Source organism: Vicugna pacos, chromosome 34 (assembly GCF_048564905.1).
Source record: "Vicugna pacos chromosome 34, VicPac4, whole genome shotgun sequence".
Lineage (NCBI taxonomy): Eukaryota > Metazoa > Chordata > Mammalia > Artiodactyla > Camelidae > Vicugna > Vicugna pacos.
In genome coordinates, this window is record NC_133020.1 from 15,522,764 (window position 1) to 15,629,252 (window position 106,489).

General features: G+C 37.4%; 4 protein-coding genes, 1 long non-coding RNA gene and 3 pseudogenes across 5 annotated transcripts; 6 read left to right on the forward strand and 2 right to left on the reverse strand.

Annotated features, from left to right (window-relative positions):
• The first annotated feature begins 29,725 nt into the window (after positions 1–29,725).
• On the forward strand, positions 29,726–30,667 carry TAS2R42 (taste 2 receptor member 42). Its single transcript, XM_006199865.3, has one exon. The coding sequence runs from the start codon at positions 29,726–29,728 to the stop codon at positions 30,665–30,667; it is 942 nt and encodes a 313-aa protein (XP_006199927.1).
• Positions 30,668–38,166: 7,499 nt separating this feature from the next.
• On the reverse strand, positions 38,167–40,319 carry SMIM10L1 (small integral membrane protein 10 like 1). The gene has a single exon (XM_072954390.1). It carries the CDS (start codon positions 40,159–40,161, stop codon positions 39,955–39,957), a length of 207 nt encoding a protein of 68 aa, XP_072810491.1. The 5' UTR covers positions 40,162–40,319; the 3' UTR covers positions 38,167–39,954.
• Positions 40,320–44,217: 3,898 nt separating this feature from the next.
• Positions 44,218–44,850, forward strand: LOC102545868 (taste receptor type 2 member 42-like; annotated as a pseudogene).
• Positions 44,851–49,751: 4,901 nt separating this feature from the next.
• On the forward strand, positions 49,752–50,662 carry LOC140691246 (taste receptor type 2 member 20-like; annotated as a pseudogene).
• A 3,488-nt stretch (positions 50,663–54,150) lies between these two features.
• LOC140691247 (taste receptor type 2 member 9-like) lies at positions 54,151–56,049 on the forward strand (annotated as a pseudogene).
• Positions 56,050–59,798: 3,749 nt separating this feature from the next.
• TAS2R10 (taste 2 receptor member 10) lies at positions 59,799–62,575 on the forward strand. The gene has a single exon (XM_072954388.1). The coding sequence runs from the start codon at positions 59,808–59,810 to the stop codon at positions 60,735–60,737; it is 930 nt and encodes a 309-aa protein (XP_072810489.1). The 5' UTR covers positions 59,799–59,807; the 3' UTR covers positions 60,738–62,575.
• A 5,213-nt stretch (positions 62,576–67,788) lies between these two features.
• On the reverse strand, positions 67,789–71,172 carry LOC140691273 (uncharacterized). The gene is made up of 3 exons (XR_012066850.1): positions 71,129–71,172; positions 70,162–70,254; positions 67,789–67,874 (listed from the first exon to the last, which is right to left on the reverse strand). It is a non-coding gene; the product is annotated as an uncharacterized lncRNA (long non-coding RNA).
• Positions 68,778–69,713, forward strand: LOC102545103 (taste receptor type 2 member 7-like). Its single transcript, XM_006200001.3, has one exon. It carries the CDS (start codon positions 68,778–68,780, stop codon positions 69,711–69,713), a length of 936 nt encoding a protein of 311 aa, XP_006200063.1.
• Positions 71,173–106,489: the final 35,317 nt, after the last annotated feature.

Below are 106,489 nucleotides of genomic sequence, written 5' to 3' on the forward strand. Positions count from 1 at the left end.
ATTGAGAGACAGAGAGATTGATTGATTAACCTCTTCTCTGTCTCTGAAATATCTCTGAATGGGCTTCTCCTCCTCCACTTAGAGAACATCCCTGAGCAAGGCCACCTGCATCCACTGCCGCTTTGATTACCACAATATCTTCAGGAGGGAACTTCTCTGTACTAGTCTTGCCTTTTTGCAACGCTTCCTTCATAGCACAGTCAGAGAGATTTTCATAAAAATGTTACTCTTACCTTGTCACTTCTCTGGTTAAAATTCTGTATTGGATTTGAGTTGCATTTCAAATAAGGCTTTCCTATCAGTGAGGATATGATGAGCCTTATCCTTGTCTTAAGAACTCTCCAGCCTCATCTTTCCTCTCCCTTCCCTCCCCTCTCTACCAGCTTCCTCACTGCAGTCAGTGTGGTCTCCCAAGCCCTGAGCAGAGTCACAGCTCCCTTTGTTCTTACCTTCAGACAGGGGCTGAGCTGAGCTCAGGGTCAGCAAGGCCACTGAGAGGAGGATCAGCAGCATCTTGGAGGGAGCTCTGCAGTTGTTCTGCACTCTGTGCTGGGAGAATCCAGGCAGCTTCCTTTATAAAGACCAGCAGAACAGTGGTACCTTTGAGTTCTGTGCTGGACAGACCTCATCACCAGTTGGAGTTGGGACTCATCCCAGCAGGATGCAGCGGGTAGGATGTTGTTTGTGTGTCATTTCTAAAAGGTACAGCATGTGACTTGGGCAGGGTTTTTGAAGGAAGAGTGTCCAGGCCATCAGCACAGATATTAGAACTGTTCTGTTATCATTTGATTTTCAGTCTGTTTCCTGAGACTATTTCTCTGTCCTTCCATTGTGTTGTTAGTGTGTGAGTTGTGTGTGTGTGTGTGTGTGTGTCTGTCTGTCTGTCTGTCTGTCTCTCTGTGTGTACAGTGATGTTATAGCCAAAGTGAAGTTGGTCTGGCCATCATAACGGTCCAAACTCCACCATCCATGGTATTTGTGTACCTGTTTTTATATGATCTATAGCAAAGCACTTTGATGATAGAGATCATTTCTGTTTAACTTTGAAATGTATGTGCAAAATGCATATTTGGGCACATGTGGATGGCAAAAGGTTGACTGTGAAGGCCTCCAGAGGTCATCGAAGATCCTGTGGATCTAACAGGGAAGTCTTGGAGTTGTTGGGCAAGGTGACCGAAGATTTTCTTTTCTTATTAATTGCCTTTGGAGTTATAATATTTAGTAAAAGTAAAGGTGGATACAGAATCCACCATAAGATCTAGGACAGAACAAAATGACTACACAGTTCCTTGAATGGATCATGGTATTTTATGTCTCTAAGAGTACTTCTATGCTGTTTTCCTTATTCTAAAATCTTCTGTAAGATTCGTTTGCCTTTATTTCTGGTAGGAAATATTTTTAACACCCATATTCCACTTTGATAATTCAGTGGCCACAGTTATGCACTTCATAAAGACAGTCTGATCCTTCCTCCAAAGCCTTAACTGCATTGTATTGATCTTGTATTTTTCAGTCAGTTTCCATGTTAGAAAATATTTTCCCAAAATTTTCTTCAACACAGGGAATTTTCTTTGCAGTGTTCTGACACTGATGTGTCTCCATTCTGAAACTTCTTGGTTGATATTTTCTCTCCTTAATCAATCCTCCCTGTGTTTAACTCTTATATCTAGCTTTGTTTTGCTATGCATTATGGAATACTTTTTTAATTGATTGTCTAAATTAGGTCTACTCTTCGCCAGTTTTGTTGAGTGTTATTTTAAAACGTTGGCAATAAGGTATTGTGTTTCCCCCAATGTTTTTAGTTACCTGTATTCCTCTTTCAGTTGCTGATTATGCTGTTGTATTTAGTAGTTGCCTGCTCATCCTTTTATTTGAGAATTGAGCTTAGTGAGTATCATCAACTGCCACTTATTTCAGAACTAGTATACAGTTTATGTTATTGTTCAGTTTTTGTTCAGGGCTGGTGGTCAATTCATGATGGTTTGCTTAAGGTATCAGAGGGTGGGCTGGAAATCCTAAAGACAAGCCTCTTGACCAGTGGGGATGAGTGGGTCCTGTGCTATGCATGTCAATATCTGGGTCTGGGCTTTGTGAAGGGTTGCAGATATGACTGGAAGGCTTCCTGATACAGGGAACTCTTCTACAGATAACTTTGGCCTTTCAAGACAGCTGGGCAGATTGGTTTCTTCCCCTGGCGTAACAACGTATATATTCCAGTAAGGGAACTCTATGAGCAGTTGGCAGTGTGAGAGAGCACGATGGGTCCAGCTGGGCTTTGTGGGAGAAAAGGAGTCATTTCACGGGCCTAACAGGTCCCCCTGCAGTATTGAGATGACTGTCTCTGGTTTCGTCAGACAGTCCTGTGGAAGAAAACGTTGGGAAGAGCAGTCTTGACCGGGTGGACCTTCAGGCGAGAAAGGAGACCCAGAGAGAAGGAAGAGAGGGGAGTGGCAGGCAGACCTGTGTGGGGCCCGGGGAGGGGGCCTTCCTGCTGGAAGGCAGACTTCCCTTTGGCGTGGTGAGGACTGAATGAGAGCAGGTGATTCTTCAAAATATCACTCAGTTCAGGACCTTTCACTAACCTTCTCCACTGTCAGCCATGCTGGAAAGAGATTATGTGCTATGACAGGATAAATATCAGCCCTGAACTCACCAGAAGCAGCAGAAACAGAGGAAATGCCAGAGCTGAAAAGGAAGGCTGTCAAATCAGGAAAAGTGAGGTGGAAGCAAAGAGCAACTCTGTAGCAGGAGCTTAGGCACCTGAAGATGAGCAGAAGTTCTCAAGCAGTGCACTTGCCTCCCAATATTTATGTTTATCTTAACCCTTCCCGAAGAGAGTACCTGATTTCCAACCCTAAACCCTGGTCTCCCTAAATCTTTTCTTGGGTAACATCAGTTGTTTCATCCAGGTGTTCCAAAATAAGGAGTTGTTCTTGACCTCTCACCCCCCATCCTCTGGGTATTAGTAAGTCCATTTGGCTTGACCTTCAGTATGAGTCCTTCCACCAGCTCCACTACAAGAACCTGGTCCAGGCGATGATTCTTTCTCTCCTGGAATATTTTAGCAGTCTCCCAGCTGGGCTTGGTAACATCCTTGCTCCCTAGCACAGCCAGTATCACTTCTCCCAACAACCAGAATGATCTTTGAAAAATATAAATTATTTCATATCACTTTCTTGCCTAAAATCCCCCATAGTTTTCCCCTTACACTTGCAGTTCGATGTACATTTCATACCTCAGCTCTTTCAATGACGACGTCTCCCTTTCTTTCTAGAGGAATATTAAGCTCCTGAATGTGACAGAAAGCAGAATCTTCTTAAACTTTATCATGCACTTGTTTGCCTGGAACCCAAAAGAGTGGAAATATAGAAAAGATGAATATTGACAGATTGGATAAACTTGTGCTGAGAGAATGAGTGAATTGCACTGAGTCTCTGTGGTCTAGGAAGTGTTCGTGTGAATTAGAAGAATTGATGTATCCATTGAATTAATCCAGGACTCTGATGATGTATGAGCGAATGAACCTAGCAGTTAACTGTGTCATAAATTGTGTTAAGACACAATTAATTAAACTTTGATTAGAATTTCCTAAAACTTCTGGTGGCACTATTATGCTGGTCAGGATATTTTAATTTCATATCGACTGGCTTCTAGTGAATAGATTAGGGCAGAAGTACAAGGAAGTCATTTGTGACATTAAGTAACAAAAAGATGGTGACTTCCATCCCATGTGTGCTCTCTCACTCTGTCAAATCATAGCTTGTTTTGGGAGAAGCCAGTTGCCCAGTTGCCCTGTAATAAGGCTGCCTGGGGAGATAGAACCTAATTGCCTTGTTGTGAAGACATTCAGATGGTGACAAGATCTGTATGGTCAGGAACTGAGGACCGCTAGCAACTACGCGTGAGCATAGAAGCAATTTTTTCTCTGTTGAGCCTTGAGAGGACTACACCTTAACTGCCACCTCCCAAAGAAACCCTGAGCCGTAAACACCCAGCCAGGCCACTCCTGGACACGTAACCTACAGAAACCATAAAACAATAGGTGTCCATTGGTTTCAGTTGATAAATTTGGTGTAATAAATTGCACAGCAAAAAATAAACAAGGCAACATCTGTTAATATCTTGTCCCTTTCAAAGCCTGAACTCTTGCAAGAGACTCAAAGAAAAACTACTCCTTAAGGAAAACACACCCATTGCCTCAGCCTGGCTTGTGTTACTTGAGTCACCTACAGGATGTAATTGTTGTTGCTCTTTTCTATGATAGATGTGGCCATCTCAGGAATGGATTATTTTTTATTTATTCTAATAAATGAAGGGATATGGGTCATCCCAGTTCATTCTACCACCAATGTTACCCATCGAGAGGAGACCATGTTGTGCAGAAAAACATTTTTCAGAAGAACTTAAAATCCAAGGTAGGTAATCAGGAAGCAGGAGAACCCATATACCCTCAAATGCATTTCAAGTTCCCAGAGTCCGGTGATTGTGTCTTTGGTTATAGGAAATGCATAGGTGTGATCTGAAAGGCAGACATTTTTGAGATAAGAAAGTTTCAGGAAAGACAGGAGTATAAGGACAAGTGTTTAGAACCCCTGCCCCATCCAGACTGGAAGAAAATTACATAAGAGAAAGAAAAAGAATTAAAAAAAAAAGAGTGAGGAGGTGATCAGTGCTGAAACTGTAAGAGAGGCGTTGATTTGTTGGCCAGGCTGCCAACATCCTTGTCTTGGGGGAAACTTCTTCAAAACATGTGGTCCTGTTAAAGCTTCTAATCATGGTTGCCGAAACCCAAGGCCACTGTGGTTGGTGTATCTCTGGGCCAATCATAGTACTTAGCTTTCACCATAGTGATTTGCTAGGAATTGACATGTGATTAAAGCACATCTAGTCAGTGTCTTCCATAGGAAACTATATGAATGAGCTGCTAAGATGAGGGGGTGGCATATGGCGCTGCAGGCTGTGATTTCAGTATCCACATGGAAGAGCTGGAGATGGATTAAAACCTTTTGATAATGTTTTTGAGCCACTGAATCCAGTCATATTTGAAGTCTCCATTATTTGCATATTCCATATTTTTTCTACTTAAGCTAATTTCAGTTGGGTTTTTTACATTTGGAACCAAAATGATCTTACTGGAAAAAGAGTGCTAATGCAAAACACAAATTTTGAGTTACTTCTTGCAGAAACAAAGAGTATTGGATTTCCCTCAATAAGAAAGCAGCGTACATTTTGTGAAACAAATGAAGGTCTTCTGTCAAATGTCATAAATTCGACTCCCTGAATTGGGGAATTGGATGCAACGAGTCATATTCTGCTCCTTTTGGAGCCTCTTTTTCTAAAGACCAATATTATTGAGGTGATTTTTGGGGACTGGAAGGGACAGTAGATATTTCATGTCATTTTCTTCCCAGCCTGGCTTTATAATGTACTCTTTGCTTTAGGCCATTTCTAGAAGGAATAATGTGAGCCTTCTATTTAGAGCTTGGTAGAACAAATACAGTGTCCAAAAAAGTCCTATTAAGAGCTGCCAAAATTAAACAAAGTGCATATCTATTTTGAGAATAAAGAGAGAATATATTTATTAATTTGAGGACATAAAATGGAAATTTCTATTACATTTGGTAGATACCAAAATCAGGATCTGAAATATTCTCAGTTGAAACCTACAATCAACCATGTATAAAGTTCTGTATTGGATTTAAATGTGAATTACTCAAGAGACAGTTTAAGCAAAATAAAAATCTATTTGTTTCAGTTAACTGCTAGCTCACTCAGGATGTGTTAGTGTGAGCTAACATGTGAAAAAGAAAATCATACTCTGCATTCATCAACAGAAGTATAGTGACTAGGCTTGTTGCTGGGATGAATTTGTCTCTGAAGGAATGGTCCTCAGATCCCCTACTCCCAGTACATGAAGTTTGTCAATCATTTCCGGAGAGGTTCAGGAGTGGGCTCTTGGCCATCTTAAAGACCTCCCAGAATAGATTCTCATTACTGTATGTGATTTTAAAATAGAAGAAGTGCTGGATGGGATTCAAATGTTCTTTTTTTTTCACTTGATGTCAACAGCCTCAGTGCCAGGTTTTTTTTCAATGACTGATTTTGTTATGCAAATTGTCAACGCGTCATTTAACCGAGGAACTTTCCCCAACTTTGTAGAAAAAATGGGAGTGAGCAGAAGTTATCAGTGTTCCATGACAGTATAAATATCAGCAACAATATCCCAGATGAAACAAAAAACACCAGAAGAAGAGTTGTGTCAACTTCCTGCCAGTGATGAAGTTTAAGTTTAAAGGAAAGTAGAGAACAGTTTGTAGCTTGGAGTAACACAAGCTCTTTAATCTTTCTCAAGATTTCCAAACAATCCTTCTTCAAGGCCTTACTGTAATCATTTGTGACAATATGTTCTTCTTGGTTTTTCATCTGAGATGTTAGAAATGTATTGACTAGTACTCTTTATTATGAACTACCCTTCCCCACTTCATTTTTAAGGGATTTCTATTAGGAATAAGTCCAGAATTTTAAACTAAAGCCTTTTCTGTGACCTCTGAGAGGCAATGCACTAGGGTTTAAGTACCTGGGCACAGGGAAGTCCTGTTGACCAAGACTTATTTGTCCATGAATTCAGAATGTTTTGTTTGCGCTAACATAACACATGAAATATATCCAAGTATATATAGCTATATGATTATGCCTTTGCACACACTCTAACCAAGTGTATTTCAATACTTATTAATTATGTAATTAAATACCTTTTACTTTTTCAGAGTAATAAATTTCCTGCCTGCTTTTCCTTAGACTTCGTCTGTTGTTAGTACATTTATTTTTTAAAATTTGAGTTCTTTCTCCTTCTCTCCTTATTTCCTTCCTTCCTTCCCTCCTGCCTTCCTTTCCTTCTCTCTTTGTTTCTCTCTTTCTTTTTTTCTTCACAGAGGTACTTGGGATTCAACCCAGGACTTTGTGCATGCTAGGGATGCACTCTACCACTAAACTATTACCTTCCCCCCCAGTCTATTTTTTTGGGGGGGTGCATAGTTAATAATTATTTTCAACCATCTGGAACTTATTTCCTTATGGCCCAAAATAGGAATTTAATTTTAATTAATTTTTTAATACAGAGTCAGCTTGTCTGGCTTAAGATTTTTATATTTTTTATTAATGTTGGTAACTAATCAATCAATACCTACCAAGTTTCTCTGTAGACACAACACAAATCCCCTCTGTATACTGTTTTTTCCCTCTTCCCCCACCGTACCATTTCCCACTCATGTTTGATTTAAAATTTTTATTTTTAGGTTAAAAAATTTATCTTAGACATTATAAATTGTTTTGCACATTATTTCTGATTTTTTAAGTTTTATATCTACTTTGTTAGTAATTTTTGAGACTATTATTTACACTGCTTCTTTCCTTACCTTTTCTTTTTCAGTCCTTTTTGTGTTTTAATGGACAAATTCCTTCAAAAATCATTGCACATCAGAAATGTCTTTATTTGCTATAAAAATTAAGTATTAGAAATCTTAGTTTAGGAAGTTATCCCTCAGGAATTTGGAAAAATTACTGTGTTACCTTGTAACGTCCAGAATTTCAAATGAGAAGTCTAAGGTCAGTATGATGTTCATGTGTTTGCTGACAATTTCTTCTTTTTGGTTTTCTGTTTTACATTTTGGGGGCTTCTAGAATTTTTTCATTATATTTTTATTCAGAAATTTCTCCAGAATCTTCCTGGGAGTGTTTTTAGCATTATTTTCTCTCAGCACTTAGTAAGTCTGTAGTCATTTTCACTTAGAGAAAAATTTTACTCTATTATTTCATTGATTATTTATTCTTTATATTTTTCTCATTTTGGAACCCCTATTAAACAGTTATTTAAAAGTTTGAATCTATTCTCTGTCTCTCCAGAATTTTCTTTTACATGTATTTTCCCTTCAATCTTTTCCAGTGTACTCTGGGAAAATTCTTTAACATTCTCTTTATTTCACTAATTCCATCTTTATCTTTGTGTTCATTCTGCTGTTTAGACCACTTACTTTAAAACAGAGTTTTGAGTATTTTATAATTATTTTCCAGCTATTATGGCAACTTGCTTTCCTAAATTTAATGTTCCTGAGAATACAGTTTCATTTACCTTTTTTGTTGGTCTCTTCTCCCGTCTACTTTCTGGGGTGGGAGGTGGTGTGGAGGTGGGTTTGGTTTTGTGTTTAGAAACTCCTTTAAATGATGCATTCTTCATATGTTTGGATTAAATTTAGGGAATCATCTGTGTTCATGAGGAGGGGTCTAGATTTATCTCTGTTGATAGCTGGAGTATATATCCTCAGCTCAAAAGAGAAATCCTGTTTTCCACAGTGAATGTACTTCATGATAGTAAGACCTCCATTAAAAGTGTTCATGATATAGCATTTTAAAGAAAAGGTTATATTTTTTAAGCAGCAGTTGTTATTGAAGCCATAAACTGGTGTTAGTGTTGTGCAGTTATGCTGTTTGATTGACTCCTGTCTCAGGGATATTGACAGATCTATTCAGTTTGCTGCTGTCTGCCTCTCCCACAACGATTTGATTCTCAGTGTCTAAAAGGATGCTTTATAATTGTCCTTGGGACTTTCAAGCCCTTGACATTCACCCTATAGAATTTGAACCTGGACCTTCTGATTTTGGAACGTGCACAAGCAATAATCTGTCTGGCCAAAAGGAATTGTGAGATGCAATAAATTTTATGATACAGACTGATTTCAGAGATGCAGCAAGGAAAAAAAAATGTTGAAATTGACGAAATATTATGTTTATGCAAAAATTGTTGAAAGAAATGGGCATAAACACTATAACATTACAATAGTTTTATAATACACTTGTCATATTTTTTGTAGATGTTGTAGATATAAAGGATGATAGATGATGTACATAACAAACAACACTGCTCCACTGTGTTAATGTATCCCTAAATAATGTTCCCTGAAGAAACCTAATCATTTTCTCCAGTGCCTATGGGACAATTACCAATATTGACCATTTATTACAATACCCCTTGGACGGCTGTTTGTAGATCATCTGCATCAGCACCACTTGGGATATTTCTTAAAAATGCAAATTTCCAGCCTCCATTAGAGACACACTAAGACAGTATCTGTAGGATCAGAGCTCTGGGAAATTTATTTGAATAAGCACCCAAATGATTTTGATACACGTTAAAATTAGAGAACAACTGTACAATTAGACTATTAAGAAAAACTCAACAAATTATAAAAGAAGAAAATTAATAAGCTTCTTTCTTGTCCACCATGAAACACAACTTAGAATTTAGTAATTAGTTATTGACAAATCCTTCTAACAACTTGAAAATTAAGGACAAAGCATTTCTAAGAAAGTTCTAGGTTAAAAAAATCAAATGTGAAATCACAGACTACTCAGGACATTACAGAAATGGGAATCCTATATGTTAAAAATGTATGGATTCAACCAACATTTTATTTGTAAAATATCATGGAATTAAATGCTTTTATTACTAAACAAGATATTACAAAAATAAGTGAAATAAATTCAAGAAAACAGCAAAAGAACTGCAAAATAAACCTGGCAAAACAGGCAAACATATGAAGCTAAAGTCAGAAATAAAAATAAAAACAGAATTTTAAATTAATCCAATTTTAAATGAATCCAATTTATTTTCAGTAAATAAGTAAATAAAATAATAAGCTAACTCAATAAACCATGATAGATGAAATTAAATCAATTAATAAAATATATAGTACAATTCTATGCCAACTAATTTAAAATTCTGAATAAAACAGACTATTAATAAAATACAGATTAACACAATCAAGTCTAGATTATATGAATAAACTAATATGCATTGAGAAAGTTATTAAAATATAACAGGTAATTTCTTCTGTTAAAAAGGACAGTTCAATACAGTTTTTAGTGTTAGTTCTTTTAAATCATCAGGAATAGACAATTATTGTACTATTCAAACTCTTCTAAAGCATAAAAAAAGGAAAATTTCACACTTATTTTCAGAAAGCTATCATTCTGACAAAATATTCTGTATAAGCAGAAATATTTAAGTTACAAACATAACAAAAATGAACAAATAAATATGCTTATAAATTGCTTTAAATTCTTTTAAATAATGAAAAATTGAAAACAATTTCACTGTTCTTCAGTCATTTAACATAACCATTGAAAGTCATTGCCATGAAATTTCATCAGGAAAATGAAATAGAACACATATGTTTACAGTGCCTTTTGACCCACATTCTCTGAAATGATAGTACTTTTAAAAGAATGAATTCACGCCATTTCTAAAAATTAACAGTATTAACTGAAAGTATTAACAGAGATCATTAACTGAGACTATTAACTGTGAATCAGAAATTTATAAAGACTTCCTAAAGGCAAAAAGCATGGAGTGTAGATTAATAGAGAGACAAGGTGGAAGGAAACTCATAGTTAAAAGCATGTACAAGAGAAGACAGTTAAGAGGGTGAGAAGGGCTCAATGTTCCAACCTTAGAGTTGAATGGATATTAGGAGTGAGAGGTGGCTTTGAAGAGAATGTCAGGACGATGAATTGAGATAACCTGCATTTCTGAGTTTCGGGGTCTTCAACATTCTGCCTCTCCTATACATGCTAAGGAAAGGACCCTAGTGCACTCGCCACCAGGTTAAAACACTAAGTGTGAGTTTTCCATTCTAACACCAAGCATGTTCTGTTCTAACAGCAAAGTGTCTAGATACCTAAGATTATAGGTCGAGAGAAAATGGCATTTGTTTTGCAGACAGTGATCGTAAGTTTTTGGGAAAATGATTTGGAACAAGCACATAATTGGTGTACAGAAATGAGTGTGAAAACTCAGAGGTCATTTCTACTTCAGTGATAGTCAGTGGATAGTAAAACACAACCTGAAAGGACTCCTGACCAAGTCTTTTCATACTCCTAAGGAGACAGTGAGTGTTGTCAGTAGATTTGGAAGCTGCATGAAGCCTTTACTGAGTTTACTAAAGAGATGTATTTCCTTGTGATTTATAGGGAAGCAGCGGTAAAGAGAAGGGCATTGACAAAAGTGGAAACTCTTATATACATAGTAGCCAATTTTGCTGTAGAATTGAGAACAAAAACATCCTTTATTCTTCAAGCTTGGACATGCCAGCTGAAATAAGGTTTAAATATTGAAGCAGATCAGAGGCAAAGTCATTCTACCAATGATGGTTACAGTCAACCATGAGAAATAAGGTTGTTCCCCAAACATGACATTTCCCTGTTTGGGGAAGATGGCATTAGATCGTGGGAGACTGCAGATTATCAAGCACCCAAGGCCAAGAGAAATAAATGTCTGATGGATACTGAGATGGTTAATGTCCTCAAACTAAATCATGAGACAACACTGGTGTCTTTGGGGACTACTGCAAACTAGAGACCAAAAATTGTCCTTTTATAATAAGCAGTGAGATGGAAATTTCAGGATATCAAAAAACTTAGGGGTCATTCAAAGTGTTCTTCTGTCATCTTTCTGTTCTCTACTCAAAGAAATATTACATAACATTAGATATTACCATATTAATTTCAATGCCTTTCATGTGAGTCTTTTAAAAATAATGTCTGAGAATATATGGATTCTTGACTTACTGAAAAATTAATTAAAGGGACCTAAGGGCTGACAGAATAGTCTCACATTACATAAACAGTCTCAGAATAACAATATTCATATTACTAGCAGCTTTATGATTTTTGATAGTTAAATTTTATTTTTTTTTGCATATGCTCTCCCCATTTCCCCCTCCTATTTTTAATTGGATTTTCCATATCTGCATGGTAGATCATGTAACCATCATTTTCTTTCTTTTAACCTTCACTTAGTTTTAGTTCTACAAGTAAATACATGGTCTGTGTTGAGTGTTCACATGGCACAGACACCTCCCACCCCTACAGACCTCACCTGGGACCCGTGCACCCAGCTGTTCCCAGAGTGTGCAGAATCCCTCCATGTCAGCTGCTTTTCTTACATTGGTCCCCTACTCGTTCTGCTGATCATTGGCTGTTTTGGGCAGTGGGTGACCAGTAAAGGATCATCTGCTTCCTATACACAGCAAGGAGCATGCCATTCTTGAAGCTCGAGCTGGTTTGTTCTCACTCACATGTATCGGGTTCTTGGAGAATCTTGCTACCTGGATTTATGGTAAGTGTTGCTTGTGGGTTTTTGGATTCGCTTTCTTGTTGCTCAGTCAATTTTTATGTGAGAATTTGAAAAGATTCCAAAATAAGCCTCTACTGCCACCATCCTTCTAAAATTCCATAACTTATTAACTTTTTTTTGCTATGAAATAAGTATTTTTCCAGCTTTATTGAGATATAACTGAGATACAACATTGTGTAAGGTGTACAATGTGATAATTTGGTACAAGTCTTTATTGTGAAATGATTACCACGATAAGGTTAGTTAACATATCCTTCCACCTCACATAATTACCAGTTTTTACTGTTGTGAGAACATTTGAGAGCTAATCTCTTAGCAACTTTCAAATATAGAATAGTATTATTAAGTGTAGTGACCATACTGTACATTAGATCCTCAGAACTTACTCTTATTCTAATTAGGTATTGTACCCTTTGACCAACATCTCCTTTCCCTTACCCCTCAGACCCTGACAACCACCAATCTGTTCTCTGTTTCTATGGGTTTGGCTTTTTTAGATACCACATGTAAGTGAGAACATACAGTATTTATCTTTTTATGACTGACATTTCACCCAGCATAATGCCCTCAAGTTTTATCCATGTTGTTGTAAATGGCAGGATTTCATTGTTTTTTAATCATTGAATATATTGCATCATATATATACATATATAACACCACAACTTCTTTATCCCTTCATCTGTCAGTGGACACTTAAGTCGTTTCCATATCTTTGCTATTGTGAATAATGCTGCAATGAACGTGGAATGCAGGTATCTCTTCATTATCCTGTTTTCATTTCCGTTCGATAAATGCTCAGAAGTCGGATTGGATCACATGGTAGTTCTATTGTTAATTTTTTGAGGAACCTCCATACTGTTTTCCGCAGTGGCTACATCAGTTTATATTCCCAACAATGGTGCACAAAGCTTCCCTGTTCTCCACATTCTCACCAGCATTTGCTCTCCTTCTCTTTTTGATAACAGCCATTCTAACTAACGTGAGGCGGTATCTCATTGTGGTTTTGATTTGCATTTCCCTGATAGTGAGTGAAGATGAGCACCTTATCATAATACAGTTGACCCTTGAGCAGCACAGGAGTTCGATGCACCAACCTTCCACGTAGTTGAAAATCTGCCTGTAACTTTACAGTCAGCCCTCTGTATCCGTAGTTCCACATCTGCAGGCCCAACCAACCCTAGATGGATTGTGTAGTACTGTAGTACGTACTTAGTGAAAAAAATCTGTGTATAAGTACACTCTTGCAGTTCAAACCTTTGTTGTTCAAGGGTCAACTGTACTCGTTGGCTATTTGTGTGTCTTTGGAAAAATGTCTATTCAGGTCCTTTGAACATTTATAAATTGGATTCTTTTCTTTTCTTTTTTTTTTTTGCTATTGAGTTGTATGAATTTCTTATATATTTTGGATATTAATCCCTTATCAGATATGTGGTTTGCAAATGTTTTCTCCTATGCCATAGGTTGTCTTTTCATCTTCTGATTGTTTCTTTGGCTGTGCAGAGACCTTTTAGTTGGATGTGGTGCCACTTCTTGAGTTTTGTTTTTGTGGCTCGTGCTTTTGGGGCCTTATCCAAAAAATCATTGCCAAGACCAACGTCAAGGAGCTTTTCCTCTGTTTCCTTCTAGCGGTTTTATGGTTTCAGGTCTTTCATACAAAGTTACTTTTGTGAGTGTCAGATAGTGGTTCAGTTTTACTCTTTTCCATGTGAATGTCCAGTATTCCTAACACCATTTTTTCAAGGAGACTATTCCTTCCTCATTGAGTATTCTTGGCTCCCTTGTCAACTATTAAGTGACTGTATATGCATGGGTTTATTTCTGGACTTTCTGTTGTGTTTCATTGGTCTATGTGTCTGTTTTTATGAGAGTCCGTATGTTTTGATTACCAGAGCTTTCTAATATAGTTTGAAATCAGGAATTAACTTTTCGTAATTAAAAAATTTACTTCATATATTTACGTAATATGTCATCCAGTATAAATTAATGGAGATATATTTTATTTAATCTTAAATGTGCAAAATACATATCAAGGAAAGAATTATACTAGTTTCTGGTGGAAAATATTGGGATAATTTTCTAATATTACTAAAAATCTTAGGAGCTAAGAAATGACAGGCTGACAGCTCATTTACTCATTTATATATTTTTTAATCCAAGTACTGTAAAGTTCTAAATATTAATTAAAAATGAAGAAAATTAACTAAACTGAGATAGAATTGAAAGCCTAATTAAAAACAGACATTCAACCTTGTTTTCATAATCAGAAATCAGAGCTGTTTAATTTTTATAGTTTCAAGTTTGAAAACTATTAAGTTTAGAACAAGTTAAATGGCAGAATTATGTCAAGCATAGCATGAAACTAGAAACTATAAAGCAAAAGACTGACACATAGGGCTTTATAAAAATATAAAATTTTTATATAGCAGTAAGGAAAACAAAAGCCCAAAAAAAAAAAAAAACCCAACCCAAAACCCTCCAGCAGTCAAAAACCAAACAAACTTAAGTAACAGATGAGAAACTGGTATAAATAGTTGCACTGTTTTAGAGCGAGAATTACTTGTTACAAATTGTGTAATAAAAGAGCCAAGACTGCCTTCTTTGTCAGAAGCCCAATGAATGCTGTACTGAATGAATAAGGCTCAGGGCTTCTGATGCAAGATGCAGGGTCACTGTTCCTGCTGGGATGTGGGATGTTCAGTTTTGGAAATGTTTCTGGTTGGGAGCTTGTTTCTTCTTTTCTTAACTAAAGGCACAGACAGTAAGAATGGTCTGAACTACTGTTGACCAACAAGTAAAAAAATAAAGCAAGAAATACTCTGCATTTTGTCAGATGTGTCCTTATAGTTAGTTACTCCTCATCCCATTTTGGGGTCATGCGATTTTGTTCTTGTTTTACAGGACATATTCCTACCGTCTCGTTGATCCAAAAGGAACGTAAGCAGGCATCTCTGCTTCGGTCTTGGCCGGGCTGCGTCTTTTTCATCTGCTTCTCAGCTGCGTAGGAACTTGGAAGAGTAGGTTAATGAAGATGTAGAGGGGGCAGTAAACAACATGTTTCTCTCTCAACTTTGGCGCCAACTGAGAAGTAGTCCAGGGAACCAGATGTATTTGAGATAGAAATACCAGCTTTAACATGGATAAGACTTTTTTAAAAAATTGAGTTACACCGACAGACGATGTATTAATTTCAGGTGTATAACATGGTGACTCAACATTTACATACATTATGAGATGACTGTCACCATTTAAAGTCATTACAGAATTATTGACTCTTTTCTGTATTCTGTATATTACATCCACATGACTTATTTATTTTATAACTGGAAGTTTGTGCCTCTTAATCCCCTTAACCTCTTTTGCTCATTCTGCCATCCCCTTCCTCTCTGGTAAGCATCAGTTTGTTTTTTTGTATCTATGAATCTGTTGATGTTTTCTATGCCCCGAACTGGGCTACCAAATAAAACACCTCTGAATACGAATTACTGTTCAAGATGTGATGACCCTTAGTCCTGTGAGCTTCTTGGCTCAGGAACCTGGCAAGTTTTGCATGACTCCCAGATTCTTCAAGTGTCAACAGGTGAAAAATCATAGGGTTTGCTGAGGGATTTGCTCTTGTCATTTAAATACAGTGACAACCACTGGATTATGTCAGTACTGCTCTTCATGCCTTACCTGTTAGGCCAAATAGAGGTCACAAGTCTGCCTGTAAGAGTTTTCTGGTTTATGATGATGGGAAGGTAAAGGGTCATGTAGGATTTTTTGCTTATCTGTTCAGTTCTAATCTTTGAACTCAGAGTGCAAGTTTCTAGCCAGTTCTGTTCTGATGATTTCACAGTAGACAGAAATAATGATCACATAATTCCTGGTCCTGGACCTGTGTGGTAACGATCGTTAGTAGTAACTAATACTTGCAGATAGTTTAAAGGTTTACAAGCACTTTTACATACCGTGTCCTTTTTTAATCTTTAATTTTATGACTTGGGAACTATTTGCCCCCTTTTAAAGGAGAATGTTCGCAAATCTCATTAGTAAGCTGTTAAGGACTAAGTGTACTTTTCCTCTCATAAGGGAAGATGCTGAGGCTCAGACAAACGGGCCAGTCTGTGAGGAAGCTGGTCTCAACTCTAGGTGCCACCCAGTGCTTTCCATGACACCATTCATCCTGCATTGCTCTTTTACTCTGAGGCCTTTGAGTGGGGAAATGCCATCAGAGTCCCCGAAGGAGGAGTGAATTAATAAAAATGCCAGCAGAGAGCAAGAGCTGGGGCACTGCAGGGAGATGCAGCTCACTGACTCTAACTCACTTGGAGGTGCCAGGATTGGTCTACAGACACAGAGCACAATGGGAAAGTGGCATTTACAACACAAGGCTGCCTGTTCCCCAGCTAGGAGGAAGGACTCTGATACATTCAGGTTCAGCTGTCCACCCTAAGTCAAGCTTTTGGGTCCCTGTGGAAGATAAGACAATATACAAAGGGTCTTGCTGAACCATGAAAAGTGGCATAAAATGTAGATATCGAGAGCCCAGATTCTGGAGTCAAAGTGTCTGCGTTTGAAGCTCAATGTGTAACTAGCTTTGTTACCAGTTGTTCTAATCACCAGTTCTAATGGGTGGATTTGTTCCCTACACCACCAAGCAATTCTCTGCCACCAGCTGGGTGTCCTACAATTTAACTCATTTCTGACACTATCTACCCAGAGAGCATCAGATTCCACAGGTTAAGGGCTGAAGCCCAAAGGACTGCCCCAGCCCACCCTCTTCAGATGCCAGTCTCAAGTCCAGGTTGATACCTGCACTTGACCCACTGGCTACAAACTAGAGAGTCCCACTTCCCTCTTCCTGGTTCATTTGATTTACTAGAGCAGCTTACAAAACTCAGGAAACCAGTTTACTCAGATTACTGGTTTATTACAAAAGGATACTCAAGGATAGAAATCAACAGATGAAGAGACACATAGAGCGAGGTCCCAAGGAAAGGAGCTTCTCTACTCTTGGAAGTTGGGGCCTGGTGGCACATGGGAGCCTTCTGGTTCCTCAACCTGAAATCTCCCTGAACCCCACCCCCGCCTTTGGGTTTTTTAAGGAGACCTCATTACATAGGCACAGCTGATTGATTCAGCCTCCAGTCCTGCTGCCCTCCACAGAGGTCAGGTGGGTGGGACTGAAGGGTCCAACCCTCTAATCACATGGTCGGTTCCCTTGGCAACCAATCCCATCCTTAGGTTACCTAGGAGCTTCCCCAAATTAACCTTATTAACATAACAAAAGATGAGTCTGTCAGGCTCCTCACTTAGGAAATCCCAAGGGTTTAGGAGCTCTGTTCCAGAAGACCAGATATATATTTATTATTATAAATCACAATATCACTGTGACTTCGGACAGATTATTTAACCTCTCTGTGCTTTGGTTTTTCTTTTCTAAAAAGTAAGGAGAGTAATATTGTAATAATAAGTTAATTATATAATTCATACATTAATTTAATAAATTGAATTAATTAACAGATATTATGCACTTAAAACAGTGCCTGGCACATACTGTTTGCTGTTATTTGTATTATTGTTGTTGTTGTTATTATTATTATTATTATTTTATTACTATTACTATTACTATTCTACCATGGGGCTTGAAGAGAAAGATTGTGCTAAGTGGAAACAATTGACTTGAGATCTAACACACAAAAAAAATCAAACAAAACTCTTTGGGCTCTGAGAGTCTTTTGTAGGTCAATTTACGTAAATAAAAACATCAGTTACTTCAATACAAAATTTCTGTCTTATTTCTACACATACATTGTGTATTTTATTGGTATTAAACTGGTCTGTAGCGTTGGGGTGGGGAGGGAATTCAGAGATAATATGTTTAATACCACCTTAGGAAATGACAGAGCAGGGAAAGTAAAATGTTAACACATAAGATTTAAAAACTACAGTTGTTGAAACTGAAGTCAGATTTCCAAAAATGGCCCTTTGTGCAGCTGGCAGGTGTTCTGAATACAGCTGGTGATGTCCTTGGGCCTGGTACAGTTCAGAGAAAGTTCAAGTTCTCAGTGAGGCAGAGGCATGTTTAAGACCAGATCCTCAACAGGAGAGAAGCAGAACTATGCCAGCACCCCAACAGCTCCCTTCGTGTCCCCGCCTAATTGCTGTCGCCACCCAGTTTCTCATGATAATCACTATCCTGATTTCTAACATTGTAGTTTTGCCTCTTTATAAAAATAGATATGTAAACTTCTGTGTTTGTGAGATTCATTCACATTTTACTTAACTGAAGTTTATTTATGTTGTTTTGTAATATGAACACTGCTATAAATACTCTTACATATGCTCGTAGGTGACTATGTGAATAAATGCAAAAAAAAATTTTTTTTACCCAGAGCTAGACATATAGCCAGACAGAAGTTTGTATAAATACAACCTGTTACTTTTATCATCGCTATGATTGTTTTTTATATTTGGTAAAACACATGACTGAAACTGTTTATAATTTCCACACCAGAAATTAAGTTCTTCCCACTTAATTAATTAAAAATCATTGAGATATTTTTTAAAAGACATACCTGAACAAGAAAGCATAGATAACATATCAGTACCACTCTAAACCTTGACAAGAACCACTCCAATTAGAACCAACATCCTTTATGCTAACGTAAGAGTGGCAAGTTCTGGCAAACTGAATTTCCTGTGGGGTACAGTTCTTAGACTTACAGATAACAGAAAAGAGTTGATGTCTTATACTTTGACTCCAGGAATGTTTCAGATATAGATTCTCCTGATACTTGTGGAGGAAACAGAGTAAGAACTTTAGGATAGTGCAATTAGAGATACTTGTAAATGGTCAGATTCCTCTTTTTAATGGTAAGGATGGAAAGCATACCACAGACCCTATTCTTCCTCTTCTGGACAATGTTCTGATCAGTGTTTTTCTCACCAACTACACTTAAGTTGACGTCTAAAGTTTATAATCTGTAAATTCTTACCTTAGGTTGTCTTCCACAGCTAAAGATACAGACACAAATTTGTTAGGCAAAGAAAATGCAAATGGAGTGGATACCAGTCTGTGTTTACATATTAGCAAACAGGAGATTATCTTGTCACCTATCGTTTCGCATGGAAAATTGCAGCTTATAGCTATGGTGAAAAGAAAAATTATCAAGTGACTGGACAAGATGAAAAGCTGGTATTCATGGAGGTAGGAATGGCCACTACTATATTAGGAGTGATTGCTTTTATTTTATTTTATTTTTCACTTTAGCCAGAAGTGGTTGCTTTTGGATTTGAGACAGATCTATGATCTAGGTACCAGGCAGGAAGTTGTAATATATCCAACCACACAGTCAGAGAGTTTAAGGTCCTTGAATAACATACCTAAAATGGGAAAATGTGTGTGATAATGGTTTATATTTTTTAAAACTTTAGTGTTTGAAGATATCGAGTATGTATTAATTACAAGCAATTATATGGCTAAGAAAGCTAAGGCCATTTCAGACTTTTTTAGTATTCCCCATTGAAGTTTTTGCTAACTTTTTTGTGTGTGTGATTTATTCTTAGATACTTGATATTTGTGGGGGTTAAAATAATTTTGTCTTTTAAAAGAATATTTCATTTTAATTGTTGATTTATGAAGAAATGAAACAGATTTTTGCACATTTAGTTTCTGTCCTGAAAACTTGATCATTTTCTAACAGTGCATTAAAGAATATATTTGGATTTCCATGTAATCTCAATCACAATCTGTGAATAAAGGCAGTTTTATTTCTTGCTTTATCATTTTATTTATTTTTTGTCATTTTCTTATATCACTGTGATTGGTGAAAACCTCCCCAAAATAGACATAGTAAGATGTTTATTGCTGATTTGGTCCCAAACTCAAGGAGAGTGATTTCAGTGTATCATTAGCAGGTATAATATTTACTCTAGGTTTTTGTAGACAACTTTTTATCAGAAAAAAAAATATTTCACTTTATTCCTGGTTTGCTAAGAACGTTTATTATGAATAAATATAGAATTGTACCAAACTTCCCCACCAACCCCAGCCTGTGTTTCTCCTTTAATCATTAATGTATTTGATTATATTAATCGGTTTCCTAATGCTTCACTATTGGGATCTCACTGACTATGTAACAGATGGCAGTTTGGCTTCTATTCAGTTAAACTGTTCTTGCTATGTTGACTAAGGATCTCCTTGGTACTTCCTTGTAAGTGACTTCTCATTAATATCAGGAAATATTGATTACTCTTTCCTTGTAACATCCCTTGCTCTCAGTTGCTTCGAAACCCTAGTCTCTTGGTTTCCCTCTTCCATCCTGACTACTTCTTAGTCTTTCTTTGGTTTTTTCGTCCTCTGGTGTTCTTCGGGGACCTGGGAGCTCATCACCTCTTATGAAATCGAGTATATGCTGATGATCCTTAAAGGTCTGCTTGGAGTCCAAATTCCTTTTCTGAGCTGCAGTCACAAATACCCAAGTGCCTACCCTCTGTTTCCACTTGGATGACTTACAGATAGTCCAAAATGTTAAAAAAAGAACTCACCATCTTCCAGCTTTTCTTCTTTCTCCTACCCCATTGGCTTCTAAACCTGTCCCCTCAGGTCACAGGACTCCATGCATCCAGGTGCAAAAGAAGCCTGAATGTCATTGCTGACTTTTCTTCCTTTTTATAGCCCCCAAATCCATCACCAAGCCTTACTGATCCTAAACGCTTCTCATGGCCATGAATTCCTCTCCATGTCTAGACATTAATCCAGTCAAAGATATCATTGTCTTCTTGAGAATTTCTACCAAATTTCTTTTTCATTTAGCCTTGCTCTGCCCAATAAATTCCTTCTTCCTTTCCCTTCTTCCTCCATCCTTCCTTCCTCCCTCTCTTCCTTCCTTCCATCCTTCCCTCCACTTTTTTCTACCTTTCTTCCTCTCTTTCCATAATTTTAAATATTTTTCCTAAATTTAAATATTTTGTTCACACCAAATAATTTACCAATAGTTCATTACACATCACTGTTCTTGAAAAATACACTTTAAAAATTAATAGAATTTAATTGAGGAGTGTGACAGTAACATTGAAAAGGGCCAAGTTTTTTTTTTTAAATGATTTTATTCACCTTTCGGATGTTATTTGGCAACATTTGAACACTTAACACTAACAATAGACTATCTGCCTAAATACCAAGACACAAAGTCTATAAATCGAAGCTCATTTCTGATGCATTAGTGGCTTTGGTCAAAATTATTGTTTCTAGGGTGTAGAATAGATAGTTTTGTTTACTATTTCCCTATTTAAACTGAAATGTTTTTCTACTTATTTTCTGTCTATTAAGGCTAAATTAACAGAATTATGTCTCAGGCCAAAACAAATATATCAAGTACAAAGATAAAGAGCAAAACTGGGGAATACGTTGAACTGCGAACATGTTACTCTGGGACACTTGAGGAACATTTAGGTTGAAATCACAGTAAACTATTAGTTAGGAGACCTGTATTTCAGAAGAGTGGTTTGGGTTTTGGTGTCTTTTTGTGAATTGTTCAATCAGCCCAACATATGACTTGCCAGGTTCCTTATGAAATTGTGAACATCTGAAAAATCCAAGGCAAATATCACCTCCCGTTCTTTCCCTGACAATAATGTTGGTAGTTACCTTTTCTGTGTTCACATTACATTTTATTCTTTCTTCTAACTCATTATTTCTTTATGTGTTTTCACTATTTCATGGATTTCTTAATAATTCTTTTTTTTGAAGTAACGTAAGTTGCCTTTGGAAAAAGCTATGACACACAGTAGGCACTCACAAGGTATAATCATTGAATAATAACTAAGTTATTTAGATTATTTCTAGGGTTTCTGTGAAAAACAGCTAAGGTACTTGGATCCAGATGGTACATGATTTCAGGTGAGGAGGAAAGTACAAATCAGTGAAAAAGAATCTGGACCATATTTGCATGCTAACGTATTTGACTTTAACCTTTTCATTATTACCCCAAGTGGAAAAGTTCAGTCTGTGCCAATGGACACACAAACCATTTGGCTTGAAAATTAGTAGCTCTTTGAAAGAAATAAAAGCATTTTCATGACAGTACTTGAGCCCGCGTACCTTATGCGATCTTTTTGGATTAAGAATGACATTACAGTACAAGCAGAAAGAGTTCCTTACAGATGTATGAGACTGTAAGCAGCAACAAGAGGTTCAGCTTAAGACTGGAATTGCAATGAAAGCAATGAAGATAAGTATCAGAAATGGGTGCCGTTCTGCCACAGCTTCATTGTAAATTTTTCATTGAGAGAATATTAGAAATTTGGATTTTTTTCTTGTGGAAATGTTCACTGGGTTGAGTGCAATCTTCCTGATGCTGTCAGTAGTGGAATTCATAATCGGAATGTTGGGGAATGTGTTCATCGGACTGGTAAACTGCTCTGAGTGGGTCAAGAACCAAAAGATCTCTTTATTTGACTTTATCATCACCTCCTTGGCTATCTTTAGAATTGGTCAACTGTTGGTGTTTTTGTTTCAGTCCTTTTTAATGGGACTAGATCCACATTTACTTTTTACTCTTAAACTAGTAAAAACTATTAGTTTGCTTTGGAGAATCACTAATCACTTGGCTACCTGGCTTGCCACCTGCCTAAGTATTTTCTACCTCCTTAAGGTAGCTCACTTCTCCCACTCCCTTTTCCTCTGGCTGAAGTGGAGAATGAACAGAGTCATTCTTGTAATATTTGTATTTTCTTTGGTCTTTCTGTTTTTTGACTTTCTCTTGCTAGAAACATTTAACGATCTCTTCTGGATGACAGCAGATGAAAGTAATCTGACTTTGTATTTAGATGAAAGGAAAATGTTCCACGTACAAAGTGAGATTCTTCTTAGCTTGACCTACCTCATTCCTGTTGTTCTGTCCCTGATCTCACTGCTGGTTTTATTTCTGTCCTTGGTGAAACACACCAGAAATTTGCAGCTCCACTTTGTGGGCTCGAGGGACCTCAGCACAGAGGCCCATAAAAGAGCCATGAGAATGGTGATGTCATTCCTACTCGTCGTCATGATTCATTTTTTTTCCATGCAGTTGGCAAACTGGATGTTTTTTATGTTTTTTGATAAGAAGTTCACAAAATTCATCATATTGACAGCATATGTCTTTCCCTCAGGCCATTCGTTTATGTTGATTCTGGGAGACAACAAACTGAGACAGCGAGCTTTGAAGGTACTGAGTCATCTTAAAGTCTCCTAGAAAAGAGAAAATCCATGACCTTTACAGATTCACTTCCCAGAGTCTTCTTGAAGATAAAAATGAGAATTTGAGGATCAATGTTCACTTCTGCTGTTTTTTTGTTTTTTGTTTTTTCTCTTGGAATCCTTTAAGCATTGTTGAGCATAATTGAAACTTTCCCTAGAGCAGGTTGCTTTTGATGATAATTCACACATGGTCAGTCAATATAATTTTTAAGGTAGTCATTTTTGTTTAAAGCATCAGTTACCAATATTTAAAAAATCTCAAATATTCTTTCAAAGAGAATCTAAATTATTTAATTTTATATGCAAAAGAGATATGTAATTGCAGTTCATATGGGAGAGAAGAGGCATGTAGTTCTTTAGAAATCAAGATAAATCATAAACTTCACTAGGTAGAAGATGTACAAAATGTTAATTGAGAAACTGATGTCATAGGTGGGAAAAAACATGACCTCATAGCTTAGAAGCCTAACTGTTTTTTGAATAAAAAAGCACTGCATTGTTATTAGAGGTCTTGTTGATAACAAGGGAATGAGATATTTCAGAAAAAGAATAATATTCACAGAGCAAAATAAAATAAATTATCTTTAAGTAGAAATTGGAAACACGTGCTTGTAATGCTAGTCTTAATTTAGAATCTCAAATTTAGAACATTTTTAATGTATTGGGGCCGTTCCTAATTTTGCTAAATTCCAGCATATACATCGCTATGCCTTTTCAGAGTGGTAGAAAATCTTTCTGTTATGTTCTGTAGTAGAATTAAAACTGTATGGAAAAATTATTCCTTAATTCAAAACCAAACTCATTGCTATTGCAAAAAGATGAGAATTTCATTTTGAGAAAGATTACATTTGTGTCTGTGCACATGCATTTCGTTGTAATCTGATCACCAGAGTTCTTACAGAAATGAATGGAAACAGGTCAATAGGGAAGACACAGAGAGCAAAGTTTTTAACAGAACTTCACATGTTTAGTGTACATTTTGGGCACGCAAATGTTTATACAGTGTTGTTTTGACTATAATCTAAATTTAGGTAAGGTGATTGCAAATCGTAAATAAGCTTAAGGATAGGAAAGTTTATCATAAAATTTTGAATATGATGGAATGGATTATAGTATTGTGCAGATGCTTTACATGTATATATATGATGGAACTCTTTAAAAACAAATAATTCTTTGTTAGGGTTTACCTTTGATGTGTTCTTTAGATTGTGATAAAGAAACAAAAAGTGCAATTAAATGATGATAAACGTGTGTGCTGTACGTTTATCTTGGTAAAGCCATAGGTAAGGACAAGGCTCTAGGGCTGTTCCCTGGAGCTGGGAATGATGTTAGAATTAGTAATATTCCTCCCCGCCCTCACACACCGAAACTAAACTGCAAGCACGTGTAGGCTACGTGGTGCTCTTGTCAATAACAATAATGATGTTAATGATGGTTTTAATGATAAGAAATTGAGTGTCTATTATACTAAGTAATTTGCATTTTATAAAATAAAAGGTGCATATATTATTTTGGACACTTAGTATTTTATCAAAGATTATCCTTGTGGTTATCTTGCTTTGGTAAAAAGTAATATGCAAATCAAACTGCATACATTTAGATTCAGATACAGTTTGTTTTGTTTTGGATATTTCATATAAATGGCTTAAAAATAATTGTATACTCTTTATAAGATGATAACCAAAAACATTAGTTTTTAGTGTTACTAAACTTTTCTTTGGTAAGCAAGATAAAGCAATTGAGCTCACTGATGAGCAACTCTTGCTTCTGATAAGTGGGCCTTCATTGTAAATGTCTAACCAGGAGTAAGTGTATATTTCTGCAGCAACCTTAGGGAGATGGAACTCTAAGGAACAGAGCCTTATTCTTGTCAAAGATGTACACCAAAGGACTGGGGAAAGAAGAACAGGCCGTGGGCTGGGGTTATTGCAGCCGATGTATTGTAAGTTGCATGTTTGAATGGCAGGTGGGATCAAGTTCTGCATTCCCACTTTCCCCATAACAAGAGCCTCTGTGGGGGACCCAGCAGCAGACAAGCCACAGTCCAAGAAGAGCCGCTCCCAACACGTGTGTTGCCAGCCCCCTATGGTCTGGAGGAGAAAGACTGACATTATTATATCCTACCCTGGGGAAAAAGCGTTGAGGAAACAGGGAGATTATCACTGGTTTGCTAACCATCCTTTTCTCACCCACCAAATAAATATTCATTTTAAGAATCTGGGTGTGATCGTGGTTTACTTTACTTCAGTTTGTTCACTCAGGAGATTCATGGGACAGGAACAAATAACCTGTTTTTTACTGCTGAAGTCGTCTCGTCATTGATCCCTAGGTCTAGTGCTGAAGTCATCTGACAAGACATGAATCAAGCCCATCAAGGCATGTTTTCTTGGCCCCTACTGAATGTATTTATCAGATGGAAACCCCAAACTTTACTGATCTCTGAGAAGGAGGCATGCAGAGTTCCTAATGTCTCATATGGTTTATCTGCCGTCTCTCAGTGGTTGGCATCTCCTAGCAAGATCCTGACTAGACCCCATGTCCTCTGAGCCAGGGACATCCTTTAAGGGGCATTTGCATCATCACACAGTCATTCCCAGTTCTGTCATTTAAGACACTGAATATGTTGTCTAGAGTAACCTACGTCCTATTCAGGACTTTAAGACCAAGCCTCACAAAAACAAATTGATCTGAAAATTTGATGGATTTGAGGAACATAAATAGGCAAGCCTTTTTGTCTCCTTGGACACCAATATAAATACAGCCTCAGAAGACTGAAAAATGCACAGACATGCTTATTTTGAGCATGAGATGCTAATGCTTGCCAGTGTGGGGACTGAGGTTGGTAAATTAGACTGTTTAAGGTTTGTCATGGGGAAGAACCAGGGGATATATTTGTCCTTTAAGGATTTGTGGGAAGAAAAACGCTGTAGCTCTGTTACAAAAATGAAAGGAATATGCTGAGTGAAACAGAAACCTACCATGAAACAAGAAATGTTCATGGATAGCAGTGATTAAACTGGGCAAACATCTTCCAGGTGTGAAAGATGAAATGGTTGTCCCTTCAACGTGACCCCGGCCGAATGCTTCTTGGCCTAGGGAACTGTCGAAGAAACATTAAAGTTCTCTTCCACCTAAAAAAAATCACAAAGGCCAGTACTTTAGTTAGTGACTAGCAAAAGAGTTGTTGAGTTCAATAAATTAAAGTTTGATGTTGTGATTCAAAGAGAACCGGAGGGCTGTTTCTTTGATTGCAAATAAACGGAAAATCTTGCCATTAATAGGATCAGTGAGAGCATCACTAGGGGAGTATTTGTTGCTGGCTTCTGAGATTATCGGGAGAGCTAAAAGTGCGGGCTCAGGGAGGGGAAAGAAAACAGAAAGAGAAGTATAGAAAGCTCACTGGTGATGTAGCAGACTCGGGGAAGAAACAGGAAGAATTCAGGCCAATAAAAGGTAGTATTAGTGATAGGAATTCATAAGATCTTCAGTTGTTTATAGTTACATAAGCAGTAGTTTGTTAACTACATTAGTGTTTACTCAGTATCATTCCAGAAATCAGGATAGGCAAAAGTGGACTTCGGAATGTATTTTCTCTCTATTTCTTGGAGGACATGCCATTCTTTCTACTGATAATTATAAAATCAATGTTCATAAGTTTTCTGATTTCAATTATAGTCATCGTTGTATGTTTAGACTAATTACTTTGGATTCTTACTAAAGCCTACAGATAAATTTAATCATTATCTGACCAGGCATTTTGTAACAACATTCCTTTTATTGATACATACAATAACGCTCTTTCCTTACCGTGAATAAATCAACCATTTTAAGAATAAAGCATATAAAGGCAGTTCTGATTTGAACAAGGAAGCTGTTGGTTATTTCAAGGTTAGCACAGAAATCTCTCAAGAATTCATACACAGGTTATAAAGTTGTCTCTGGTTTTAAGGGGTTACCATTTATTTTTTTGCTCTAATGTTAGCTTCACAGTTAAGTCTTATTTCTTTTCTCTTTTATGTGTTCCCTGTAGAATTACCAACCAGCTCAGCACCCACTGACTTGACAAATAGTTATTGAAGGCCTGCCATTTGCCAGGCCCTCCCTGTTCTAGGAACTGGAAGTAGAAATAGATCAGTGGACAACAGCAACAGAAAAGTAGTCCCTCCCCTCACGGAGTGAATGTGGTTGCCTAGGTGGCTACGGTTGTGTGGTGTAAGCGCCTGACAATAAGCTTTCGATTGCCCAGGCGTCCATTTCAAACACGTCCATCCTGAACAGATACATTGCCAGCTGTCTGACACAGCTACTAGTAAAATGCCTAGGTAAGGATCCAGATTGACCCCCAGCCGTGAAGTTCCCCTTTTAGAAAATCCCAGGTAACCTAGATAACTGACCGTTCCCTCAAGGGAACCCCCTTTTCCCTTCCCAAGCCCTAATTCCCACCTTACTTTTAAAATTCACCCATAAAGAGTGAAACCACAAGTCACTAGACACCCTACCCTAAACCCCAGTAAAGGCAGAGCCCCAGGTCTGTGCTTTCCTTCTCTCTCTCTCTCCCCATGACGTCACTGTGTGCCCCTGACTGTGCCGGGTACCCTCCAGGACCTGTGAGTAATAAGCCTTGTTTTTTTAAAAGCTCCCTAACGGTTGTTTGCTGAGGTGGGACTTGTAATCACAAAGGACCACAAGGGCCGGTCCAGCCACAATTCCGGCTCTGGTGGGAAAATGTCTGCAAGGCTCTCACAGTCGTTTGGGCCCCGGTGAGGTCTCAGGCAACCCTGGCCAATAGCATCACTATCAAAAGGCTGAGATTGACATGAAACAGTTTATTTGTCAACCAGAGTCAAAACTGGCTGAATAGGGAATGAATGCATTGTCAGAGGACAGTAGGCAAAATCCTGTCTTGTCCCTGGAGAACCTTCATAGATTTCCAGCTTGTGCGTACACAGATTTTTGCCTGGGCATGTGTTTTTTTTTTAATATCTATTTATTTTTATTTTTTATTATCTGGGGGGAGGTAATTAGGTTTACTTATTTATTTATTTTTAGAGGGGGTACTGGGGATTGAACCCAGGACCTTGTGTATGCTGAGCATGTGCTCTTCCACTTAAGCTATACCCTCCCCCTTAGGGGATAGATAGGTTTATATATATTTAAAGTTCCCTAGGTAACTCTAGTTTGCAGTCAAGGTTGAAACTGATGTACCTGCTTGTTGAAGCAAAATAACCAAGCTAAAATATATTTTTGCTATAAATTAGTTTTTATGAGACAAAGAATTTAACCAAATGGAGAATTAATGAAAAGGGGAACCTCCTTCCTACCCGTTCAGCCCCTGCCATTTTTTTGTTTTTGGTTTTTTTCTACCTTATTTTTTTCTTACTATTTTTTTTCCCTCCCCGCTGACAACAGCTTACTGAGAATCACTTAGGCAGTAACTTATTGGAAACAAAGCTCCAAAATTCAGAGTAATAGCTCAGATAATCAGATGTGAATTTGGTTCATTTCCTTATGCTTTTACATCATTCTGGAAAATCATTTTCCTTTTTATCTATTTCTTCAAGAAATCCTACAAACTTCAAGACCTAAGCCCATTGTCACTATCTCCAGGAAACTAGAAGTAACTATTGACTGCAGATTTTGTAACACCCTCCTCCTCAGTGTTATAATTGCATTTTGGTCAAACTTTTGTCATATTCAATAGTAATCATTTATTTAATGTTGCTTTTCCCACTACTCTGTGAGCTCCTTGATGTTGCTTCTCTTTGTCACTCTTGTTTCATGTATAACATTATGTGAAATGTTACAGATTTTATTAAAGGAAATCGATAAATCGTGCCTGTGTTGCAGAGGTTATTCTTAGAGAATTCTATTAAAATTAAGAAACTTGAATCCAAATGGTACTGAGTTTCAGTTGAAAAAGAAAATACAAATCAGTGTAAAGAAATCTGTCTCACATTTGCATGTTTGCACACCTGACGTTTCCAGATGTTCTCACAAGTGGAAAACTGCTGTCAGTGCCCAGGATGAGTGGGCACGTTTACTGTTTAATTTGGAAATCAGTAGCCATTTGAAAGTAATGTTAAAATTTTGTCATCAAGAGCTGTGAAGCTGCATCTCCTCGCACAAGTTTCAAACTTATGGCTGGAATAAAAGAGAAAGCTCTTCATGAAAACAAGTGAGATAGTATTGGAGTTTCACTGAGCACTTTTTAGTATAAAAGAGAAAAGTGTCAAATTGGATATCATTCTACAACGTTTTGACAGCAAAAAAAAAAAAGAAAAATAGTGTTTGCTTTCTGGATTCTTTCTATAGAGATGCCATCTGGAATTGATAATGCTCTTCTAGCAGCCATAATAGGAGAAGTCATAATTGGAACGTTGGGGAATGGGTTCATTGTACTAGTTAACTGCATTGGCTGGGTGAAGAGGAACAAGTTCTCATCAGTCGACTGCATCCTCACCGGCCTGGCTATCTCCAGAATCAGTCAACTTTGGATAACACTGTTTGAATCACTTTTAATGTTGTTTTGGTCACATCTCTATGCCACTGATAAATGTTTAATAAGTATTGTTAGCATTTTTTGGACATTGTCCAATCACCTAGCTACCTGGTGCGCTACCTGCCTAAGTGTTTTCTACTTCTTACAAATAGCCAGGTTCTCCCACCCCTGCTTCACCTGGCTGCGCTGGCGAATTCACAGGGTGATACTTGTCCTTCTGCTGGGGTCTTTGTTCTTACTGGTTTTCAACTCTAAATTAATACATTCGTTTGGTGAATCCTGGACTAGTATCTATAAAATAGATGAAAGAAACTCAACTGGGTCCTCGGGCGAAATGAAAACTCTGTATCTTAATGGGTTGATTGTTTACAGCTTGATTTGCTTAATGCCCTTTCTTGTGTCCCTGACCTCACTGCTCCTTTTATTCATCTCCTTGAGAAGACACACCAAGAATCTGAAGCTGAACCCTAGCTCTAGGGACCTCAGCACAGAGGCCCATAAAAGGGCCATGAGAATGATAATTTCTTTCCTCCTACTCTTCTTGGTCCACTTTTCTTCCATTCTATCAGTGGGCTGGGCATTCATTATACTGCAGAAGCATCAGGTCAACTTGGTTGTCATGTTAACTTCAATTGTTTTTCCTTCAGGCCACTCATTTATCCTAATTTTGGGAAACAGCAAGCTGAGACAAAATGCCTTAGGACTACTGTGGTATCTTAATTGTCACCTGAAAAGAATGAAACGTTTAGCTTCATAGACTCTTCCAAAATTTTCTATGTTCCAAGAGAACTGAATTAGTGAAGAAACATTGAAGATCCATTTTAACTTCTGTTCTTCTCACTGAATTCTTTTAGATACATTGAGCATCACAAACTTCCCTTAGAATGGCTTATAAACTAACAATCAACTCACCTAGGTGAGTAGATTTTTTAAAAAGCAAGCATCATTGTCATCACAGTGCTTTTTAGTAACAAGAAACTGTGCATATAAAATATATAATATAGTATGCATTAATTTTACGTGTGCTAGAAAATATTTGCTATAGTCTTAAGTAAGGAAAAAACCCCATGATTACTTAGAAGTGAAAATCCTTTCCAAGGTGGAGTAGGTGAAATATTTGTACAATGTTAAGTTAAAATAAATCAAGGAATAAGAATACTGGAAGCACAGAATCTTAGAACAGCAGACGACTTTTAGAACAGAGGACTAGACTATATCATCATGAATGCAAGCTAGAATAAACACTTATCTTTGTAGAATGAGAAAAAAATCAACTGAATTTATAAAAAGGAATTGAGTAATTATCCCTCAGTGTAGAATGATACTTATATGTCTACTTTACTAGGATCAAAGTCATACTTTGACACCAAATTTGTGTGTGTGTGTGTGTGTGTGTGTGTGTAAGGATTATGTGAACAGGATAAAAACAATGAACTCACCAGAGATAAAAACATAAAGGGAAGTTTACAAGGGAATATCAGCTATCTGTAAAAGTTTTAGACATGTTTGTGTATATATAGTGCTGAGTTGACTTTTATAATAATTAAAATGAAATGACAGCCGGCTGAAAATGTATATCCTTCTTAAGGCTAGCAGGTGGCAGAATTGCACTTGCTAATGATATTACAATGTTGAATATGACAGTTTGTAGTTTTACTAGTAATTTTAGAGATTGAAATTGTAAACATATTTCAAAAAACCATAAATAATGAGGAAATCTTTGTTACAATTTACGATTGCCATACCTTTTTCAACAGTAGAAGCAAACAAAAAAACCAAACACTAACTAGAAAATAAATTGTTGAAAATATGTGGCTTATAAGTTAATTTTGATGGAGCAGTAGATCAGTCTGGTACTAGGAAGAATATAAGAACCATAAGGACTTTGTAAAGTATATTCTTACTCTAGGGAACTGTGCTATGTATTCATGACAATCTAATATACTCGCCCTATATGTAAATTAAAAAAAGTGCCATATATTGTGTGTATGTTTTTACATGCAGTATACTGTATGTATGCAAACTGTAACAAATTACCTAATAAAACTGAAAAATGAGAAAAAAATCAAATGTACTCATGATGATGATGTTAATATATGTATATCCAGACCAATATAAAGATTTAGATTTCTAACTGCATTCATTATTTTGGACACTATACAAGGAATTTTCTGGATGAGGGTGGAGGAATTAGGTGAAGGTGGTCAAGAGGTACAGACTTCCAGTTATAAAATGAATAAGTACTGGAGAAGTAATGTAAAATGTGATGGCTATAATTAACACTGCTGTGTGGTATATTTGAAAGTTGCTAAGAGAGTGGATCGTAAAAGTTCTCATCACAAGGAAAAAGACCCTTTTGGGGTAGCTATACGAGATAATGGATGTTAACTAAATTTATTGTGGTAATTATTTTGCAGTATATATGTCATTATGCGATACATCTTAAACTTATTCAGTGATGTATGTCAACTATATCTCAATAAAACTGAAAGAAAAAAATTTCTTAAAAATTGTCACTGGGATTATCTTGTTTTAGGAAAGGTGAAATTCTAATCACATTAGCTATATTTAGGTTTAATACCAAGGATAATTTGCTTTAGAATGTATCCCTTTCAGTAAAAAAAAAAAAAAAAAAGGTTAAAAATTACTTTGTGCTTGTTAGAAGTAAGCATAGTTTTAGTTTTTAGCTTTATATTTCAATGTTACTAAACTTTTCTTTAATGACCAAGATGACAAAAGATTTAAACAGCTATGTCTAAGGAGTGGAATTTAGCAGTAAATGTCTCATTGGGATTAAGTCCTCACTTCTCATGTACTAATTTTGGAGAGATGAAGCTATAAGAAGCAGGGGGCCTATATCCTGATCATAGAAGCACTGAAAATGAGTGTTGAAGGATGAAGGCTGGGTTAAAGGCCGGGCAGTGACTACTGATGAATTTATTGTGTTCTCCCTATTAAAATGGCATTTAGAGATTAAGCTCTGTGCCTCCCTTTGCCATAACAAGAACTGTGTTACAGACCCTAGACATGATCCAAGAAAAGCTACTACTGTCACATCCATACCTAATCCCATGCAATCTGGAGAGAACTGGATCCTATTCTGGGACCAAATTATTGAGGATATAAACTAATTATCAATGCTGATCACTTCCCCCTAAAATAAACTTTTTCTAGTCTTGGATGTAACTAGTTTTATTTTTTTCAGTTTGCCCACACCTGAGACCAGGAGGGTTGCAAATAAAAACCTGTTTCTAATGTCAAAAGAGGCTTGTGCCTGAGCCCTGCCCTAGGTCTAGAACTTAAACTAGAAAGATATTTTAGTGTTCAAGTCATGTCTTGAAGTTTACGGAAAGAAAAGCTCCCAGTGGAAATCTGCATGGATCAATACAGATATCAGAGTGGGACAGTGTGAAATCTCTGATGGCTCAGGTATTTTGTCTGCTGCTTTGGCCAATCTCATGTCCTTTGAGCCAGGGGCTCCCATATCTGAAGTACAGAAAAAGGAGGGCATGGGCAAAATCCATTCGTTCACTAGTCCACTCACCTGTGACAATGGTTAATGCTGTCTATGGTGAACTGTGCCCTATGGATTGCCCAGGATAAACTTTTATTTAAAAAATGGATCAGATGCTTGGTTTGATCAATTCTAAAAAAGATGATTTTTTTGGAGGGCAATTATTTGCAGAAAAAAAAATCAAGAGGTGACAGATGGATTATTTTCAATTTTAGTAATTTGGAGGGACACCAATGTAGATACAAGTTCATAAAACAAAGGCAATCCCCCCCTTTTTTATTGAAGTACAGTCAGTTACAATGTGTCAATTTCTGGTGTACAGCACAATGTCCCATTCATGCATATACATACATAGAATATAGATTTGTTCTCATATTCTTTTTCATTAAAGGTTATAAGATACTGAATATAGTTCCATGTGCTATACAGAAGAAACTTTTTTGAAATCTATTTTTATATATAATGGCCAACATTTGCTAATCTCAAACTCCCAAATTTATCCCTTCCCACCCACCTTCTCTGGTAACCATAAGATTGTTTATTATGTTTGTGAGTCTGTTTTTGTTTTGTGGATGAGTTCATTAGTGTCCTCTTTTTTCTTTTTTTTCAGATTCCACATATGAGTGGTATCATATGGTATTTTTCTTTCTCTTTCTGGCTTACTTCACTTAGAATGACAGTCTCTAGGTCTATCCATGTTGCTGCAAATGGCATTATTTTATTATTTTTTATGGCTGAGTAGTATTCCATTGTATAAATATACCACAGCTTCTTTATCCAGCCATCTGTTGATGGATATTTAGGTTGTTTCCGTGTCTTGGCTTTTTATGTAGTGCTGCTATGAACATTGGGGCAAATGTATCTTTTTCAATTAGAGGTCCCTCTGGATATATGCCCAGGAGTGTGATTGCTGGATCATATGGTAAGTCTATTCCTAGTCTTTTGAGGAATCTCCATACTGTTTTCCACAGTGGCTGCACCAAACTGCATTCCCACCAGCAGTGTAGGAGGGTTCCCTTTTCTCCACAGCCTCTCCAGCATTCATCATTTGTGGACTTTCAAATGATGGCCGTTCTGACTGGTGTGAAGTGATACCTCATTGCAGTGTTGATTTGCATTTCTCTGATAATCAGCAATATGGAGCATTTTTTCATGAGCTTATTGGCCATTTGTATGTCTTCGTTGGAGAATTGCTTATTTAGGTCTTCTGCCCATTTTTGTATTGGTTTTTTAAAAATTATTATTAAGTTGTATGAGCTGTTTAGATATTCTGGAAATTAAACCTTAGACAGAGGCACTCTCTTAACTTGTATGTCAGTCAGTACCTCTACTTCTTGGCCCCATGTTTAAATGAGTTAGTTTTAAAAATAACCTTCCATATGTAGATCTAAACTGACCTCTGAATTTTAAGGCTTCTATTAATTGCATTCCTCTTTGACCTCAGTTTGAGATGCTTTTTTTCTTTTTATCAATTCGAAAGCTAAAATAGTCTTTTGAAAAATAGCTCTTTTTTTCAGATTAAACATCTTCTTGTTTCTTTACCTGTTGGACATGTCTATTACTGTGCCAGTGATTTCAGAGCCAAGACATTCTAGGTATAGCATTTTGTTAGTTATTTTTGCCTTTCGATTCTGTGATGATTGATTTTTTCCTCATTTTGGTTCATATGAAAAGTTATACCCACTCTCCCTCACTCAGTATATGAAAGTCCTCCATTTTTCTTTAGTGTTCATTGATGTACTCCACCACCAGACTAAGTCCACATATTTGGTGCTTGAAAACATAAGGATAATCAAGAATTTCTAATGTTCACTGCAGATCCCTAATTAGGACAGAAACTGGCAGGAATGCCCTCAGATATACTGCAACTGAGATGTACTTTACTAAGAATTTCAGTTTCTTCATTTGCTGTAGGCACTCAGGGATGTCCTTTGGCCTTTCTGTTCTCCCAAGAGCACTGCTGAGATTTGTATTGAAGGAGTGGGGGAAAGTGAGGACTTGGCTTCAGCTGCAAAAAAATTCAAAACCTGAGCTGGTGGTAATCCTGCTGGGCAACAGGTTATCAAGTGTTCTTGGTAAAATTGCAAGAAAGTTCCCACACTCATGGTAATCCAAGAAGTGGACTGATGTGACTCAATCCAATCCAGCTGTTGGAAATTCTGATAGTTACTGCAGGTTTTTTCCCCCTTGGTCCACTTGCCCGGAACCAAAGAAATCTACTCGTCAGACCACCTTTCAGGTTCAAGGTTTCTGACACTTCCTCTCCCTCTCCTTTGTGCTTGTTATCTCTAAACTTTCCATTCCTACCCTTTTACATCCATGCCTAAGGTCTTTCTTTCTTTCTTGACTCTATCAGATGCCACTGATACTCCACCAGGAAAAGTCCCCATTAAAATTGGGCTGCAAAATTTTGTAATAAAAAATTCAATTAGGCCTCCCCAGGACAGCGATGAATTAGCTTCAAAATTCATGATTATATCTGATAGCTATTCTGTCACAGAAAGGAAAGTGTTTTCTTTCCATCTTAGGGAAAATGTCCTTTCCCCTGTCTCCTCCATCCCCTTCACCCCTGTCCCCCGCAAATAAGCCAGATGACTTTTGGTATCAGAGAGTATACAATACTTCAATCTACATGTCAGATCATGTTAAACAGCTATATTCTAATACAAAAGGCCCTCAGTAATTATGTTTTAAAAAAAGAGATCAAGTATTACCCAGGTAATATTTCTGTTTGAGAAAAGCAATGGGATTATTCAGAGTTATCTATACATTAAAAAAAAAAAAAACCACTGAATCCCTCATCAAATGTATCATTAGGAATAAACTTGAGTTTCACTTGTGGTTTGGCCAGTTACTATGCCCTTGGGGAAAGTTACTTAACCTCACTAAATCCTACTTTCCTTATCTGAAAAATAATGACAAAAGTATCTTAGGGTACACGTGAGAATTATGGAGATAATGTAAGTAAAGGACTTTTCACAGTTCTGGTAAGTATTAAAAACTCAATAAAGTAAATAAAAATGCTGATAGTGATGATATGCTTTTAGTCAAGTAATCACATGTATTTTTACCTCGAATTAAAGAAAACTCTTAAAAAAAAATCCTGTCCCCTAAATGTGAGGTTATGTGCTACTATGATCACTGTTTCTCTTTAAAGTGTAACAGTCATCATCCCCCAGCATTTTTTGGTCAGTTAAGTGCATAAACAAGTTTTTCCTTTATTGATCATAATTATGCCACCTCTTTGCTTCTTCAAGTTTGAGATACCTCTGGACCAGTCAAAAGTCATCATGGCCTGAAAAAGCTCCGTTTATGGGTAATAAAGTAGATGACTTTAATATCAGGGGCAAATGTATCTTTATTTCCTTTATTGATTGCTATGTGCAGAAAAACCAACTAATCTGGCATTCATTCAACAGTTATTAACTTACCTACTTTGCATTAGAAAGTTCTCTAGGCTGGGGACAGAGCAAGGAACCAAATCTTTGGCTTCATGGATGTGACTTGAAAGGATGCCAAGAGGGATAAAATTACTTGTAAATGAGAGTAAAAGTCGTCAGTAATAAGTGGTCAAGGCAAAAATCTTGTATTCCGCTGTGGGACGCTCCATTGAATTGTAGGAGAAAAACATGCATCTCGTTTTAAGAGCAATTGTGAAGAATAGATGGTAAGTCATGGAGCTTTCTTTCAGTTCCTACTATAAACTTGCTGATACTACAGCCTGTAAAATTTGATAGGATACAGCATCTTCCCTCAGAGAGCTTCTAATCTAGCTGGAAGATGTAACAGTAAATCCGCTGAAGTGCCTTAGTTTCTTCAGTGTAGCAAAAGACTAATGTTAGGGAAAAAGGTTGAAGAAGGCACATGTTCACTAGCCACTCAAACGGACCATCCCAGCATGTCACCATTCCCAGGCTAATGGCAGCCACATTCTTTCGTGTTAGATTGGGACATTAGTGCTTCTAGGAAATAGGGATGCCCACCGTGTGTCACCCTGTTGGCAATACCACATTATCTCATCGGTCCAATTGCATTTCCAGTATTTTAGACTAAAATGCTTTAGTTCTTGCGCTTTCACAGCAATACATAATTACCAAGGAAAAGATGACAGTCCAGAAAACCTGTCTTCTCAGATACATTGTTTAAAGTCACATTCTGATAATTAACGCACAACTAGGCACAAATAAGGCAGCCTATGAAAATGGCATGGGGTGATATTAACACAGCTCTTAGAAAGATTAAAAAAAGAACTCTAATATGGTCAGGAGCATCTGTGAAAAACTTAATGGAAAAAGTGGTCTAAGTTTAGCCTTAAAACACAGGTAGAATGACCACAGTGGGGGGGGAAAAAAGTAAAAAAAAAAAAAAAAAAACCACTACAGAAGGAAGAAGACAGTGCAAGCAGAAAGAGGAAGATGTGCTCCAGTTTGGCTGGAGATAAGAAATGAAGGGCAGGAAGGACAATAACCCAAAGCCACACATGGTGCTGGAGGGGGCTGCCAGCAGGTGCTGGAGAGGGGCACTTATATTACAACTCTAGAGTACACTTGTTTGTTGGACACAGTGCGTGGAATACAGAATTCTACAAGTAGTTTAAATCTTTACCTTGGCAAATGATTGTCCCTTTCAGCTCAAATGTCTCACCTGAAATCTTCCTGCAGGGTCTTCCCCACATCTTGAGGGTCAGTACCCTGCAAATCTTCAGGACTAAAACCCTCCCCTGGAAAAGCAGGGGCTCCATATGAGAGTTTGTAAGTTTTATTTGCAAGTTAATGAGATATTTTATTGTAACAAGTATTCTTTATTGTGTATATGTCAAGCACTAAGTCAGGTTTATTTTTCATTCTCAGACTGACTTTTCAAGGTGGGTATTTTTACTCTCATTTAATAGAAGTGAGGACACTGGGGTTTAGGCAGATTAATGGACTCACCTGGACCACAAAATTGGTTTGCATTTTAACCCAGGTCTGCCTGATACATACATTACACACACGGCTAAAAAAAATCAAAAAGACTGGTAGTGAAAAACTGCAGTCCTCCACCGGTCTCTGCCCATCCCAGATTTTCCTTCTTCAGAGACAATCGCTTTTAACTCTAAGCTGTTTCTTATTGTACTTCTAAGCGAATGTTATACTGCTTATTAAAATCAACTTTTCTGTATCAAATTTTGATTTGTTTTCCATTACATACACATCTCTCTCCTCTCCAACTCCCCCACAGTGATACCTAGTAATGTTATAATGTGTGTTGTGTTTACATAATTATGACTGACTTTCTGACTAATGTTATTCATGGTTGAGTTAAGCGGGTGTAGTACTTGAAAAGCTTTTTATTTTTCCTGGGGTTCATAATTACCTCAGTTTTGCTCCCTTAATTAGAAAAAAACTTGCATACGACTAATTTGTCTCCAGACTCTCTAAAATAATCTCTTGACTCTATAATCAACACAGCTGGTAATCTAACATTTTTCTTTTTGAGACATTCCACCTGAACTCTCATCTTAGGCACTTCTTACTGACCTCATGCTGTTCTCCCTTCCTCTCCTTCCTTTCATACAGTTATATTACTATTTTAGCAACTTTATGGCTACTCTTTAAATAATAAAATGCCCTCTTCACCTGGCGACAAAAGACTGTATCTCTCATCTTCCCACTTTATAAGGACTACTGCCATTCCATGTACCTTTTCAACCCCTCCCCACATCATTTGTAAACCGTACTTTTACATCATGAAGGCTGATAACATTTGCATTCAACTTTGTAACCATAATCAAGCATTCTCTTAAAAAGATGAAAAACATAAACAGCATTAACATCATTATGATAATTTAAACGTTAGTCAGTACAACGCCAAGCTTTGTGCTATGACTGGATTTCCTTCTCTTTGGCTCCAAGGTCTTGAACTGCATGCTACTTACAGGGACCCTGAAACAGAGGCCCCTTTCTTACAATCCAACCCTCTGTTCAAAATCCTGCAGCATTTTACATTGTTTTGTATTTGAAGGTTGTGTTTCCTCTACAGTTTTTTTCCTACTGAAAGTTTCTGATTGTCATTGTTTTCTTGTGTGGGATGAAGAAATATAAGCCTTCCGCAGCAGATCCTCAAGATCTTCAGCTTCTTACTCATTCAACGTCCTGCTTATTGTATTCCAGTCTCACGCTCCCGAAATTGACTGATGGGTTACATTAAAATGGACCATGGGCTCGTTGCACACTTCTGTCTTGAAAATTTTAGTAGCCTTCCCTTTTTACAACGCATCCCGTTCGTCCTGTTTTTATTTCAAGGACGCACAGCTTCTTAAAAAGCTCCCCGTTCCCGGAATCGCGAGTTTCCTCTTCCTCTTTGGGCAGGGTCTCGGTGACAGTCCCGGAGTCGGGCTGGGCGCTGCGAGCGGCGAGCGCAGCCGCGGACGGCGCCCAGGCACTCTCGCGAGACAGCGGACCTCGCCGCCCTCAGCTCCGCCGCGCCGCGGGGCCTCCTGGGAGTCGGCCATCATGCAGGCCCGCCATGCCGGCCGCTTCGTCAGGGCGCTAAAAGTGTACCTGCAAGCGGATGTTGAGGACCACGGAGCCCGCGATGTAAAAGTACGGGAAGTTCATGCGCAGCTGCCAGGCCAGCTCGAAGAAGGCGAGCAGGGTGCGGGAGAGCCCCTTGCAGAAGACCCCGTACGAGCTGGGGGCCGCGGCCGGGCTCGAGGCCCTCAGGGCCAAGGATGACGGGGCCGCCGCGGTGGCCATGGACCTGGTGTCGCCGCTCGCGCGCCGAGGGTGTCCGTAGACCCGCGGACCCCGGACTGACGGCCGTGACCAGGAGGGGCCGGGGCGAAGTGACCGCCGGGCCCACACTTAACGCCTCCCGCAGCCGCAGCTTCTTCCCGAGCCGCGCTGGGAACCGGGCAGCCGCTGGCGCTCCGCCCCTTCCTGTCTGCTGCTTAAAAATGGTGTTCAGCGTTTAGAGTTTAACTCTTGGTAGGTCCGGAACAGGTTATTTATATATACATATGCCAGACGGTTATTTTGTACAGCAGATACCAACAGCCATATCTTTTCATTTTAAAATGAAGGAAGGAAGCCAGGTAAAATTATGTAATTTGCCCTAGAGCATCGTTTAAAGCCTGCATTAAAACTCTGGTTTGTCTGCTTTGTGATCTGGGCCAGGACTCTTACCCTTTTGATTTCATAACATTAACTCTAGTATTAGGTCAAGATGATATCCTTGCATAAGCCAGTTTGGGCACAAAGTCTCCGTATTAATAACATAACCTAAAGGATCACAATCTCAGGCAATGGATTTCCTATGTCTTAGGACTTCCAATTGCAAGTGTCAGAAAGTACACACTTAAGCAAACACACACACATGTACACATACATACTTTTTTTTTGCAGTACGTATTATACAGTATCAGATTTCCACCCACATAAACCCATGAAAAATCCAGATTAGGTATGGAGGCTTCTGTCATTTCTGCACGGAGTTGCACCTGTGAAATACGTGGCTAGGCCCGAAGGCTTGGAATAGTAATTACATTTACTTCCAAATTCCTCATACCCTTAGGGTAACATCATAGTGGATCGTCCATAACCACATACTTCTCTGGTTTTAAATGATGCCCATTTCCCTGACTTCTATAATCACCTATTTTCACTAGTAAGCACTCTATTTTTCCTCATACATAACCTGTACATTCATGAGTTATTCAGACATGTGACCTTGATCATAACCTTAAGATTACAGTCTAGTTCTCAAAAGCATTGTTCAAAAATCCCACATCTTACCCAGCACTGAGTAATTCTAGTTACAATTCAAAGCATAATTAATGTATCCAAGAAGACACTGTTTATGTATCCTACTGATGATAAGACTGGTACAGATAACATGCCAGTGTGCAATTAGTAAAACTCACTTGTGTATCCCCAGCTAGAATTTCTTTTGCTACTTTGCTGTACCAGTACCAACCCAGCCACTAGACAGCACTTGGAGGAGCTGATTACTGGTCACTTAAGACAACTGAAGTACTGGTATAGAGACTGAAGAATAGTATAAGATGATTTACCCTTTCTGAAAATTCAAAGAATAATAGAGGTATTCAGGGTCACAGAAGTCATTAAGTCCCTGGATCTTCCATTTCCAATTATATAAAACTATGTGGACTCGTTCTTTTCCACCCTTCTTCTGCTTCCACGTCTCCCCCTCGCCTCAGCTTTGGTTAACTCCATGAAAACAAGGTCTTCCTTTGAGTCCATGGGGAAAACAGCAGCCATTTACTTATAATGTGGCTACGTTGATGTCGTGTTCCAAGTGGAAAGGAATTAGGCAAAAAAAGAGTAGTCGTGAACTTCCTTATCCATCCTTCTCTGTGGCTCCTGGTTCCACCCTCTGGATGTCCCTAATTATTCTCCTCCTTGGCGACATCTGAAGTAGATGTTGGGGAGGATACCCCCTTGAAGGAGGTACAGATTTCAAGGCTATGTCCCAATACATATTTGGAAGCCAGAGAGTCATTTAAATATCACAGCTTTTATTAAGTCAAACTCGTGATTTATTTGACAAATACAATCACTGCAAAATTTTGCTTCCAGTCAGTTCCATGTTCTACATACAAAGACATCCATAAAGATTTGCCTTACACAAAAGTAAATGTCTCCTTTAATTAGTTACCTGAGTAATTAATCAATTAATTAGCTTACGTATTCCATGACACTTTCTCCCACTTCAATGGCAGCTATCTAGAAGCCATCTGAAGCTATGGATTTATGTTAGAAGCTTCCTCCCTTGATTTTGCTTTTGCTATAAAAAATAGTCTCCTGTTTACCTGAAGGGTCTAAATGGGCCTTTGATAGGGATTTTTCTTCAGTGTCATCACTGTTTCAGACCTAAGAGCTGTGAGATTTTACAATTCTACAAAACGCAGCTTCTGAACTCTTCCCTTCCTTTTCTATTTGCAAGTCAGTCAGTTTATTTCTTTCTCATCTTGTTATTATACTTTAATAAATGCTTTGGAGAATGACCCTGGCATACCATTTTAGTTCTTACCAACCACTTCCAGTAAGGCCATGAACTCATTAAATGTGGCCTGCCTCAAAGTTGTTGTATGTAACATTTTGAAAGAGTTTGTCACTGCGTCATGGGGGTCTGCATGTTTCCAGCCTTCAAAATCTGTTCATTTTTCCATCATTCAAATGCTTCTAAACAAATCTCACTTTTAGTTCCAATTTTTGCATTAGATTGGGTAGACAAAGTGCTGCCACAAATAGGCTCCAAAACATAAAGTGAGTCATACAGAGTATATGCTCTTACTATTGCTCTTTGACAAGTACTGATGTGTCTGAGGAGCCTTCTCTGTGATGTTATCCAGAATTCAGGTTGATCAAAAGTTTGCTGTCTTTAACATGTGGCTTCTCAGATTGCCATGGAGTCATCCCCTTTCCAGACAACCCAGGGCAGAAAGGCATATGGAGGCACGTGCACGGGGAGATTTTTGTGGGGGGACAGACCCATAAAATGATGCACATGATTTATACTCACATGACATTGTTCAGATTTCAGTCATACTGCTACAACCATCTGTAAGGGAGGCTGGGAAATGTGGCCACTCTATAGCCCAGAAAGAAGAGGAAAGCGTGGAATTTAGGACATGGAATTTGGATGGCGCTTAGTCACATTTCAACTGAAAAAGCCAATAAGCTACTGTAAAACGAAAGTCCTCCATTTAGAAATATGGTATAATTTGTCCATGTCACGTTGATAATTTGTATAGGTCCTTACATCAGTCTTGGATTCTAGTCTCTATTTCTTCATAAGTTTTAAAGAATTCCAGTTCACACTGAATGTTCATTTTTTCATAAAACCATAACTGATCCTGCTCTGTAGCATTTGTAGACTCCATATGTATATTGCCAGTCTATTTTGCTTGTAACTTCTGATTTAGCTCCCATAATATTACATACTAATATTTACAGTTACTTATTGTGGGATGTGGTTGTACAATTTGAACTATAAATAATTTCCTTAAATTATTCCTACAAATCGTATTGCATCAACAAAAATACTTGATAGGCAGAAGGATCTTACTGATGAGTGACAAGTAATGACTGAAATATATACATTTTTCCCCTAGCAATTCCTATTTAAAATCTAAAATATTTGAATTCAAGTGTATGGCTCAGGGGAGATGAAAATATGAAATAGTGGAAACCGGTCTGTCTAATATTTGCATGTTTACATACCTGACTTCATCCTTTCGGTCATTAGCGCAAATGGGGAACTGCAGCCGGTGTCAAGGATAAGAGGATGTCGTTGGCGTTTACTCTGGAAGTTATACAGCAACTGACTGTAAGTAATAAGAAAGAGATTCATGAAGCTTTGTATCTGTTAACAGAACTGTTTTGTTTAGCACTGGAATTTAGTATAAATAGAGTGAACTGTTCTCTTTGTGATGATCTCTGTAACTATATTACACAAGACAATTTTGGCTGTACTTTCTGGAATTATGATGAAAAGACTAAAGAAAGCATCGTGAATGTCAGTCTGCAACTGTTTAACTATACGGTTGTCAGTGAGGTGCAACATGAGAAACATTTTCATCGAAATGTCAGTGGGAATGAAGGTCTCCATTCTGGGAGTGGCAACAGGAGAACTGATCTTAGGAATGCTGGGAAATGGGCTCACTGAACTGGTAGTCTGCATGGAATGGGTCAAGAATGGGAAGGTCTCATCAGCTGATTTCATCCTTACCAGTTTATCTGTGGCCAGAATCAGTCAGCTGTGGGTAACACTACTGGATTCATTTATAATATGGCATCTCCACATGTGTATGCCACTGGCAAACTAGCAAGAGTGTTCTTTGGGCACTAACGAATCACTTAACTACCTGGTTTGCCGCCTACCTGAGCATTTTCGTCTTCCTTAATGTGATCAGTTTCTCCCAGTTTTTTTCATCTGGCTGAAGAGGAGAATGAACAGAGTGGCTCTTGTGCTTTTCCTGGGCTCTTTGTTCTTACTGTCTGTTAACCTCCTAATGCAGGACGGCTCTTGGTGAGTTGTGGGTGAATAGCTACAGAGGACGTGAGAGAAACACGACTTTGTATTTAGATGGAAGTAAACTTTTCTGTCTTAAAAGCCTTGTTCTTCTTGATCTGTGTTATCCTGTTCCTTCTCTCCCTGGCCTCTTTGCTGCTGTTATTTCTCTCCTTGGTGAAACATATCAAGAATCTACAGCTCCACCCGAATGAATGGAGAGACCCATAAAAGGGCCATGAAAATGGTGACAACCTTCCTCCTTCTCTTCATCATTTATTTTATTTCCACTCTAATGGCAAGTTGGATTTTTCTTAAGGTACAAAGTTATCAGGGCATGACATTTTGTCATGGTGATTTCAATTCTCTTTCCCTCAGTTCACTTCTGTGAATTTCAGTTTTTGGACTAGCAAGCTAGGGTAGATTGCCTTGAAACTACTGTGGTACCTTACACTCTCTCTAAAAAAAGCGAAACCTTTAGCTTAACAGACATTTTGAAAACATTTTCTGTATTCTATGGGAAAACCCCTGAATAGAAGACCTTGTAGGTTCACTTTTAACTTCAACATTGCTTTCATTGGATCCTTTTAGGTATTGTTAAATAGATGAAGTTCCCCTTACCACATGCTCTTGCCTAATCATATTTTCTCAAAGTCATCTGACATGATAATGTTCAATTAAAAGAAATAGCTCTGCTATAATAACACTTGCTGGTAACAAAAAATTATTTGGGGCATGCGGAAGAAGAGTTATAAAAATGTACTGGAATATTAATAAGTACATGTATAATATACACTGCAGCAGGAATAAATGTAAATGAAATCACAGTTGTAGAAACGGAAAGAGCAATGTAATGTAAAGGTAAATTTAAAATTAGAATAGTAAAAGGATTTATAAAATGTTAAATGTATTGTAAGTGAAATAAATCTTTATATAGATATAAAAGTATAAATGTTAGTCTGATGTTACTAATTTTGGAAAGGATCTGAAACACCTGAAATTTTTATACACTAATAATAGAATTATACATTGGTAAAACAACGTTGTGCAACAGTATGGCATTATGCAATTAAAGTAAAAATGCTTAACCTAAGGTATTCAATGCACTCTTATTTTTATACACTAAGAAATCTTTGGTACATGTGCATCAGGATATATATGCAAAAATGTACATATTACTCTTTTTCTTAATAACTGAAATTGAGAAGTTCTACAAATTTCCATAAGTGATAAAATGGATAGATAATTTGTGGCATCCTGATACAATAGACTATGACACAGCAATGAAAATGGACAAATTAGATCCATAATATGTTTTAGTTCTTTGCTAAAAAAAAGTCATAGAGATAGAAAGCTAAAATTTAAAGTCATAGTACACATTTACTGTAATGTTTGGATATACGTGTGTATATGTATTGCTTCTTTGACTGATGTAAAAGAATAACTCAGATTCATTTATAGTAAGTGAGAATGCAAATAGGCAGGTGGGAGAATTTTGCTTGCTAATGATGCCATTAAAATATGAAAGACGGATAATGTACTACTGTATTATCAAATAGAGTATATAGGCATACCCTTCTGAAAATTCAATACATGTCAACTCCTGTTTGTTTACCATAATTTTTAGAATGAAGTAAAGAAAAAAATAGCAAGTAAATCATTACAAATATGTTGGTTTTAATATTCTTGACGAAGTAGTAAGTAAGGGTATTCTTTAAAACTAGCCCCGATGCTGAGAATGATGTTAAGTATCCTAAGACCATGGAGAAGAATAGCAGTGTTCTCCTGTGGCAGGGAATTCCGAGACTTAGAAACCTGCATGACCACACATCTACCAGTTAAAGGTCTTCCATTTAGCTACTAACATCATCATCATAATTATCACATTTAATGATTTATGTGGATTACACCATATATAATGATTTGTATTTGAAATGTTTACATACATAAGTGGAAAAATATCTAAATGATTTTCTAAAGATCATTAAGGGTAGCTCACCTTAGTGATAGCAAAGTTTAAATCAAGCTGTATACATTTAGAAAATGAGTGTTCTTCAGTTTAAATGTATTACTTGAGCAAATTATTTATAGATGATCTTAAAATTACAGAGTTAAGACACAAAGCTCTGTTTCTAACATTAGAGGTAGGGTATAAGGACTCCTGGAAAATAAAGTCATGGAATAGGGGCACTATCCTATGCCCAGGTGTGACCTTTTCTCCACATCCTTGCTAGAACTTGTCTTTTGTCATTTTGATAATAGCCATTCTTACAGATGTGAGGTGATATTTCATTGTGGTTTTGATTTACATATCTCTGATGATTAGTGATGTTGAGCACTTTTTCATGTACCTAGTGGTCATTTGTATGTCTTCTTTGGAAGAATCTTTGTTCAGGACCTTTGCTCATTTTTAAATCAGATTTTGTGGGGTTTTTTTTTTTTTTTTTGCTATTGATTTGCACAAATGTCTTACATATTTTGGATATTGACCCCTTACCAGATCTGTGATTTTCTTCTGTTTCATAGGTTGCCTTTTCATTTTGTTGATGATTTCTTCTGCTATCCAGAAAGTTTTTACTTTGAAGTAGTCCCACTTGTTTACTTTTATTTTTGTTGACTTTGTTGGCAAATCCAAAAAGTCATTGCCAAGACCAATGTTAAGGAGATTATACTTACATTTTTCCTAGGAGTTAATGGCTTCAGTCTTTAATACATTTTGAGTTGATTTCTGTGTATGGTGTTATATAGGAGTCCAATTTCATTCTTTTGTATGTGGATGTCTTCCTTCCCCAAAGCTATTTATTGAAGAGATCATTCTTTTCCCCATTGTATATTCATTTCTTTTAAGGGCAGTCTAGTGGTCTTGAACTTCTTCAGCATTTGTTTGTCTGGGAAAATCTTTATCTCTCCTTCAGTTCTAAAGGGCAACTTTGCTGGGTAGAGTATTATAGGTTGGAGGTTGTTTTATTTTAGCACTTTGTTTTTATATCACCCCACTCCCTCTGACCTTCAAGTTTTCTGCTGAAAATGCTCTGATAATCTTATGGAGGTTCCCTTGTACATAACAAGTCTCATCTCTCTTTTACTTTTAAGATTCTCTCCTTGTCTTTAACTTTTCACAGTTTAATTATGTGTCTGAGTATGGGTCTTTGAATTTATCTTTTTGGAACTTTTTGGGCTTCCTGGATCTGGAGATCTGTAATGCACATAATTGGTCTGCTTGATGGTGGCCCACAAGTCTCTTAAGGAATCTTCACTCCTTTCATCTTTATTTTTGCTCCTCTGAGTGGATGACTTCTTCTGCCCTGTCTTTGAGTTCACTGATCCTTTCTTCATCTTGATTAGCTTTCTGTTGAAACTTTCTATTAAAATTTTTAGTTCAGTTATTTTATTCTTCAGCTCTATAATTTCTGTTCGGTACTTTTAAAATATTTTCTGCCTCTGTGGAAATTCTTATTTTGTTCATGCCTTGTTCTCCTGACCTCAGTGAACCTCTTTATAACCATTATTTTGAACTTTCCATCTAGTAAATCACTTATTTCTCTTTCATGAAGATTGGTTTCTATAGATGTATGTTGTTCTTTTATTTGAAACATATTCCCCTATTTCTTCATTTTCCTTGATGGTGTTGGTTTTTACGCATTAGGTAAAACTGCCATCTCTCCTAGTCTTGACAGATTTGCCTCATGTAGGAGATGAACCTTATCAACCAGCCCTGCTTGAGAACCTGGTTGCTTCTCAAACATGATAAAAGGTGTATACCAAAAAAAAATGCAGGAATATTATGCTTAATAGTAAAATGTAGAATCTTTTACATCAATGCCAGGATTAATAAAAAAAACTTTGTATTAGGAATGTTAGCCAATGCATGAGAAAAAATAAAGACATAACTCACATGAGAATTTGAATAAAATGACAAAACAGATTTTTTTTTCTTGTGGACCACAAATTTACCTATGGATATTCCACAAAGCAATCTACAAAGAAATGAGTAATAGGTTTATCAAATAAAATAAGCAGGCTTAGTAAAATTGCCAAATAAGATATTCATGTTTATCTATTTACCAGTAATAACTGGTTAGAATATGAATTTGAAATAAAAGTTTTTCACAGTAGCAACTAAATATATATAAGGTGCCTGGAAACAAGTCTCAGGAGTTATATATCATATTTGATTGAGATGTTTCTTAAATTGTATTGAAAAACATAAAAGGAGATTTGAGCAAATGTAGATATATTCTATGTTCTTGGGTAGATGAAATCAGTTTCCTAAGATAGCAGTTATGTCCAAATCCTTATGCTCCATACAATTCCAATCAAAATCACAATGCAGTTTCAGGAATGCTAATAAAATTGCTGAATATTTTAGTTAAATAATTAATATTTTAATATTAAATAGACTCAAGAGAGAAACCTTTATAAAAGAACTAAGTATGAGAGATATACTTGATAAATATTAAAAATTGGGTTACAAAACCTGATGTAAGAGAAGGGGCTTTAAATCTAGATGACCTCCATAAGATTAATTTTTTTTCATTTTGGAAATATGGAACAATATGTGTGATACAGTTCCTCAGAATTTTTCAGGAAACCAAATGAAATATTAGCTGGTGTGTGTGTGTGTGTTTATGAGCTTGTACACAATAAAGCTATTTGTCAGTACTAGTTAGCAGCACCCAATTTTAGGAAGTATTAGCCTTTCTGGGGGTCCTAGGGAATGTGAAAAGTTTTTGATAGGAAAAACTTAGAAAACCTATAGATACAGTCCTTTAAATCATCCTATGAGGATCTAATGTTTTTGTTAAAATAAATCTTCAGTGATAAAAGACTTATTACATCATCACTGAATTGCTAAATTCCATCTGTCAGTTTAGATATTTGCTGCATGCTCTATGTATTAGATTTAAATTTTTACTAGCTAACATCAAAATTTGATGAATTCAAATTATATAGAGCTTAGACAAGGAAAATTATTGCAAAACAATGAAAGGGAATATGTCTTTATTTGCATGTTAGCAAATGAGAATTTAGCTCTCATTTCAACATCGTCTATGAAATATTTCAACCTATGGCAGGGGCATAAGTGTATGAATGAGAATTCCTTTAAATTATTTTGGAAATGTTTTTTCATAAAGACACGTTTAAACAAATCCAGCAGCGCCCCATGGTGTTTTCCTCCTTGACACTGATCTCAGAATTTAAAAGAAAACATGGACTTTACTACACACTAAGAAACCAGGTACTAGTGGAACTTTAGGATACTAAGGAGTCAAAAGCGGTGATATTAAGCTTGGCTTTTTTCCCTTCAGACATGATGAATTTACTACCAAGCATTTTTTCTATCCTGTTAATAGCAGACCTTATTCTAGGGAATTTTGCCAGTGGCTTCGTAGCACTGGTGAACGGCACTGACTGGGTCAAATGACCAAAGATCTCCTCAGCTGATGGAATTCACACTGCTTTGGGAGTCTCCAGAACTGGCTTACTCTGGGTAATATTAACAAATTGATATGCAAATATGTTTAATCCAGATTTAGACAATTTAAGAGCAAGAATTACTACTATTGCCTGGACAATAGCAACCATTATAGCATCTAGTTTGCTGCTGCCTTCAGCATATTTTATTTGTTCAAGATAGCCAATTTCTCCAGCCTTATTTTCCTTCACCTAAGGTGGAGAATTAAAAGTGTACTTCTCGTGACAACGTTGGGGACTTTGTTCTTTGTGGTTTTTCAGTTTGCGACAGTAAGCATAGATGAAAATATCCAGACAAATGCATATGAAGGAAACATTGCTTGGAGGACCAAACTGAGGGCCATTTTACACATTTCAAATATGACTCTGTTCACGCTAATAAACTTCATACCCTTTACTATGTCCCTGATATCTTTTCTGCTGTGAGTCTTTTCCCTATGGAAACAGTTCAAGAAGATGCTGCTCAGTAGGAAAGGATCCCAAGATCCCAGCACCAAAGTCTATATAAAAGCCATGCAAACTCTCTCTTGTCTCTTGCTATTTGCCCTTTACGTCTGGGCTCTAATTTTCTCAATTTGGAGTTCCAGTAGGCAGCAGAACACACTAGTTATCATGGCTTGCCAGGCTGTTGGAATCATATACCCTATAAGCCACTTGTTTATCCTGATTTGGGGAAATAAGGAGCTAAGACAGGCCTTCCTGTCTTTTCTGTGGCAGCTGAGGTGTTGGCTAAAAGAAAGGAAATAAGTGGGCGTCATGTATCTTCTGCAGAAAACAAACTGAGTCTTTATAAGCTTTGTATATGTGTGACTATAAACATAATGACTTGGTACAAATAAGGAAGACTAAATTTAAGACGAGTAGGTGAAATACTTAGAAAATTCAAGTTGTATTAAAATGATGAAGAAGAAAAATAATATGAGGAAGATAAACCATGGCCATTCCCTGTGGTTAATTGTGTTACACATTTCTTTATGGTGGGATTCTTATTAAGTGAATATATACAAATTCAAAAGTGAAGGTTGTAAGGTATAGTCTTGTTTATTTATTCTGCATATGCCTGTCAGTATCTACAAATTTTGAACTCCCATTCTATCCCTTCCCACCCCTCTCCCCTTGGCAACCAATTTGTTTAAGGCTTCTTAGAGAAATTTTTACAAGTTGAAGGCTTTTTCTTTTCTGTGACTTAATTTGCTTTTCCAGCCCTTCTTCCATTCAGATTCATTTATTTACATTTTAATTATGTAATTAAACATAATTATTTAATTAATTTTAATTATGAAATATGAACATATATGCATTTATGTAAGATTTAAATACAAAGCAGAAAATTATTACTTATTTTTGTTGAAATATAATTGATTTACAATGTTGTGTGTTAGTTTTAGGTTGTACAGGAAAGTGATTTAGTTATACATATACACACATATAATCTTTTTCAGATTCTTTTCCATTATAGGTTATGATAAGATATTGAACAGTTTCCTGTGCTATACAGTAGGTCCTTATCATTTATCTATTTTATATGTAAGAGTGTGTATATGTTAATTCCAAACTCCTAATTTATCCATCCTCTCCATTCCCCTTTTGGTAATAATTGTTTATTTTCTGTGAGTCTATTTCTGGTTTGTAAATAAGTTTTTGTATCATTTAAAAAAAAAGATTCCACATATAAGTGGTATCATATGATATTTGTCTTCCTTTGTCTGCCTTACTGCACTTAATATGATAATCTCTGGGTCCATCCATGTTGCTTTAAATGGCATTATTTCATTCTTTTGTATGGCTGAATGGTATTCCATTGTGTGTGTGTGTGCCACAACTTCTTTATCCAGTCATCTCCAGTGGACCTTTAGGTTGCTTCCATGTCTTGATTATTATAAATAGTGCTGCTGTGAACATTGAGGTGCATGTATCTTTTTGAATTAGAATTTTCTCCAGGTATATGCCCAGGAGTGGGATTGCTGGATCATATGGTAAATCTATTTTTATTTTTTTAAGGAACCTCCAAACTGTCCTCCACAGTGGCTGCACCAATTTACATTCCCATCAACAATGTAGGAGGCTTCCTTTCACTCCACACCCTCTCCAGCATTTATTATTTGAAGACTTTTAAATTATGGCCATTCTGGCAGGTGTGAAGTGATACCTCCTTGTAGTTTTGATTTGCATTTCTCTGATAATTAGCAAAATTGAGCATCTTTTCATGTTCCTGTTGGCCATCTGGATGTGTTCTTTGGAGAAATGTCTATTTAGGCCTCCTGCCCATTTTAAAAAATTGGGTTGCTTGTTATTTTGATATTAAGATGTATGAGCTGTTTGTACATTTTCAGAATTAGTCCCTTGACTGTCACATAATTTGCAAATATTTTCTCTCATTCTGTAGGTTGACTTCTTGTTTTGTTGATGGTATCCTTAACTGTGCAAAACCTTTTTAGTTTAATTAGGTCCCATTTGTTTATTTTTGCTTTTATTTCCATTACTCTAGGAGCTGGTTTGAAAAAAAAATATTGCTGTGATTTATGTCAAAGAGTGTTCTGCCTATGTTTTTCTCTAGGAGTTTTGTATTATCTAGTCTTACATTTAGGTCTTTAATCCATTTTGAGTTTATTTTTCTATATGGTGTTAGAGAATGTTCTAATTTCATTCTTTTACATGTAGCTGTCCAGTTTTCCCAGCACCACTTACTGAAGAGACTGTCTTTTCTCCATTGTATATTCTTGCCTCCTTTGTTCTAGATTAATTGACCATAAGTGCGTGGGTTTATTTCTGGACTATTGATCCTGTTCCATTGATCTATGTGTTTGTTTTTGTGCCGGTACCATGCTTTTTTGATTACTGTAGCTTTGTAGTATAGTTTGAAGTCAGGGAGCATGATTCCCCCAGCTCCGTTCTTCTTTCTCAAGATTGTTTTGGCTATTCGTGATCTTTTGTGTTTCCATACAAATTTTAACTTTTTTGTTTCAGCTCTGTGAAAAATGTCATTGGTAATTTGATGGGAATTGCATTGAATCTGTGTATTGCCTTGGGTAGTATGGCCATTTTAATAGTATTTATTCTTCCAATCCAAGAACATGGTATATCTTTCTATCTGTTTGTGTTGTCTTCAGTTTATTTCATCAGTGTCTTATAGTTTTTGGAGTACAGGTGTTTTGCCAACTTAGGTAGGTTTATTCCTAGGTATTTTATTCTTTTTAATACAATGGTAAATGGTATTGTTTCCTTAATTTCTTTTTCTGCTATTTTGTTGTTAATGTATAGAGATGCAACTAATTTCTGTTTATTAATTTTGTATCCTACAGCTTTTCTGAATTCAATGATGAGCTTTAGTAGTTTTCTGGTAGCTTCTTTACGATTTTCTTTGTATAGTATAGTATCATGCCATCTGCAAACAGTGACAGTTTTACTTCTTTTTTTCCAATTTGGATTCCTTCTATTTCTTTTTCTTCTCTGATCGCTGTAGTTAGGACCTCCAAAACTAGGTTGAATAAAAGTGGTGAGAGTGGTTTGGCCTAAGGCATCCCAGCACTTAAGCCTACAGGCTGTCAGGTGGGGCCAGGTGGTGCTAATGACCCAAGCAAGACGTCAGCCTCCAGGAAAGTTCATGTGGATGAATACTCCTGGAATGTCTGCCACCAGCTTTTATGTCCCCCAGGTGAGCCATAGCTGCCTTCCACCTCCCTAGGAGACCTTCCAAAACAAGCAGGCAGGTCTGGCCCAGGTTCCTATGAAATCACTGCCTCTTCTTTTGATCCTAGCGCATGCGAGATTATGTGTGTGCTTCCCAAGAGAGTGAAATGTCTGCCTTCTCCAGTCCTGTGGAGCTCCTGCAGTTAAGCGCCTCTTGTTTTCACAGCCAAATGCTCTGGGGGCTCCTTCTCCAAATGCCGGAACCCTGGGCTGGGGAGCCTGACATGAGGCTCAGGTCTCCCACTCTTGTGGGAGAGCCTCTGCGGTATAATTTTTCTCCAGCTTGTGAGTCGCCTCCTCAGCAGGTATAGGACCCAATTACATTACGAGTGCACCACCCCTGCCATCCCACTGTGGTTTCTCTTTAGGTTTCTAGCTGAAGAAGATCTTTTTTTGGTAAGTCTGAGTCTTTTTTAGTTGTTGGTTGTTTACTAGTCAGTTGTGGTTTTGTTGTGATTGTGAAAGCAGGCAAGCTTGTGGTCCTACTACTCTGCCATCCTGACCAGATCCATATAGCATCTAATCTTATTGTTGGGGACAGGCACTCTTCCATATCCTTTGTGTGCTGGGCACTGTTTCCTCTAATTCTCTTAAATGACCTTTGTTGACTATCAGGGAGTGGTACTATCAAGTGATGGAGAGGCACAAAATGAGGCCAGTTTATTCTCTGCAAATGATCCTCTTCTCTTTTCAATATTGCCCATATCTGGCTTTAACTGAGAGACTTTTGTGGGGTGAAGATAGAGTTCTATCACTAGTCACAAGCCCTGTAAATGGTTTTCAGTGAAGTACTGAAGAGAAGACAATCATTCCTGGATAATAATCCCATAAGGTTGTTCCTCAAGATATATGTGTGTGTGTATGTGTGTGTGTGTGTGGGGGGCAATTGCAAGCAATTCATTGACAAATAGATATAAATTATCAGCAGCTAGCATTTGGGAGCTGTGGCTTTGCTGGATTCACTCAAGAAACTAGAATGCTTTGGATAGGAAAAGCTGTGGATAAAGTATGAAAATGTCCCTTAGTCTTCCTTCATCACAACTCAGTGGTGACGATTTTAGTGCTTACCAGGCTCCATCTACTAATGTAGATATTTGCTGCTTGTTAGAGCTCTGTGCATTATATTTTTAAGTGTTACTGGCCCACCTCAAATTGGTGAACAAGTTAAAGATTAAATAAAGCAAGCATTGCAAAATAATGAAAGAGAATATATCTTTATTTGCATGTTAGCAAATGAGAGTTCAATTTTTCTTTTACCATCAAGTATGAGAAATTTCACTTTATTTTGAAAACACACAGTGAACATAGAGTGCAGCTAGCTGTCTGGGAGAAAACGATTCTTATAAAGAGAGCTTTGTGCTCATGCATTAATACACCTTAGTGTTTCTGCTTTGATCTTAAGCCTACAATTTTTTTTAAAGGAGGAAACTAACTGCATATCTAATAAATAAGTATATATATATGTACCATTAAAACATAGTAAATCAAGAAATTGTCAATATTGCAATTAGAGATTGAAATTCTCTCTTTGAGGACATGGTAAATGTCTTGAATATCATCTTCATCATTTTAATACACTCAGAATTAGTAACTGGTATTTTGGGGAATGGATTCATAACACTGGTGAACTGCATTGACTGGCTCAAGACTTGAAAGATCTCCTCAGCTGATCGAATCCTCACCACGTTGGCAATCTTTAGAATTTGTCTGATTTTGGTAATAGTGGTGAGTTGGTTTACAAGGGAATTTTCTCCATCTTTATATATGAATAGAAAGAATGTTATACTTATTACTATTTCTTTTATTCTCTCAAGATAGCCAATTTTACAAATGCTGTTTTTCTTCACCTAAAGCATAGAGTTGAAATGGTAGTTCTAGTAATGTTTCTGGGGGCATTAGTATTGTTGCCTTTATGTCTTATTATGATAAGTATTCTTATTAATATCCAGATACATCCATATGAAAGAAATGTAACTTTGAGTTCTAAAAGGAGTGACGCTGAAAACTTTGTGAAACTGATTATATTCAGTATGGGAGACTTCATACCCTTTATTATATCCCTGATTTTTTCCTCCTGCTAATCTTCTCCTTATTGAAACATCTCGAGAAGATGAAGCACCATGCAATGGGATTCAGGGATCCCAGCATCAAAGCCCACGTCAGTGCCATGAAAATGGTGATATCTTTCCTCCTGCTATTTGCTGTTTACTTCCTGTCTATTCTTATGACAGCCTTCCATTCTGATGTGACTCAGAACAAATCGACCCTTATGCTTGGTCAGGTTCTTGCAAATGCTTATCCTTCAGTCCACTCATTTGTCCTAATTCTGGGAAACAGTGAGCTATGAAGGGCTTCACTTTCGGTGTTGCGGCAGCTGAAATGTGGTTTAAAAGCTTGGAAACCTTCAGACTCATAAACCATTCTGGAGAGCATCATATGTAATCTACAGGAAAAAGGTTAAAGAATTTTATTTCACCTTTCTTCACCGTTCTTCTGTGATGCGTGATAGTGAATATATTTTAATGTTTATCTGTAATAGGCTTTTTTCTATGCTTATGAAATGTTAATTACATGTGTATATGTATATATATATTTAGCACATTCATACAAATGAAAAATTAACTGGATTATCTAATTATAAGAATGTCAGCAACAAATGACATAGGTGGTATTTCACTTTTTACTTCTCTGGAAAATTTTCATTAAAATGTCAAAAATATACATGGTAGACATATACTTACTAAAATGTGAAAGTTTATATTTTTTTAACATTTTATTTTATTTTTTAACATTTTTTATTGATTTATAATCATTTTACAATGTTGTGTCAAATTCCAGTGTTCAGCACAATTTTTCAGTCATTCATGGACATGTACACACTCATTGTCACATTTTTTTCTCTGTGAGATATCATAACATTTTGTGTATATTTCCTTGTGCTATACAGTGTAATCTTGTTTATCTATTCTACAATTTTGAAATCCCAGTCTATCCCTTCCCACCCTCCGCCCCCTGGTAACCACAAGTCTGTATTCTCTGTCTGTGAGTCTATTTCTGTCCTGTATTTGCGCTTTGTTTTTGTTTGTTTGTTTTTGTTTTTGTTTTTGTTTTTTAGATTCCACATATAAGCGATCTCATATGGTATTTTTCTTTCTCTTTCTGGCTTACCTCACTTAGAATGACATTCTCCAGGAGCATCCATGTTGCTGCAAATGGCATTATGTTGTCGGTTTTTATGGCTGAATAGTATTCCATTGTATAAATATACCACATCTTCTTTATCCAGTCACCTGTTGATGGACATTTAGGCTGTTTCCATGTTTTGGCTATTGTAAATAGTGCTGCTATGAACATTGGGGTGCAGGTGTCATCCTGAAGTAGATTTCCTTCTGGGTACAAGCCCAGGAACGGGATTCCTGGGTCATATGGTAAGTCTATTCCTAGTCTTTTGAGGAATCTCCACACTGTTTTCCATAGTGGCTGCACCAAACTGCATTCCCACCAGCAGTGTAGGAGGGTTCCCCTTTCTCCACAGCCTCTCCAGCATTTGTCATTTGTGGATTTTTGCATGACGGCCATTCTGACTGGTGTGAGGTGATACCTCATTGTAGTTTTGATTTGCATTTCTCTGATAATTAGTGATATTGAGCATTTTTTCATTTGTATGTCTTCCTTGGAGAATTGCTTGTTTAGGTCTTCTGCCCATTTTTGGATTGAGTTGTTTATTTTTTTCTTATTGAGTTGTATGAGCTGCTTATATATTCTGGAGATCAAGCCTTTGTTGGTTTCACTTGCAAAAATTTTCTCCCATTCCGTAGGTTTTCTTCTTGTTTTACTTCTGGTTTCCTTTGCTGTGCAGAAGCTTGTAAGTTTCATTAGGTCCCATTTGTTTATTCTTGCTTTTATTTCTACTAGGAGAAAATTTAACAATATTGTTAAAATGGTCACACTGCCCAAGGCAATCTACAGATTTAATGCAATCCCTATCCAATTACCCAGGACATATTTCACAGAACTAGAACAAATCATAATAAAATTTATATGGAACCATCAAAGACCTAGAATTGCCAAAGCATTACTGAAGAGAAAGAAAGAGGCTGGAGGAATAACCCTCCCAGACTTCAGACAATACTATAGAGCTACAGTCATCAAGACAGCATGGTATTGGTACCAAAACAGACATATAGACCAATGGAACAGAATAGAGAGCCCAGAAATGAACCCACAAACTTTTAGTCAACTCATCTTCGACAAAGGAGGCAAGAATATACAATGGAATAAAGACAGTCTCTTCAGCAAATGGTGTTGGGAAAACTGGACGGCAGCATATAAAACAATGAAGCTAGAACACTCCCTTACACCATATACAAAAATCAACTCAAAATGGATTAAAGACTTAAACATAAGACAAGATACAATAAACCTCCTAGAGGAAAACATAGGCAAAACATTATCTGACATACATTTCAAAAATTTTCTCCTAGTTGAAAGTTATATTTTTAATGCATATTGGTTTTCAAGTTATGAGAATCAATTTATAAATATTTGTAGATTTTCTCAGAATCAAGAAGCAACTTGTATTTCGCTTACTACCTTTTCATTCAGTGATTCATCATATATCTATTTATAAATTATCAGGAAGCCACAAATTTCCTTGGAAATTCACTGGTTTATATTTCCCATTGTAATCTTTAAATACATATGCACAATAGACTGTGATGTATAAATTTCCAACCTTTTTTCTTATAATTGTCATTGAGTTTGAAGTCTTAATTTCTGGATTTTTTCTAAGTGTATATTTTATTTGATCATGCACTTCTGGGTCACTGGTGAGTGAAAAAAAAGAATGGACATAAGAAAAGATTAGAGAGAAAAGTTTATGAGAAACAAACGTGAACTTAAGATACATGTGACTTTTACAGGATTGATTTAATCATGGAAAGAAGATTGAACTTAATCTAACATGTCAAAATTTACTTAAAATCAAGTTCGAGTTGAGACATAAAGGATAAACTTGCCCAGGGGCAAAGTGTTAACTTATGAATACAGTGAAATGCTATTATTATGCTACTAAATGCTATTATTATGGAGACATAATAGAGGCTCAATAAATGTTAAATTTCACTTTTAAATTTTGAATCAATATATTGGTTTAAGTGATTTTTCCCTCCTTCTTCCACTGGAATGTAAACTCCATGAATTTCACGAGCTTTGAAGTTGTCTACCGTTATCTTCCCTCGGTGGCCAGACAAGACCTTGATAAACTTGGATGCTCAGTAAAATACTTGTTGAAAAGAATGAATGAACGGATGCCGTCAAAGTGGAATATGCTAAGTGAAGGAATTGTTCCTAAGAGCTTTTCATGTCAGGAGTGGTCAACATAATCTTCTGCATTCGTTAATGGAATAACCATGAGTATAACAACACTGCAACAATTTGGTGAGATAATATTTGTGATGTTTACCATACCCAGAGTTGAGCTTAAATTCTAATTAAAAATTAAAAGATAAAACATACTGAGTAACATGACAAAATTAACTGCTTTAACGCAAAGTGGCAATTGTTCAGTATTCCTATTTAATTGAGTCATAAACTATTGTCTCCTTTATATTATAAGTTGAAGTGTGCCCTGCCTGAATAACTTGAAAAATGAAAAAAATGTGTTTCTTTGTCTAATTATTTAGAGTAATTATCTACAATGGCTAAATCCATTCATCTCTTCTTTATACTATTTCCTCTTTATGCATCTCAACTTTCATCATAAACACTTAATATAAATGACGATGTTCATGTTGACATTGAAAAAGGTGAAGTCCAATTTTTGTTTCTATTGTGTTTTGCTTTCTGTGGGTATATGTTTCCCACTCCTACTCCAGAATTCAGGTTAACAAATGCAAAATAGTCTCAGAAGGACAGGTAGGATCCATGAAACAGAAACTTCCATTTGCATCTTAACAAATTGCAGGTCAGCATACAGTCTGGACACCCATTCTGTAGAGAAGCTGAATTTTATAGACATAACTGAAAGTGTCTCCATGAAGCTCTTTTGGATTCCATCACAAGGCATTAATTGGGGCAATTTTAAGTGTTTATGTAATGAAAGAGACGAAAATCATTCTTCCATCAAGCAGCAATATATGCCTCATTCTGCAGCAGGTAATTCAAAATCGATGTGACAAAGAAATATTAGGGATTGTCAGATATGCTAAGTGTAGGAGAAGGCCTCCTTCTTTTTGTAGCAGTTAGTGAGTCAGTACTGGGGGTTTTAGGGAACGGATTTATTGGACTTGTAAACTGCACTGACTGTGTGAGAAACAAGAAATTCTCTATGATCAGCTTTATTCTCACTGGCTTAGCTACTTCGAGAATTGGTCTGTTATGGATAATAATTACAGACGGATTTGTAAGGATATTCTTTCCAGAAATGTATTCGTCCGGTAACCTGGTTGACTATATTAGTTACTCATGGATAATTCTGAATCAATTAAGTGTCTGTCTTGCCACCAGCCTCAGTGTCTTCTGTTTCCTGAAGATAGCAAAATTTTCCCACCACATTTTTCTCTGGTTGAAGAGGAGACTCAACAGGGTTCTTCTCATTCCGATGGGATTATTGCTAATTTCATGGTTATTTACTTTTCCACAGATGGTGAGGATTATTAGTGATAATAGAATAAGAAATGGAAGTACAACTGGGGTAACCAACATGCCCAAACATAAATACCTTACATACCAGGTTTCTCTCAATCTGGGGACCATTCTCCTCTTTCTACTCTGCCTGATTACGTGTTTCCTATTGATCATTTCCCTTTGGAGGCACAACAGGAAGATGCAACTGAATGCCACAGGATTCAGGGACCCCAGCACAGAAGCACATATCAAAGCAATGAAAGTCTTGATATCTTTTGTCATCTTGTTTTTCTTATATTTTGTAGGCGTTGCTATAGAAACATATCACTATACTCAGCCAGAAAACAAAGTGCTATTTACTTTTGGTATGGCAACCATAGCCATCTATCCCTGGGGTCACTCATTTATCCTAATTCTAGGAAACCGCAAGCTGAAGCAAGCCTCTTTGAAGGTACTGAAGCATGTAAAGTGCTGGGAAAGAGAGAAACTTCTCAGAATTCCATGATGGGCGTGGGGAGAACTGGACGTTCCAAGAGAACAATCCAGTGAAGAAATCCCTGAAGATCTGTTTCACTTGCACTACTTTCTTGCACTGGTTTTAACGGTGCTATTGCACATCACTAGACTCTTCCATAATTATTTTGACTGCATCTCAGATTTTAACTAAATCTGTCCAATGAGCTTTTAATCCCACATACAAATTGAGTGGCTCAGTCAGCTTCTCTCCCTTGCAATTGCTTCTTCCCACATCCCCCCCCACCAGAGGAAAAACAGCTGTTCACTATGACAATAATGACGGTGGAATAAGTATCTAAAGATTTCTCCTTGTGCTTTACCAGACTTCTTGAAGCACTGACAGCCCTTCACCAAGAAAACCCAAAGGAAAAGAAACCAAGACAAAGTTATGATGAATCTTGACATTTAGAACATGGACGTGAGAGACAGAGAAAGAGGTGCTTCTTTTGAGCATGCGGTTTTAATTCTTTAAAGGACTGCTTTTATTTTTACTACTTGAATCCTAATGTCATTAAGAAAAAAAGCTAATGTGTGTTGTGATGCAGTAGCAATAGTCATAGCATGGGGAAAGATCAGAGCGCCGATGAAATGAGTCTTTATATTTTTCAAATCCAGTAATTTGAGATAAAGCTCGTCTTGAACTTCTTAAATTAACTTCTGTGTCTAATTTTTTTGGCTCTACTAGTAGTGCAAATTTGGTCCCAAATATACATGTGTTCAAGATTACTATCAGAAATTTTCAGAACAACAAATCTGTGCATTCTCCCTTCAATTCAGTGTCATGGTCAAGAGATAAGTACCTCTAATTTTAACCTTCTGCTGACCATAAATTGCCTTTCAAGGTTCCTGGTTTATTGATAGTATCCGATCTCACTTCCAGCTTTCGAGAGGCCAAAGCTAGGGAATGTCCCATATGCTCACGATCCTTTAAAACTTAAACTCTAGTTTAGAGGAGATTGAAAATGCCCCTATTTTCATTACTTTTTTTCTCTCTCAAAATCTGTACTTTTCCATTATTTTTGGCATCTGAGGAATCTTTTCTTAATTTTTTTTCCTGACAGCTGGGCCATGCATTTAAAATAATTCTGAAGACTTGTTTTCCCATATTTCTTCAGATATCTGGTTGGCCAGATTCTTTTTTCCCCCAGTTTTGTTGAAATATAATTGACATACATATTTACCATACTCTTAAAAACAAAGATTGGTTGTTCTTTTCTACCTTCATTTCAATTTTTCTTTTTTTTTAAGTAAATGTATTCAAAGCTGTATATTTTCTGCCTAAATATTGATTTAGATACATTCCACAATGTTGACATGCAGTTCTTATACACATATTCAGTTCAAAGAGTCTCAAAATACCCTTTGCAATTTCCTCTTAATTCAAGGGGTACTTAGCAGGATAATTTTCTAGCTGTATGAGGTTTGTAAAGGTAATTTTTCATACTGATAGTTTATTTTACTGAAGTTGGGTTAAGCAACATATTTATGTGATAGCTGGCCTAAGATAAGATTTATTTGGCCTAGTATATGATCTATCTTTGTGAATGGTCCATATTTTCTTGAAGAGAAAGAGGTCTGATAATGCAAAAGTCAAATTTACATACATTAGATGAACCATATTAAATATATTTCTTCTCTATACCCATATTTATTATGAATCAATTTGAAACATATAATAAATGTGCATCAAAATTATTAATTTGTCTCTGCTCATAATTCTTTCATTTGTAGCTTTATTTAACTTGAAACAATATTGATAATTATATTTGTTATTATAGCCATTACTTTATTATTACTATTAATTACTGATATTAAAACCCTCTGTCATAAAGGTTTTTGCTTTAAATTTTATTTTGTCCATGTTAAAAATATGAATTCTGTTACTTTGCTTTATAGTTCATTATCATGTGTTTTCCATTTGTGTGTATTTCCACTCGTGTATTTTCAACATTTCTACGTTTCTTTTATTGTCTCCTATAGAAAACAAATCTCTGATTTTTGATATTGTGATATTAGAATATGAAAATTATGATCATTTAGTAAACATTTTTATACTTGTAATTACTGTTACATTAATTTTCTATCTTATTTCTCATTTTCTATTTGTCAAGCCTTCTTTGAGATTTTTCCCCTCTTTTCTTATCTTTTATTGCTATCAAATCTTCATATACTGGTTTTAAAATGTCATTATCATTATTCCAAATAAAATAATAAATTTAGCTTGTCTTATCTACTTCAAGTATTTCCCAAGCTTCATGTTTTTATGGTGTGCAGTTTTAAGTTTTCAAATTTATGTATTTAAAATATGTTTTTATTGTGGTAAAATATATATAACAAAATTTGCTATTTTAACCATTTTAAGTGTATAATTCTGTGGTATTAATTATATTCACAATATTGTGTGGCCATCACCACTATCTATTATGTCTGCCTTATTTTCTTGAGTTTTTCACTATAACAATCCTAGTGGGTATGAAGTGATATTCTCATTTGATTTACATTTCTCTAATGACTAATGGATGTTGAATGTCTTTTCGTGTGCATCTTGACCATTTGTAAATCTTTGGAGAAATGTCTATTCAAGTTCTTTGCCTATTTCTTTGAGGTATTTGTCATTTTGTTGTTGAATTGTAGATGTTCTTTATATATTCAGATTATTAAACCATTCTCAGATATTTGATCTGCAAATATTTTCTCCCATTCTGTAACTCATCTTTTCACTTTATCGTAATGTCCTTTATGAACAAAAGGTTTTATTTTTGATGAAATCCAATTATCTGTTTTTTCTTTTGTTGCTTGTGCTTTTTGTATTATATCTACAAATTCATTGACAAATCCAAAGTCATGAAGATTTACCCCTAGATTTTCTTCTAAGTATTTCATAGTTTTTGTTCTTATATTTAGGTCATTGATCCATATTAAGTTATGTATGTGGTATAAAGTAGGGTTCCAACTTCATTCTTTTGCATATGAATATCCAATTGTCACAGCACCTTTGTTAAAAAGACTTTTCTCCTAATGCATTGTTTTGGCATTCTTCCTAAAGATCAATTCACCATATGTATATGAGTTTATTTCAGGAATCTCAATTCCATTCTGTTTGTCTATATGTCTGTCCTCATGCAGTACCATGTGATCTTGATTGCTGTAGGGCCATATTTCATGATTTCAGGTAACTATTATGAACCTTGAAATTTGTGCAAACATAGGGAATTGTAATTAAGATGCATCAATAAAGGCTCTATAGGAAAACAATTTGTTAAGAGAGTCATGCCAAGAAATTCAATAATAATAGTATCTTAAATTTGTTGAGTATATAAGCACTTTTGTGTTCTAAGTGCTTTAAATTTAAGACTTCATTTAATCGCAACATTTCTACAAGTCTCTCCTATACAGTGCTTTCAATCTTTCTCATGTAGAAATTATAGTATTTATACCCCTCTCTGGTTGGTGGATATCTATGTGGGATTTGACTTTTTGATTAACACATTTTCTTTTTATTGTATAATTACAATAATACAAATAAATGCAAAATTTTAGGGAGGATAATACTGAGTTTGTTTAAAACTTCCAATGTATTCTTTTCAAATTTTTACAGAAAGTTGAAATATTTCTCAAAGTGACATTGTTTTAAATATCAACAAATACTTATGTTTAAACTGTTTTATTCTTCCAGTTTTATTAAGATATAATGAACATATGACATTGTACAAGTTTAAGGTGTATAGCATAATGATTTGACTTACATCAGTGATTTGATTTAAAATAATTACCGTAATAAGTTTAGTGAATGTTCACCATCTCATATAGATACAAAATAAAAGAAAATGAAAAAATATTTTTTCCTCGTGATGAGAACCCTTAGGATTTACTCTTGTAACAAATTTCATATATAACATACAGCAGTGTTAATTATATTAATCATGTTGTACACTACATCCCTAGTACTTATTTATCTTATAAGGTAAATTGTTTTAAATAATGATCTCTTCAAATTCTTAATTTTTATCAATTGTTCTAGGGGATTATAATATACGACCAAATAGTATTTTGTATTTTTTTCTCTGATGGAAATTCTATTCTTGTCACTGATTATAATTTGAATGACTTAACTGCCTTAAATTGTATTTCAAGTGTAACCATTTAAAAAAGTAGTATCTTTCCCTTTCACTGGAAATAGAATGTGAAATTTTTAATGATAATAGAAATTAATTTCAAATCTATTCAAGTATTTTCTTTTTAAACATTACCATATAATTAGAGCTTTTTCTCAAGAACAGACATTTTGCATTATTATAAATAATTTTTTCTTATGATTGAAATTTTGCTGTCAGCTAATTAGCACTAGTAAGCTACTTAGTTCACAGAAAACACTTCTTGGCACTAATAACTATCCTTTACCACGTACACAAAGGACAATAATTCACAAGAATTTTTCATTTCAAATATTCTTTTAGTTCATAAACTCTTTAAAAACTGGCTAGTCAGTACTTTTCAGTATGAAACAGCAATAGATGATACTCTGATCCATCTCAAATAAAACTGAAACAAATGAAGTTCTTTTGATTTTTTTCCATTGGATTTGATTTTTGTTCTATTCTTAGAACATAAATTCAACCTCTCTATATAAGAGTTTCTCAATGAATGAAACTCCATAGTATTTAATCTCAGTGTTTTCCGAGTGAATTCTAGATGTAAAAATCTTGCTTAAATCTATTTTGTTCAGCCATAGTACACACAGTTAGTGTTTTCATAGCATCTTATTCTTTCTAAAATAGTTCTGAAAGACATTGACTACTTCACCTGTATTTTGTTATTTTTTCTGAAAATTAAAAAAGAATTTGTCTGAGCTTTTTTCCTTAAGGTTCCAATTAATGCTATCAACTCGGCACATTTTTAAAGCACCTGTATACTTATCAATCTGAAATAAAACTTTTTATTTGATAATCTTTTGTCTTGTCATAAGTCATCAATATTCTAGTGAACATAGTGAGGAGTCTGGTGTAGAGTGGGACGTGAAATGACTCCATGACTTTTCAAAATATGAATTATCTGAAAATAGGACCAGCATGGCAGCATTCTGTTCTTGATTTGTAAATGTGGAGAGCTTCATATAAGCTAGTAGCTAACCTAATTTAAAAATTGTAGTGAGGAACAAAGCACAAGTATACAACTTTAATTCTTTTCAAAGAAATGTTAAAACTTGTATGAAATAGATAGAAACATATCTTAACTAATTTTCAAACTCTAGAAGAAAAGAAAACAAACATACTGATTTGCATAAGGGAATAAGAGTTACCATGAAAAAATTTCTCTAAGGTCAGATGAAAAGAAAATTCTACCAAACCTTTGAGGAACAGGTAATTCTGGTACTATTTGAGCTGTTCCAGAGTATAAACAAAAGAAAACAGTCCTTAAAAAAATTTTTATGAAGCAAGTTTTATATTGATAGCAGGGCCTGACTGACTCTAGAAAACTAGTCTAATCTACTTCTCTTTGCAATGTGAATACCAGTATAAAAATGTAAATAGAATAATAACACACAGAAATACCAACAGTTTTCCTAAAATAATAGTTCACCAAGACCAAGCAGAGCTTATGTCAAGAATATAAGAATAAGCCAATATTAGGAAATCTGTTCAAATGATTGACTAGATTTATAAATCTAAAAGATAAAATATATTATCATCTCCATGAACTTGTAAAAGATATTTCACTCATTCTTGATAGCAACATCCAATAAGATAGGAATCTATAGATATGTAAGTAACATATTATTAATAGAGATTTAGTTACCTGATGTTACTGAGTCCAAACTCCTTCTGCTAGCCACATGATAGGCCAGTAAATCGGGAGATGAGGTGTTGGGGCAAGAAATAACAACTTTATTTGAAAAGCTGGCAGACTGAGAAGATGGGGGACTAATGTCCTGGAGAACCATCTTCTCCAAGTCAGAATTTAGGCTCCTTTTGTATCAAGGGGGTGGGGAATATGGTTGGTTGTTTCAAGGTTCTTGGTGTCAGAATCCTCATTCTTGCCACTGTCCATGTATGTCAGGTCATGGTGTCCCTGTGAACTCCAGCAAGACAAGTGTTATTTTCTCTTCTGCATCTTTTTATCTTTATATGAATGGGAAAGTGTTATACCCTTAAAGGTCAGAGCTTTGAGAATAGGCCATCCTGTATATTTCAGGCTATAGGCAACATTTTGACTAAGCACAGGAAATAGAACACAGGGTTGAGACAAAGGAACAGATCTAATATGGAGTCAGATTTGTTCTTCCCCTTTACACTGATGCTTCAAGTCCTTCATGACGGAGCTAATGTTGGCAACTCTCCTGTGGTATTATGCTGGTAGAGCAGGAAATTCAAGGGAGTCCACTTGGACTTCTGACCATTTAGCTCTTACTCCATGAATATAAGAAACAGTGTGGGGGTTTTTCTGGTTTCATGGATGTCTATTCCAATTATATATTTAGGAAATGTAAAAATAACTACTGAATAGGCCCATGAGACCTGTTTGATTCCATCATGATTTAATACCTGACCAATGTAAGCCTCTGTTTTTATTGGTTAGCCATAGTGATATTTGGAGTCCTCAAGAATTAGTGTCAATTCATAGTTAATGTCCACCAACCCCTGAAAGTTCTGGGTATTTTTCAGAGTCATTCTAGTAAATGGCAGCAAGGGAAGTCTTGGAAGAAGATCCGAAGTGCTGCAGGGCCCTTCACTGGTCAAAGGGCTCTGGATTTGTAAAATGTGGTAGGACTAGAAACCAGATTAAAATTCCGTGTGGCAGCTTGTGTCAGTTTTCTGATCCATCAGATGCATAATTTCTCCTGCTATAAAGATCAAGTCGAATTTTAGTAGGCTACCCTCTCTTTCATTCCTAAAGACATCATGATCAGCTAGGCTGAAATTATTGATGTTAACTCTCTACACTTTAAATTCATAATTATTTTTGAGCTACAAAACCTGCATTTGTACAAAACGAACCACAGTTTTGGGGTACTTTGCAGTCATTAGACAGGGTAATGATGCCACATCTCTAAATTAAATTTTAGCCGTATTTTCCAAGTAATTGATTCCTTTTGTGAAGCTCTTGTCAATGACGTAGATTGATGAATCTAAAATGCACAGAGCTTAAAATGAGAAAGATTGTGCAAATCCAAGAAATGATGATCATTAAATGTCACGTGACTAGTAATGCATTATTCTGAGGCCTGTGACATACAATTGTTCATCTGAACAACCAAGATAAATGAGCTAAAACAAATTTTGGAACCAAATAAACTGTATTTTGTGTTAACCTTTTAAGTTGCCTGAAGATATATAGCTCTCAACATTAATCCGAAATTTGGATTTTTAGTAGTAATCAATATCATCATTCAACAAAATGAAGATTTTTCTTCAAATTTCAATTTTTGTGCATTTTCTAATTGCAAAAACAAATCCTTGAGGTTTAAGTTTGCCAGATAAAATACAAGACATCCAATTAAATTTGAATTTCAGTACTTCCTAGAAGTACTAATCTCATGTCATTTGGGACACTCTCAAAAATTATTCATTGTTTATTTGAAATTCAAATCTAACTGGATGTCTTGTATTTTTATTTGCTAAATCTGGCAATCTTATTAAGATTACTAGTGTGCATTACAGATTAATGAATCCAAAATTTGCAAAACGTAGCTTGAGAAAGTGCCACACCATGAAAGAGAATCAGCCTAATTTGCATCTTAGCAAGCTGTAGCTCAGCCTAAATGAACCATATATGGAAAAGTAAAATCTGCTAAGAAGGTAAATGGACAGAGGGTGGCCAGGCCAGGGACAGCCAACCACATTGCTTGCTCAAGACTGATTAGGATTTAATGAAGGTAGCTACCATCTTCGTTTATCATTCCAGTCTCTATCCCAAGACAGACGACAACAAAAAGAGGTGAAGAAAATTACAGCAAAATCTAAGAAGTAGGTGTAGATATCAAACAACATCAGTTCAACTAGAAACGAATTGGATATTTCTGCATTTAAACATGCCAGGTAAGGTGGAGAACACCTTAATCCTCATAGCAGCAGGAGAATTTTCACTGGGGATCTTAGGGAATGTGTTCATTGGATTGGTAAACTTTGTGGACTGGATCAAGCATAGGAAGATCGCCTCCATTGATTTAATTCTCACAAGTCTGGCCATATCCAGAATTTCTCTATTGTGTATAATACTATTAGACTGTTTTATACTGGTTCAGTATCCAGACGTCTATACTGCTGGTAAACAAATGAGAATCATTGACTGCTTCTGGACACTAACCAACCATTTAAGTGTCTGGTTTGCCACCTGCCTGAGCATCTTCTATTTCCTCAAGATAGCTAATTTCTTCCATCCCCTTTTCCTCTGGATGAAGCTGAGAATTGACAATGTGATTCCTAAGATCCTGCTGGGGTGCTTGGCCCTCTCTGTGTTTTTTAGCCTTCCTGTCTCTGGGAATTGGAATGATGATTTCAGGTTTTGTGTCAAGGCAAAGTTGAAAACAAACTTAACTTTGAGATGCAAAATAAATAAAGCACAATATGCTTCCACCAAGATATATCTCAACCTGCTAACACTAGTCCCCTTTTCTGTGTCCCTGATCTCGTTTCTCCTCTTGATTCTCTCCCTGTGGAGACACACCCGACGAATGCAGCTCAATGCCACAGGGTCCAGAGACCCCAGCATAGAAGCCCACGTGGGAGCCATGAAGGCGGTCATCTCCTTCCTCCTCCTTTTCATTGCCTACTACTTGGCCTATCTTGTAGCCACCTCCAGCTACTTTCTACCGGAGACTGAATTAGCTGTGATGGTTGGTGAGGTGACAGCTCTAATCTGTCCCTCAAGCCATTCACTTATCCTAATTCTGGAGAACAGTAAATTAAGAAAAGCATTTCTAAGGGTTCTATGGAAAGTAAAGTATGTCCCAACAAGGAGTTGCTAACAACATAAACAGATCTGAAGATCAACTGTCACTTTCTAGGACAAAAGAAGACAAGATCTCTCTTAATTATCGTTAGTTCTTGCCTTAATGTTGGTTTCATATGTTTAATTACTCTTTTTCTTAATTATCTTTTGTTCTTGCATTAATGTTGGCTTCATTTGTTTAATAGCTCCTAAAATGTAGTCTACTTATAATTATAACTTAGAAAATCTCATGTAGATCTGATTTTGCCTCTTTCTCTCTCTCTGTATCTCTCTTTGCCTCTGTTTTTCTCTCTCTTCTCTCCCTCCCTCTGTTCAGAGTTGTTTTTTTAAAATATGTTTCAGAATATTAAAACGTTGATATCCTAACAGTAAGTGTGAGAGGAGGGCGTATTTTCATAGTTAGTTCTAAATTGTTTCTCCAGATGCAAAATTGTATGGCTAATTCGGAACAACCGTAATAATACCTTGCTGTTATTTGCGTTCGTATGAAAAGCAGCTCACTCATCCTCGTGATCCTAGCTAGATTCTTCTTCCCAGATTATCCAACTCAGCTCCACCTTTGGGCAAATCTCAATAAGTTGACAGTTCTTAACCAAATGCTATGCAATTCTACGAATATAACAGAAATTAATACTGACTTTAATTAAGACAAACATTATGCCTAAAACAAAATTGTCACAGCGAGTTTAAAAACTATTTTAGGATTGTAGACGATGGAAGAAAGACACTGTAAGTAGAAGAGAAGGAGAGTTTTTATAGAAAGTTTTTATAAAATAAACTTGGCTAAAGAAAGAGCCTAAATAGAATTATTTAATGCTCATTGGAGAGTTTTTTGCTACAAAAGACATGTGAAAGTTTGCTTTTAGCAAATCAGGACTGCACCAGGCATTAATTGTCAAGATACCGTAAGATGAGACCTTCAAGCAAAACCTTATGTACTGAGATGTCAAAACTGTCAAAGGAGACACTGATTCGATACAGATAATCTCTGCATGTGTGGAGAATATTATTTGGATGACACATAAGCCATCTGTGAGATAGCTCAGTTTCTCAGGTAGGTTCAATCGAGAGGGAGATAATAACACAGGAGCGAGGTAGCAGTCGTGGAGCAATTAAGTCAAAATCACGGCACTGACGTAAAAAGGTGGAACCCTCAGAACTAAAAATATGGGACTTCCAGATCCCTGGAAACTTCAGAGCCACCTGAAGCAGACCCCTACCCCTTACTAGAGCAGAAGAGCCCCCCCCCCATCCTCGAAACTGTCAATTAACTCAATCTGAGGCAAGTTAACATTTGTTCTCCTCAGGATATGCCCTACCACTCCTCATTACTTCAGGACACAGTTTCAGCACAGCTGCGATCAGTCAAGTACAGTTTCTGTTCCAAAAGAAAATAGCTTCACGTTAATTCTATACACATTGTTAACATACCAGTGGGAATAAAGGAACATGATGGAAATGAGGCTTGAAGGTGGTGGATCGAGGAGGCCTTTTTATTTTGTCTGTATATGGAGAATTTATTGACATGGTGACATAATGACTTGGTGTCATAATGAATTTATTGACTCAGTCATGACTTTGGACTCAATGTTCTGGCAAGGGCACTTAACTCCAGTCTTGATATTCTGTTGGGACAGGTCCATGAAGCTTGGGCACAACGATAGCCTCATACATAAGGTGGAGTGGCTGCAATTTCCTTGACATTGTACTAAGGAGGGTCAGAAAGTTCAGGGATGTTGTAATGCCAGAAAGGACTGACTATATAGGACCCAACACCTTTATAAGAGCACCTACCTATGGTCCCCAGGAGATCCCTGAGGATATCCCTTTCACGGAGGCAATAATGATTGCTCTGGTGAGGGCAGCACTGGTATCACTGACGACTCAGTGATGAGATGTTCTCTGTAGTTCAGAATTGTCTGGTGGGAGAGGCTGCCAGGAGGCTGGGCTTCCTAATGTCATTGGAATTCTCAATTGCAGCACTTAACCATCATTAACCATATTGAACAGCAAGTCTAGCCAGAGTGCCAGTCACTATACACTGATCCACAGAAATCTGTGGTGAGAACTAAGATAAATGGTATTCCTAGGATTCAGGTGAATAGAGGCTCATAAGGTGCTTCTTGAATTATGTAAGGAAAAAATGAAATGCCAAGAAGTCATCGCAATAGGAAACCACTATTCCTTCTCAAGCTTCCAGCTCTAAGTCACTACTTAAGAAGTCTGTTACTTGGAGAGGAAGCTGGTTATTATTGAGAAATCACCTTGCAAAGCCACTAAAGTTTTCATGGTAGATATTTCCCCAATCTTCAACTCTCTTCAGAGGGAACTCGTTTGACAGAGTAATTGTGAACTGGGGAAAAAGGGATCATTAGATATTTTGTGAAACTCTTAAATACAGAATTTGACCTGACACTAATACCAGAGCAACAAAAATGCCATCATGATCTAACAGTGAGAGTGGAGGTTTGGGGGGAACAAATTCTTCATTGCTTCCAGAGAGTCCACATACCCACCTGTGGCTATCTCCCTAGTTCTCAAGAATGAAATTGGCGTGGATGTACTAAACATCTGTCAGAACACAACACTGAAAGTTCTTAAGTTTTGGTTGGACAGAATGTCTCACCGAGTAGATGTCAGCAAGCTTTTGTCTTTAGTCATTCAAGTTTTGAGTAGACGTTGAAAGACAGGTACCAATTGGGTGCCAGAAAAGTAGAATTACACATACATTTTGCTTCTTTGGAAAGCAATTCTTGCATAGTAAAGTGTGGATGTTCAGGTTTTTGGTCAGTCTGATTCTTGCCTCTCTGGGCAGATACTAGTGATGATCGTAATCTCTCTGCCTGCTTTGGGACCAACATCTTGGCTCCATTCCAAAAGACAAAATATGTACAGATAACCAATTGTGAGTCTCAGTACAGACCCATCATCACTGCGTGTGCAGAAAATTCTTCCCTAAATCTGATTAGGGTCTCTAAGTGTGCAGAAAAGATTCAGATAATCTGGTACAGTCACCCTTCAGTATCCCCAAGGATTGTTTCTAGGATACCCCCCTTCCCAACGCAGATACAAAATCTGTGGGGCCTCAAGTTCTTTGTATAAAATTGCATAAAATTTGCATATAACCTACATATATCCATACTTTACATGATCTCTGGATTATTTATAATACCTAATACAATGTAAATTCTATGTAAATAGTTACATAACATTTACATTGCCAACATGCGTCAAATTCAAGTTTTGCTATTTGGAATTTTCTGGAATTAAAATATACGTATATAAATAAGTAATGGAAAACTGGGAAAGGTGACAACTGGGGCTCCTACCCTGCTTGCATGATAAAGAGAAGGCTGCTAATTTCTCTCCAGTCCTCACCTAAGTCATTTTCAAATGTTCCTACCTCAAGCTTATATAGTTTCATACATTTTACATTATTTATTGGAAGCATAGGGGGAAAAAGTAAAAAATAAAAACCAACCAACCTCATAATAATGCTAGACATTAAAAATCATTGGCAATGATTTATTAGATAAGGAGTTGCTATGCTATCATTTCAGTCAAACTTTGGTCAGCCAAGCTCATGGTCTCATATCCAAATTGACACAAGAACCCTAGAAAACTGCTTGGCAGTATATACTGACATTGAACATACCCACACTCTATGACCTAGCAGTCTTGGTCTTACACGTAGACACAACCATAATGTAAGATATGTGTGCAATGGGACAAGTGTGGTAATTAATCGGTCTTACTTGAAATAGCCCAAACTATAAATAACCCATATGTCTGTCAGCAGAAAAATAGGAGAATAAATTGTCACACAGTGGGATAGTATACAGCAATGAAAATGAACACACCACTACCATCATTGTATAAAATGTTCAGTGAAAGAAACCAAAGAAAAGTATATACTATTTTACTGCATTTTATATAGTTTAAAATGGTGAAACAATTCATCATGGAAAGACATGAATGTAGGAGCAATGGAGGGTAATGTCTAGGAAGGACACAGGAATTCCTTTGGGCTACTGTGACATATTATCAATATACTATTTATTGAGCAGATTTTAATTACATGAACATGTTCTCTTTGTAAATATTTAATATACATCCTTATAATTTGTTCATTTTTCCGTAGGAGTGTTATACTTTAACAAAAAATATTTAAAGTTATTAATACAGATATTATGTACCCTGTATAAATTATTTACACTGTATTGGTGAGGGTATAGAAAACAGCCATTCTCTTATACCTTTGGGGGGTTCAAATTTATAGTCTTCAGAAGGTTTAAGTTATATGATCTATCAAAGTGCACCTGACATTTTATTCAGAAATATTATTCTTAGAATTTATCCTGTATGTGTTACTGCATAAGTAGGTAAATAAATAAATAAGAAAAAGTTATTGTAGCACTGTTTGTAACAACAAAATACTGGAAACAATATAAATGTTGATCTAACTGGTTAAATAATTATGGACTACCAATACAATGGAATATAATTCAGTCATTAAAAACAATTCAGTAGATATATATGTGTGGCATGCATATGAAAATATATTCAAACAGTATTTTTAAATGAAAACAAAGGTTAGTATGGTCCATTTCTATATTAAAGAAAATGAATTGTCTCTATACACACACACATATATAGCTATTTTATATGTATATAAATATATATATAGAATATATATATTATATATAATCTAAAATATATTTTACATATTTATATACATTTATATATATTGTAAATTCTACATATCTATTTATGTATAATCTATAATATATCTATTTTATATATCTATTTATATAATTTCATATATATATATATATATAGAAAGAGAGAGAGCTGTGTTCAGAAAATATCTGAAAATATAGACAAAATTTTACCAGTGATATTTTTCTGAAATGAAATTGTGGTGGAGATGAGTAAAACCACCTTTTGCTTTTTGGCCTTCTGTATTGTTTAAACTTTTTATAATGATGTGAGGTTTTGTATTTAAAAAATACTAATGAAAATGAAGACCCTTGCCAGCCAGCTGTTGTCTGACAACATGGTTGAGGACCGCCCCACAATTTGCCTCAAACTGCAACTTCCTGCTTCCTCATTTGCTTCTGCCAGGTGCTGATCTTGGCTTTTAACCATGACCTCAAGTCTAGGTCCAGTCAACACTGAGCCCCTTCCTTTCTGTCATCTACTAATTAACTTATTTCAACTCTTCCCTCCACTTGGCTGAATTAGCCTATGACTTTAGCCTGCTCCAACCTGATAATTGACCTTCACTTTATTTCTCAATTTCAGGCCTTCCTTCCAGATGTAATTTTACTTTCACCCCCTGCTCTTTAGAATTAATAGTCGTGACTTTGGTTCCAGCGACCCACGCCTATCCTTCAAGACCAATAATCAGTATCTAATGATATAGAAAACTTAGTAAACCTGGGTTCTATGCCCAAAGCATTGTGTAAGTTCTTATAGCCATTTTATTGTTTAATCTAATCCTGACAACCCTGGGAAGTAGGTGCTATTATCATTCCAATATTAAAAGTAAATAAATTGAGGCACAGGTTATAAATTTTGGAGCTCCAATTAGACTTGAGGACTGTTTGACCCAGGCAGAATCCATGTTTTTAACTACATTAGACTATATATAGGACTTTATCCAGTCTTTATTTTAATCTGCTTTATATTTCTATTTGTGTTGTGGTCCTTATTTGCTTGTAAACTTCTCAAAGGAACTTGTAATATTTAGTCATTGTTCTTGGAACACTGAACATGCAAGTAGGGGGGAAGTTCCTTGCATTTGCTTTATACTTTTGAGGTCTCACTAACTTCTTTCTATTTTATGAGCTTGATAAAAATATTTTTTATGTGATATCAGTTTGCTGATGCTATTACAGTCAGATCAAACATCATTGTGAGACAACCACAATCAAATCTCACCTCGTATAAATATAGCTAAGTGATGAATGCGGTGATCTGGCAGTCAGAGACAATAGGTGCTAGCAACCTATTTTCTTTTTTCTTTTTTAAAGTGAAGTATAGTTAGTTTGCGATGTTTTGTCAATTTCTGGTGTGAGCATAATGTTTTCGTCATATATATGTTATATATATTCATTATCATATTCTTTTTCATTATAGGTTACTATAAGATACTGAATATGGTTCCCTGTGCTATACAGAATAAACATGTTGTATATCACATGGTATTTTTCTTTCTCTTTCTGGATTAGTTCATTTAGAATGATGATGTCTAGGTCCATCCATGTTGCTGCAAATGGCATTATTATATTCTTTTTCATGGCTAAGTAGTATTCATTGGTATAAATATACCACAACTTTTTTATCCAGTCATCTGTCTATGGACATTTAGGTTGTTTCTGTATCTTGGCTATTATAAATAGTGCTTCTATGAATATTGGGGTACATGTATCTTTTTGAATTGGCATTCCCTCCATATATATGCTCAGGAGTGGGATTGCTGGATCATATGGTAAGTCCATTTTTAGTTTTTTCAGGAATTTTCATACTGTTTTCCATAACGGCTGCACCAAACTACATTCCCACCAACAGTGTAGGAGGGTTTCCTGTTCTCCACAGCCTCTCCAGCATTTATTGTTTGTGTACTTTTTAATGATGGCCATTCTGACTGGTGTGAGGTGATACCTCATTGTAGTTTTGGTTTACACTAATGAGGTGGGTTTTAAGAACAATACTTTAGAGGGTAATATTTTGGTAGAGATGAGTCATTTAAAAAAGCTCATTGATGTTCCTTCTGAACCCGTTTCTCCATCCAGTATCTAGGGGAAAATAAAACAGAGAAGGGAATAATTCAACCAAGAGTGGAAAACTGATCTCTAACCCTCAGATGACCCCGTGGGATTTATACTGCCTTAGAAAAGGAAGGGGAGCAGCAGGAAACATAAAGGAGGGGGAAAGTCCTGGTTCCTTAGTGAAGGACAAAGAACACTGCTAAAATTATCAACTGCGTGAGTGGTTACATCTGTTCGTTCATTACCGTATTCTCGTTGCCTGGCATCTTGTGGCCATTTCAATTAATGTTAGCTGAATGAATGAATAGCTAGATAGATAAACGAAATCAGGTGGAATATACCTAGAATGTTCTTGTGAGATGGCACACCCTTTTATATATCATGGAGAAAGTGGTCTAAATTCTAGGCCATTCTAACTATAAATTCTGTGCTATAGTAATTAGATGATAAAATATGAGTGTGAGTTAGAAGAAAATAAGGCAGAAGACACAGAAGGCGTTTTAAGATGAGAGAACTGAAGAGCTGACGAGGGGGTGGTGTTGCCTGATACTTACGCCTTAGATGGGGGAGGTGAAGTGAGAATGACAGGGTCACTGTAAGAGGGCGTGTGTCCCTCAGGCCACACCTGAATGTGCCGTAGCACTTCCTGACACCTTTTCCGGCATTGTCTTTTGTGCAGAGATCCTCAGAACAACATATGGAAAGTTTAGACCATTGATTAGAGTGCTGTTTGCCAAAATGATACCCGAATTTGCTTTGACTTGTGTCTTGCTTGTCGCTTTGTTGGTTTGCCTCGAAAGATTGTGTGATATATCCAGGACATAAACATGGACCCTCCATGAGACTTTTTACCATCTCTGTGTTTCTACAAAGAATTTAATCAAGATTCATCCATAGCCTCCTATGCTCTTTTGTCAGCTCATTTCTATACTATACTATACTATAAAGTACTACAAAGTACATTTAAGGTGTAATTATAAACTGGCTGTTACATCAGTCTTACCTGGTTTCTGTAATACTTTGATATATATGGAATATATATTTTTGGAATATATATATATATAATGGGAAAATATATATTCAGACTATATGGATTAACAATTTATGAGTATATTTATAATAAATATATGAAATAAATTGGAATCAAGAAATTACTCATACCATGGGAAAGATGTTTCAACTTATGTTTGTCTATTTTGATAGAATCTTATTACAGTTCTATCTAGGATTAACAAAATATTTGTGTACATTTATACATTTTTCAAATCACCAGAAGTGTTCAAATGCAGGCTTACTTGATATATGGTATAGGAATTCTAAATTATGGATGATCAGCAGATGTAGATACCTTTAATTCATTCATCTTTCTTTAGTAATTTCTAAGAAATATTTACTGAGTGCCTGCTGCATGTACCGGAGTTGTTCGCACTCGTGATATGGTAGCAAACAGAACAAAAGTTCTTTCTTTCATGAAGTGGACAAAATAGATAATAAAAATAATGAATTAGTAAAATATATAGTATGTTGGACAAAGTATGCATTGTTAAAGAGAATAATTAAATCAAGAAAGGAGATCCCTAAACATTCCTTGCAATCCCAAATCTCTGATTCTTTAATTCAGGATATATAAGCCTTAATCTCTACAAGCCAGTTGTTTTCAGAAGCCTTTGTGCACTGTACTCCTTGTCTTTTCACACTTACTGCCATTCAAGAAGCACTGATCAAACTTTTACCACCACTAACAGGAGTCTACTTCCCATGGGGTCAGCTGAGTTATAGATGGTTAACTAAAATACAAGTAAGTATCTTTAGGAAATTAGTGAATGCCAGGAAGCACTGCAAACTTTCATAACGATTCTATGGCATCTGACACTATAAAAAATAAAATGTAATGTGTGAAACTAGTAATCCCTTTTGGTCATTGTACCACAGAATCAAAAAAAAACTGCACACAAAAGAGTAAACAAAAAATTAGAAAGTAGAAAATTAAAAAAAAAACTTACTTGGTGGTATGAGTTAATTTTCTAAAGGAAAAAGGGGAAAAGTAGTAGAATTATAGAATCAACCAAGTATTAAGTTCAACTTAAAACCCACTTTCCTTTTTCTTTATAACTTTCATTTTCCTTTGGTAAGGAGAGTAACAGAATTAGAGGATTTAGAGTTTGAGACCAGTTTACAATCCTTTTTTACGAAAGAATTATACTTATTACAAGATTTTCTTTCATCAGCCTCCTGAATCCTGGTAATTCACCTCACTGACCAAATAGCATAGACGTTATAAATGATATAAATGTTCTTTTACGTTCTTTATTTTTCACTGTTCATAAGGAGTATTATTTCACGCACGTGTAATATGGAAGAATGGATTTTCCTTCTCCACAACCCCAGTGCCACACTTCTGAGTCTAAGGAAATAGAAAAGCATTTTTAAAAAAACTTTTAATTTGGGGCTAATTTTAGATTTCAGAATAGTTGCGAATGTGCCTGCATACCCTTCACCTAGCTTCCCCTGTTGCTTCCATCTTACATAACCGCAGAGCAGTGATCAAAACTAAGAAAGTAACCTTAGTATAATACTCTTCACTAGACTACAGACTTTATTCAGATTTCCCAGTTTTTTCACTAATGTTCACTTTCAGTTCCAGGATCATGGCATTTAACTGTCACTTCTTAGTCTCCTCGAATCTGTGTTAGTTCCTTGGTCTTTCCTTATCTTTCGTGATCTGATACTTTAGGTCAGGTATTTAAAAGACGGCCTCTCAGTTTGTATTTGTCTGATGTTTTCTTATAATAGACTGAAATTCTGGACATTTGGAAGGAATATCAAGAGGTGAAGTGATCTGCTCGCATCATATTGGGGGCACCTGATGGCGCTGTGTTTTCTGCTGGAGATGTTAATTTGGTTATTTGGTTAGAGTGGTGTCTGCCAGGTTTTTGTCTTCCATACTTGAATGGAGTCTTTTTAATGTGAGTCAGTACTGAGACAAAGATAGATATTTGTCTAGCCCTAGCATATTAGCCAGGGGTACTCCTTGTATTGAAAAGGTGTGATAGACTCTCAGACTCTTGGTCTTAAGGCAACAGGCAGTGAATGTATGGGTGCCCTGCCCTGATCCCCTTTGCTGATGGGTGCCCCCAGCACCCGCTTGTTGTGACTATTGGCTGCTAGCACTCAGAGTTGCCCCCTCCTGCAGTTAATTGCCCTTGGCAGTGACCTTCTGACATGAGGGTACAAAAGGCCAGTCTTCCAGCCTTGGGAGGGACTAACTGTGGAGCTACTGGGGCTCCTGAGCTTTCCCTGTGGGATCAGAATAAGCTAATCACCGTGTGAGACCACGCTCTTGTTTAGCTTTATTCCCCGCCCTGCTTCCCTCACACACCCACCCCCAGGAGAATAAACGTTTTGAAAACATTCCCATTTCAGACTTGACTTCTGAAGAACCTGACCTAAGATAATAACACATCCCTTTGAGTTTTTCCATCTTCATAGTCCCTCCCCACTGCCACATGCAGGTTCCACTGCCCTTCTCTCTTCACACACTCCACCCACCCAACAACAGAATCTGAAAGGGCAGAAAATGACCGCCCACTCACAGAGGTCAGACTCAAGAAGGGCAGTGGGGACCAGTGAACGGTTAAAAAGACAGGGGGCTGTGTTGGGCCTGAGACAGAAGACTCAGAGGGGATGCTCTCTGCATCTGCATCTTGTGCTTTCAGGGACGAAAACTTTAAATCTTGAGCGGAACTTGGAGACAAAGTATTCACTGCCCAAACCCCATTATCTAATGCAATCAGTATTGCATTGAACTTGAAGGAGAGGATTGATAAAACATTTTCTGGGCTTCCCTATATAAGACTTGCTAGCTGACAGATCTTTTTGTTGCAAAATTCTGAGGGATGCTACTGTATTCAGAAGGGGCTGAGGAAGAACTAGTAAAATAGACTGAACAGAAACAATTTAACAGGAAGAATAAATTCAGAAGAGAGTAGCCTCACCAAAGCAGAACAGAAAAGTTTCCAAAATAAGCAGATGAACAATAGTGTCAGATACAAACTTACTTTGAGGCTCATTGAAGGCTACTTTTACTAGATGGCACTGGAAATCATTGCTATTGGCCGAAAGGTAGTCACAAAGTGGATTCTACAAATGAAGGATATTTGTTCAAGCAATTAAACAGTGAGTTAATGATATGTAGCTACTTTGAGGATTTGGTAGATTTTCTTTGTAGATAACGGGGGGTTTGACCAGGGGCAAAGGGCAGTTGCCAAGGGAAGGGTAAAACGAGATACAAGTCAAGAAAAATCAAACATATACACAAATAAGAATAATGTTTAAAGTCTGGCTTCCCTTGACAACTTTCATGGAGGGAAGAACCTGCAATAATTTGAGCTAGTTTTCATTATATCGTGATGATGCTTGTAGATGTAGTAGTATTGCCATGCGTGGCGCTAGGATGCCACACTGTGGTCGTTATAAATAGGGCTTCTGTATCATCTCATATGTTAGCATATTTCTGGGTATCCATTGCAACAGTTTTCATGGTTTTTTTTATCTTAGTCTGGCTTCCTATTTTAAGTTTCTTTTTGAGTACTACATAGCATTAAGAAGTATAAGACCAAACAAACAATGCAACATATAAAAAGGAATGAGGGTAAAGTTACAAAAATCAATAAGTGGGTTACAAGACCTAAATATACAGTTTTAAAATTTAGTTGAAAACCTTATAATGATATCTGAGATTAACTTGTAAAGTAGATTAACTTTGAAATTATGTTACATTTTTTTCTCTGTTAAATTAGAAAATGACTTCTTAGAGTAATGGAATTCATAAGGATACAGAGGTTCAAATAATACACTACAATGGTTATTTTCAGTCTTATTCCAAGCGTGACTTCTTTTGTATTCATTCTGATAACACACAAACTACAATAACTGCAAACCTAGCTGCGGAAGGATCATCCCATCAAGTATACTCCGTTCTTGTCATCATCTAGCTTTTTCAATCTCTTTTTATTTGAGTCTAACAACTTAGTAATTGTCTTGATGCTCCAGGTCTGTGGGAATCTGCATCACTTGTTTGTATCATATAGTCTAGCAGTAAAATGTTGAATGTAGTACTTCTTTATTTACTACCTCCCTAAGTGTATTCAAGCCTTCTTCTCCCCTGCAGATTGTTCCTTGAGGACAATAAGCCATGTCACATATTTCTTTTGAAGCCCCTATGTAAACACATCTTTAAAGTTAATAGGTTGAGGAAGGCTGTATTTCTAAAATTATATTAAAAAAAACCCTATTTGATCAAATTAATTATTTAAGATCATAAAAATTGATTTGTATTGACCAAAGTGACAAGTAAATCAATAAGAAATTATCTTTTGATTGATTGGTTCAGTCAACCATTAGAAATACTACTCAAAATAAACCCATCTTTCCCTAAAATTTCAGTACCGTGTAACTGAAGTAATCAGGTACAACTCTGGGGAGGGAATCAGAGAAACTTTAGAAATGTTAGTCTGTATTGGTTAATCTGTCCTAATGATTAGAATAATTGACATTCTAAGTAAGTAATAGAAGGATCAACGGACTTAAAGAACAAACATGAAATGGAATCACTGTTTAACAAATTATCTGCTGAGTAAACTGTTCCTGGTCGGTTGCTTTTTTTGAAATGGGGGTGATATATTAACCTAATTCACGAGATTCTAGGTATCAAACATGACTCTCCCATTGGATGAACCCCTTGGTGGTCTTGGGAGGAAAGGGATATATTTTGAATGTGGGGATTATTTGAATAATTGTGGCCAGGGAGAGGAATACGGTATATTATTCTTCTCTCTGTACCTGAGCCCTTTGTTCTCTGTTTGCTGTAAAGAAAAGGAAAGCAAATAAATAAATAAATAAATAACCGAGGATAGACAGTCTTAATGCTCACCTGTCTGCTCATCAAAACCTTACCACAGAAAGAGTCACAGACAAAGAAAACAAACTTATGGTTATGGAGGTGGGGTGGGGGAGGGGAGAGAGGAATAAATTGGGAGTTTGGGATTGGCAGATACAAACTACTACGTACAGAATAAACAACAAGGTCCTACTATAGAGCACAGGGAGCTATATTCGGTGGCTTCTAGTAACCTGTGGTGAAAAAGAATATATATATATATATATATATATATATATATATATATATATATATATAACTGAATCACTATGCTATGCATCAGAAACTAAAGCTAATACAACATTGTAAGTCAACTATAGTTCAATTGAAAAAAAAAAGGGGAGAAGAAAAATAAAACCCTTACCACACCTGTCACCATATTGGACTTACCATCCTGGGTCTTGAACTTTTTGCTGGGCTTTGCTCAAAAGCAGCAGGGTAGCTAAAAGAAAGAAGGGAAACATCTTTAAATCAATTATAATTTCCTTTTTCTGGAGAAATGTGAGGTTTCTCACTTATATAGTTTATAAAGAACAATAAAAGCTATGCTGTTACACAAGAAGGACCTCTAGTATTTTATCCTGCAGGGTTGCTTCAACTAGAATATTTCCTCCAGATTTATCACCAACCTCACTGTGTTCTAAGTTACTCAAATTGTCACATGACAGTATAGGCTTCTGCTGTCTTCCTTATCTGCAGTGAGAATGACAAAGAAAAGAAGGAATGATTAAGAAAATACAGATGTAATTGCTTGAAGACCCAGGAACTACTTTGGGGGAGGATTTAGAAAGAACTTTCTGATTTGTCAGCAGAGCCAGAGGGTCATTAAATGACGCCAGGACAGAGGTTTGTAAAGGAGAGACCCACATGAATAGACAATGTCTGATGCAGGATTAATTTAGTTCATGGAAAACTGATAAGTGAAGATAAAATGTATGACATCAGATTCTCTTCACAAAAAAAATGTTGGAAGTGAGGAGTCAGAAGTGGTGGAAAGTCACTTGGTGGGGCTGGCACTTATCACAGCAACAAAATGAAAGGAGTTGAAGACAGACTGGCGTCAATGGAGGGGAATTCTCCATTAAAAAAGAGTTGACTTTCTTGCACAAACAATGAAAGGTCAAATTAATGATTTCCGTGAACTCAGGACTTGGCTCCTCCTTTCATTATCTCTTTGACCTTGAACATTAAAACTGAAGTAACTGAAGGAAATGCCATACTTATCTCCATGCTGGGAATCTGAACGGAGTTTTTAAGGATAGAAGCTACTATTTTATCCATTTGGTGAAAAATTACCAAAAGCAAGACTATTTATGGGCACAAGGAAAGTGCTTGATTGAAATAATGCACCGAAAAAATAAAACTTTCTTTTAGTTCTAAGAGATAGACTAGTTAGATGGCACTTGTGTCCTGAAGTCAAATGTGGCTTCAAAATGTCTTTATCACTTATTAGTTGTGTAATTTGGGCAAACTAATTAACCACTCTAAGCCTCATCCTTTTTGCCTATAAAAAAGAAGTAGCAGTAACTAACATAACATTTTGTGAGAATTAGGTAAAGTTACAAATGTAAAGCGCTTATCCTGGCATATGGAACATGTTTGATAGGTGTTAGTAATGAGGAAGATGGTGGTAATGACCCGGAGGTTCTTTAGAGTGCATGGATTCCTTCTTAAGAGTGTTTATAGCTGTATGAAAGAGTGGATTCCCTCACATCTACTGACAGCATGTATATAAGGAAGGGGGGAGTGAATTGATAAGAAAGTCAGAAAGAAAATTAAAACAAGAAGAGAGTCAAGGCAATGGACACAAAGCGTTGTGGAGGCAGTGGTAAGGGACGGGTGTCATTGGCAGAGAAGAATCAGAGCCATCACTGCCAAACGGAGGCAAAAATGAGAAAACCCGTACAATAAAAGGTAAAATTTGAACAGACTCTTTACAAAATAGTAAATGGCCAATAACGTAAGAAAGGATGCTCAGCTTCATTAGTTATCACGGAAATGCAATGAAAACAATGAAGGTAGGTATGCTTGAGAAAAAATGAGGGCACATCTGAAAAAAGATAAAAAGAAGGAAACACTAGAGACCTAGTCCACTTCTTCAGGAGGATAAGAGTTGGAATGCAGAGATTTTTCTGCTGTCCTTGAAGTAGTGCAATTTACTCATGGCCCGAAAAATTCAGAAGCTGGGAAAAAACTTGGGCAAAGGAGAGAGCTTGTGGAAAGAGACATGCTATTCCTCACCTGGACTTGGGAGCACAGACTTTGCTCCCCAAACACCAAGAGCTCAATTCAAGAACAAGCTGCCGAAAACTTCTTTGTTTCAATCGGGAAGCCAGGTACACAAGTATATTTGTATGGAAAATTTCATTCAGCTATGGAATTAGGATCTAGGCACTATATAGTATATGTTAGGGCTCAATTTAATAAAAAAAAAGAAGTTAATTTGTTAAAGGCACAAGTTAAAAGTAATTCTTCAGCTGAAGTGACCTTGGGAGCAAGAAAGACACCTTCTCTAGGGGGCAGGATTCTTAGGCATAAAGAATGTCTCTGCAGAAGGTAATTGTGACAGGTCTGTGACATAGGGCTGAAAGGTCTGAGGTTCCTGCTGGGGGTGAAGATATACACCTTCCGGAGCAAAAGACCTGAATGAAGACTAAGGTGCTTAGACTTGCCTATTACAAATAAGGGTACCCTGCTTAAAAAAATACTGTAGAAGAAAAACTCCATTTAATATTGTGATGCTGGGAACATGAGGTTCAAAAATGAAAAGAAAATATAGAGGTTTATCATAAACTAATGGGAAGACTTCCTTAAGTAAACTTTAGACAATGTTTATAAAACTCTGGACAGAGTTTCACCTCCCCCCGCCCCTGACAGAGAATACATAGATAAGGCATGAAATCTTTATTAACTTCTTAAAGGAGATATTTCTTCTGGTTGATTTTTAGCTCATAGTGTGTGGACTGTGGACATCTGGTAGAAGTTGACTGACAGTCTAGGTTGAAAACAACCACATTCTCCTTGTTTTTGTTTTTCTTTTTCCATTTCCCTACCACTGTGGCTGGCAATAGTAATCAAGAAACATTGCTTTTGCTCATTAAATATTATTGCTCCAGGCAGATTTTATAAACTTAAGTATAGAGATATTTTTTGTAATATTCATTTATGTGCAATTATCCTTTTTATTTTGGGGGAAATAGGACATATAAGACACTGTGGGTGGAAAGCAAGGGTGTATGTTTCAACTTTGGAGATTTAAGGACCTATAATCACTGAAGTGAAAGATGGGTTAAGCTCAGTTATAGCTAAAGGAAAATACATTCTAACGAGGTATCCAGATGGTTTAAATAAGATGAACAGAAGAGGACATTGGAGAGCAGAGCATTTTGGAACTTAGGTTTGTTTTTTGTTTTTTGTTTTTGTATTTGTATTTGTATTTGTATTTGTATTTGTATTTGTAAGGCATAGGAACATTTCATTGAAAAATTAATAATAGGAGGCATTTCATTTTTAAATTTATTTTTATTCTTTTTGTGGGGGGAGGGGGAGGTAATTAGGTTTACTTATTTGTTTATTTTTGGAGGAGGTACTGGGGATTGAACCCAGGACCTCATGCATGCTAAGCATGTGCTTTACCACTTGAGCTGTACCTTCCTCCCTAGGAGACATTTCTTTTGGTGGTGTTTTTCATTGTAAATTTTGGGTTCATTTTGTGACTATAGAACAATGGCTCTGCCATGGAGGACTTCCGGGGAGAGAGGCATCTTTACCCTTCTCCACACACTTTTGCCCTTCTTCCCATGTTTCTAATTCTTTCCCCCATCCTTTCTCCTCTCTTCCCATCTCCCTTTCTGCTCCCTCTCAGGAGAGGAGGATTTGCTAATCTGCTTGTTCAGGACCAAGGATATTAGGCTATTAGCTGGGCTGTATTGTAGGGTACGTTTGCTTTTTCAGAATCCATAAGAATACACTCTTGTTCATTTGCATGCTGGAGTAAATCCTGGCTGGGTTTGCTCCCCTGGGGCAGATGGATCATTTTCTCTCCCCATCATGTGGCTAAGTCAGTCGGTCATTTAGTTAAGTCAATAAGCAGGCAAGGGTCCCCTCTTGTGCTCAGCCCTCTAGAGAGAGAAATAGAGAATCAGAGGCCTTCCTTCCAATCCAGTTTATCCCAGATAGTCTGCATCTCCCTGAGACTCCCCAGACAATTACAAATGTTACAATGAAAGATTGCCAAACACACATTTAACTTACTCAAATATTGTATGTAATTGGCCATCGCTTATGCTAAGTACAATCAAAGATGAAAAGATTCGGTATGTGTTAGCAAACCAAAGGAAATAGTATGCAGTTGATTCAAAGGATTATTGAGATAGAAAGAAAAAGACAGGGGGAAGGAAATGCCTGCTTCATGTGGCCAGATATGTGAATGGTGATGGATTTGTCGATATTCTTGAGAGAGACATTGAAGAATTAACTAAGGACATAAAAAAATTGACTAGCAAAGGGATATAGGATGTGAAATATAGTTATAAAAATAAAAACAGGGGCCAAGCACTTTAACCTGGGATGAGTATGGAATTTTTGTGGGTAATTCTGTCCATACATGATTTTCACCTTGTATTCTGGCCTTGGTTCTTAACTTGGTGTCAGACGCAGCCCCACTGCAGTGTGCTTTTCTTTGGTCCACTGTTCCTTTCATGTAAACTCCTTAGTCAGGAATCCTGAAGCAAACATCTTAGTGGCAGCATCCAGGATGGCTGATTTCAGGACATCTAAAGCCACCGAATCTCACTCTGTCTTCTAAGAAGACTTCCTTAACAGTCTTTCCCTTCTCAATCCATTGTGCGGGCTTCGACTCCCGTGACTCCGCAACATCACTCTGGAAAGGTGGTCCACCTTCTCCACGTGCCCTGAATATTCTGTCTGGAAATACTGATGGCCTATGATGCTTGGGACAGGTAGTGACTGCCTGGACAACAGACCTGGCTGCAAGTGAGCCCCCAGTGTCGTTGCTTGTGGGGGGTGACGATACCTTGGGTCAGCAGACATCATGGAGACAAGCAGGAGGAACATCTCAAATATCCCAGCCTTCCCTTTCCTTGACGGGAGCTCCCTTAGTTGGAGTTTGCCCTCAATTCTACCCTAGAAGATGGTCCTGCTCCCCCTCCCTCTCTTTCCACAAAGACAGGGTAGGTGGATATTTTCCACTGAATTATTAAACATACCCCAGGAATAGAGATCTTGGTGCATTTTGCTCACTAGTATGCCCCAGATGCCTAGAAATGCACCTGAGACACAGTAGGCAGTCGGTATGTATCTGATCACTTTATGTAATGTTAATCATTAGAACCTCATGGCTATTTCTTATTGGCTCGATTGGGAATAAAACATAAACTAATGACAAAAGTAATGAAAGAATTTTTGTATTCAGAGATCGCTGATCAATACATAGGCAGTTTTTATTTTGTATTGGTCTTAGTTTATTCAGGCTGCTATAACAAAATATCACAGACTGGGTAATTTATGGGCAACAGAATGTTGTTTTTCACAGTTCTGGAGAGTGGTGGCAGCCTGACTGGGCAGAGGCCCTCTGCTGCGTTGCAGAACGCCAGTATCTCACTTTTATAAGAACATTAGTCCCATTCATGAAGGCTCTACCCTCTTGGCCTAAGCCCTCCCAAAGGCCCCCACCACCTAATGCCACCTCCTAATACTGTCATCTTGGGGACTAGGATTTCAATGTGTGAAACCTGGGGGACACAAGCATTCAGACCACAGCAATTTCTTAACATACTACTTACAATCCATGAACCCATTAATGCATATTTGTTCTAGCCACTTCCCCCCAGAACCCTGCAACAACAGATCTATCCTCTTCATAATAAGAGTACCTGTCTCCGAAGACCTGAATTACTCCACTAGATTCTCTTTCTCGAATTCTTTTTTTTTTTTAAATGGAGGTGCTGGGGATTGAACCCAGCACCTCATGCATGCTAAGCACACACTCTACCACTGAGCTACACGCACCCACCTCTGTCAGATTCTTTGTTTCCCACACTTGAATAGCAAAAGATGAAAAGGATAAAGTTTTGTTTTCCATTCTTTTAATAAAAACCATGGATATTCTGCCATAACACTTTTTTCCCAGCAATTTAAAGAGCAATTACTTTTTAGACATGCCTTCAGGGAGACAAAATTCCAGTCATTGTAACTGAACTTGAGTATTTCTAAGTCTTTTGAGCAGTACGTTGCCAAATGACTTCTTGCTTTAAAGCCCTCAGTACAATTAGAAATGATTTTGTTTTAGTATAATCACTTCTTTAACATCTGTTTCCTCTTCTGGTATGTAAGCTCCTTGAGAGAGGATTGTATCTGAATTGTGCAACACTATATCCTGACACTTACTATATTATCTAGAACCAAGAAAGTACCAGGTGGAGTTACCACTGCACATGGTTAGAGGATACTTATACACACACACACACGTGCTATATATTTTGTTGTTGTTGTTGCAAAAAACTTTATTGTTTCCATTTGGTCCAAGGCTTGGGAGAGGGCTCCAGGATGGTTAAAAATCTGCCTGGTGACTGCAGGGAGGCTTCAGGCAGAAGCCCTGACACCAGAGGGCTCTGTAAAGGCTGCTGGGTTGCAGGGGCTCCTAGTCGTGCTTGAGGGTGAGCCTTTCGAAGAGATACTCGCCCAGCCCAGCCTGGGGACCAGGGAGCCTGCAGAGGTTAGTCAGGTGGTCGCCCATCTTCTTGATGAATTTCACCTCCTCATTCCCAGAAGTGGTTCTCCAGGAAGTCACAGAGATGTGGGTCTGCGCGGGCAGAACCCAGGGCATGCAGATCCAGAAGGGCCTGGTTCAGGTTCTTCTCCAGGACAACAGCAGCTCCCATAGCATCCTGGGTTTTACCCCACTCATCTTGAGATGGCTTCTGCACGTCCCGGAAGAGGGAGCAGCTGCCACGCTGGTTTTGCATTTTCAAGAGATGCTCTGAGCCACATCGTCGTGGTTGAAATAGAAGCCCAGAGAGAGACAGGTGTAGAAGGCCCACAGATGCATGTTGACCAGGTGGTTGACAGAGGCCTCAACCTTGTTGGAATAATTCTGACAAATCTGGGAGCTCATGGTTGATCAGTAATAAGGAGTTAAGCTCACAAAACAGTGTTGGCTGGTCCCAGAGGCTGAAGGTAGCACCGTGGCTGGTTTTGAAGAATGCGACTGAAAAAAAGGTTGAAGGGTGGACGGAGGCTGGAGCAAGGGGCGTCCCTGGGTCTGTTCCATCCAAACACTGTTGAAGCAAGAGACAGATCCGTGGGACCGCCGAACACACTCGTGTTTGTGTATATTTGCCCTTTTGCAAAGTTCTGTTTTTTTTTTCTGACCTTATCTGTAAATTCAAAACTGGTCTTACATCTAATGACATAATGTAGTAAAAGTTGCCGGACATGAGTTCAAAACAGCAGCAATATAGTAACAACAACAACAGAGACTGTTTATTGAGTGCATATTATGTGATTGGAACAGTTCTAAGCTCTTTAATCTCCACTACAATAGTTTGAGGGCAGTACTGTAATTCACCACATTTGCAGACGAGAAAGTAAAAGAAGGGCAAATTAAATCATTTTCAAAAGAGGCACAACTAGTTGGTAATTGAGGTGAAATTTGAACCCAGACCATCTGGCTATAGATTTTGTACTTTTAACAGCTATGCCTCCCTGAGCAGTGACTCTTTCCCTGCTGCATACTAATGGTTTGAATCTCAGTTAATCCTTGGATATACTTTTCTCAACTTGATATTATAATGATTATCTCAGACTTGTGGAGATAATTGGTGATATAAATTATAAATGTTTCAGAAAATGCAAGATGGTATCAATTCATACAGGATAGGCTATGGTAATTATTAATTTGTACTCAGTTCAGCGTTTCCCTGATCTATGTATTGATCAGAGGTTGCTGAATACAAATATTTTTTCATTACATCATTCATTTCATGTTATTAATATGTGTTTTACTAGCAGTTGAGCCAATGAGAAATAGCTAGAAATAAGGAAAACAATTAATAAGTATTACTAACAGAATGGGCAAATGCAACAAACTTCACCTCACAACAAATCTTTGCAAATGAATTTCCTTTTTCTTTTTTTTTTAAATTAAAGTATAGTTGATTTACAATGTTTTGTTAGTTTCTGGTGTACAGCAAAGTGATTCAGATCTATATGTTTATATTCTGTTTCATATTCTTTTCCATTATGGTTTATTACAGAATATTGAATATAGTTCCCTGTGCTGTACAGTAGGTCCTTGTTGTTTATCTGTTTTACATATGGTAATGTGTGTCTGTTAATCCCAAACTCCTAATTTATCCCTCCCCAACCTCCTTTCCCCTTTGGTAACCATAATTTTCTTTTCTATGTCTGTGAGTCTGTTTCTGTTTTGTAAATAAATTCATTTGTATCATATTTTAGATTCCATATATAAGTGATATCATATGGTATTTGTCCTTCTCTGTCTGACTTACTTCACTTAGTATGATAATCTGTAGGTCCATCCATGTTGCTGCAAATGGCATTATTTCATTCTTTTTATGGCTGAGTAGTATTCCATTGTGTGTGTGTGTGTGTGTGTGTGTGTGTGTGTGTGTGTATGTGTGTGCATATCACATCTTCTTTATCCATTCATCCCGTCAAAGGACATTTAGGTTGCTTCTGTGTATTGGCTATTTTAAATAGTGCTGCTGTGAGCATTGGGGTGCGTGTATCTTTTTGAATTAGAGTTTTCTGTGGATATATCCCAGGATTGGGATTGCTAGATTATACGGTAAGTCTTTTGTCACTTTTTAAAGAACTCTCCGTACTGTTTTCCCTAGTGGCCGCACCAGTTTACATTCCCACCAACAGTGTAAGAGGGTTCCCTTTCTCTCCACACCCTCTAACATTTGTTATTTGTAGACTTTTTAATGATGGCCATTCTGACCAATGTGATGTGATAGTTCATTGTAGTTTTGATTTGCATGAAAATTAATTTTAAAATAAGGAATAAGTCCTTAACCATACTGGATTAAAAAAAAAGAATGTCACTAGGAAAACAGAAATGTTTATATATGTCTAAAAGATAGAAATCTGACAGGATTGAATTGAGGAGGGAAATCTGGCTCAAAGGTAGACACCAGATATAATGACCGATATGAGCAAGATTAGTTCTTAAGACTCTTATAACTCATAATTAATTAAAATTACAAGGAATAAGGAGCCAAGGACAATGAGTAGTGTGACTGCTTAGAGATGGAATGTAGAGCAGTCAAGCAGGTTGGCCCTGCTTCCACCCCTCCTACACAAATACAAACATTCACGCGCGTGTGCGCGCGCGCACACACACACACACACACACAGACACACAGCCAAGCAGTAAACAGTTCAGCATCTGCTTCCAGGCTGGAGAAGTCCGCATGGATAACTGGGTCACAGAGGCAATACAGTCTTCCAGGTGGCTGGCAACACCCAAAAGGAATGGAAAAATCCTAACAGAAACTACTGGAAGACTGTGCTAGTAGGTTCCAGCCCTCTCCACTGCAGCAGTGGAGGCGGGCGGGAGTGCATTTGAAAAGTGTCTGCAGTCAGGGAAAGAGGAATTCTCAAAAGCAAATATAAGCCTGCAGTCAAGACTAACAAAACACACAGGGAAGAAACAATTTCATTAAAGAGAGGGACCAACTAGAACAGCAATAAGAAAAAAATGAATAAACAAATAAAAGGCACAGATATTATAAAGAAAGCAAGGAAAGAGTCAATAACTGTAGGTGATATAATTGCCTTTATTGAAAAATTCAAGAGGAGTTAAGTGACAGACTATTCACGTTAATAAGCAAGTTCATCAGGTAGAAGGTTACTGAAGGATTTGCTTATTTATTTATTTTAATGGAGGTACTGGGGATTGAACCCAGGACCCTGAGCATGCTAAGCACTCACTCCACTACTGAGCTATAATCACCCCTCTACTGAAGGACTTAAATAATGCCTGGCACATAGTAAATACTATGTAAGTCTTACTCTTTTATACAGCACTGACCTATAGAAAATGCCAGTTTAAAAAACCATTCACAAAACCTCAGTGTAAGAGGTTTAAAAGAAAATCATGAATGTTACTGAAGAACACAAATGAAGATGTAATAACTGGAACGATAAACTATGTTTAAGAATAGGAAGAATAAATGCGGTAAAGACATTAAATCTTCCTTAATTCTTCTATAAATTCAATGAAATCTTAATCCAAAATCATACCAGAATTGTCCTGTGAAATTTGCAAATCAATCTTCAAATATATTTAAGAGATCAAGTGATCAGCACGGTATGTTAAGAACAACCCTCCCACTTCAAAAAACTAAGAATTCTAGAAATGACATGAAAAAAATCTTTTTCAGGGCATTGCTGAGCTAGCAAAAATCAAAGGAAATGCTCAGAGATTTAACAAAATAAAGTGAAAGCAATGCTCCATGGAAGGAAGTAAAGCCTGAAATTAGGGTCTGCCCTGAGGGGATCTGTCCAACCAGGAGAATCTTGAGCTTCCAATTTATAGCCCATGAGAAAAAAGGACCGGCACAAAACCAAGTACTCACTCAAGTTCACTGGTGAAATCATTAGTCAAGTTGGAGACAAATGGAAACCAACCCTCCCCGCATACGTGCACCTGGAATACAAGAAGGCTACACTCTCATTGTCAGAGCAAACTGCAAACAAACAAATGAAAACCCAACAAAACCCAAAAAACTCCCCTCCTCAGAAAAAGGAACAGCAGATTTATTATAGGTTTCAACCTTGGAAATGAGGGGAGGGAGGGAAAATAATCTCCATTGAGAATTTATAACCAAAGTCAGCCTTCACACACGCTTGCTACCTTTAGTCCTCCAAACTGCAACCCGAGAATTTGTTTTGAAGCCTTACCGTCAGTTGCCTCTAAAAAGCAAAGAAGAAAACCTCTGTGGAAGAAAGTAACTTGAACACAGATCCTAGAGAACATCCATAGATAAAAATGCTCAGAACCGAAGAGTTCCGTGAGAAATCTCACACACACACACACACACACATACACACCACGCACAGCACGCATGTGCACGAGTGAGGAACTGGGTTATCACAAGTAAAAACCAGTGGAAACAAAAAGCAATCATCTGCTACTTTTTTTTTTTTCTGCTTGCTTGGAAAGATGAAAACAAGAGAGAAAGGGGAAATGAAAGCAGGACACCCATGATGGTTCCAAAAATACATATTAGTCATGTATATGCTGGGAATTCAGGTGCTCTTAGCCATGCAAAGAAGACATCTTTGCTTGCAAAGAGATCATAGTCGAGCTAAAACAATACTAATGCACATGTTAAAATAACATATAAGTCAGTGTTATGAGCTCTGAAAGATGCGGCACTGGGCCACTGCAGCCTGCAAGGCTCAGAAGTAGGTGGAACTTGAATTGTGCCTAGAAAAAAATCGGGTTTGCGTGGTACCAGAGAAGTGGAGGGATCTTTGAGGAAGTAGGAAGGATACACAAATGTGGAAATTCTTCAGCAAGTAGGGGCAGACTCTTGAACTATCACCCAGTACTTCCACAGAAATAATGGCAAGAGAATACTTGTAAAGGAGGGAAACTGGCCGCACCTAGGAAACAGACTAGGAGAGAGCAGAAGCACATGTAAGTACAGTGTTACAAGGGAAATTAATTAATTGATCAATTAACGACTGCCTATAAAATAAGTAAATACTGGAAAAAACAAAACCCATCGGCTAGTTGTTAAAACAAGCCTCTATTATCCAGCTGTGTAAGTGGGACGTATGTTTGGTTGGAAGTGAAGAGACCCCAAATTCTCTTCCTAGGTTTACCACTGCTCAGCCGTGAAATTCGAATTATTTGTGTTTCAGCTTTAATATTTGAAAATTAGGTGGGAGAGGAGGGGTGTCCATGGAGGAGGGCAGATTAATTAACGATCTCATTCATGCTCCAGCACTGCCTTCAACTCTGCAAACCATCATGGAATAATTGTGCTTTCCCCCCTCCAACGCTCAGAAGAAGGCACTCACAGTGACAACTGAGATTTTCTAAAGTAACCCTAATCCCCCTTTTAATGGCTCAGACTGAGTTTCATTACCCAAGAAATCCACAAGGTGGCGGTAACACTGAGTTGAAAGTAAATTCACAGTTGAATTGTAAGGCACAGGCTTCTTCAATGGCTAAAGTTTACACATAGCTCTTCCCCCGCTTTTATGATGTCAGCGAGGCCAGAGAAGCTGGGAGAACAAAGGCTGCACACACAGCAGGACGGCCGGAGATGACGGCTCCCCGGGAGAACCGCTGTGCTCTGGACCCTCCACAGTCCTTCCTGTCCAGCAAAGGAGACTTTACCATCCCCATCCTCATTTTACATATGAAACTAGGAAGAGAGAAATAAAGTGACTTACGTACGGTAGCAGAGATAGTAAGTGATCCAGCCAGAATTCAACATTTTGTGTCTCCCGTCAAAGTCCACGGTCGATTCATCACATTTGCTGGGAGCGCTGAGGAAAACGAATTTGATTGACACAAAGTGACCTTTCTTCCTCACCACCCTCCTCACTGATACAAAAATGAGATGTTTGCTCTTTTCTTTCTAACTGAAGGGACGCTTAAAAGATTTGATTCCGTTTTAGCAGGGGGCACTATTAAATAGTGTTTTGATCACTGAAACGACTTCAATTTTAGGATTTATTTCAGAGTCACTCATATTTCTTTCCTGCCACTTAAGTGGGGCAGGAACATTTTTTTCATTGGCTGTCATCTTCATCAAGGCCCTTTGAGTTAGAAAGAACAGAATTTCAAACTTGGTGAAAGGATGATTTTTCAATGGAATAAAGGTGCATTTCAAAGAATCCAAAGACAAGAACTTTCTTTAGGTGATACGCAAGACTAGAATGGACAGGGGAGCAGACCCCGCCCCTGTCTGGGCTGTGACAACCACAGAGCAAAGACGACGCTCCGCTCAACAACCAGGGCAAGTGTGGGGTCACCACAACACCAGCCATCCCCCAATCAAGGGAGTAACAGCCAGCGCACATAGAGAAGACATGAACCATCCATCTAAAAACAGACCTCATGACAAAGTTATTAGACATGCACAGTCTTCACAGGGACTGTCTCACTCAGGAACCATAAAACCGTTAGGAATTAAGGCCAATTGCTCACACTCATTCTTTCTCTCCACGTTCTTTAGCCCACGGTTTTCCCAGCATGTCGGGGCTGTTGCCTCTTTCTGTTAACTGGCTTTCTCTTTTTCTCTAGACCTCACAGCTCTTGAATTCACACACCCTCAGCTCTGGAGGCTAGCAGGGACTGCCCACATCTTTGAATCCAGATTCCTAACCTCTGAGAGAAAGAATCCAGCTTGGTCTGGCTGTGGCCATAGAGTAACCGAGCACAGACAAGGATGATGCTTATCTGAGAAGGATGTGCTAAGCCAGGCAGCCACCCTAGAAAATGTGTGTTACCACTGGCTGAATACCTTTCTGGGGAATTTGAAAGAATATCAGGATGAAATACTAAACCCATTGGCATTTCTCCATTTCCCCCTTGCTAGTGGTGATAACTGTCAAGTCATAATTTGGGACATAGACTTGGATAATTTTGCAGAATATTTAAAGTTAGACCAAAATGAGAAAATTCTGGATTTACACTTACAATAGCTATGCTTCAGCCTGCCCATTTTAAAATGAATTATAAAAATTAAAATGCTTTAATGATAGATCGAGTAGAAATACACTTAAAATGACAAAAGTCTGATTTAAATTTGACATACAGAAAGACTTCTGACTAAAGTTGGGGTCATTGAAAGTAAGGTTGTTGTTTACAACAAACACAGCTTTCCTGGAAAATGATTCTTAAATAATAGAGCAGACCTAGCAAGGATATTTAACATCCTGATTAGAACCAAGTCAGTGAAAAAAAAAATTTTCTTAAGAGACATCATTAAGTTGTTAACAACCAACATTTATTCTGTTTAGCAAAAGAGAAATGTAAAAGTTACCAATGTGTTACAAATGCGAGCTTCTATCAAAAACTAGATTGCATGCTGTTTATACCCTGCATCAGCGATTTTCAAGCTGTAGTGCACTTCAGAATTGCCTGGAGATCTTGTTAAAACAAGGACTGCTACCTGCCCCTCCTCCTCCAGTTTCTGCTTCTTTAGGCCTGGCTAGGGTCTGATCATTTGTAATTTGCATTTTTAAAAGTTCCCAGATTGGGGTGATGTTGCTGGTTTAGGGATTGCTCTTTGAAACCTCCTGCTCTGTCCTCAGGACAGTACCATTTCTCCCTCCCTCCCTCCTATCCTCCTCCCTCCCTCCCTTCCTTCCTTCCTTCCATTTCTTCTTTCTTCCTCACATGTTTGTGTGTGTGGGTGTGTGTGTGCGCGCGCATGTATGAGAACATGTGAGTTCTACTCCCTTCACAAATTTCAGCTATACGATCGATACAGGTGTTACTACTGTGGTCATCATGATATACATTGGATCCTCAGACCTTATTCAGTTATAGCTGAAAGTTTGTACCCTGTTGCCACCCTCTATTTCCCTTGTTCTCAGCCCCTGTCAACCACTTTTCTACTGTTTTCTCTCATTCCATTGGGTGTCTTTTCATTTTATTGATTTCTTTTGCTGTGCAGAAACTTATCAGTTCGATATAGTCCCACTTTTTTTTTTTAATTGAAGTATAGTCAGTTGCATTGTGTGCCACTGGTATATTTTTGCCTTTGCTTTTAGTGTCAGATCCAAAAAGTTATTGCCAAGACTGATGTCAAGAAGCTTCGAGAACTTTAAGAACTCTCACTGTAATCTCAGGACAGAGCTGTCTCTAACTAACATTTTTCTGGGTTCATGTAGAGTTACAGCAAACACAACCCAGAGTACCAAAAACCATAACCAAACAAAAAAGCAGCTACATGCAATCACTGGCTTTACTTCTCAGGGTTCTAGTTTATCCCAGTCACAGATGGGGATAATGGTGGGTGGGGAAGTTAAATCTATAGATACATTCACAGATGACTTCTCATATCCTCTCAGAGACGAGTGAAAGCGCAAAAGCTGTAGTCAGGCTAGTACCCGGCAAAATGAAAAGCAAAGAAATATGTGTCCAGCGTGTCACATGTTTGTGAAGGATCATGGTATAACAGAATCATTACAGATTTGGCTGTCAGGCCATCCAGAGTTTAAGGCCCAGGTCTGCCATTTCCCAAGAATCTTGGAAAGCCAAGAATATTGGCTTTCATAATACTTATTTAAAGTGATGTTGAGAACACTATCAGATAACATATATTAAAAGGTCTGGGACGTAGTAGGCATTCAAAATGATAGCTGCCGTATATTAAGAGTCCTGTTACGTGCAAGGCACTCCACTAGGTGCATTGGTTTTTTAAATCTTCATAAGGGCCCTAGAATTGTCATTGCAGTGCCAGCGGATGCCTGTGAGGCCCCGTGACTCCCAAACTCCCAGCCCCTAAGTATCCACCTGCTCTTCTTCAGAAGATAAAGTACATCCTTTTCTGGTGTGTGTTTGCCCTGGCAGAATTAATAGCCCTGGGAGATGGCTAACCTCACAATAGCTCAGGGTGACTTGTCTCAGCCCATGTTTTCCTCCTTATCAGAGTCATAAATTCCCCTACCCTGCCATACATCAAAGCCCCTTACCTCAGTCACAGTCAATCAAAAATCTGTTCCCCCTCCCTTTGTGTTCACAGCCCCTTCCTCAGTAAAAGACCCTGCACGTTCACCCCAGCACTCACAGTCACCTCTCTGTGTGGCCTGCTGTTGCCTATAGCAACGTATCTATTAAACTTTTCTTTGCTCTTAAACCTTTCTTTGTCTCTGGTGAATTCTTTTACTGCCCATAACATTGGCCCCCCGTGTCCCCCAACAGTGTCATCATCATAACCACCATCATTCCCATTTTGCAAACAAGAAAACAGAATTCCAAGGTCACTTAGGCACAAATTCAGAGTCAAACTCACAACAGTTTGAGGCCAAATGCTTGCCTTTCTACAAAGATGAGTTTTCTAGTCCCCCTTATCATTCTTCTCCCATGTTTCCTGGCTGCAGTTATGAACCAGAGGTTCTTACACCAGAATGACTTCCTCATTTAGTTGATTTCCTATGCCTTGCCCTTGGCTTTCCTCTCTCTGAGTAATGGTCACTGTTTTTATATCTTAATTCGTCAAGACCTTGTTGGCGGACCTAATTAGGGAAACTTTATTTTTCACAATCTAGCCTCCATCTTTTCCCTACATTGTTGAATAATCCTTTAGTCTTTCTGCTCTGAGATCTGCTCCTGGGGATGGGGAGGGGGTGGGAATCTGACCCTGAACTTCTACAATGTAGTTGTGCATCCTGACTATTCAGTACAAGAGAGTCTGTTTTATGGCATAAACTAGTTTGCATTGTATTGTCAATAATATAAATGATAAAAATGCCTTTGGAGGGCGTTTTTATCCTCCACTTCTCTTCCGTCATGAGGCAGTAGAAACCTGAACAATGGAAACTGCCACCCTTCCCAGGAAAATATGGAAAGGTGTCACTCAAAAGTCACTTTCTTCATGATTCTTCCCCTTTTTCCCCAATTTTTTCTTAGCCTCCTAATCCCCACAACACTTCAAGTCATTTTTTAAATTGTTGTTTTCATGCTCAACTTTCTGTATCAAATACACTCTGTTTCCTCCTCTCCCCTACTGGACTGCGGTTTTTCCTGAGAGTAAAATTTACTTATTCATCCTTCTTTTGGCACCTGCTTCTGGTCAGACACTCTGCTGGTGCCACAGAGACTGGGCGGTCAGGAAGACTAGCAGCCAGATTTCCAGAGGCTCCCAGTCTGCTGATCTCCGAAGATGCCTGGAGAGGCTAGGGAAGGCTTCACAGACAAAGTAAAGTTTGAACACAGTCTTCAAGGAAAAACGGAAGCTCTGAGCTATGTAGAAGGAGAAAGGGTATTCCAGAGAAATGAAACAGTCTGTAAAAGTGCATGGAGACATGACAGCACATGAATAAAAAGATTTCTAGAAGAGCCAATACATTTGCCTACAATGTCAGATCTGACCCCGGAACGAGCCCCTTACTGACCCACTCATGATAGACATCACTCCTCCGTGCTGAGCTCAGATGAGCCCTTACTTCGGAGTCCCTCTCAACAAGGAATTCTAGGTAGCCATTACCAATCAACTGAAGTTTGCACAAATATGCAGCTTTTGCCAGAACTACCTAATTGAAATGTACGAATTTCTATTTGGTAGAATCTCAGTCTAGCGGGGCAGACATTTTATAGTAGGAGAAGCTTTTAGTATGAATAACTCAAATTAGTTCTCATAGGTGACATGCAGCCTTCTGTCTACATGTCAGGCAAGAGTAAAGAGATGCTACTTGGTGTTGCTGAAGGTGGACCAGGGGCTGGGAGAGGGGAAGAATGATTAAAGGAGCAAAGAAAGCATTCAGAGTCAAGCTCTGCGGATTCCTTTACATTTTTTCCTTCCTCCTACCACTGAGGTGAGTGAGGGCAAACAGACTTGACTGGAGAGGTAGGTAAGCTTCTGAAACAAGCTTCTTGAGCTATGTGATCACCTACCTTTCGGTAGCCGTAGCTGTAGCTGTTTTGAATTTTTGTTTCATTGTTCTGTTTGATTCTGCTTAGGTACATAGTACATTGCTCCGGGAATTATGTCCCCAAACAATAACAGTAACTTAAACATCTTTGTTGTCACAATGTGCACAAATAATATAACATAAAGCTCTTGATTGCTTCTGGCAGGCGGGTCTTCACAACACCCCTTCACTCCACCCTTGACATTCAAAGCCTCCAGTGCTGGTGTGGAGCAGAGAGGCCCTGTCATTATTAACTCAGTTTCATGAGGCACTCCCGGGTTATTGAAGTCTTTTGCATTCTTTTACAAGCTACTCCTCAGAGCAATGCTGAGAAATGGGTCAGCATTGTCATGGCTTCTTACAGATTGGAATAAGAGGCGCCCATTTGCAGGTTATTTTCTGCGGGACTGACAACCAATAGCAAAGTCTGTCTTATATCTTGAATCTCTTTTGCCTTTTGGTCATGATCCTGGTAACTGACCAGCAGGAAGTAATAAAATAATGTTATATTTTCTTAGTGATCTTGGAATTTTATTAAATCGCCACAATATGTTAGCTGGTACCCAGATTATATATAACAGATTACATGTAACACAGATTACCCTGCCATATATTAAGATGGATAAGTGACATAACATGGAAAGTGTATAATGGCACACACTTGTTGTCTTTAATGTGCTGTATATTTTAATGTGGATGCTGAGACAGGGTAAGATATTCACACGATACTCTTCTCTCCATCACTCTTGTTTTGATCCCTTCCCTGCCCTGTCCCAAGACCATGACAATCATAATTAATTACAAAGATGCCACGCTGTCTGCTTCAAGGACTTCAATTTCTTCGTGCACCATTGAGAGCACCTCTTTGGTGCCCAACTCTGTGGTTTTCCCATAGCGATTGATAAATACATTTTAAAAGCTAAAATTTTTTCACTACAAATCAAATTTTTAAAATTTAAATTAATTTTTAAATTTTAAAAATTTGATTTGTAGTGACAGAAAAGTGTGTTTGAATGTATGGTGGACACATACAAACATTGTAAACATGTAAAAAGCCAAAGAGGATAAAAAGCTTGTTTTAAAAATATTTTAACTTTTTTTGATCTATAATTTCTACAATTCTCTACAATTCTGAAATTACCTACAATTTCAAACACCCAGAAAAGCTGCAACTATAGGAATAGTGCAAAAAGAATCCACATACCTTTTACTCAGATTCACTTCTTAACATTTTATTCCATTTGCTTTATTATTCTCTCTTTTTCCCTGAACCATTTAAGGGTAAATTATATAAATCATGGCCTTTTACCCCTAAACTTTTCAGTGTGTGTTTCCTAAGAATCACAGTAATCTGTTACATAACCACAGTACAGTTATCAACTTTAGTACATCTAATATTGATATAATATTTTTGTCTAATCTATTATCTGAATTCCAATATTGTGAATTAAACCAACAATGTCTTTTTAAGCCTTTTTTTGGTCTCATCCAGCACGCAAAAGCAATCCAGGACTGTGTTTCGTTGTCATGTCTCTTCAGCCTCCTTTAATCTGGAGTATTTCAACAGTTTTTCTTTGTCTTTTATAACATTGGCATTTTTGAAGAATATAGTCCCCCCTCTTTTTAATAAAAGGATCCTCAATTTGGGTTTATCTGATTTTTCCTGACTTTTAGATTGAAAGTATGCCCTTGCAGCCGGAATACTACGCAGCAGGTCACAGGGCTTTCACAGGCGACCTCATCTGGAGACACGAGATGTTCATCCGTCCCTCATTGGTGGTGTTCTGGTCACTGGGTCACCATGTAGTTCATTCTCCACAATATCGTTACTATGTTTTCTCTTCCAACTAATAAATGATCCGTGGGGAGACACTTTAAGTCCACGGAAATGTCCTGCAGTTCATTAACATTTCCCCCTCCCTGCGGTGTCCATCGATAAACCCCATCCGATCCAATCTGTGATGGCTCCAAAAGGCCGATTTACGACCCCAGCCCGTGCCCCACGGCCTCCAGTCAGCCCTCCGCATCTTGTTGTTAAGTAGCAACCTTCCCTTCTCCCCACCTCCTTACCAGTATCACTCATGAACTTCTAAGTTTTCAATGGTTTATAATTTATTACTGAACTTAATTGTGTAAAGCAAGCTGTTAAGGGTGGTCCTCTCTGGTGAGTGGGATATACAGGGAAAGGCTTTAAGAGGGAGATTTTAACTTACTTTTTACTGTTTAAACTTTTTAACATAAGTAGTACATGTTTTCCCTCTTACTATTCTTTTAATCAAATGAAAAAATTAAAAAGTGAAAATTTCTTTAGGTTACTCTGGAGGTAGCGTGTCGTGGCCTTGACAAGGTGGACATCCCTAACGCTGCTTCTTAAAGTACATGTAAGAAGCTAATATAAAAAAGAGAAATGTGGGGAATTATAATTCCAGTAGTAGAAATTAATTTGCCCTGATGACATTTGGCCTCTGAACTAATGACTTTTGGACTTTTTTTTTCAAATATACTAGATTTGGTTTTTATTGTAGAGCACACATATCAGGGCAAAGAGCTGCGCCTACAACTTCAAATCATTTTTGGGAAAAAAGCTATAAAAAAACAAACCTTCGGCTGCTTTCGTTATGCAGTCCTGACTTGAGGAATCCACGCTGGCAAAGGAGTTCTGGCCCCCAAGAGGGGCTTCTTGATGGTGGCAGTCCCAGCTGTCTGCAGCCTCTGTAAGACTAGGCCTTGGGGTGGTGGCAGCCGGGAACCTGGATGGCCTCTGCTCTCAGCAGGCCTGGGTCTTGGCCCCGGCTGGCAAGGAAACGTTCCCAGTGAACCCAGATCAGCAAAACCTTGCAGCCTTCGAGGATGTGAGTGGGTGGAAACTGCCAAAGACTTTGCTTTTTTTCCTTTCTTTTTTTTTTTTTTTTTCTTTAAAGTCCCTTCCTGAGCTCCCATGCCCCTGAGGCAGAGGACGCATCATCCCAGTCTGCAGGCCTGAGCTCTGGCCTTGGATGTGTGCTGCCAGGGATGGAGGTGGCGGGTGCCCTCCTATGGGGCTGACCCGGGGAGAAGGCCTAAGTGGGCCCAGGGAGGAGGGAGGGAAGGGATCTTCTTGTGATCCACTGGCTGGGTGTACAGATAAACTCCTGGAATTAGTTCCACAGTGCACTGCTGGAGGAATGCTGAAGATAGATTAACTGTTACCCGGACATCTCTACCTGTTAGAGAATTTCTGTGGTTTCAAGAAGGTTTTGAGGAAATAATAATATGAGGACACAAATCTTCACAAACTCAGATATTTAAGAATTGTCTTAAAATAATTACTTTCTTTAACTAAGATTAAGTCAAATCCAACCTCTTATCTAACCAGACTGGAAAAATACATGTAATTTCATGTTATATTTTAATACGTTGCTCTCCCCCTTCCCACTATTAGCCTTCACATTTCTATAAAGAAAATTTACTTTTATTCCGTTGTTCTCTTCAAAGCATTAGAAAGAAAAATTTTTTTAAAGTTTGAATGAGAGATGTTTCAAAGATAAGAACTGTCAGAAAAATCACTGCCTGGAGGTATGTGTAATTATAGAGGAAAAACTTTTCCTGTTTTCTGTCTACACACAGAAGATTTCACTTCTGAAACCAGATGTGTGGATTTTTTTCACACATCCACCAACCAACTCTTCAACACCAGCTGGGTGTCTTACAATTTAACTCAGTTCTGACCCTATCTACCTGGAGATAGTGTCAGATCCCACAGGTTCAGAGCTCAGTCCTAAAAGACTGCCCTCCTCCGCCCCATACACACACACTTCAGATGCCAACCTGTGCTTCTGACCCATTGGCTATAGATCTGAGGTTCCCATGACCCTCTCCTTGGGGTTGATTCATTTGCTAGAGTGGCTTACAGGAATCAGGAAAAGAGTTTACTTACTAGATTACCAATTTATTACAAAGGATATTGAAAAATAGGAATGACCAGCCTGATGAAGAAATACAAGGGGCAAAATGCTGGAGTTCTGAGCAGAGGATCATATGTCCTCTTAGAGTCTGGGGTGCATCACCCTCCTGACATCCTCGCTCACCAAACCAGAGGCTCTCCAAACCCTGTTTTTTGGGTTTTTTTTTTTTTAAGACTTCATTACATAGGTATGATTGATTAAATCATTAGTCACTCGTGATATAAATTGATCTCCACTTTAGAAAGAAAGCCTGGGGATTGCTGTATAGCTCTGGCCTTAGCAGTAAATTCCAGGATGGTCGCCAGAATTAAAAAGCATTGTCTTCCCATGCATTCATAGTGAGACAAAGAAAGTAGAGAAAAGGCAAAAGAAATAAAGTTTTCATATTGGAGATGAGGATCCTGATCTGTGATTTGGGGGAAATGTCCACCTCGAGATGTCGTCTGTTTCTGGGCAGGAAACTTTCTAGTCGATTTTGATTTTAGCTCTCCAGGTAGCATGTAGTTCCAAGAGTCTGGAGGAGCCCTTTTTAACTGAGAGATGTGGACCCACGGTTCAAGGCCCTAAAGTTTGGCCTCTGACTAGGTAGTGACCTTCCAAACAGTTTCAAGGGCAGTCTTTGTTCTTAGTGAATCCAAGTCAGAAGGGTGGGAGAAAATTGGAAACACTGGTTTGGAGAGTTGTAGCCAGATGTTTGAGGAAACTGGAAGAATTCAGGATCCAGTCCAGTTTACAAAGCCTCAGAGACAATGAACAAGACTAGAATTTAATTCCCACAAGGTTGTGCTGTAGTTTTTCATTGAAACATAATTTTTCTCTCTACTGTCACCACCATTCCTATCAAAGATAATCCATATTCTTCAATTCTGTTTACAACTTCAATTCTGTTTACAAAGGTATAATTTACCAAATTGCTGTAAGTAAAAGACAGTTTAAAAGAAAAGAGAGAAGGGTTTCCTTAAGCCTGGAAAACCAGAACATCAAAGAGCCAGCAATGTTTCAAACATAAAGTCATTAAAATTTATGATCATCCTCATCAGTTCATGCAATCCCATGTTATTAATTCTTGTTCTGCTTGAATCCAGTTTTTCCATTAAAGTTCTAAAAATTCTTATACTGTTCTGTGGTATGATCAGAAAGTATCAGAAACTTGCATTACAGAGTACTTGTCTGAGTCTTTCCCATGAATCTCTCTGAAAATGGAGCACTTCTGCAAAAGCACCCATGTAAAACAATAACTGTCTCTCAATGACCAAAGCCTTTTTAAATGACCCTGGTTCAAGATCTGATAAGAGTTCATTTGGCAAGGAAATTCAGTTATTTCTGTGGCATACAACAATTGAAGACAATCAGACAATGAAGGTGTTGATAAATTTCTATGCACTTCAATTTCTGGAATACTTACATTAGTAACTTATATCCATATACATACAATTAAGAAGGCTCATTATCACTTCCTATTTGACAATGCTTTGCATGTAAATTAATATGCCAAACAAACCTAATTCGTTTAGCATCTCCTTTGTAATGTGAGAGACAGATCCTTTGAGAATTTCCAGGGGCCCGCTGGGAAATCTCAAAGTTAGTTTGAGGTCTAACAGACTCCATTTAGATTTGATCTGGGAAGCTGTAAAAAATATCAAGAGGTTTGACCATTTGATTAAATAGGATCACAGGTCATTATGAAATAATGCTTAATTATCTATGTAGCAAAAGTGACAATAAAAGATTTTAAAGGCAAATACGGAAGGTTACATAGTTATGAACAAAATTTAGCTCTTCTTAATATTGAGAAGACTCAGTTCTCCCAAGTAATCAAAGACCTAATAAAGACAATATGAGGCAGGCTCCAGAGTGAGTGGGTTTCCCAGCAGGTCCCTTCTGGGTGACCAGAAACTGTAGAGGAGGAAAAATAATTTTCCTTCTGCCCTTGGGAGGTCTTAGCTGTGACTCCTTTTTCTCTAGGGCACCTACCTCATGATGGATAAGCTTATCTAGGGTTGAAAGTTTTCCACTGTGGCCACTGTAATTCAAGATTATCTTTCATAAGGTTAACCTATTTGTTCAAACAAACAGAACTTCTGGGCCCATAATTTTATTCATATAGTCAGCCCCAGAGTCCCAGATGGCGGAGTCTCAGATTCTTTGGACTTGAAGAAATCCTTTTTCCCTTTTTTCCCCCTCTTCAAATTTTTTTTTTAATTAACTCGAGGCCTCATATTGGACCCAGTCTGGTTTAAGATGTATGTAGCCCAACTCCAGACCCAGTGTGGTAAAAGAAATACTCAAATAAAACCTGAGAGCTCATGACGCAGAAGCCGCAGAGCTCACCCATCTGAGAGGGACCTGCCCGCAACCTCCAGGCCCGGAGAGAGAGCAGTGAGCGCGGGGCACTCAGCTGGTACCCAGGTCTGCTTATCGCTCTTTGCTCCCAAGGGCTACTGGCGGATGAAGTGAGGGTCTCCTTTGGACATCACAACTGACATCA

What these genes read in the sequence shown, in the direction of transcription:
- SMIM10L1 (XM_072954390.1), bottom strand. Translation starts at nt 40,161, where the DNA reads ATGGCCACCGCGGCGGCCCCGTCATCCTTGGCCCTGAGGGCCTCGAGC.
- TAS2R42 (XM_006199865.3), top strand. Translation starts at nt 29,726, where the DNA reads ATGCCATCTGGAATTGATAATGCTCTTCTAGCAGCCATAATAGGAGAA.
- LOC102545103 (XM_006200001.3), top strand. Translation starts at nt 68,778, where the DNA reads ATGCCAGGTAAGGTGGAGAACACCTTAATCCTCATAGCAGCAGGAGAA.
- TAS2R10 (XM_072954388.1), top strand. Translation starts at nt 59,808, where the DNA reads ATGCTAAGTGTAGGAGAAGGCCTCCTTCTTTTTGTAGCAGTTAGTGAG.